At 48.7% G+C, this 135213-nt stretch overlaps 1 protein-coding gene and 1 pseudogene across 1 annotated transcript; one reads left to right on the forward strand and one right to left on the reverse strand.

Annotated features, from left to right (window-relative positions):
* The first annotated feature begins 1275 nt into the window (after positions 1-1275).
* On the forward strand, positions 1276-78721 carry UMODL1 (uromodulin like 1). Its single transcript, XM_027551195.1, has 24 exons — positions 1276-1351; positions 5864-6106; positions 13775-13936; positions 15363-15484; positions 17842-18028; positions 20055-20187; positions 30172-30179; positions 33581-33835; positions 36441-36553; positions 38508-38727; positions 44189-44326; positions 45710-46337; positions 46646-46785; positions 47411-47668; positions 49527-49639; positions 52962-53175; positions 54775-54912; positions 56654-56973; positions 67411-67556; positions 68038-68274; positions 68732-68891; positions 71142-71226; positions 76337-76538; positions 78134-78721. Exons 1-23 carry the CDS (start codon positions 1276-1278, stop codon positions 76516-76518), a joined length of 4278 nt encoding a protein of 1425 aa, XP_027406996.1. The 3' UTR covers positions 76519-76538; positions 78134-78721.
* LOC113897342 lies at positions 65791-67358 on the reverse strand (annotated as a pseudogene).
* Positions 78722-135213: the final 56492 nt, after the last annotated feature.

Raw genomic sequence — 135213 nt, forward strand, 5'->3', positions numbered from 1 at the left:
ATATGAAATTTACAAATTCAGTTCACACCTGATGGCTACTGAAATAAAACATAAATCAGCTATCATTCTGTCATCGTTTGTCGCTCAGTCTCTCAGTGGTGTCTGACTCTTTGCGACCCCACGAACGGCAGCACACCAGACTTCTCTGTCCTTTACTATCCCTCAGAGTTTGCTCAAACTAATGTCCATTAAGTTGATGATGCCATTCAACCATCTCATTCCCTGTTGCCCCTTTCTCCTCCAGCCCTCATTCTTTCCCAGCACCAGGGTATTTTCCAGTGAGTTGTCTCTTTGCATCAGGTGGCCAAAGTATTGGAGCTTCAGCTTCAGCATCAGTCCTTCCAATGAATATTCAGGGTTGATTTCTTTTAGGATTGACTAGTTTGATCTCCTTACAGTCCAAGGGACTCTCAAGAGTCTTCTCCAGCACCACAGTTTGAAAGCATCAGTTCATCCTTACCATGTTTTATTTCTCCGGCCCTTCTCGGGCCGGAGCCACTTTTATAGAATCATGGAGTTGTTATTTTTTCTTGGAGACAGAACTGTTTGAGGTTCTGCTTTGATGTCACAAGATGAGAAGCTGTTTCCACGCTGCTAAGTGTCCTTCCGGGGTGCATGTCTGGGCGATGTTACATTCACACGCTCTGTACTAACTTACTAACCCCCTACCTCCCTGAGGCTCACTTCCACACCCTGCGGCTTTAAATTCTGGCAAGTGATGAACAGCTCTGAGAATGCAGCTTCATGGCCCTCAGACCCAGCTTCAGGCAGGAATCACTGGGTCACAGGGGTAGGTTTATGGCTTTTGATCTGTTTGTCCAATTGTCCAAGTGTGCGAAGGATGCTCTCTGAATCTGATGTACCACTTTGATTTGCTGCTGTTTTCTCCTGCCAGTTCGCTACGATAAGGTAAGAGAATACTTTGGACTTGATGGAGGGAGTCAGATTCGGGTCTGAAATGTGTTTTCTGCGTAACAACGAGATGGGACCCTGTGATGTAGTCTGGCAGGTGGGTACTTACCTTTCCTGAGAGATGCCATCTGCCTGGATGGAGAATGAGCCATGACACAAAGGTGCCCCGGGGGACATGGCCACAGTGGTGGCTGGTGTTTACGAGCAGGCATAAGGGACTGCTCCCGGCAAGCACACGGTCTGAAGCCACTGCCACAGTCAGTGGTGCAGGGGAGAGACGGGCCTTCTCTCTGGGTCCAGGCAGCCCAGGCCCCTTCGTGCTGCCACTCAGGAGAGACCCAGAGTCACCACCACTGCCCAGCCATGCTCAGGACCCTTGGGATGGCCCTGCTGGCCCTGCTCATCATTGTGAACCCGAGCCAGGCCAGTGGCTTCACAGGTGAGGGGTCTGGGCTCCGTGTGGGTGATGCTGGAGGGGCAAGGGCTCCCAGGAGAGGGTCTCCTGAGGACAACAGCCCTACCAAGAGTGGGGCAGGCAAAGATGCACCTGCTGGGAGAGTCAGGGACTGCTCCTTTTTGGGAAAACTTTCTGTAACCACAAAAGAGGTGATGGGAATGCTTCAGAATCAGCTAGGGGTGAGTGGGGTTCAAGGGCACGTTCTGAGTCATCGGGTCTGGGGTGGGACCCAGAACTCTGCATTTCTGCCAGTAGTACAGATGCTATAGGCCTGCTGAGAGTAGCACATGCCTGGAGATGGAGAATCGAAGTCTCGGGAACCTTGGCCCATTAGTCTTCAATTTACAGATAAGGGGAGGGAGACCCAGAGTGGCCAGGGACTCACACAGGGTCACACAGCTGGCCAAGGGCAAGATTTCCACCAGGATGACCCTGCCCTTGATCCTGACTCTGACCTCCTTTCCCCCACCAGGGAGGGGGGTTCAGGATGTGGGTCTTCCCACTCACCTGGGGCTCTGCCAAGCCCATTTCCTCGACATTAAACGAGGATGCTTATGGCTCAGGGGGATCAGAAGGGTCGGGAACACATCCAGGGCCTTTGAGAGACACGTGTCAGCTGCCAAACACTGGGATTCACAAGCCCCAGATTTCAGAGCGCTGAGATTGCAAAGCTTTTAGGTCGTTTTCTCCTACACATCCATCTTATTCTGTTGGGGATTCAAACAGAGCCCTTCTGAGTTCCTGCTCTCAGTTTCAGTTTTGAACTGGTTTAAAATTTCTTCACAAATTGGCAGAATTTTGTTATTTCTTTCTATGAACTGTGATTTTGTAAGGAAACTTGGTATATCCTCCGGAATGAGTAATGTGCACATCTTTCAGGCCACTGGCAGGACAATGGGAATGTCGGGAAGCCAGATGAGATCTCAGGGGGCGTTTCGTGCACGTGAGGGCTTGGGCGGTGGCAGCTCAGTGGTCCTTCAGGCTGCAGGTCTGTCTGCTCCCAGGTTCCACATACTGAGGCGATGGCCATGATGTCATTTAATCCTCCTACAATCCCAGGCACAGCTATTTTACTAAAGGCAAGACCAGGGCACCGAGAGGACATGAAATGAGGTCAGAGCCACACGGCTGGTATTTGTGGAGCTGGTCTGAGTGCTGGCCTCAGCACCCACCAGAGCACTTAGATTTTCTCCCTCTGGGATTCGAACCCGGGAACCCCGCCTTCTGTGCTGCGGAAAGGATTTGTTGAACAGCAGAATATGCCCAGTGGTTTCTGCGGTGGGCTCTGGCAAGAAGCCAGGCCTGGGAGGACCTGGTGGCCTCTAGCACAAAGTAAAAGACAAAGGAGAGGCAAGTGGAGTTTGGAAGATTTGTGTGTGTGTGTGTGTGTCTGTTTGTGTGCCTGTGTCTCTGCTTGTACGTGTGTCTGCTGTGTGTGTTTGTACCTATGTCTGTGTGCATGTGCGTGTGTCTGTGTGTGTGCATGTGTCTGTGTGTGCACACGTATCTGTGTGTGTGGTGTGTCTGTGTCTCTGTGTGTGTCTGAGTGTCTCTATGTGTTGTGTGTGTGTGTTTGTGTTTGTATATGTGTCCGTGTGTTTGTGTGCATGTGTGTGTGTTTGTGTGTGTGTGTGTGTGCGCGCGCGCATGCCTGTGTGCAGGAGGGCTCTGCTGAGGATCAGCTGGGACCTTGTCATGATCAGGCCCAGAGGCTTTCTGGAGGCAGAGGAGTAATCTTCATCAGTGGTTGCATCTTGTCTTCAGTTCAGATGAAAAACAAGGTCTAGGTCGGCCTCACCAACTTCTCCACGCAGGAAGCTTTGTCCTGTTCACCCCATTGCTCCACGGTGACCCTGCTCGCTGCACATCTTCTCCAGCTCCCGTCCCAGTCACCTCTAAGCTCTGGCCTCGGAAGCCGCCTGCTCCTGCCTCAGGCCACCCAGCCAGGGGCCTCCTGGTCCCTCCCAAGGCTTCTGGGACCCGCTCTTTGGTGGGTGCAGGTTGTGTCCACTCCCAGAGGCCTGGCCATCCCCAGGGAGGCCACCATGTGGCTTGGGAGCAGACTCACTCTGGGGTGGTGGGATTCAGCACCCGACTCTGTCTGAAGGAAGGCTGCAGGCTCTCCCGCCAGCCTGAGCATGAGGGCTGGCTTGGCCTCATCCTTCTGGGGGTCACCAACCCAAGCCTCGCTTTCTGCATGCCTGTGGGCACCCATGGGCTTCCCAGGTGGCACTAGTGGTAATGAGCTCTCCTGCCAATGCAGGAGATGTAAGACATGTGGGCTCAATCCCTGGATCAGGAAGATCCTCTGGAGGAAGGCATAGCAACCCATTCCAGTACTCTTGCCTGGAGAATCCCATGGACAGAGGAGCTGGCGGGCTACAGTCCATGGGGTTGCAAAGAGTTGGACGCGACTGAAGCAACTTAGCACGTGTGCACTTGAGCACGTGGAGGACAAAGGTGGGAGTCACCAGGGGTGTTGTGCTGGTGTGGGGATGAAGGTGATTTCTGATGTCCCCTCTAAGCTCTGCCCCAGAAATCCAGCTTCTCCCTGAAGGTTTACACTGTAACATAGAGCCCTGTCCAGTGGGTGTACAGTCTCATAGAGCTTAGAGCTCTATATGAGGTTGAATATATGAAGACGTAAGATATATTCAAGTCATTCATTCGTCCTTCACTGACAGCCCATGAATGCAGCGAGTCCCACACTAGCCTCAAATATGGAGGGCACCCCATGTCCCCATGTCAGCCCTGGGGTCTCCTTGGCAAAGCACCACAGACTGGGGGACTTGGTGGTGGTGGTTTGGTCGCTGAGCTGTGTCTGACTCTTTGCGATCCCAAGGGCTGCAGCCCGCCAAGCTCTTTTGTCCATGTGATTCTCCAGGCAAGAATACTGGAATGGGTTGCCATCTCCTTCTCCAGGGAATCTTCCTGACCCAGGGGTTGAACCCGGGTCTCCTGCATTGCAGGTGGATTCTTTACCACTGAGCCACCAGGGATTCCTGGGGGACTTAACAGTTGAGATTTATTTCTTCTCAGTCTGGAGGCCAGAAGTTCAAGATCAAGGTGTGGGCATGGTGTATGCCTCCTGAGTCTGGGAGGGAGGGTCTGTCCCAGACACCACGTCTCCCCAGCTTCCAGGGGCTTGGGTCTACTTGTGATTTGAGTGACCTTGGCCTGTAGGAGCATCACCCTGACCTCAGCCTCATCGCCCATCTTATCTCCCTGGGTGTATTCCTGTCTCTGTGTCTGTTTCCCCTTTGATAAGGATGCTGGTCATGTTGCATTAGAGGCCACTCTGCTCCAGTATAAACTCATCTCAACCAGTTATGTCTGCAGAAACCCTACTTCCAAGTAAGGTCACATTCTGAGGTCCTGGGCCTTAGAACTTCAATGTGTGAATTTGGGGTGGGACACACTTCAGCCTGGATGCAAAGAGCTGACTCATTGGAAAAGACCCTGATGCTGGGAAAGATTGAGGGCAGGAGAAGGGGACAACAAAGGACAAGATGGTTAGATAGCATCACTGAATCAACGGACGTGAATCTGAGCAAACTCTGGGAGATAGTGAAGGGCAGGGAAGTCCGTGCTGCAGTCCATGGGGTCACAAAGAGTTGGATACGACTAAGCGACTGAACAACAGCCACCACCCTTCAGCCCATAATAATAGTCCCTGATCCATGAGGCAGTAGAGGCTCCCTGGGCAGATAGAACACCCCAGGACCCCAAGCGAGCTGGTCCATGACATTGAGACATGGGGCTGGTGAGAGCAGGTGCCACAGGGTCTTGAGAACCAAGTAGTGATGCTGACGAAGGCCATGGGCATCTGTGCCCAGGAGCCAAGCTCCAGGTGAAAGACATTCAGGGCCGGATAAGGCAACCTGGGTGTTTCACTGCAGGCGCTGTGCCCTCATCTCCTGCTGACGATAGCAACAATCAGACTGTACTTTACCATCTATGCATGTCTCACATGGGCTTGACATGTGTGTTTATCTTCCATCTCATTCCAAAACGGGTGTCACTGCCAGTGTGCCCAGCACATGTTGGGCTGGCGTATTCACTGAGGGAACTTCTGTGTATTCACGTTGCACGTGACAGCCCTTACTGTGGAGATGAGAGGTGTGCACAGTGTCTCTGGCCTGGAGAGTCTGAGGACCCACAGCAGAGCCCAGGACATGAGCCCCAGATGCTTGGTTCCTCTGTATCCCTCTCTTCAATGTAGAGCACCGCTGGGAGGAGGAGCAGGCTGGGAGGTGTCTCCTGTCTTACAGAGGAGGCTTGCTCATCATAGGTGTCATGCTTTATCCCTTGAGTCTCCATGCCTGCATTGCCTTCTCAGATACAGGCCAGTGGGCAGACCCTCTGGGGTCTGCCCTGTGCAGGGATTTTGTTTCACCTGTTCTTGCAGAAGCGGGGGACTTGCAGAGGACCCCACAGATTGTTTGATCCTAACATTTCTTCTCTTGTTTCTCCATCTTCCTCCCTCCCTTATAGAAAAAGGCCTCTCTCTGCTGGGCTTCCGGCTGTGCAACTACAGCGTGACCCAGAGCGTGCAGAGCGTGAAGGCTGTGCAGATGTCCCGCCTAACCCGCGTTCCCTGCGGGGGCTGGATCCCCTTATGGCGCTGCCCGAAGACCGTCTACCAGACCCGGTACCTGGAGGTGGAAGTTCCGGAGCCCAGGAATGTGACTGACTGCTGCGAGGGCTACGAGCAGCTGGGCCTCTACTGTGTCCTGCGTGAGTCCTGTCCAGTGTTGGAATAGCCACTGTTCACACCCTTAGCCCTGAACTGACTAGATCCTTCTGGAACGCTGCTTCTCGGCCTCCCGTGAGCAGCTGGGTCATTCAGAGGGCTAGCCCAAGCGCAGGGCACTGGCCTCAGCCCAAGGTTTCACATCCAGGCGTGGAGTACACGTTCTCATGGGTGCTGATGCTGCTGGCATGAGGCCCCACTTTGAGAACCTGTTGTAGGTGTTGGCTCTCAGACATGGCTGCATATTAAAGTCCCCAGAGCTTTAAAAATGCTGATGGCTGGGTCTCTTCTCAGAGACTGTGATGGATTCTGTCTGGGGCAGAGCTTGGGTACTGAGATCTTTTTTTTTTAAGGCTCCTCCAGCAATTCTTGGGCTTCCCCGGTGGCACTAATGGTAAACAACCCACCTGCCAATGCCGGAGACATAATAGACCAGGGTTTAATCCCTGGGTTGGGAAGATCCCCTGGAGGAGGAAACGGCAACCCACTCCAGTATTCTTGCCTGGAGAATCCTGAGGACAGAGGAGCCTGGTAGGCTACAGTCGGTGGGGTCACAAAGAGTCAGACGTGACTTAGTGCTTAACAGGCACAAATGTGCACCAGAAATTCTAACTGGCGGCTAAGTTTGAGAACCAGAATTTGTATCTCCTCTATGTTGGCAGCCAGGTTTTTCATTCTAAAGACTGTGAAATCCTTATCTAAACGCCAATCTGTAAGAGATGGAAAGGGGCCCCCAGGGGCCCCTAACTGTCCAGAGGCCTCCAGGCCCTCTTATCCTTTCTGTGTGATTTAAAGATGCTTGGGGTGGTGATCAGCACTGGTGTGGCTGGTCCGGGCTATGTCTGAGATTGAGGGGACCAGGCTGTGTGGGAGTTTGGGGCTCAGCCTCTTGGCCCAAAGGGAACTTCCCAGAAGACTTCTTCCAGGGTGAGGGTGCAGGTGGGTGCATGTGTGAATGTGGGGGAGGTGTGACCGTTACTTTGAGTCAGTTCCAGAGCTAAGATGGGTTTCTGAACAGTCAGGAGGTTGCCCTGTCCCCACACCCATGATGGAGGGGAAGCGAGATGGGTGGGGCTCCGTGGGTGGCCATGGGGCACCCTGAGACGTGAGGGCCACCACCTCCAAAAGCAGAAAGTGCCAGCTTGGGAGGGTGCAGGGAGGGTCCCAAGTGCACCATCGCCAGGGCCGGAGGCCAGGACAGGCAGCAGGCTAGGTGTGGACCCCGCACCCCCAACCCCGGGGGCTATAAGATGTAGAGTCAGGAATCAGCCAGACCCTGCAGATGGTTGCGTGGGTGGAACACAGAGTCCTTCTGAGCTTGCCCTCCCTCAGGCCCCCAAAGTCCGCAGAGGTCAGGAGAGCTGACATCTCTCCACTCAGTGGCCAGACTCAGAGATGACAGGACAGCTCAGAGTGAGCAGGTCCAGGAAGCGTACCTCTCCCTGGAATTTTGAAATGATACCATGGCCACCACCAGTAAAGCTAGGAAGGGGCAGGGGGCGTCAGGTCTGGAGCTGGGCAGATGCTGTGCATTCATGCTGGTTCCTTAAAGGGAAATTTGTGGGCGTTGTGTGTGGAGGGGCTGTCCCTTGGTTCTGGGTTCAAAGAGTCTCTTCCTGTGCTGAGTGTGGGCCCCTCTCCACTCTCCCTGTCTCTAAGGGCCACATGTACAAAGGGTGGTGTCCCTGCCCTGGGAGCACCCTATTCCTGGGGGGTTGCCATGTTGGGGAGGCCTTGGATGGGGCTCATGGCACTTGGTTTGGAGCATCAGATTCTGGTTGATGAAGGGGCCATCCTGCCTCACTCACCTTCACTACACTTCCCACCTGCTGGCTGTCATGGGGCTGGTGAGGTCACAAGTCCAGAAGGCCAGAGGCATCCTCGGCTCCACCCAGGCCCAGCGGTCACCTTTCTCTGCACTCTGCTGCCCTGCAGCGCTGACAAGCAAATTCTCCCGGATAGAAGGCAGGGAGGCACCTGCCGCACATGTTTCTTCCCAGCAGACCAGCCTCTTGGGGACTCAGCCCCACTTGTAACGTGTTAACACCTTTAAATAGAAACTCACCAGGCAGGAGAGGCCCAGAACATTCTAACTAGAGTCCTGTAGGCAGATCTGCTCTGGGAAGTGCAGATCGTGGGGTGACTGATGTTTGAGGGTGGGGACCGGGTGGAGGTGCTGGGAGTGAAGGAAGGAGCACTCACCCAGAAGGCCCCCCAAGCCCCACAAAGGGGGCTGAGATGGAGTGGGGGGTCCGCAATCCTCCTGGACCTTAAAAGGGTCACTCCAGAAGCAGCATGGAGAGGAGCCAGTCAGGAGCCCCGAAGGATGGAGAAGAGAGAGGAAAAGGGGGCTTGATTGAGGGCATCCTATAATGTTCAGTGGAGGCTCCTCCTCACTACTGGACAGGAGCTGATGGGGACACAGCCCGGGGAAGGCGAGTCCCTTGACCAAAATGGGGCAGACTTGGGCCTGAGTCTCCCTGACCCCCGTTGGGTTCAGTGTGTGGTGATGGGCCCAGAGCCCACTGGGAAAGTCCCGGTTAGGTGTCTGGACCCCACTGGGCATCGCGGCTGCTGAGGGGACTGGTGTGTGAACACAGAGCTGGGGCAGGGATCTGCAGCGCTCATTTGCTATGGCTTGTAAGGTCCCTGGTGAGCATTTGATTCCCCCCACCTCCAAGCTCAGGGGCACCATGTGGGCAGCTGGAAAGTACCCCGTCAGAAGAGTTTACACCATGGGTACCAGCAGCTCAATTCTCTCCACGCCTGCCTGGCTTCTCTGATCAAAGCCTGAATGTTGGACCAGAGTTGGTTCTGTGATGCCTCCTGACAGCCTGGCTCTTTGGAACTGGAAGTGAGAAGTCTCTGGAAGTGATGTACCGAGACCTGTGCTGGGGCTGACCGTCAGGCAACCAGGCAGAGGCCAGACCCTGAACGTGCTGGCCAAACGCGGCTCACCTGTGTGTGGGGCTTCTCACGTCTCGGCAACCTCAGCTCAGGGGTCTCATCTCAGCAGCACCAAAACCTCAGCCTTGCTGAGGATCTAAAAAAGGGAAGAGCATTATGAGAGCATGTGGTATGGTTTTCAGTCTAGATGACCTTTTCAATTTTTTTAAGTCCCACATTTTGAAAGCAATGATAAGCCATACGTGGTTTTAATTAAATGTCTCCTTAAAACACAAAAAGGAATACACAAGCCATGGAGAAAATTTGGAAACAAAGAAGAGAGAGAGAGAAAAAAAAGGGAAATTGCCCATAATCAACCCCCTCCTTGCCCCACAAGAATAACCACGGTTAACATTTTCTTCTAGTTTCCTTCAGGGCAGACGTTTTACAATAGCAGGGTCACCCTGTTGAAGACATTTTATAGCACGCTTTCACCCCTTGGCAATTTATCTGGAACATCTTCTGTGTCAATGGATCGCATTCTCCAGCATGATTTAATGCCCACAAGGCATTACCTCATAGGGATGGATCAGCACTCAGCAATCTCCTACCACTTAATATCTCGTAGTTTCCAATTTTTTTTCGTTATAAATAATGCTGCAATGAGTAATGTATGGTGCAAACACGGCTGCACACAAGTTGGAATATTGACCCAGGATGGATTCCTCAGAGGAGGACCGAGCATCACAGTGGACACTCAATACCTGCTGTTCCTGCATGGCTGGTCTCCTTCACACAACACGCCTAGGACCCCGCTGGACTGGGAGCCTACCCCAAACTTCCCATCTCCTGGGCTGATGGCCAGGGTCCCTTTGAGGAAAGAGGATTCTGAGGAGGGTTATAATCTGATTATCCCAGAGTGGATCAGATTCCCCAGCCCTAGAGAGTCCTCAGGGCTGTGGCTCAGAAAGCTCTGCCTTATCTCATTGAATGTGCCTAACGTGGGATGGCCAGGTGCTGGGCAGTCCGGAGGCATTGCTTGTGTCGGGTTAGGGAAGGAGAAGCAGATTTTTAACTTTCTACCAAGTCGGAACTGTTGACTGTTCTCTTGGGCTCTCCGTAGGCTGGCCAGCCCTGAGGGACAGAGAGAGATTACCAGCAGCCTTCCAGTTAAGACAAACTGTAACTCGAAAACGCTTCTGTTGTGAGCAAGCAAGCATTTTGGGAAGTCAATTTTTCTTTGTGTCCTGTATTTTCCTTTCATTTAGATAAACCTCTTGTTGTTCAGTCGCTCAGTCGTGTCCAGCTCTTTGCAACCCCATGGACTGCAGCACACCAGGCCTCCCTGTCCATCACCAACTCCTGGACCTTGCTCAAACTCATGTCCATTGAGTTGACGATGCCATCCAACCATCTCATCCTCTGTCGTCCCCTTCTCCTCCTGCCCTTAATCTTTCCCAGCATCAGGGTCTTTTCCAATGAGTCAGCTCTTCGCATTAGGTGGCCAAAGTATTGGAGTTTCAGCTTTAGCATCAGACCTTCCAATGAATATTCAGGGTTGATTTCCTTTAGGATTGACTGGTTTGATCGCCGGTGCTGTCTAAGGGACTGTCAAGAGTCTTCTTCAGCACCACAGTTCAAAAGCTTCAATTCTTTGGTGCTCATCCTTCTTGGTTTAGAATAGTTTTAGATTTCCAGACAAAGATTTGTAAAGACAGTAAAGAAAGTCCCCCGCCTCCTCCCCCAGAGTTCCTAATGTTAGCTCTGACATTTCCAGGGTGCATGTACCAGCAAGTACCAACCCTAGTGCCTTACTGTTAGCTCTACTCCATGCTTTATTTGGATTTCTGTTCCCCTCCGTAACATCACTTTTCTGTCCCAGGAGACCAGGTTATTAATACATTTAGATTCATGTATCAAATACCTTCAGTGCTGAGGTGGTTGGTTTTTATGATGGATGAGAAAGCACAGAGCTCCGGATCCCTGGTTGGTGGCCCTCCAGGGATTCCCGCATTTCCATCCCAGCCCCGCCTTTCGGGCTGCCCTGCATGTCTGTTCTTCACACCCCAAAACCTTCCCTGTGTGGCCGCTTCTCCAGGACTTCAGACATTGGACTAGCCACCAAGACAACTAGGAAGTGAAGAAGGAGCCAAGGGCAGCGTGGAGAGGAGAACACTCCTGAGAGTGACCGCCAAGCCCAGACTCGGCTTCCACAGGGAGAGAGCTGACGGGGACCCTCTCTGCATGTTTCAGCAGCTAAATCTTCTTCTCCTTGGCTGATGTAGCTGCCCTGGTGATGTGTTCCCAGCAGGAGGGGCCACTCCCCTTTTTTTCTGTCTGTGGAGCATCCTGCAGAGAGCCCAGGGGACCCCAGAGGACCACCGTCAGTACTCAGCACTTGCCTTCCACCGGGCGAGCCCACAGGTCTCCCCAGGGGCGGGTCCTCCTCAGCTCTGTAGGCGTCCTTCCAGAGCGTGGTTGTCATGCCTCCTCTGACTTTTCAGGGGTTTGAGGGGCCTGGAGCTGTGCTTCTGAATGTTGTGTGGGACACAGAGCCTTAACGTGGATCTGGGTGGGAGCTGGATGGGTTTAAGTGACATTCATGCTGGCATGGAGCACTTATCCCAGGGTGGGTAGCCAGACCTCATGCAGGCCCTTTCTCGGATGCTGGCACTGGGGTCTCACCTTCCTTGTACTTTTCTCCCTGCTGCTCTTAGCCCCCTGGAGCTCAGGGCTGTGAAGCCTTTGGTGTCCTGTGCTGCCCTCGGCTCCATCTACTGCTGGGCTTGCACAGACCCACAGATTCTCCCAGGGGTCAGTCCTGCTGCCCCCAGTGCCTGGATCCTGAGTGTCCCGTAGCATTGGCTAATACCTGGCCACCTGCCTCCAGCCAGCTTCCCCAGGTTTCAGCTCTGTGCTTTTCTATCCCTGAATATGGGCACCTGGCTCCTGGCTAGATCCCCTGGGAGCCTGCAGATTCTTAGATAGTTCTTACCTTTCTTAGATCTCTAAAAGCTCTTTTTCTTTAAAAGCCCACTCATGACTCCCCCAGACCCCTGGCTAAGGGTCAGGGCACTGGTTCCCCCGAGTCTCACATGGTGGCTCCAATCACATGTGGCTGCACGCCCCGCCCCTCCATCGTTTTCACTTCCTGTGGGCTCTTGCCTGCTCATCTGCATCATCTACCTGGAGCTGTATCACTCCAGGCGGAGCATGTTGTGAGTGGTGGCCCTGCCCTTGCCCGCATGTCTGCATCATCTGCCCAGAGCTTTATCACTCCAGGCAGAGCACGTTGTGAGTGGTGGCCCTGGAGATGTGCAGCCCACAGCCATGCTGCCTGATCTTGGTGGACCTCCCGGGAATTGACCAGAGGAGGGGACAGCCCAGGCTGCCCACATTTCCATGTGTAGGTCCCGAAGGCGTGCCAAGCTTCCCATCTGCACAGCCAAACCCTGGCTGTGCCTGAGCCCGTTCTTCCTGTAGCTTCTCCCAGGAATGGGGCCAAGTGGATGACCAGGCCTGACGCCTTCTTGAAGCTTCTTCTTTCACATCCTGTCCTGTCTGTCAGTACGTCCTGTGGACAGTTGCAGCTGCATATTCCCAGGATCGGAGGCTTCCCGCTGCCTCCACCCATTACCCTGGTCCAGCCTGCACCATCTCTCACCTGGAGCATCACAATGGGCTCTCAGACAGGCCCCTGCCTCCCTGGCAGCCGGGACACAGCTCAGACGAGCAAGTCAGACTGCTCTCGTGGAGGTCAGCGAAGCAGGATAGGGGAGGGAAGGAGCGGAGGATGTGGATGACTTCATGGCGTTGGCAGAGGGGTGGAAAGGTGGTTTGTCAAACTACAGGTACTGGGGGCTCTACGTATGATGTGCGGCAGCTCCAGTCCCCAAGAACCACCTGAGGGTCCTGGAAGATGGGGACACGGAATAACGTGATATGGGGTCAGAATAACGTGAGAATCTGGGCAGGGCAGCCACGGTGTCCCCTTCACCGCAGGACTGCCCTGACCCTCCAGGCCCCCCGTGACAACACCAGAGGGTTTTCCATGACCCAGCCCCCCTGCTTACCCACTATGCCATCACCAGGCCCACTCCTCATTCTTGCCTTACCCCTCACTCTGCACACTGCTGCCCCCTGCCCAGGCATAAAGGCTGACGGTTTGCAGGCTCCCCCACCTCCCTGGCCCTACAGACGCTCGTCTCCAGTGCAGTCTTCTTGCCCACCTGCTCCCGGGCCTTGCCTTCCTCCCTGCAGTGTTCATCTGCTCAAACTCCCATAGTTCTGTCTGTACACTGGCCCCCATCCACTAGGCTCTAAGTGTCCTGAAGGCAGAGACTTTGCCTCTGGGCTTCTGCTGGGTCCTGGGCACCTTGTGCTAGGCCTGGCACATAGTAAGTGCTCAGTAAATACTGGATGAGTGAGTGAGCTGTTAAGCTGCAAAGCAGCAAAGGGGCCTCTCAGGGGGTGGTGGGGGCCTCTCTTCACAGACTCCTAAGGCCAAGAGAGAGGACACCCAGGCCCCCAGCCAAAGTTGCCCTCCTCCCAGAAAAGTCAGTCAGGCTGCATTAGAGTCAGAGCAAACAGTCTTAATGGCTGCTCTGCAGGGCATGGCGAGGCCCTTGAGCGGGTTGCTCTGCGTGCCTCGGAGCCGCAGATGGATCCCTCTGCCCAGAAGCATCCGGATGCAGCACCACATGGCCCACTGGGATTCTAGAGCCAACACCACTCATCACTTATCACCTCATCACCTGTTCCCCCAGCCCTGAACCGGTCTCAGGAGTTTGCATCCAGACCTGGGAGCTGCCCAGTGGTGGGGTTGGAAACATCCGCCTTGCTGTGCACTTTGGATGCTGAATGTCCTGGTCTTCAGAAGTGCTGCCCCTCATCAGGGGGCCACCGCTGCTCAGCCCCTGCAGCCCCAGGTAGGACAGGGGCCTGATCTTGGAGGAGGGGGGAGTGGGTTTCCGGAAGCAGCTGCTTGGGTTTTACGGAGAGCCTACAGCCTGTGTCTGGCCTGCTTCACTCATCAATATCTGGCCACTGACCTCTGGGGGGAACTGTGCTCACAGATGCCCCAAGTGGGGAAGACGTTCCTGGAAGAGCAGGTGCCTCAGTTTCCCCACATTGCCAGGGGAAGCCCTTGGGGCCCCGGTGAGTTTGCTGGGAGCTGAGCTGTGTCAGAGCTGGGCGGTGTTGGGCTGTCAGCTGGTGCAGCCCCGTGGGGACCCCCCTGTCTGGCAGGTCCATGGCCTGGTTCTCAGTGCAGGCCCCTAGGAGAAGGCGTTCGTCAAGGTTCAGAGACAGGGAAACACACATTTGTGTACGTTTTATACAGGCTTCCCAAGCGGCACTAGGAGGTAAAGGATCTGCCAGCCAATGCAGGAGCCACAGGAGACTCAGGTTCAATCCCTGGTTTGGGATGATCCACTGGAGAAGGAAATGGGAACCCACTCTAGTATTCTTGTTTGGGAAATCCCATGAACAGAGGAGCCTGATGGGCTATGGTCCATGGAAACAATCGGAATAACTGAGCATGCATGCATCATATTATATATGGTGCAATATATATTGTAATTCATTATTTATTGATATGTTACATATAGTATATATAATTTACTATATTATATTACAGGACTTCCCTGGTAGATCAGCTGGTAAAAAAAAATCTGGCTGCAATGCAAGAGACCCCAGTTCGATTCCTGGGTTAGGAAGATCCTTTGGAGAAGGAATAGGCTACCCATTCCAGTATTCTTGGGCTTCCCTGGTGGCCCAGCTGGTAAAAAATCTGCCTGCAATGCGGGAGACCTGGGTTCAGTCCCTGGGTTGGGAAGATCCCCTGGAGATGGGAACGGCTACCCATAACATCATTCTGACCTGGAGAATTCCATGGACTGTATAGTCCATGGGGTATTATATTACATATATATATACTATAAATAATATATACTGTATTTTCTAGTATCAAAGTGAAATTAAAGTGTTAGTCTGTCAGTTGTGTCTGACTCTTTGTGATCCCATGGACTGTCATCTGCTGGGCTCCCTTGTCAATGGGACTGTCCAGGCAAGAATATGGGAGGGATTGCCATTCCCTGCTCTAGAGGATCTTCCTGACACAGGATTGAACTCGGGGCTCCTGCATTGCAGGCAGATACTTTACTGCCTGAGCTACCAGGGAAGCCCATCTAGTATACATTGTATGTAATAATATATTATGTAGTATACATAGGATTATCTGTAATATGAGAGGAGCAGGGACGGGAGGTGGGGGAATGTGCCACACCGCCCCAGTGACCTCTGGCGGCCCCACCCTGTCCTGGGCCTGTGGCTCACCCATGTTCCCTCGCGCAGCTCCAGAGAGCAACCGGGAAGCTTGCTGGTACAACGTGACAGTTGTGGTGAAGATGGACTTCAAGGAGCTCCAGCAGGTGGACCCGCGGCTTCTGGATCACATGAGGCTTTTGCACTCCATGGTAGGTCGGGGGGAGGAAGGGGCTCCATGAATGACCCCAAGTGACTGCCTCTGAACCAAACGTGAGATCTTCCTTAAAAATGGCTTGAAAGAGGTATGATTTTTCATGCAACAAAATGCACTCTTACAAGCGTGCAGTTTGGCGTGTTTTGAGGTATCTAATATACAAGCCCTGCACCCTCATGGCACGGAGCAGGGAACCCCTCCTCTCTCCAGGGTCTGTTGCTTAAACACAAGGGTGCCGGGTGCAGCCTTCCCAGGCCCTGGAGCTGTGCCCTCGAGTACCTCCCTTAGGGATCCCAAGTTCTGGCTCCCGATTGAGGGAGTATCTCAGAAGTTTGCAAGGTGCTGGATGAGGCCTCTAGGTAGGGCTCCACCCCCTCACCACCATTCACGATTGGGGCTGGACAGGTCTTTGCTGTGGGGCTGCCTGTCCCATAGGATTTTGCAGCAGGCCTGGCTCTAAGCACAAAATGTGCCCAGCTGTGACAACCAAAACTGTCTCCAGGTGTAGCCACAGGTCCCCTGAGGGGTGACACTGGCCCCCGGGGGAGCCCCAACCTAGACACAGCTCAAACTTTCTGGCGCCTCAGCAACACCTCCAACCAGCAGGATATCTTCACCTGCTGGGTGTCCCCCACAGCCCCCACCCAAGTTCTAGGAACCCAGCCAGCAGGGGCAGGCACTGCTCGTCACCCACTGTGAGGCGCCTGCCCTAGATGGTGGTCTGACCTCAGGCGGATGACCCACACAATCCCCCACATGTTGCGAAAGGCCCTGCACCTGGTGAGATGCTCGGCCACTGCCTCTTGAAGTGCTTGATGATTCCTGAACGAGGGGCTGCACATTTCCCCTGTGCACTGGGCTCCGCACGGTGTGGCTGGTTCCGCCTGACCATCAGGCCCAACAGATGTGTCTCATGTGCCATGACATCAGACCCAGAGTTGGATGGGATGAGCCCAGTTAACAGAGGGCACACTCCCTCCCCTTGCTCTGGGCTGTGCAGTAACTGGTTTGAGAGGTATTCTCAGTCATCACCTTGACCCAGAAGTGTCCTTAACTGCCCCCACTGGAAGAGATTTCTGTCTCGCCTTAGCTTGTTGCAGAGTTTGGGATGCACAGTAGGCCAGTAAGAACATGGCCAGTCTGCAGCCAGATTGCCTGGATTCAAATCCCAGCACTGTCACTCATCAGCTGTGTGACCTTGGGCAAGTTACTTAACCTCTCTGTGCCTTAGATTCTGTTAAACAGAAATAATCATAATCTTACCTGAGACAGTGGCTGTGAGGTTGAGACAGTCCATGTAAAGAGCTTAAGATGATACTGATCTGGGTAGGTTCTGAGCTGGGGCAGTTGCTGGGTTTTGTATGTCACTGTCTCCTGTCGCCCTTTATCTCTTCGTGTGTGTAAGCTTTGTTCCTCGCTGCTGGAGGGGCCTGTCCACACGGGCTCCTGACTGTAGCAAATGTTAGGCACTCTGACTAAGGGGTTTGCAAGAGGCCGGTGTTGGCTTTCTGCTCTGCTGACCCTCGTGAAGGGTTTCAAGCCTGCTGAGGAGGGCACGGGCTTTGGTGCCCGCACCCAAACACGTTCTGGTTCCCTGGGGAGACTCAGGAGCTTTTTGGCAAAGCCCGCTTCAGGGTTCTCCTGGTGGTCATGCTGCTTTGCCTGGCTTCCCAAGGCAAATAATACCTTGAGATGTCAAGATCCTAGACTGGAGCAAAAGGAAATCAAGTGGAATAAGAAAAGGGATCATTACACTTCAGAAAATATCAGACGTGACTTGACACCTAATTCCAGACCTGATTCTCTGCTGTCAGCTGCAAGGGGTGGTGGTGGGGTCCCGCACTGACCCGTGTCTCTTTTCGGGGCTGCTGTGGCAGAGCGCACAGGCAGGGGTACGTGTCAGACCTCTCCTTGGCTTCTCCCTGTGTCTTCACACCATTCCCTTCTGCCAGTGTCTGTCTGTGTCCAAATTCCTTGGTGGAAGGACACTAGTCACATTGGAGCAAGGCCCAACCTAATGAGCTCATCTTAATAATTACATCTGCAGCAGCCTTGTCTCCAAATAAGGTCACATTCTGAGGTGCTAGGACTCCAATGTGGGGATTGTTTTTTGGTAGCGGGGGACACGATTCAGCCCCTAAGTATTTATAATCCGGTTTGCAGGACTTTTATTGGAATGAAGGCAGAAGTGAAAATATTGTCGAGATTTCTCTTTTTCGCACAGGTGAATGATGCGTGTGTGCGTGTACCGTGTGTATGTATAGCTTATAACATCTCTGGACCTCCGTCCTCTCCCAGTCTACCTGATGGGGTGCCCTTCTACCGCGTGATGCTCTGACCCTGGTTTCACAGGTCACCAGTGCTCTGCAGCCACTGGACACCACTGTCCACCACCTGCACTCGGCCGGGGAGGACACCTCCACCACAGTGTCCTGGCTGCTGCTGGGCCTGCCAAGGCCGATGCCCGTGGCCCGCGTCTCCGCAGTGCTGGATGGCATGGTGAAGCGCATCTATGAAGTGATCGATGTCCAAGTGCAAGGTGGGGCTCCCTTCAGTGGTCCCCTTGGGTCAGGGGCTGCAGGACTGCTAGGAGAATCATCCAGTTGAGGGGGTAGGGTGGACTCATCTCTGGCTCACTCTAGCTCGAAGTTTAAACTCTAGATGCTGAAGCCAAGACTTTGAGAACTGATTCTGTACCAGCATCGCCTTCCTCTCCCCTCACCCCACCTTGTCCACCTCTCATGACGGGTTTCTCCTTCCAACCAGCTGGGACTGGAGGCTGAGTCCCAGAATACCCTACAAGTAACCCACGTCCTCTGTTCTTAGGGTCCCAAATTGCCCTCTAGTCTCTTTCCCACCCTTGCCAAGGACATCCTTGTATCTAGAAGGCTCTTTTTTAAGATTTCTTTTGGCCATGCCGCATGGCATGTGGGATCTTAGTTCCCTCACCTGGAATTGAACCTGAGTCCCCTGTATTGGAAAGCAGATTCTTAACCACTGGACCATCAGGCAAGTCCCCAAAGAGTCTTGAACCAGAATTTACACAGAGCTGAATTTGGTGAAGCACACCAATGTGTTTCTGGAAGAAATTACCTGGTATTTGTGTGTGTGTGTGTGTGTGTCTATGTCAGGGGTCGGCAAACTTTCTGAAAAAGGTAAATTTTTTTTACCTTCTAGTAAATTTTTAGTAAATTTACTAAAAATTTTTAGTAAATTATTTTGGGGCTGTGGGCCTCACGGGCTGTTTCAGCCGCTTAGCTTTGCCACGTGACATGAAAGTAGCTGTGGCCAGTCCATGAGCAGATGGGTGGACTTCAGTAGAGGGCTCTTTTGAGCTACAGGAGGCAGCTGAAGATTGCTGTGGCCCTGGGAGGGTGGCTGCTCTTATGAGACAGCTCATGCCAGGACGCTGAAGGCCATACACCAAGATGCCAGAGTCCACAGCCTGGGGAAGGCTCTTTTGCTGCTGCTGTTGTTTAGTCACCAAGTCGTGCTGACTCTTTGAGGGCCTGTGGACTATAGCCCACCAGACTCCTCTGTCCATGGGATTTCCCAGGCAAGAATCCTGGAGTGGCTTGCCATTTCCTTCTCTAGGGGGGTCTTTCTGACCCAGGGATGGAACCCACATCTCCTGCATTGGCAGGCGAATTCTTTACCACTGAGCCACCTGGGGAGCCTGGGGAAAGCTCTAATGATGGCATTTAATTATCTTCAAATTCCACAAATGTTCTTGAAAACCAGACTGAGCAATGCCCATAAGCCAAGCACTAGTCTTGTCTGTTCTGACAGGTTTCCATAGGGGGGGACCCTGAGAACTTCCCTGTAGGTGAACAAGGAGGGATTGTGTCTTGATCACTTGCATCTCCTGGGGGAGGGCATTGGAGAGCATCCATTATGGGTGCAGCTTGAATTGGGTGGTTTGGGAGAAGAAGAGGTGAGGATGTGGGGCTTGTTCTAGCTTGGGTGCTGTCCCAAAGCAGAGGCAATTCTGTGACTGGGATCTCAACAAATCTTACCCACAGGAAGGGGCAGCCAGCATGAAGATGTGCTAGGGTTGGTAAGAATGAATAGCCCATCACTGTGGCCAAGAGAGGGGGTTGGTAGTTAGTGGGCGATGCTGGTCTTTTTCCATATGGCTTAGATAAATGGTCTTGCCTTCTGTCACTCTGTCCTGGTCACGGAGAAGCCTGGTTGCCTGTTCTGAGCTGTGCTCCCACCAGATAGGGGAGGACCAGGCCCCTTCTGCACGGCAGGGGCTACTCTACCCTCTTTCCCCATCCACACACTGCTGTACACAGGGCTGATGCTTGGGGAGGAAGCCCGGACACCATGAAATCAGACTCAACACAGCCCCAAAGTGATTTGCTCAGGCCACAACCATACACTGAGCTGTGAGCTGGCTGCTCTGGTGGAGGAGGCTGTGGCCAAAGAGGCCTCTGGGGCAAGGCGTCAAGAGGGCCCCCAAGACCGCAGCCTCACCCACTTCCTCAGCTCGTGTGACACACATCTCGAGGTTGACGGGGATGGCTCCGATGAGCGTCCTTACCTGTTCTCCTTCTCCGCAGATGTGAATGAATGTTCCTATGGTGAACTCAACACCTGCTCAGGGAGGGAACTGTGTCTGAACGTGGAGGGCTCACACCAGTGTGTGGGTTACCTGAAGTCCCCCAGCTCATCTCCCCCGGGGCTGGACGGCATGTGTGCAGGTGAGCAACTGGGCTTTCCGGGTGGGGAAGAAGGGCCTTAAGGAATCTTCCAGGCCGGACGGTCCTCTGACAGCAAGACCCTCTCTTCTGCAAAGAGGGAAAGACTGGCTTATAGAAGGGAAGGCTCACTTAGTTCTTTTGAGCGTTCTCGACCTCGTGGCTGGATATTCGTTTCTTTTTTTTTTTTTTATACTGGTTTTCCATGTTGTGTTAATTTCAGGTGTAGCAAAGTGATTCAGTTATACGTGTGTGTGTGTGTTTACATGATTTTTCAGATTTTTTGCCTTATAGGTATTACAAAATATTGAGTAGAGTTCCCTGTGAAAGAGTGGGATATTCTTATTCTCTTTGAGTTAACAAATGTTTATTTATATGCCATTCACCATGCTGCTGCTGCTGCTGCTGAGTTGCTTCAGTCGTGTCTGACTCTGTGCGACCCAATAGACAGCAACCCACCAGGCTCCCCCGTCCCTGGGATTCTCCAGGCAAGAACACTGGAGTGGGTTGCCATTTCCTTCTCCAGTGCGTGAAAGTGAAAAGTGAAAGTGAAGTCGCTCAGTCGTGTCCGACTCTTAGCGACCCCATGGACTGCAGCCCAACAGGCTCCTCCCTTCATGGGATTTTCCAGGCAAGAGTACTGGAATGGGGTGCCATTGCCTTCTCCGATTCACCATGCTAGATGCTGGTAAACATTTATGAATATGGTGTGACAGATATATGAACAGGTCATAATCTTTGCTCTCTGGGAACTTAGTAGAGAACATGCCAGATACTCTCCAGGCTGGTATGTAAACAGGATGTCTGTATAATTTATTGTTTAAACTGGGACTCTTTAAGAGTGAAGGCAGCATGATTACTACTTACACTGGGTCTCAGGAGTAACCTGGACTGTCCATGGGTTGGTGTGGTCAACTCCACACCAGTTTAAACTGGTTAAAAAAGCAGTTGAAAGCAACCAACTGGATGGCAAACTAAAGTGCCGAGTGCTGGTGGACACACCTGGAAGGAAGTCCTACTCTGTGTGGGTCTGGTCATGGGGTCATCTGCGGGAGCCAGGTATGAACAAGCTGCTGGTGACTGGCTCCTGTAAGAAATCACTGTATTTCGCAAAGAGCTGAGTCTAGGTGGTGAAAGGCAGCAAGGAGAGACGGATTCAAGGAACATTTTAGAGACTGAAGCTTTGGGACTCACTGATTAAAGAAATGCAGAAGAGGAAGAGAGGAACAAGGCAGCGTGTCCGGGTGTAACCACGAATAGAACTAGGAAGACTAGGGTTTTAAAATCATGTTGACAATAACAGTTTAGACTGAGATGGAGATGAAAGCGGGTGGAGATGCGAGGTGCTGACTGTGCTGGATCATTGGGGCTGGAGCTCAGAGCAGGGCCTGGGATGCAGTAAACCTGGGTCGTCCACGTGCAAATGGCATTTGAACTCTGGGCTGGTTGCGAGAAGGGAAGGAGCCCTGTATTTAAACATCTTCCCAGGTGGCTCAGTGGTAAAGAACCTGCCTGCTAATACAGGAGACATAGGTTTGATCCCAGGGTCGGGAAGATCCCCTGGAGGAGGAAATGGCAACCGACTCCAGTATTCTTGCCTAGCGAATCCCAGGGGCAGAGGAGCCTGGCGGGGTACAGTCCATGAGGTTGCAAAGAGTCAGATGCGACTGAGTGACTAAACGATACCAGGAGGAGGGGCTTGCAGAAGTGAAGTGAGGTGGAATGAAAAGCAGGAAAGATGATACCCAGAAGTCAAGAATGGGTGATGCTTTACAGACATTTACCAAGAAGGGGCTCAGAGACATCAAGCAGAATTTGGAGAAAATATGGGCTTCCAGTTCAGTTCAGTCACTCAGTCGTGTCCGACTCTTTGCGCTTCCAGGAGGGTCTTATTTAAAGACGGTGGTGCCAAAACATATCTGTGTGCAGTGGAAGGGACACACTGATTCTCACAGCTTCAAATGGTGGGTTGGAGATGAACAGGTAGAGGGTTCAGCTGACACCGACAGGGCGCTGAGGGTCAGGGGCACATCCATTCACTTACCGGATACATTTTAAAGAGCACCTACTGTATGCCAGTCACTAACTGCTCTAGCCGAGGTTCTTCAGAGTCCGAGATTCCCTTGCTCCCTTGGAACTCATGTCTCAGTGCGGAAGATGAAAAAGATGTGGACGAATATGATACAAATTACGGTGCGACAGTTCTGCTGCGGAGGAAAATGACGTAGGAAAGAGGTGGGGCAGGTGCGCTGTCTCAGGTGGAGTGGCTGGGGCTGCCCTGGGGTGCGGTGAGCTTTGTGAGTGTGAGGGGGTCATGAGACCGACAAGGGACAAGGAGGAGGTGGTGGGCTGAGCCATGATCCCCAAATGACCTCTCCCTAGCCCAGGACCTGTGAGTAGGACCTCTCATACCACGAGGTGCGGAGGGCGCTCTGCAGGTGGGATTAGGCTGAGAACCTTGACACAGAGGTGACCTGGATAATCTGGGTGGGTCCAATGTCATCACAGACTCCTCAGGACAGAGAGGCTGAGGGTCAGAGCCAGAGACATGACGAGGGAGGCAGAGAGGGGAGAGGAGCCGCCTCTCTGGCCTTGGAGGTGGGACGGGAACACCAGCCTCAGAGTGTGTGCCTCTCCATGGACTAGAGCAGAAAGAGATGGTTCTCCCTGGAGCCTCCAGAAGGATTGCAGCCACATCTCGATGTTAGGCTTCCGGCCTTGGGCTGTGAGAGCACATTCCTCTTGTCTTTAGCCTCTAAAGTGAAAGTTCTTTACAGCATGGACTTTACTTTCACCACCAGACACACCCACAACTTGGCATCGTTTCCACTTTGGTGCACCCTTTCACTCTTTCTGGGGCCATTTCTCCGTTCTTCCCCAGTGGCATATTGGACACCTACCAACTTGGGGGCTCATCTTCTGATGTCATACCTTTTGCCTCTACATACTGTTTATGGGGTTCTCAAGGCAAGAATGCTGGAGTGGTTTGCCATTCCCTTCTCCACGTTTTGTCAAACTCCACCATGACCCGTCCTTCTTGGGTGGCCCTACATGGTTTGGCTCATAGTTTCATTGAGCTACACAAGGCTGTGATCCATGTGGTCATTTTGGTTAGTTTTCTGGATTGTGGTTTTGATTCTGGAGACTGTGGGATTGTCGTTCTTGTTTTTTCTATCTGCCCTCTGATGGATGAGGATAAGAGGCTTGTGCAAGCTTCCTAATGGGAGAGACTGGCTGTGGGGGAAATCTGGGTCCTGCTCTGGCGGGCAAAGCCATTCTCAGTAAATCTTTAATTTTCTGCTAATGGGTGGGGCTGTGCTCCCTCCCTGTTAGTTGTTTGGTTGCCCTGAGTTAAGTCAGTCCTGGGGTCTACAAACTCTGTGGTAGGGCTAATGGTGACCTCCACAAGGGCTTATGCAGACACACGTCTCCCAGGGCCGCGGCTGCCAGTGCCCCGTCAGCAGGTCACTGCTGGCTCATACGTGCGCGGGAGACCCTCAAAGAGTCAGACAAACCTCCGCGACTGAACAACAACAAAGCGAAAGTGTTAGTCGCTCAGTCCTGTCTGACCCTACGACCCCAAGGACTATGTAGCCCACCAGGCTCCTCCGTCCATGGGATTCTCCAGGTGAGAATACTGGAGCCGGTTCCCATTTCCATCTCCGGGGGATCTTCCCAACCCAGGGATCAAACCTGGGTCTCCTGCATTGCAGGCAGATTCTTTACTGTCTGAGCCACCAGGGAAACCCGAAGTATGTGGTAATTCTTCCCAGCAGCCACAGGAAACTGATGCCAGGAATCAGGGCCCAGCAGCATGGAATTCAAGGACCAGGAAGCCGGCGGGGGTGGAGCCAGGCAGGGGAGTCGGGGACAGGAGGCAGAGCCAGGCAGGCCCACATGGTGTAGGCACAGCAAGACCACGGGGAATTGTAACATTTTACTCTAGAAAATTGTAGACAAGTATTGGAAGGAAAGTTATGACCAACCTAGATAGCATATTCAAAAGCAGAGACATTACTTTGCCAACAAAGGTCCATCTAGTCAAGGCTATGGTTTTTCCTGTGGTCATGTATGGATGTGAGAGTTGGACTGTGAAGAAGGCTGAGTGCCGAAGAATTGATGCTTTTGAACTGTGGTGTTGGAGAAGACTCTTGAGAGTCCCTTGGACTGCAAGGAGATCCAACCAGTCCATTCTGAAGGAGATCAGCCCTGGGATTTCTTTGGAAGGAATGATGCGAAAGCTGAAACTCCAGTACTTTGGCCACCTCATGCGAAGAGTTGACTCATTGGAAAAGACTCTGCTGCTGGGAGGGATTGGGGGCAGGAGGAGAAGAGGACGAAGAGGATGAGATGGCTGGATGGCATCACTGACTGGATGGACATGAGTCTGAGTGAACTCCAGGAGTTGGTGACGGACAGGGAGGCCTGGCGTGCTGCGATTCATGGGGTCTCGAAGAGTCGGACACGACTGAGCAACTGAACTGAACTGAACTGAACTGATACACACAGAGAAAAGAGTACAACAGATATCTCCTCGTCCATCCACCCCCTCCTCCCCCATCCCCATTATGCCGAAGTCTCCTTCCTCAAACCACTTCATCTGTTACTACATCAGAATGAATTCCTAGGAGAGAAGAATGAGATTTTTAAAACATTTAAAAAACCAAAGCAGTAATTCCTTAATATCATTGAACAGTGTGTTGAAATTTCTAGTGGTCTCACCTAGTGGTCTCATTTTCATAATTTTTCAATTTGAGTTACAATTTAAATCAGATCTACCCATTAGTAGGCTTCAAGTTTGATCCCTGATCAAGAAGATTCTCCTAGAGGAAGAAATGGCAACCAACTCCTGTATTCTTGCCTGAAAAATCCCACAACAGAGAAGCCTGGTGGGCTAGAGTCCATCCCCACAAAACAGCTGGATATGACAGCACACAAGCATGCATGCTCACCCGTTAGTAATGGTATCTCTTACATCATTTTTTAGACTAGAAGTTTGCCCCTCCATCTCTGTTTCCTTGTAGTTGCTGGAGGATCCTGCTCCCTTAGCCCGGCAGAGTTTCCCACCGACTGGGGTTTGCCAGTTTGCATCCCTGGGGCTCCCCATCATCATGACCCCTTGCTGGAATTTCTGTAAACTGCAGCTGGCTCTGGGGCAGGCCTTTCTGGTGGTGCCCAGGCCTGCTCTGTATCAGGTGAAGTTAATGAGTGCTTACAAGTGCGTTGAACATATAGGGTGGTAGAGTAAACCAGCTCTACCGAGACACAACTGTGAAAACCTTACAACCCTGACCGGGTGACACAGCTGTCCCTTCCCACCTGTTGCATTCAGAATGGGCTGCACTCAGCAGCTTTGTGTGCCCTGCTCCCTCACTTCGAAGCCCTCACCAACGGCTCTGGAGTGGTTTAAGGACACCCCCAGCTCCCTCATTCTTCAGGGGAGGGGGTACGTATGCTGCACCCTGTTCCGGACTTTCCTGAGGGGTCCCACTCTGCTCGCTGCCTGAATGACATACACTTCATTGCCACCTTCCTTCCTCCTGGGACATTATGCCCAAATGTCCCAAACAAACTGCGGGCTGCAGAATCCCTGTCTCCAGGCCAGCTCCCCAGAGAACTCACACTAAGTAGTGATCCAAGCACATCTTCACTCATTTATCAAACCGTGATGCCTGGCTGTGGGGAGAGGAGCACAGGCGACACTGAGACGGGCCACATGGTCCTGCGACGTGAGACCTCCTGGGATGTGTGTGCGCACCAAAGTCACAACGAAAGGAAATGTGACGTTTTAGACTGAGGTCAGTGAAGATAAAGATTTTTTTTCTCATCTGAATTTTGGATGAGTGCTACTGAACCAGACTTGGGTCCGTTTGCTCCTGTGTAACAAAGCCAGTCTACTGATGCCAGTCACGGTGAAGGTCATGAGCCCCTGGGCAGGGGACCACGAAGGCCGAATCCCATCGGTCATCAGAGTCATGCAGTGGCCTTGTGGATAAGCCCCAGTTACCAAGGATGGCGGAGCAGAGCGTGAAGGAGGCTGGGCCTGAGGGATCAGGGACGTTTGCTTAGGGCAGACCACCTAAGCCACCCCTCCAGCTTGACCGCTGGACCTGCCCCTACCCTCACCCCATGTGAAGAACCTGCTCACGGCCCCCCACCCACACCTTGGGAGTGAGCAAGGGCAACTGTTACTTGTTCACGGCCCCGCCCACCCCACCCCTACTGCAGCAGGGGCCCCTGTAGAGCCTCACCTGCATTTCTACTATTAAAGAGGCCAAGAACCCTGGTCAGTAGCAGGGGGACAGAAGAGGATGCTGTGGGGGAGGTCTTTGATGGCCTTAGTATCTCCTCTCAAGCAGTTCAGCAGAAATGTGGGTACACCTGATTCAATTTAGCCTCCAAAACTTCCTCTTATCATTCTGGGATCTGATCTATTACTTTAACAACATGCTAACAGCAGTGGAAGGATAAGTCACCCCTAGTCTTAGCACCCCAGCAAATTATTTTTATTTTCCCCTGTTTCCTTCCAGTTTTTTTTTTTTTTTTTTTTTACCTTATTTAAATCCTGCTATGTATGCAATTTTATATTCTGGCTTCTTTACTTCCCATTATGTCGTGTAAAGATTTCTGAGAAGCAACCTGGTCTTTTTGATTACGATTTTCGATGGTTGGGTAACAGTGGTATGCTATAGCAGTGATATAATTCGCTTAGCTGTTTCCCTCGGGGGCAGCTTTTAGGTCACCTCCAACATTCTGCTCTGAAGACTAGAACGTTCTTGCTAACATTATGAAGTGGTTCTGGAGAATATTGTTACAGTTGAGTTTGAATTAATAATTTAATCCACATGTTCCTTTCCCTTTGAAGGGAGGGGTTGGCTATTCCTAACGTCTCTGGGTTTTTTTAAACTTTTTATTTTATATTGGATTATCTGGTGGCTCAGACTATAAAGAATCTGTCTGCAATGCAGGAGACCTGGGTTTAATCCCTAGGTCAGGAAGATCCCTTGGAGAAGGGAATGGCTACTTGCTCCAGTAATTTTGCCTGGAGAATTCCATGGACAGAGGAATCCGACAGGCTACAGTCCATGGGATCACAAAGAGTTGGATACCACTGAGCAACTTTCATACTCATAGCCGATTAACAATGTTGCGATAGTGGACAGAGAAGGGACTCAGCCATACATATACATGTATCCATTCTTCCCCAAACTTCCCTCCCATCCAGGCTGCCACGTAACATTGAGCAGGGTTCCATGTCCTATACAGTAGGTCCTTGTTGGTTATTCATTTTAAACAAAGCAGTATACTCATGACCATCCCAAACTCCCTAACTTCCTTACCCCACTGTCTTACCCACCTGACAACTCTAAGTCTTTCTCTAAGTCTGTGAGTCTGTTTCTGTTTTGTTAAGTTCAATTTAGTTCAGTCGCTCAGTCGTGTCTGACTCTTTGTGACCTCGTGAACCACAGCACGCCAGGCCTCCCTGTCCATCACCAACTCCCAGAGTTTACCCAAACTCATGTCCATTGAATCGGTGATGCCATCTAACCATCTCATCCTCTGTCATGCCCTTCTCCTGCCTTCAATCTTTCCCAGCATCAGGGTCTTTTCCAGTGAATCAGTTTTTCGCATCAGGTGGCCAAAGGACTGGAGTTTCAGCTTCATCATCAGTCCTTCCAATGAACACCCAGGACTTATCTCCTTCAGAATGGACTGGTTGGATCTCCTTGCAGTCCAAGGGACTCTCAAGAGTCTTCTCCAACACCACAGTTCAAAAGCATCAATTCTTTGGTGCTCAGCTTTCTTTATAGTCCAACTCTCACATCCATACATGACCACTGGAAAAACCATAACCTTGACTAGACGGACCTTTGTTGGCAAAGTAATGTCTCTGCTTTTTAATATGCTGTCTAGGTTGCTCGTAACTTTCCTTCCAAGGAGTAAGTGTCTTTTAATTTCATGGCTGCTGTTACCATCTGTTTTGTAAATAAGTTCATTGGTATCATTTCTTTTTAGATTCCCCATATAAGGGATGTCACACAACATTTCTTTCTCTGACTTCACTCAGTATGACAGTCTCTAGGTCCATCCATGTTTCTGTAAACAACATTTCTTAATGATGGGGTAATATTCTGGGGTGTGTGTGTGTGTGTGTGTGTGTGTATACAGACCACATCATCTTTTTCTCTTTTAAAAAAGCACCTGCCAGCCCCACTTCTGCAACAAAACACTCCTCTCTTGTGCCCTGGGTCTTTGTCTGATTAGAACCTTGTGCCTCTTCTGTGCACAAATGCCCCCACAGAGCTTTTCACAGAACCCCCTACAGACCATCCCAGATCACCTGGACCGACCCCCAGTGAGCATGAGCGCTCAGTCACTTCAGTCGTGTCTGGCTCTTTCCGGCCCTATAGACTGTAGTCCACCAGGCTGCTCTGTCCATGGGATTCTCCAGGCAAGAATACTGAAGTGGATGCCATGCTCTCCTCCAGAGGATCTTTCCAACCAGAGGTTGTATCCGAGTCTCTTATGTCTCCTGCATTGGCAGTAGATTCTTTAAATCCTAAAGGAAATCAACCATGAGTATTTATGGGAAAGACTGAAGCTGAAGCTCCAACATTTTGGCCACCTGATGTGAAGAGGTGACTGATGGGAAAAGACCCTGATGCTGGGAAAGATTGAAGGCAAAAGGATAAGGGGGTGACAGAGGATGAGATGGGTGGATGGCATCACCGACTCAATGGATGTGATTTTGAGCAGTCTGGAAGATGGTGAAGGACAGGGAAGCCTGGTGTGCTGTGACCATGGGGTCACAAAGAGTCAGAGTCAGACACGGCTGAGTGACTGAACAACAAGTACCACCTGGGAAGACCAGTGAACGTAGAAGGTCGGAATAGTCATCGGCTCAGGCATCTGCAAAAACATCAGGCTCCACTTACAGACAGGAATACTGCCAAACTGCCATGCTGCTGCATTGTAAGTTTCCCTCAAGGTAAAGGGCCACCTGACAGCTGAACACAAACAGAGACAGCGCACCACCCCAAGTTCACTTCCAACAGGGCAGGAAAGACATGGCTAGTGTCTCCAGATCAGACATTTAGAGTAAATTCCAATTGTATATGGCTAAGGGAAACAGCACATGTTTTAAATTTAGAAGCTAATATAATAAATGAGCTATCTGCTGGAACGAGTTAGAGGTACAAATCCATGGAAAATACAGCACAAATCTCAGATGCTTTTCTTGTGAAATTAGTCACCCAATTAATGACACACGGGGCAGCTGGAATCTTGCACAAAACAAAAACTGTAAGAGATATCGCCCAGTTTGCACTTAATGTTCCAGGAACGTGTTCTGCGTTTAGGATGGATGGAAGGAACTGGATTCAAGGGTCATCCTAACTCCCTTCAACATGGTCCCTTCCCAGCTGGGGCCTGATGATGGTGAGCATCTTGGTAAATAACTGTGCTGGGTCTGCTGCTTGAGGAAGGCAGGCTGCCAAAGACAGCCACTCAAGTTCACAAGCCTGATCTGCAATCAGGTTTCTGACAATTGAAGGCTCAACACCTTCGCTCTAGTCCTGTGTTTGTACCTTTACAAGGTTCAGGTGTTCAACTGAGAGGTCCAGGGGTTAGAAAGGAGTGGAGCCTGACACGGGAGACATGGGAAAGGCCATGGTGCGGGCATCAACCTTCCGGCCCCACCAGACATGGGTCAGGGCTGCCTGGAGAAAACAAGGGCTGAGACCCGTGGACACAAAGAATCTAACATGCTTCACTGAGATCAACGTCGACTTCTGAATTCAGGTTCACGGCTGTAGCCTGGGGAGGACCACAGGGCAGGGGTACCCTGGGATCACTCACAGTCGAGAATCGACTGATTTATTTTCTGGGACCACATTTTAAAAGGAGGGAGCATTGCCAGGCCGGGGACAGCAACAGAAATTGTCCTGGCTGATGAACTTAAATCCAAGTCAGAGGGAAGGTGGCAGGGTCAGAAACAAAGGATTATTGCCAGCTTACAGTATCTGTCTGTCCTACAGGAGAGGGAGGGAGTAGCCTTAGCGTGTCAGAAGTTGGCTGGGTTTGCAGCAACATGGAGAACTTTCCAACCAGCTGTGCTGTCTCGCCAACTGCTGCCTTGAGAACTACTTAGACTGGGGAGGTGGATTCATTTTCTGGGGCTGCTGTCATGAAGTGCCACAAACCTAGGGGTTTAAAGCAACAGAGATTTGCAGAAACCTGTCATCCTTATCCCTGGGTCCAGGTCGAGGTGTTGGAAGGGAAGGTCTACTTTGGAGGCTTTAGGGAGACCGCTGCTTTGTACCTCCCTCTTTCTGGGGGAGCACGAAGTCCTTGGCTGTGGCCACATCACTCCCACCTTCGAGGCCGACACAGCATCTTCAACTCTTCTGCTCCTTCTTCACGTAGTCTCCTCTTCTGTGTGTGTGTGTCCACTCTCTCATCTTGTGATTGCACTGAGGGCCCACCTGGATAATCCAGGACCGTCTCTTCTCAAGACCCCTAATTTCATCACCCCTGAAAAGACTCTTTTTCCAAATAAGGTCACATTTGCAGGTTCTAGGGATCAGGAGCTGCTGTCTTTGGAGGTCAGTCTGTTCCTGGTGATGGAATCATTTAGGAGTACAGCACAGGGCAGTGGGGAGCTTTGTCATTAATTATTAGACAGCTTTGCCACTTACTTTCTCCTTGACATTTCTAGGCCTCAGTTTTGTCCTCTGTAAAATGGGATCATAGTAGTACCTGGTATTGTTGGAGAGGCTGTGTGGTATGACATATCCTGTGCAACAGCACTCAGCCAATAGCATCTCTAAGTGTTACCGATAGCCTGGCCAGCAGTGTGATGGAGTCATGGGAGGGGGTTTTCCCATATCCCTCTGCTGATACGATGCCAGCCACACTGGCTTGCACATCCCATGCATGTGTCTGGTATTGCTGTGGACATTAACCCATCTTTGTTTCCGTCACTGCCTGGGGGCACAGTAGCTACTCAATAAACATCAAACCATATGAAATTGCCACTGTTTGTTTGACAAAGGCACAGAAAAACACTGGATGATTCAGTGAAAGGACTGACGTGTACAGGCTCCCTCCTCCTGCAAGGAGAGGTCTCAGAAAGCTGCGGGAATTCAGATGGAGGGAAGCTGGGCTCACATGTCTCTCCAGCATCCACTGGTTTATACCCTCTTCTTTGAGGAGTCTCGCAAGGGCTTCTGGTGGGGAAGCACAGGGCACTGCCATTTCTAAAGGGCAGCTCAGGGAGGGCACACAGGGCTGGGTTGCAGGGCAAGGGAGGGACTCCGGTCTGACCCTGAGCCTCTTGGCAGCCAGGGCAAAAAGGGAGATGGTTGACTTGTACCAGTGATAATTTTTACTAAAAGGAAGCATACAGCTTTGTCTGAAAAGACATTTTTTCATAATATTTGAAAACATATATCCTATGAATCCTTATAAGTAGGGCTTTGAAAACAACGCACATTTTAATTCTTTATTCTCTAGTATGGCTTTACAAAAGATTTAAAAAATTGCCTTCTTGCTTGTTTCTTATTGAACTCGAATTCTGCTGTAAAAGTGATTGTGCCTAGACTTTCGGCCACCTTACTTTTTGTATAATTCATGTTGCCCAGTTGCTTGCTGTAAAGCCAGAATTTTTCTCCCACAAGAGGGATTTAATTCCATGTGAGCATTAAAATATATTTTGGTTGTTATATTCAAGTGTTGCTCTTTAAAACATGAATTTCGATTTGAAAACACAGAGCACCTCAGCCTGACTCTGGTCTTGCTTTCCTACCGGGCCATTGTTTTGGGGATGAATTAGCCAAGCAGAAGTCCAAAGGAAAGTGATGAAGTGTTCCTGAATCAGAAGAGCGGGCCCTTTGATTTTGTGTTGAGATAAACGTAGCACAGAAAGCTCACACCATGTGTTAATCTGCTCAGGCTGATGATACACATCACAAACTGGGGGCTTAAACAGCAGACAGGCTTTTCTGGTGGCTCAGTGATAAAGAATCCGCCTGCCAATGCAGGAGACACAGGAGACTTGGGTTCAGTCTCTGTGTTGGGAAAATCTCCTGGAGGAGGGCATGGCGACCCACTCCAGTATTCTTGCCTGGAGAATCCCATGGACAGAGGAGCCATGGTTACAATCCATGGGATCACAAAAAGTCAGACACGCCTGATTGGCTAAAGAACCACAACGAACAGCAGACATTTACTTTTCTCTGTCTAGAGGCTGCAAGTCCAAGATCAGGGCATGGGCAGGTTGGTGCCTTCTGAGGCCTCTTGGCATGTAGATAGCTGTCTTCTCCCTGCGTCCTCACAGGGCCATCTCTCTGCATATTTGTGTCCTGATTGCCTCCTCCTGTAAGGACGCCAGTCACACTGGGTTAGGATCTAGCCTAATGACCTCACTTTAACTTAATAACTTCTTAAAGACTCTGCCTTCAAATACAGCCACATTTTGAGGCATTGGGAGTTAGGACCCTAACACATGAATATTAGGGGAACACAATTCTGTCCATCGCACATCATAATGTGTTTTGACCGCAACTACAAAAACAGCTTGGTTATTTCCATGGCTTGGTTATTGTGCATAATAACGTAATGAACATGGGGGTGCAGGTGTCTCTTTGAGCTAGTGATTTTGTTTCCTTTAGATCAATATCCAGGAATGGAATTAATGGAGTGTATGGTAGCTCTATTTTTCTTTTCTTGAGGATACTCCATGCTGTTTTCCATGGTGGCTGTATCACTTTATATTCCCACCAGCAGTGCATGGGGGTTCTCATTTTTCTTTTTTTTTTCACATTTTAAAATCACTTTATTGAGGTGTGATTGGCATATAAAAAGTTGTATGTATTTAACGCGCATGACTTGATGAGTTTGAAGATAAGTATACACTCTTGAAACCATCAGAGGTTTCCCATTTTTCCATATCCTCGCCAATATTTATTATCTCTTACCCTTCTAATAATAGCCATTCTAACACTTATGAATTGCTACCTCAGGATGGTTTTCATTTCCATTTCCTGATGATTAGTGACATTGAGCATCTTTTCTTGGACCTGTTGACCATTTGTGTGTCTTCTTTGGAAAAATGTCTATTCAGATCTTCCATCCATTTACAAATTGGAGTATTATTTTTTCTTGCTATTGAGTTGCATGATTTCAAATATATTTTGGATATTAGCCCCTGATTAGATGAATAATTTACAGATATTTCCTCCCAGCCTGTAGGTTACCTTTTCATTTCGTGGCTGGTTTCCTTTGCCAGGGAGTAGCTTCTCAGTTTGATGTTGGTTCACTTGTTGACTTTTGCTTCTTTTGCTTCCCTCTGATGTTTTCTGCATCTTTCTTGTTCTACCCTTTTGCAGATTACCCTCCCATCAGAGACCTCATGATCCTCAATGTCACCAGCAGCAGCTTTCAAGTGTCCTGGAGCTTAAACTCCACCCAGAACCACACTTTCTGGGTAAAGGTTTACCAGGGTGAAGAGTTGTTCAGGAGTGCCAGCACCCCCGGGACGAGTCTGGAGGTGGCCGGGCTGGAGGCTGGAGTGAGGTATGGGGTGAAGACCAGCTACCAGGCATGCGGGGCCAACATCACTGCCATGGTCACTGCCAGGACCGGTAAGGCCACATCCAAAATCCTTATCACCTGTGAGTTTCTCAGTCTAGTCCAGTTCTGTTGGCTGTAGTGATTCAAATCATTGTGCTTCCTGTGAGCAGAGCAGGGGTGGTCACTGGCCCGACCCCACCCCTCCTGGGAGGGGGACAGTGGACGCGCTCCGTGTCCTGGAGCAGTGCCACGGCACTCCTTGTCTGGACAGGCTCCCTCGCTCCCCAGCACCTCACCCTGACTGAGGGCTCGATGGGGGCTCTATGGAGACCTCATCTTTCTGGGGTTTGAGGGATGCATGAAGTGGTCAGATAGAGTGAGGCCCCAAGTGAACTAGAGCTGAAGACACTTTTCCTCCCACATAAACACAATATATTCATGAATTGGGGATTCCAGTATCCATGTGACTCTGACTGGTGGCTGACACTGGCCACCTCCCCTCTGCCTGGTCTCAGTGGTGCTGGGTTCTAGAGACTTCTGTTGGGTGTGGCCCCCGGGGTCGGGGAGTTCCCTCCTAGGCTGGCCCCTGGCAACAGGACAAGGAAGTGTGTGTGGGGACAGTGGGCTCTGAGACATTCTGGGGACCAGAGAAGCGGGGAGCCCCAGCCTAGGGGTTCTGAGCAGGCAAAGGGCAGAAATCCCTGCATGAAAGACCCTATGAGGAAAGGGTGGGGAGGAGGGATATATTGGGAGTTTGGGCTCGACATGGACACACTACTACATTTAAAATGGGTAACCAATAAGGACCTTCTGCAGAGCATAGGGAACTCTGCTCAATATTATGTAACAACCTAAATGCTACAAGAATTTGAGAAAGAATAGATACATGTATATGCATAACTGAACCACTTTTCTCTATACCTGAAACTAACATAACATTGTTAATCAACTTTACTTAATATAAAACATTTTTTAAAAAAGGAAAAAAGAAAAAGACCCTACGGGGGTCAGTTTCATGCACAGGGATAATACCCATGACTGAAATAAGTGAGGTATGACAGGAGCAGTCATACCCTGCTGTCCTGTCATACCCTTTATGAACCAATTCAGGGCTGTCCCATGCAAAATCGTCAAAGCACACAGCACAGGTCCCTACCCAGAGGGCCCCTAGAGCCCTAGCCATGCAAAAAATGTAAGCCCTTGACTTTGCTACAAGCCTCCAATTTCCAAACTGGTGCCGTCTCCTCTTCTTGTTTTATTTTCAAATTGTTCCATGAAGAAAATGGGGGACCACTTGCTTCCCTTTGAGGAGACAGGGATGGGTGGGGCTCATCCCTGTGAGTCATCCTGGGGATGGCCCAGCCCTTCTGACTGCTGGCTTCTTTCTTCCGCCCCCTGCCCTCTACCTCCCCCCAGCTTGCCTCAGACATGACCATTTATGGAGCCAACATCCCAGCACAGATTCATCTCTGCTAGGACGTGTAGTAGGAACACGTAGCTCCCCTCACTCCCACTGACTCTGTGCCCCCTTCCCTCCCTTCCAATGCAGGATAGATAATTTGGAAGATTCCAGAAGACTCCTGATTACCAGCTTATTCATTCCCCAGCTGATTCTCTTTCCTTCTGTATATTGCAAAAATGCCTTCTATTTGCAGAGCCTTTTTTTTTTTTTTAAAGAAACTCAATTGGCTTTAGAGGTCTTAGCTAATTAATTTGACAGTGGTACAAGCCTGCTATGTTGGAGGCAGTGGAGATTATTGTAGCAATGGAGACCCAGGGCCTCATGGTGAATCCCGGTTCCCCAAGCACTGGTGGATACCGACCACTCGGGAGGCTCTGTGATATGGGCAGGGCTGGGGCTCGGGAATCCTGGGCCTCAAGGTTCACTCGTTTCTCTTGCTGAGGTGGGAGACAGTTCAGAAGAGTCCTGGTCTAGAAATGGGCACTATTCAACCTGGGGACATTTCTGGGACTGTGTATGTGCAGCGGTGATAAATTCTGCCTTTGCTGGCTAGTGGAGACAGCCAGGGTGGGAAAGAAGTGTGAGTGGCCTATAGGTCATTAGAGCTGCTGCAGCATCTGCTGTGGGCGTGGGCTTCATTTTTGATAATGAAAGAGACATACGTAAGCTCCCACATCCCACCTTGAGGCTTCCAGCTTCCCTTATGTCCACAGGAAAGGATGCTTTCCTTGTCGGGTGACCAACCCTACCATTTTGCCCTGGAGTGGGCCCTGGAGAGGTGGGAATTTTATTTTTGGAAAGCCAGAAACTCCTGGGCAAGTCAGGATGAATTGGTCACCTGAGAGGGTGGGACATGCACTTGTGATCCAGGCCAAGGAAAGCAGCGGCCACAGCTTGTGAGGGATTGCTGGAGGGAGGGGTCTTCATAGGCTACGTGGCTGGTTGACCGGTTCCCGCTGCTATGAACTGTGTGACATTTATACCTCGTTCCCCTGTGCTGGCTCTAAAGGTGTGTGTTTGCGTCTGAGTTTCCATCATGCCAGTGCAGACGTATCATATTCCTTGTGTTGGTTTCTCCTAATGTGGCCACCAACCGGAGACACATGCCTCAATCTGTTTTCTAAAGCCTCCCCCTCCAAAGAGTAAGGGAGATTGGAAAATGTTAACAGAAAAGCTCACGGACTTCAGCTGACTCACATTATCGTCTATCTCAGATGCCCGAGTGTTTGAGGTCATGGTCAGGATTCTAAACCACAGTGTGACGGAGGAGCTGCTGGACCGTGGGAGCCCCGAGTTCCAGGACTTCTCCCAGCAACTGATGCATGAGGTAAAGCCTGGGAGAGGGGCTTCCGAGGGTCTGAGCCAGGAACCCAACTGGTGACCAATGTGAGTGTGGGACGAGTGCCTGTCAACAGGGCTGGGGAGGGGGCAGTCTCAAATCCCGTGGTTTTACTCAAAATGTCCCCTTTATAGATAACTTACCTAGATTTGGGGCCAAAGTATCTTGGATTCAAATGGACTGGACCACTTGATGGCTTAGCTGGGTTTTCTGTTGAACCTTCCATCTCGGGGGGTCTGGGGCTGCTACCCTCCTGCTTTGGGGCAGCTTCACTGAAGATGTATTTACCAGTGATCACAGCATCCGTCCCTCCCTGGGGTTGAGGGGAGTCAGCAGCACAAGGCTTGGGAGAACAGGGCCAGTAGTGACTACCATTTATCCTCATAAGCTGAGTAGGAGAAAAGAACAAAATGCTGAACTGTCAGAAACTACGAAAAGTCTAGGATTTCACCCTGCCTGCAAGCTGGTAAGTTAGACTACTGGATGGAAGCTGGCAGAGGATGCGAGATGCCTGGATCAGAGATAAGGACTTCATTGCTCACAGCAGAGCAGGCAGCATGAGCATCAGATGGGTGCCAGGTCCCCTGCTGGCCCCCAAGTCCCGAGCAGGTGACACAGAGGGAAACTGGTTCCCTCTGCATGTGGTTGACGCACATGTAGGACCTCTGCATCACTGCTGACAGTCCCCATGCAAACCTGCCTAAACCTTGCAGAAAGAGACCTTATCTTTTTTTTTTTTTTTTAATATTTGTTGCTATTGGTCAGTTGCTGAGTCATGTCCAGCTCTTTGCGACCCCATAAACTGCAGCACGCCAAGCTTCCCTGTCTTTCACCATCTCCCACAGTTTGCTCAAACTCATATCTGTTGAGTCAATGATGCCATCCAATCGTCTCATCCTCTGTCACTCCCTTCTCCTCCTGCCCTCAATCTTTCCCATCATCAGGGTCTTTTCCAATGAATAGGCTTGCTGCATTAGGTGGCCAAAGTATTGGAGCTTCAGCTTCAGAATCAGTCCTTCCAATGAATATATTTGCTTTTATTTTTTATTTTTATGTCTACTTTGCTGTGACATGTGGCTTGTAGTTCCCTGATCAGGGATCGCACACAGGCCCCCTACATTGGGAGCCTGGAGTCTTAGCCACTGGACCACCAGGGAGCTCCCAAGAGACGTTATCTTTGTAACATCAGCCAGTGAATAGATCTGCCCTTGGTCTGAATCGGGCCATCCTCTCTCTCTCCCAAGGCGTTTATCCCACATGTGTCTTGGAAAGATATTCTGGAGCAAGAAAGAAGTTCTGCAAGTTCCACTTGCAGGATGTGTGGAAATGGGACACCCTGAAGGAGGGTTGCCTCTCTACGTTCACCTGCGGGGGCGGGGGTCAGTTTTTGACCTTTCTTGGAGAAGTCTTCCTACTTTTTAGCAGTGATTGGCCTGTGGGTGCAGGAGTGGTGGGGAGGGGTTGGGGTCTCCTTGCTCTGGCACAGGCTGCCCTGAGCACCTGTTTGTACCTGTGTTTCCTGGGGATACAGCCCAGGGAGGGGGGCAGTGCCAAACAGCCATGAGATTGCCCCTCTTGGTCATTCCACCAGCCCACCAGTCAACCCAACTCTCTGTTTGTCTCTCACACACACGTTAACCTTCACACCAGTTTCCGGGTCACAGGGAGTGGATCTAGGGCTGCAGGACGGGGAGTTGGCTGTCGTGGTCTCAGCATCCTCAGAAAGACTGATGAGGCCCGGCCCACTCTCCCAGGGCTCCAGTCATCTGGGGGTCGACACTGTTGCCCCAAGAGGTGGGTGAGGGCACCTCCTCTCGGTCATGAAGGGGACCCGTGGATTCTGTGCACCATCCCTGTGCCACTCCGGGGGCCTCAATGAGTGGTGAAGACCTTGATGGAGAAGTCCGCTCCATCTGAGCATCTGTCGCCTCTCCCGGGCCAGGTCGCTGCCTCCTTGCCGCCGGCCATTTCCGACTTGTACCGAAGAGGGAAGCTGAGGCTGCAGGTCGTGTCTCTCCAGTCCGGAAGCGTGGTGGTGAGGCTCAGGCTGACCGTATGGGACTCTGAGTTCCCAGTGGGTGTGTCCACACTGGCCCCTCTGCTCCCGGCTCTGTGGGCAAGCACCGTGTTCCAGGTTGACCAGCAGGGGACACGCGTGCAAGGTGGGTCCCTCTCCCCGCACCCTGGGCATGCCACCCTCATGCCCTTGAGTCTAGGCTGCACCAGTTCTGGTCAACATTCACTTTATTCCAAAAGGTAGATGGTGGTGGTGGTAAATCACTTTAGTTGTGTCCGACTCTTTGGGACCCTATGGGCAATAGCTCACCAGGCTCTTCAGCTCATGGGATTCTCCAGGCGAGAATACTGGAGTGGGTTGCCATGCCCTTCTCCAGGGGATCTTCCCCACCCAGGGACAGAACCTGGGTCTCTTGTGTCTCCTGCAGTGGCAGGCGGGTTTTTAATCACTAGCGCCAGCTAGGAAGCCCAAAAGGTAGATAAAGTAAATGAAATGTGAGTCCTTATTCTGTGCTCCTCCTTGGGAACTGGGGCCTGGGGCCAGCCCCCCCAAACCATGGAGCCCTCATGCATCCCACACCTCCTGATTCTGACAGAAGAAGTGACCCGTGGGGCCTGAAGACACTTACTCCCTTGGATGGAGCCTCTCATCTGCAGTGGGCCTGGAACCCAGGGCAGAACCAGGCTGGAGGAATGACAAGGGGCACAAGAACGGGAGCTTCCTGGGTCTGCGTGGGGGCCCAGTGCCAGCTGGCCGCTGTGCGACTCGCCAGCATGGGGGTCTATGTCGTTAACCCAAACACCTGTAATTTGACTTGGTGATGCAGGAAGTCACAGATCAGGGTAGAGGGGGAGATGGAGAAACAGAGAGAGTGCGGGGAGGCCGGGGGCAGGGGCAGTGAGAGATGGGGGAGCAGGGGGCTCAGAGTCAGGGATAAGACAGAGACAGACACACCGAGAGACAGAGAGAGAGATACAGGGGATCCAGAGTAGACTGGCTGGGGAGAGACAGGGACTTGGAGAGACAGATACAGAGATGACAGAGACAGTGAGCCTTAATGTCAGGAAGGTTTCGCCATCCACTTGGGGATGCAGTTCCCTCGAGTGGTGAGGGCACCACAGTCTCTACATCAAAGAGCCTGTGTGGGGCTCAGTCTGGGCATGGCTGGTCCCCCTCAGTGGAGCGGGGCCCTGAGTGGGCACTGCTAGCTCCTGTGAGCTCAGTCCCTTCTGGCTTGCTGTCTCAACCTCCCCCAACCCATGAAGGCAGGGAAAGTGCTGCTGGAGTGTCACACCTGGGGCACACTGCCTGCTTAGCCTGCTGTCTCTGTCACTCACCCCCACGGGAATGGACATGGTGGCGGCCCTCTTTAACATGATGAGCTCTGCCTGCCTGGGCTCAGAGGCCAAGTGCAGGGCAGATACCAGGCAGCCTGTGGTAGATCCCCCAGGGCCCACCTGAGGCAGATCTGAACCATCTTTGGAAGATCCAGCCCTCCTCGAGGTGCCTCCCAGCCACATCTCCCAGCATCAAGGCTTAGGTTACTCCATATCCTTGTCAAGTGAGGCTGTGGGTTAAATGGTGATCTTACAAGATAAGAGAACACAGAACTTCAGATGTGACTGTATTTGGAAGAAGGGTTTTTGCAAATGACCAGGTCCCAGCAGCGTGGCCATTATGTTGTCATGACCTCATGTCTTCCCTGAGGTCCATTCACCGCCAAGACACTGGGTGGCCGCGTGCCCTGGTCTTCCTCCGGGGTGGTGTACATGTGCGGGGAGGCCCAGTGTTGAGCAGCACCCTGGTTCTTGGATCCTGTCCACACTACCCAGCAAAGGAGGCTGGCTGTGGTGGAATCCCAGCTCTGATGCTGGCTCGCCGTGGGCCACTGTACAAGGGGCTTTGCCTCCTGGGCCTCAGTGTACTCACCTGGGAGATGGGAAGGCGAGGACACATCCCACCTCGTGGGTAAATGAGGGAGTGCTGAGGGGGATGGGGGGCAGTTAGCAGGTGCCCGGCGCAATCTGACAGCACCGCCCAACACGTCGGGGTAATGCTTCTCTAAGACTTACTTCCGTACTTTGGAAGAGTTCTCGGGCCTGGACGGTCCCCCACCGGACCTCCCCCCTGCTCCTTCCCCTTGTTCCCCTTGTCTCTCCAGCCTTCGCCCCCCACCCCTTCCTAAAACTCTGCTCAGAAAGGGCTGTGCTGCTCACCTGCTCCAAGTGCCGACGACCCACTGGGCCTCCACGTGTGTCCACGTGGCCCCTGCATGCCGTCATGCCGTGTGCAGACCTCGGCCCAACAAGGCCCTGACGGTGGCACCGTTCAGTGTGAGGGGTCCCCTGGGTCCAGCAGTACCCGGGCAGCAACGCCTCCTGTGACCTCAGAACAGGCCCAGCCACGATCCCCAAAACTTCCCATCGGCCACGGACCCCTGACAGCCTCGCAGATGCAGAGGCCCTTCCTGTCGCCTCTGTGGGCAGTGGGAGAAGGCGTGGGCAGGGGAGCCTGGCCCTGGGACTGTCACAACCCCCTGACCTGCTGATGGGGCTCTTTCACCACCATCAGTGGTGCTGCCTTTGGTGCCAGCTGCCGTTAGAACCCAGATCTCTGTGCCCACCTGCCTCCTTGAGTGAGACTCTGGCGTCAGTCCCCAGGAAGGGCTGAAGGCTCTGGCCAGGCAGGCTTCACCCCCAAAGGCCACCGGGGCCTCCAAGACAGCTTGGAGCCTCACGAGGAGCCTGCCTTTACAGGGATGGAGTGGCTGGTCCTTGGGCCTCCCTGCCTCATTCCTGAGGGTTACTTGTATGGGGAGTTGCAACTCTCCCATGGCCTCCCCCTCCTCTGGTCAGGGGGCCACACCCTCATCCCAGCCTCCTGCCTGTAGGAGCAGAGCGTAGGCCCCATAGGGGATCCTGTCTGCATCCTTGTCTGGTGGTCTGGGAGGCACGAAGGCTGCACGGCGGCTCCCATGGCTCACAGGCCTGAAGCCGAGACCTGCACGGCCCCAGGCTTTGGTACAAGACCAGAGTTGTTCCGGCTTGCTCCTGAGCCCTGTGCTGGCTGAGTGAACAGGGAACCACCTCCCCTAGATAACCTCCAAAGCTCTGCAGATTGAACTCAGGTCTCAGTGGGGCCTCCACTCTCCTCGTGGTCGTCTGCCCCGGCTGGCCTGGCTCCGGCCCTGGCCTTAACCATCAGCACCTTTGAGCCACTGCAGGCTGGAGGGTGGGCAGCACTCCAGGGGATCTGGGCCAGTGGGGAGCCCAGGGTCAGGGTGTAACTGTTGCATCAGCTGATGAGCCTGCTGGTCTTCTGTGAAGATCGCATGAAGCAAAACTGAAAACCACAAAACAGGTCTCTGAGCACCTGGCTGCAGAGCTTTCTCTGCACAAAAGTGAACATTTTCTGCCTTATCTTCGCTCAAAGCCTGGCCAAGTCCAGGCTCCTCGGGCACCCTGAGCCTGGCCAGGGAACCTGCTCTGCAGCTCTTGGGAAATCTGTGCAGAGGGCTGGTGACCACCCTTCATGGGGACCGTCAGCCACCTCAAGGTACCCAGCTTCCCCTGATGGCAGAGGATGGCTCTGCTCAGAGCCACCTGTTCTTCTTGGAGTGGGGTTGGGACAGGCAGTGACCCACAGAGCCAGACCTGAAGGATGGTTTGCCAGGGCTGGGGAAGACTGTTCCCCGACCTGGCTCCTCCCAGGAGATATACCTTGAGTATTTTATTTTTGTTTACTTTTAAATTGGAGTGTAGTTGATTTACAATGTTGTGTGAGTTTCAGCAAAGTGAATTAGTTTTACATATACATTTGTTGTTCTTCAGCAGCTAAGTTGTGTCCAACTTTTGTGACCTCTCTTGGCCAGGCTTCCCTATCTTTACTCTCTCCCAGAGTTTGCTCAAACCCATGTCCATTGAGTCGGTGATGCCATCCAACCATCTCATCCTCTGTCGTCCCCTTCTCCTCCTGCCCTCAATCTTTCCCAGCATCAGGGTCTTTTCTAATGGATCGGCTCTTCGCATCAGGTGACCAAAGTATTGCAGCTTCAGCTTCAGCATCAGTCCTTCTAATGAGATTCAGGGTTGATTTCCTTTAGGATTGACTGGTTTGATCTTACTGTCCAAGGGACTCTCAAGAGTCTTCTCCAGCACTATAGTTCAGAAGGATCAAGTCTTCATGGCTCAGCCTTCTTTATGGTCCAACTATTACATCCGTACCTGACTATTGGAAAAACTGCTGGAAATACATATACATAGATTGCACAGAGTTCTCTGTGCATGCAGTAGGTCCTTATTAATTATTATTATACTGTTTTATTATACAGTAGGGTGTGTACTGTGCATGTTAATCCCAGCCTATCCCTTCCCCCTTTCCCCTTGTAACCATAAGGTGGTTTTCTACATCTGCAACTCTCTCTCTGTTTTGTAAATAAGTTCATTCATACCCTTTTTTTTCAGATTTCCCATATAAGTGATATATGTTTGTCTTTGTTCCTTAAGGTTTTATCCTGCTAACTCTCCTATAGCACCTTATTGATTAGTCATGCGTCAACATGCCCAAAGCTATCAGATTCTTTCCTCCAGCAGGGCCGCATGTGGGGCTGGGGGTGACCAGGAGGCCCAGAAGAGGGGAGGGGAGAGGGTGGAGGGAGAAGGAGGTGGGAGGATGCTCCTGATGGGTTTTCCCTAAAGCTGGCCCTGGCTGAGAAAGGACGGGAGGCTTTGGGGGGATTCACAGGGCTGGAGGCAGGGGGTATTTACAGGGCTCACTTAACAGCCTACTTTGCCCAGATCAGAAGGTTCAGGGCTTCTAGTGGCTGGAGGCCTCTGAGTCTCTCTTGGTCATTTCCCAGACCCAGAGAGGAGGTGTGCAAGGGCCATCCTGGGTCTCAGAAGGTTCATGTTGTAGTGACTGGACACCACCTGGCTCAGTTATTTTCCTGTTTCTTTCTTGAGACACTAAATATTAAGGGATGCTGGCACATCAGAGAGAAGAGACAGCCCCTTGGGAGCAAAGAATACACAAGATGGGACTATATTCACACCTGTGGGCGCTGGTGGCGGTGGTTTGGTGGTTTAGTCGCCAAGTCGTGTCTGACTCTTGCGACCCCATGGACTGTAGCCCACCAGGTTCCTCTGCCATGGGATGTTTCAGGCAAGAATACTGGAGTGGATTGCCCTCTCCTTCTCCAGGGGATCTTCCCAACCCAGGAAGTGAACCCAGGTCTCCTGCATTGCAGGCAGATTCTTTACCGACTGAGCTATGAGGGAAGCCCATGGGCACTAGTACCCCCAAAGGAACTGACGTTGCCGTTTCTGCCTCCAGATCAGACAGCGATTGAGGCAGGCAGACACTCCATTCAGGTGGTCCTTGGTTCAGATGGAAGCTTCTGGGAGGGCTCTGTGCAGGGCCCCCCACGTCCCCATCAGGTGCTGGATGCCAGGGCCTCACTGACGCCCTGCCCCAGACCTCTGTGCGTTCACTGAAAAGACGGTCACGGAGAGCTCGATGCCACGACCACCCTGTTCTCTGAGCAGCCTCTGCAGTGTTCTCACCGTGTGGCCGTGTTCACTTATGTCCTCGCTCCCTCCTGTCTGCAGACTGGGACGAGTGTGCAGACAGCCTGGAGCACGACTGCTCGCCGGCAGCCCAGTGCATCAACCTCGAGGGCTCCTACACCTGCCGCTGCCGGACAGCCAGGGATGCCAACCCCTCCAGACCCGGCCGGGTCTGCCACGGTGCGCTCCTTCCCCACCCCCAGCTCTGGGCGGAGCCCCCTCCCCGAGGGCCTGGGCTGGAGCAGGGCCGACCTCCATCCAGCAGGGTGGGAACAGTGCCTGGGGCCCACCATACCGTTAGGGACCTATGAGCATGGCTTAATTTCTTTTAAAACCAAAACAAAAAATTAATATAATAACTGTCAATTATGAACCTAGTCTTTATACCAAGGCAGTTTTCAGAAAATGTATCTATTTATTTATTTTTGGCCGTGCTGGGTCTCTGCTGCCGTGTACACTAATTGCCGAGCACAAGCTTCTCAATGTGGTGGCTTCTCTTGTTTCCGAGCACGGCTCTAGGGCACTCAGGCTTCAGTAGTTGCAGCCCTCTGGCTCTAGAGCACTGGCTCAGTAGTTTTGCTGCACGGGCACAGTTGCTCTGTGGCATGTGGGAACTTCCCGGATCGGGGATCGAACTTGTATCTCCTGCACTGGCAGGTGGATTCTTTTCCACTGAGCCACCAGGGAAGCCCCTGTACCAATACAGTTGTAAAGTATGATTTTAAATTATTGTTTTGAATGAAAAGGCCTGAGAAAGTCCTGATGAAACCCCTGGAGGGAGAGGGTGGCCCCTTCTTGGGTGGCCCAAATCTTGAGAGGGGTAGGACCCCAGGTAAGCATGGAGAAGGCCTCGAGGTGAGGCCTTTGAGCCCCATTCTAGGCACATCTTGGCCCCAAGATTCTGGGGATAGGGTGTGGTTCTGACCAGCTGGTTGGGGATACCTGGAGTGCTGAGCTAAGAAGCAGGAGGAACTCATGTACAGATGCACAGTGCTTTGGGGGCAGGTGGGCAATGGAGATGCTCAGCCACCTGTCTGCTCTGCCATCCCTGCTAAAGCCTTCTGGCTGGAAGCAGCAGCAGAGAATTTTTCCCTGGGGAGCAAGCCTCTAGTCCTTACCTACAGTGTATACTGTCCTGCTTCTTGAGAACCACACAGTCACTCCCCTCCCATCCTCTTTCTTACACGTGTAATGCCCAGCAGGCTGGTAAGAGTGACCAGCACCAACCCCCACACTGGGCACACATTTGGGGGAAACTGTCCAAGTTTCTTAAGGGCCAGATGCACCCATCTGAGGCCTGCAGGAACCAAACCCTGCATTTATGTTCTGGTTCTGCAGTCACTGGGTGGACCCCCTACTCATGGTAGGGGCATCCTCACTGGTCAAATGAAGAAGCCCCCTGGCCTTTAAAGAGAGTTCTTGGGAAACCAAAAACATGGGTCCTGTTAAACACTCTGAATCACCCATGGGACAGCCTGTGTCCCTCTTGAGGTCCCCTGGGGGTGGGCACGCTTGGTCAGGGTAGACCAGATGCCCCGTCTGAGCCTGGCTGTGTCTTGGCAGGTGACATGGAGAGTCCCACAGATGTTCCATCTCCAGTGTCAGAGGTCACAGCCTCAGTTCCCAGCACAGAAACAACATCCTTCAGTCTGGAGACCCCTGCCTTGTCCCCCGGCCCTGGACACCTATGGAGCACCCCTGCAGCAGGCCAGGCCTGGACCCTAGGGCTCCCACCCAGGAGAGGAGTCAGCGGCTTGGGCAGCCACAGTGGTAACAGCACCGGGCATAGCATGGAGAAGGCCAGCGTGGCCCCAGGCCTGGGGACTGGCCAGTGGACGGCCAGCAGGGTGGCCTTCTCCCCCAGGGTTCCTGGGCCAACACACAGCTCCTCTCTTGGGGCCACGGACAGCCTGCCAGACACCCCTGGACAGTCACCCCCTAACTCTACTGAGGAGCTGCCCTTCTGGCCCACTCCTGCCCCGGATCCCAGGGGCCACATCGAGTGGCACTCCAGCCTCCCCGTGAGGGACACACCCCCAGCGCCTCTGGATCCCACGTGGGCACAGAACTTGGACCCCAGGCCCTTCAGCTCCCCAGACCAGCCCTTGGCCCCCACGCCTGCGCCTCTGAAGACCCCAGCCTGCGGTGAGTGGCAGGGAGAGCGCGTCCTGGGCCTGTGTGGAGACACGTGGTGTGTGAGCTCCCATAAGCAAAGGCTCACACCGTCCAGGGCCATCAGCAGCACTGGGCGGGCCCTCATTTTATGCTGTGTAGACCCACTGCAGCACACCCAGTCACCGAGAGGCCAGCTCCCAGTCTAGTTAGGGTGAGAACTTGGTGTCTCCTCTTTCTCTCCAACCCTGTCTTCCCTCTTCCTGCTTCCCTGTTGGCCAACAGCAGGAGCAGGAAATTGAGCAGGTGTCGCATTAAGGGCCCTGAGCACGGGGGCGCTTCCCCCCAGTAGTGTTGGGCCCCAACCTTTTTGCCCCTCTCCAACAGGGCTGCACCCCTCACCCAGGTACAGAACCCAGCAGGGCTGCACCCTCAAGCCCGCTGCAGCCCCCAGCAGTTCTGTATTCCTCCCACCACCCGCAGCCGCACCACCCCCAGCAGCTCTGCATCACCCAGTACCTGCAGAGGTTTGGCCATCGTCAATAGTCCAGGGTGATACCCCAGGAGTCAGGTGGCCACTCTGAAAAGGAAACAGGCCTGGCCATGCGGCTCCCATGGAAGGAGAGAGCCCTGGCACCCTTGTGTGAGTTCCCCAAGCCAGTCTGACCAGGGATTGCGTCCACGTGGAACCCACTGTCAACTGTGGCTCCATTGATGTGTGTCCTCTGCTGCACAAGGCTGGATTCTAGACTAAACTCTTAAGCCTGCATAAACAGCCCCAAGTCACCTGCAGGAATGGTCTGTGACCAGCAATGGCCACCTGGCTGATTCCTTGGAAAGTCTGCCTGGGGGTTGAGGAGGGGGACCCCTGGAGGAGCCGCCCAGGACCTCCTCAAGAAAACTTTGTTTCTGGAGGTCCTGGGACCTCAAGGTGGACACAGAGCAACCTGAGGGCAGGGAAGCTATGCCTGGGAGCCCAGGGCTCAGGGGGCAATCCAGGGACCCTGCACCCGAGCGTGCAGCTGGTGACAAGTGGACTTGACATCCCCTGAGGATGCTTGTGTCCCCGCATGGTGGGGTGAAGCTTATCCTTCCTGTTGCTGGGTACATTGGATTGATTTTAATCAGGGGCATTTATATTCTATTTCTCAGCTCCTGTCCCCATCGGAAGGGTCACTGTCTCCAACGTGACCAGCACGGGCTTTCATGTGGCCTGGGTGGCTGATCCCACCCTGCGCCCCACTTTCCAGCTCAGCCTGGTTTCTGCTCGGAGCCCCACCATGCACCTGCAGACACAGAAAGCAAGCCTGACATTGTCAGGCCTGGAGCCCGGCGTCCTGTACCTGGTGGAGATCGTGGCCAGAGCATGTGGGCAAGAAAGTGCCAAAGCCCAGCTGAAAGTGAGGACAGGTAACAGGCTCTAGAAACAATGTCACCATGGGTTCTTAAAGGGAGGAGAAAAAGTAGGAAAGAGCTTTTCAATGCGTGAAGGTTTAAAACAGCTGCCTTTATGTGTGGATGTTGGCTTTCCGTTCTTCTCAGTGTAGGAACACCTGGATTGCTTCTTCCTCAGCTGGGGTTCAAAGGCCATATGGGAGGGGGCTTATTTCAGGGACAAATGAATGAAGGAGTGAAGTCGCTCAGTCATGTCTGACTCTTTGCAACCCCATGGACTGTAGCCTGCCAGGCTCCTCTGTCCATAGAATTTTCCTGGCAAGGATACTGGAGTGGGTTGCCATTTCCTTCTCCAGGGGATCTTCTTGATCCAGGAATCAAACCCAGGTTTCACGCACTGCAGGCAGGCTCTTTACCATCTGAGCCACCAAGGAAGCCCCATTTCAGGGACAGGTGGTGGGCAAAGAGGCTGCTTTGCACAGTGTCCAGACTCTGCAGAGGCTGCAGACCCTCGATCACCTGTGTCCTTATGGCTACACGGCAGGGAAATGGGCACAGTGCTGTGCCGTGTGCTCAGTCGTGTCCGACCCTGCAACTCTGTGGACTGTAGCCCACCAGGCTCGTCTGTCTATGGGATTTTCCAGGCGAGAACACTGGAGTGGGTAGGCATGCCCTTCTCCAGGGGATCTTCCTGACCCAGGGTCTCTTTCACTTCCTGCATCAGTAGACGGGACCACCAGAGCTACTGTGGCGCTTGAGCAGTGCTGGTCTATGCAATTCCTCTGACCTCTCTCACTCCTAGTGGACACGGCCTTCAGGAAAGATGATGATGGATAGATCTGTGCGTGAGCCCACCCTGAGCCTAGGGCTGCAGACTAAGAGAGAGGGGAGTAGAATTAAGCAAGTCAAATGTATTAATAAACTCTGATAAGGTGGACCTGATTTTTTTTTTTTTGCAGGCGGGGGCGGGGGGGTCTGGGTCTCCTTCGTGGTGCTTGTGTTCTATACAAGCTTGTGAGAGCCTGTGGCTCGCGAGGGCGTCTCAAGTTGCAGAGTGTGGGCTCAGTAGGTACAGCGCACAGGTTAGTTGCCCCAAGGCATGTGAGATCTTAGTTCCCCGACCAGGGATCAAACCTGAGTCCCCTGTGTTAGAAGGAGGATTCTTAGCCACTAACACAAACCTGTATTAGTTCCCTGTGTAAGATGGAGGATTCTTAACCACTGGACCACCAGGGCAGTCCCAAGGTGAAGGTGATTTTTGTCGATAGGTATATATTCAGGTAATATTCCTCTTTTCTCCTCATTAGCATTTGTCATCCACATATTTTCTTGAATATCTAACTTGCCTGAGCAGCCAAGGGCAGGCCTGGTATTGCAGATTAGTTATCAAATCTTGGGCAGCCATCAAAGAATTGGTAACAGTCATCTCCAAGGTGCGGTGTGCACCCCTCGGGTGATACCTAAGATGTCCCATTAGGGTGTAGTCAGAAATGTCTAGAACTTTTGTTTATATGCTCTAACTTCACTGTGGACTGGGATTTAGAGAGGAGACGGTGGGTGAGGGTGCTAAGTGCAAGTTCACGGTGAGCTGGAGGAGGGGAGGTCGCTGCTGGCTGGACGAGTCCAGGTTGCAAGGGCTGATCTGGTTCTGTGGCTCCAGAAAGGTCTCTGTTTCCAGGCTTTGTCCCGCTGTCCTCTGGACCTGAGGGGCTGTGTCTATACACATTGGGTGCTGTTCCTTCTTTACAGAGTGCAAACCAGCCTCCCTTTGATGTTCTTCCTGACTGATATGAAAATACTACTATTAAGACAGAGATGATAACCTGTTACCTGACACTTACCATGGCAAACATGTTTATTCTCCATCCTGCAGTGGCTCAGAAGCTCAGTGGGAAAGTCAGAATAGTGAACGTCAGGTATTTAGAATCCTTCAGCAACACCAGCAGTGAGCAGTTCCAGGCCTTCCTAGAGCTCTTCTTGAGGACGGTAAGTTGGTGGAATCGGTCCTTATTTTCTCCTGGGATGTGAAGGAGGGAGGTGGTAGTATCCTGAAAGCCAGTGGGGGTTCAGACTTGACTGAGGAAGGTCACGGACTCCTCGTTTCTGAAGGAAGCTGGGGCATCCAGCTCTGCTGAGGGGCCTGTGTGTTCCGATCTGTCATTAAATAGACACACCAGCAGATGAGGGACACACCTTCTCCTCTGCTTCTCCTTGTTTTCTTTTTCCTTCTCTTCGTTGCAGTGCACTCTGGAACCTCTTTGGCATTTTTTGGCATCCCTAAGAATGTACATTGTTACAATTTATTTATAGTAGCAATATGTTATTTTTGCTGGTGGTTAGGTTACCTTTTGATGAATAGAGAATGCACTAGTTGAGATCTTGTTTGCATAGAGCAAGAGTCCCCAACCTCCAGGATCGTACGCCTGGAGATCTGAGATGGAGCTGGCGTAATAATAACAGAGATAGAGGGCAAAATAAATGTAATGTGCTTGAATCATCCCAAACCATCTCCCCCGGGTCTGTGGAACATTTATCTCCCACAAAACCAGTCCCTGGTGCCAAAAAGGTTGGGGACCGCTGGCATAGAGGACATCTGAGATATTTTAGCATTTCCTTACTCTGGGAGTTTAAGATGCAGAACTGAGAGAGCTTGGCAGCGCCACCTATTGGTGGAGTCATAACAGGACGAAGCCTCAGCAACGCTGGTGGCTGCGATGTCTGGTGATACTTCTCAACCCCATCAGCGTTACTGATAAAATAGGCACACTGCCTCCAGGAACTGTCCCATTGGTGATGTTTGGGGTCTGGGATCCTGCTTTATTTATCCTGAGGTCCCCAGCTCCTGGCCCAGTGTGTGGATATATTCAAGAGCTGTTGATGGTCTGATTCACGTGTGTATCACCAGCCTCCTTGGGTTAAACGATAGTTGCACACCACAAGTTGGACCATATAGAAGGCTGAGTGCCAAAGAATTGATTCATTCAAATTGTGGTGCTGGAGAAGACTCCTGAGAGTCCCTTGGACTGCAAGGAGATCAAACCAGTCAATCTTAAAGGATATCAACCCTGAATATTCGTTGGAGGACTGATGCTGAAGTTGAAGCTCCACTACTTTAGCCACCTGATGCAGTCAACTCATTGGAAAAGATCCTGATCCTGGAAAAGACTGAAGGCGAAAGGAGAAGAGGAGGGCAGAGGATGTTGAGATAGCATCACTGACGACAGACATGAATTTGAACAAACTCCAGGAGATAGTGAAGGACGGGGGAGCCTGGTGTGCTCTAGTCCATGGGGTTGCAAAGAGTCAGAGACAACTTAGTGACTGAAAACGGACTGTAGCCTGGCCACCAGGTTCCTCTGCCCATGGAATTCTCCAGGCAAGCATACTGGCGTGGGTTGGCATGCCCTCCTGCAGGGGATCTTGCTGAACCAGCAATTGAGCCTGTGTCTCCTGCACTGGCAGGTGGATTCTTTACCACTGAGCCACCTGGGAGGCCCCTAAAACAACACGTATCACATTAAGCAACAATCACTGAGATCATATCACACAGCTCTAGTGGCCTCACGAGACAGCTTCATTACCACTCACTTCAGTTCAGTTCAGTCGCTCAGTCATGTCCGACTCTTTGCGACCCCATGAATCTTGGCACGCCAGGCCTCCCTGTCCATCACCAACTCCCGGAGTTCACTCAGACTCACGTCCATCAAGTCAGTGATGCCATCCAGCCATCTCATCCTCTGTCCGTCCCCTTCTTCTCCTGCCCCCAATCCCTCCCAGCATCAGAGTCTTTTCCACTCAAGTTCCCTGATTAACCTTTCTTTTTAAAAACATTTCATATTTTTGCCTATTTGAGGGGACAGTTTGCTATCTGGAATTTCTGCATAGCAAATAATTGTGTAACTTAACACCTACATAGGACATTAGGACACGTTTTGGGATGTTGTGGGATAATGTGTCTCTTTTTTCTTTGTCACTTCCTAGCAAGGGGCTTGGAGCTTTGCTTTGAGTCTGGCTTGTAATGCAGACAAGAGTGACTTTAACCCAAGGCTCTGACAGAGCCATCTCTGGAAATCCCAGAGAGAAAGAAAGAGAGACAGAGACAGAGAAGACCAGCTCTTCCAACGACAGTGGTGGCAGCCACGTGACTGCAGGCAGCTTTGGGGTCTCCTGAGCGTCCACAGTCTCTTGTGGGTGATATGCTCACACTGGCTGTCCCAAGGCTGGGGATCCACAAGCCTGTGCCTGAACCTCATGCAGTTTAGACGCAGATGAGGTATTCTTATGAGGGCAAACCATGGAGGTGGGCTTTTCCATGGCAGATTTGTGCTATATGGACCACTCAAAGCTCATCATACGATGGGGGTAGTTTTTAGGCATTTAGGCCATGATAGGTTAGAATGGAATAATATTATTATTATTATACACAGGGTTCTGTCCAAACTGATAGAATAATAAGCAAGGCTTATAAGGGCAGGACTCTTGAGAGTCCCTTAGACAGCAAGGAGATCCAACTAGTCAATCCTATAGGAAATCAGTCCTAAATCTTCATTGGAAGGACTGATGTTGAAGCTCCAATACTTTGGTCACCTGATGCTAAGAGCTAACTCACTGGAAAAGAACCTGATGCTGGGAAAGATTGAAAACAGGAGGAGAAGGGGACGACAGAGAATAAGATGGTTGGGTGGCATCACTGATTCAATGGACAGGAGTTTGAGTAGGCTCCGGGAGATAGTTAAGGACAGGGAAGCCTGGTGTGCTGCAGTCTATGAGGTCGTGAACAGTCGGACACGACTGAGCAAATAAACAGCAACAACAGCTGGGTTGCTCAAGGAAGCGGTCTTCGGGAAGGCAAGCGGCGAGAAAGAAAGGCGAATGTCCTGCAGCGTGAGAATCACAAGGACTGTTCTGGAACAAACCAAGTTGGGGAGGTGGGGTCGCTCCCTTTGACCACTTGTTCAACCATCCCCCACCCCCACGGCTCTGAGCCGAGAGTGATCAGCAGATCCTAACTGCCCTCGTGAGCCCCCTACCAGGTTATGAGCCCCATAGGGTAGGGCTTTGGCACTCAGCCCCTGACTGGCTGGTCGGTGGGGAGGACAGGACTCATTGTCTCAGACTCCACTGGTATTTGTGCTGGGCCTGGGGACTTGGCAGACAGGGACCAGGCCAGAGCTGACCCGTGGCTTTGACGCCTTTCCCAAGGCCAGCCCTGCTGCTGGCCACAGTCCCCAGAGGAACCACTTTAGAATGAGGACCCTGTCTCCTCTCTCAGTGGACAGCTCTTCTCACCAGCCCTGTTTCTCTGAAGGTGCGGAATTCCTTGCCAGCCTTCATGCTTCAGCACCTGGACACAGGCGGGGTACGCATAGAAGTGACCGGCATCTCCAACGGCAGCGTCGTGGTGGAGTTCACCTTGCTGGTCATCACAGACGTGGATGTCTGGGAGGTGTCTGCTGCATTCCTGGCTGCCTTTCGGAACACCTCTCTGCTGGAGGTGGTCAGAGACGACACCTTCATAGGGGGTAGGTGGAGGCCAGGCCCCCATGGAGACTCACTCCCCAAAGGAGGCAGTGAAATCCCCCCACTGGCTTCATTTCTGAAAGATGTGCCTCCTCGTAAGGGCCTCCCTGCGTGGGATGAAAATGGAAACCTATAGGACCCTTGTCTCTCTTATTGCTACTATGGTTTTTTTGAAAAGGTGTAAGGGTTGAACACATCTTCTGATGAACCTGCCAGGATGCCCAGGGACACTGTCTCCCTTCTGCGTCCTACTCCTTCCTCCTCTGCTGCTCTTCAATAGGATGGGCAGAGGGCAGACAGGCCCCTCTCTGCAGCCAGACTTCCTCCCCAGCACAGTTGCCAAGGAGATCTTAGGAAGAATAATTGAAAAGAAAAGCAGGGAGTAGAGGCCATTCCGAGTCTCTTCTCATATTGTATTGGTCAGCCCAAGCTGTCGTTAAAAAAAAACAAAACAAAAACCACGGATGGAGTGACTTTGTTTATAGACATCTATTGTCTCACAATTCTAGACACTGGATGCCAGCTGATTTTGGTGAGGGCCCTCTCCTGACGTGTCGGGGCCACCCTGCGGCTGTATCCTTGAGTGGCCTTTCCTCTCTGTGTGTAGACAGAGGGCTCTGGTGTCTCTTATATAAGGCCATCAGTCCTGATCAGATCAGCGCCCCTCTCTTACGATCTCAGCTAACCTTAATTATCTTCTGAAGGGCCCATCTCGAATTACAGTCCTACTGGGTGTCAAGGCTTCAACATACAGATTTTGAGGGCACACAGTTCTGTCCTTAGCACGCACCAGGCCCAAGAATACATGATAAAAGGCTTAGAGTTATATGTATGGGTAAAATCCAAGACAATATAGATGAATATTTTTCTGAATTTTGGAATGAGAAGGGTTAAGCCTACAGAGAAAAAGACTGGAATAGCTACCTCTATGAAAAATTCAAGCTCTCATTCAAACAAAATAGTCACCATTGTAAAGCAAGCAACAGACCAAAAAATAGTTTCAACAATCTGGTGAAGAATTATATCCCAAATATAGAGTGATCACTTGCATTGGTAATAAAATACTAAGAACGCAATAGACACAGGTACAAAAGACCCAAATAGATGGTATGTGAAAGATGAAACACAAAGATGGAAGGCTTTGCTGAGCCCTTTTAGTTTTTATCCATTTTCTTTAGTAAAGCTGCATTATTGCTAATAAGATGAGTAGCTGAGTGTAGAGATGAGAGCAGGTGGGTGGCGGGGTCCCTCTGCCTGAGACCAGGGTGAGGGTGGGGTCCTCCTTGTCTTCTGGTCTCCAGGGAGCTGAGGGGATGCTGCTGTGCCCCTCCCCCACCCCAGCATCCCCGGGTCCAGGAATCTTCCATCCAGAACAATCTTAGCAGACTTTCTGCCACCTGCTCCCACCCCATCCCCTGTAGAAATTCAAGGTGCCACCCTGCTCTTGAGCCCTCCAGAACTGGCCATCTTTTCTGTCACTTGATAATTTTAACTTTACTCCCCAAGATGCACCTCCCCCATCAAGCTGCTGTGAACCACGGCACGGCCGCAATGCTCAGGTCCCCATGAGGGTTTCTCGTCTTGCTTTCTGAATGCTGCAGATTATGATGAGTGTGCAAGCCAGGAGGATGACTGTGCCCCGGGCTCTGCCTGCCGTAACACGCTGGGCTCCTTCACCTGCAGCTGCGAGGGAGGTGCCCCTGACCTCCTGGTAGAATTTTCTGGAAGACCCTGCGAAGGTAATATTATCAGGATCCTTTGTCTGGAATACCGTCAGATAGTCTGTTCTTTTAAGGACACTCATCCCCAAAGTGCGTCTTTTCTAAATGAGGTCAACATATTTTTAAGTCCTGGGCAAGTTTCTGGAGTGTGCGTGTGCATGTGTGTGCCACACATGTGCATGTGTAGATACATATGTGTGTACTTGTGCATATGTGTTCATGTGTGTGCATGTGTATATATTCTGGTACCTCCCCATCCTTCCACACACCGCCAGCCTTCTGGAGGTACCTCATCTCCTAAGTGCCTCTGACGCCCGTGATGAGAAAACACACACAGCCACTCAGGTGTGTCCTCTCAGATGCTAAAAGATGATCTTTCAAAACCCAAGTCTGTGTGACCAACGACATATGGAAATCTTTCTACTCAGCGGCACTGTCCATGCAGCACTTCTTCCACTAAATGCGACCTTGTGGATTCACTGTTGACCCTGAGATGACCCCTGCCCTCTAGGGATCTGTGGTCAATTGGAGGAGACAGATGTTTATAGGAGTGAACACGATGCCTCAGGGGATGCGAGATGTGGGCTACTTGAGGTAGAAGCAGGAGGCCCAGAGGACACTAAGTTGCTTCAGTCCCATGGGTGATGGTCAGGGTGTGGTCAGGAAAGAGGTGTCTTAGCGCCAGTCCTAAAGGATGGCTCATTCGTCATCTGGCAGAGGGGCTGCTGCGGGATGGGGTGTGGTGGTGGGTGCAGGAGTGAGAACAGAGCTGTTGAGGGTGGGCAGGGTCCAGGCACACAACCTGGGCTGGCTGCAGTTAGCACCTGCAGGAGGTGTGCAGGAGAGCCGGAGCAGGCTGCTCAGCGAGGCCAGATGAGGCCAGCTGAGAAGGCTGTGAGCACTGGGAACAGGGATTTGGGCTGCTGCATGGGGCCGGGCAGCTGGTGAGCGCCTCAAGATGGGATGGCAGGGATCAGGGGGGCAGGTGGTGGAGCTGGGCTGTAGCAGAGGCCCCGGGAGGGCTGAGCGTGTCCTGCGTCTGCCCTCAGAGGATGGGGGATGTTCTTACAGAGCCTCATGCTCTCCCAGAGGTTGAAAGTGAGCGTGCTTTAAGGAAGCGGGAAGCTAGATAGGAGTGAGGAATCTGAGGATCCAGAGTATACTTCATTAACCTGTTTTATTTACTTATGTACTTTATTCTTGGCTGCACTGGGTCTTTGGTGCTGCGTGTGGGTTTCCATAGTTACAGTGAGCAGGGGCAGCTCTCTAGTTGAGGTAGAAGGTCTTAGTTGCTCTGTGGCATGTGGGATCTTCCCTGGACCAGGGATCGAACCCGTGTCCCCTGCATTGGCAGACAGACCAATAACCACTGGACCACCATAGAAGTCTTTCAGAACCCATTTTACAGAGAAGACTCAGGGGCTCCCAGGGGTGATGGCTGGTCCCAAGTCCATGGACTCATCACACACCCAATGTCAGCCTGGGAGGACAGAGGGCCCCACAGTTCCCTGGCCACGGCGGCAAAAGTAAGCCAGGGCATGCCCAGCTGCTTGGGCTGGCGGGAACATACAACACGCGTGTGTGTGCAGCCGTGCTGGCATCTGTAACCTCATCATGCGTGGCTTCAGGCTGTGAGTGCTTCCCATCTGCTGTCTACCTTCTGCACACACCCTCCCACCCTGTGCCACCCCGCTGGCCAGGCTCACGTGGTGGGCCCTAAACACAGACCCACTCTATGCTTCTGTCTCCTGTCTTGCAGGTGACTCTCCTGGCAACACAACCCAGCCCCCTGGCCCAGAACAGCCCCCGACCCCAACGGGAGCTGGAGCTGCCTCTGGGCAAGATGCCCGCCCTGCCACCCAGGGCCTCTCCCCACGGCTGAACCTGACTGGGGCGGTCAGGGTGCTCTGTGAGATAGAGAAGGTGGCCATTGTCATCCAGAGGCACTTCCTGCAGCAGAAGGGCATCCCCGAGTCCTCGCTCTACCTGGGGCAGCCGTCTTGCAACATCAGCGACCGAAACAGCACACACGTGACCCTGGCAGCCACGTGGAGCGAGTGCGGGACCACCCTGCAGAGCGTGAGGCTGGGGAGAAGGCTCCGGGCATCTGATCTCTGGGTGGGAAGGGTCAGCATTTGGCCTGGGGGACTGGGAAGACACTGCACTCCGGGGTCTCTGACTCTGAGTGCAGAACTGAGCCGGGGTTAGAATAGGGTAGAGTTCTCATGGGGGAACAGGTGCAAAGTCATCGTTTGTAAAATCCCCCCGGTGATTTGGATGCACAGGCCAGAAGGAGAGGTAGTGAAGGAGAAGAAGGGGCAGGAAAGCTGGGAGCCTGCGTGTACATGTATGTTCACGTGTGCATGTGTATGAAGAGGTGTCTGTGTGTACGTGTGTTTGTGTATGAGAATGTGTCCATGTGCATATGTGTCAGAGGTTGTGTATGAAGTGGCAGGAAAGCTGGGAGCCTGTGTGTGCATGTGTATTTGTGTATGACAATGTGTCAGTGTTCATGTGTGTTGGGGGGATGTTTGTGAAGAATGTATGAATAATTGTGTGTGTGTGTGCGCATTGGTGGGGGTTACCTGGATGGAGGGCCATCCAAAATTTTATTTGAGGGTCTTTCCTCTGCGGTGCAATGTGGGGAGTGGGCTTGTCCTGGCCAGAAGGCATTCACATCTCACGTGCAGAGAGGGGCTCTTGGCCTCCTTTCACCACTGACTGCTGGGGTGACTCTGGGCCAGGTTCCTGGGCCCCACTCCACATCTCTGGTTTGCAGCATCCCCATATGGCAGGCTGACGGCTCCAGGTCCTGAGTCTCTGAAGGCTGTCTCTAGTCCACGGTTAAACCCCTGTTTCCCCCCATCTCCCCTCCCCCTGCTCCCCACATTTGGCCCCTGAGCACGAGGGCTCTGCTTTCAGGGCCACACCAGGCAGTGGCAACACATTCTGTGGGTTCAGCCAGCGCCAGGACTCGGGGAGAAGAAGCAGTCCCAAGCAGGTTGTCCTTGGAGAAATGTTTGGTCCTGGCATGGAGTGGGGGCCATCACCCAGTAAAGCCAGGTGGGGCCAGGCCAGCACTCAGCCCAGCACCCGGCTCGTGCCCTGGGGTGGGGAGAGGCCTCTGCAGCGAGCCTGTGAAAGGAGGCTGAAATGGTCCCAAGGGACATATGGAGGGGACCATGCCTGTGGCCGGGGACAAGTGGTGGTGGCCGATGAGGGAGGCCAGGAGTTTACGTGATAGAGGGTATCTAAGTGGCTCTGGCCAGTGGGACAGGCTGGGCTCTGGGTGGGAGGGCCGTACCAAGGGGAAGGGTCCCCTTTTGGAAGTAGGCTAGGGAGGGTCTCGCAGAGGGTAGGCCATGGCCCTGGGGGGGGGGGTGGGGGTGGGGGATAGTCCTTATCAGGGAAACTGCTGGGTTAACTGTGCTGCTGGGTGGGGAGGGCCCTGAGGGTCTTTGGCTTCATTTCCTAGAACAGGGGTGGGGAGGGTACTGGGACCTGCTGGCTGGGTATTTAGCTCCCTCATCAGCGCCAGGCTGGGTATTATTAGAAAGAAAGAAAGTGAAGTTGTTCAGTCATGTCCAAATCTTTGTGATCCCATGGACTGTAGCCTACCAGTCTCCTCTGTCCATGTAATTTTCCAGGCAGGAGTACTGGAGTGCATTGCCATTTCCTTCTCCAGGGGATCTTTCTGACCCAGGGATCGAACCCAGGTCTCCTGCATTGCAGGCAGATGCTTTACCCTCTGAGCTACCAGGGAAGCCCCTGGGTATTATTATCCATGTTTAATCAATGGGACCTGGAAGCTTACCAAGGTCTAAGGGGTAGGTCAAGGTCAAGGTTGCCTGGCCTCCGAGAACCCTGTAGCCTCTGTGACTCTGCTGCTCCGAGGGTCTCAGTGGCACAGGGTGGGACCCTCAGTGGCTCTGGCTGGAGCCCTGGGTGAGCTCTCTCGTGGGACAGGGGAGCCTGGGCACAGCTTGCTGATGACCCCAAGTCTAGGGCACAGGGAGGCGGCATCTCAGGCTGAAAGGGTCAGAATCAGTGTTGTGCTAAGCAGGAGGCCCGGACATGACCCAGGGCCTGCATAGGATGGGCTGGGGGAGGGGAGGTTGGAGATGTGGTGCAAACGCAGCTCAGAGTGCCAGCCCACCTCGATGCCAGACCCTGGGCCAAGGGGGGCCAGGCAGCTGGAGGTCAGTAGGGACCGGTGGGCCTGGCTGCCCCTTGGAGGGGTCCTCAGATCCACAGACAGGGCCCCTGGATTGAAGGACCAGTTAGGATGCTTCTGGTGAGCACAGCCTTCTTCAGCCCCTCTCCAACCCTCTAACCAGTACAACCGGAAACAACCAGGGTTATGGTTCTCTTTCTTAAAGATCCCTAAGACTCTCACATGCAGGTGGGTGCACAGAGAGGGGAGGCGAAGCTGCTGCCGTGGTTCTTGGGGCCACTTTGGTGCGGGGCTTGTAGAACCAGGGAAAGATATGAGAAATAAGATGCTCCTGCCTGTGGTGTTCAGGTGGGAGGGGCCCTGGGCTGCCCCGTGGGGGAATCGTCGCCGCCCACAGGACTGGAGGGCAGACAGGGGCCCAGAGACAAGGAGAAGGCTGCATTTGTCAGCTCTCCTGCTTGCTTGTCTTTCTGAGTTGGACAAACACCTGGTTGAGCAATTAAATTCAGTAAGACTCGGAGCCCATTCAGAACAAAAGGAAATTCATGTCTTATGAGTCATATCCAAGCCCTGGAAGCCACAGGAGCTCTTAAGTGTTTTGAAATTTGTCAAAAACTAAGATTCTCCCCAAGGCTTCCTTATACAAATACAGCAGAGTATATGCTGTTAGTGGGTTCTGCCTCCTTTTCTTTTTGGTTAAATTTTATTGACTTCCTAGTTTTTAATAAAAGTGAAATTTAGGGTCTCACTTCTGAGTTTGATTCACTCTACACAGATGATTTAGATCTGGCTAGGAGAAGGCACTGGCGACCCACTCCAGTACTCTTGCCTGGAAAATCCCATGGACGGAGGAGCCTGGTAGGCTGCAGTCCATGGGGTCGCTAAGAGTCAGACACGACTGAGCGACTTCACTTTTACTTTTCACTTTCATGCATTGGGGAAGGAAATGGCAACCCACTCCAGTGTTCTTGCCTGGAGAATCCCAGGGACCGGGGAGCCTGGCAGGCTGCCGTCTATGGGGTCGCACAGAGTCGGACACGACTGACGCGACTTAGCAGCAGCAGCAGCAGCAGCAGCAGGAAGAGATGGGGCTTCCCCAGTGTCTCAGTGTAAAGAACCTGCTTGCCAGTGCAGGAGACGGAACATGTGGATTTGATCCCTGGGTTGGGTAAATCCTCTGGAGGAGGAAATGGCAATCCACTCCAGTGTTCTTGCCTGGAAAATCCCCTGGACAGAGGAGACTGGCAGGCTACAGTCCACAGCGTCTCAAAGAGTCGGACACGACTGAGTGACTGAGCACAGCGAAGCACTGGAAGAGATAGAAATGAGCCCATGCCCCAAAGATTTCCTGGAGTACAGAATCATCTTCATAATTTGTGTAAAATTAGTACGACGATGGAAGGAGACTGCCCAGGTTTTCCGAGGCAGTTTTTAAAGTGAGTTAAGGCACATGACTTCCACCGCTGTGAGGGAACGTGTTCTAGATTCGTTGTCTTTAATAAAGCTCATCCAAGATGTGACTTCATGGCTTTGTAAAACCAGATGTGCTCAATGAGATTCTGTTAATGAACTCAAAAAGCACGCAACTTATAAACATCATGCAGATCATTCAAAAACGCAGAAAGATGAACGTGCGTGCATGCTTCATAGATCAGTCGTGTCTGACTCTTTGTGACCCAATGGGCTGTAGCCCACCAGTCTCCTCTGTCCACGGAACTGGCCAGGCTAGAATACTGGAGTGGGTTGCCATTTCCTTTTCCAGGGGATCTTCCTGACCCAGGGATTGAACCCACATCTACTGTGTCTCCTGCTTTGGCAGGAGGATTCTTTACCACAGCTCCGCTTGGGAAGCCTGGAGATATGAACACAAACACTTTATTTTAAAAAGCAATCATAGGAGATAGGTGTAAATTCAAAGATGTTTAAATGTTTTCATTTTGAATCGTTCACTTAAGAACCCGTGTGACTTTCTTCCTAGACGCTAATGCATCTGGAGTCTCTACCAAGGAAAATGAACTCTAAAAATTATGATGACTTTCACTCTAATTTCAGTGTTTGTATAATAACCTAGAGAGACCAATACTATCCAAGAGCTAAAGATTCTTTAAAAAATGTTTTCTTCCAATTTTATTGAGAGATAACTGACATATAGCACTGTAGAAGTTTAAGGTATATACCAAAACAACTAGGGACTACCCTGGTGGCTTAGAAGGTAAGGAATCCACTTTCAATACGGGAGACCCAGGTTTAATCCCTGGGTCAGGAAGATCCCCATGGAGGAGGAAATGGCAACCCACTCCAGTATTCTTGCCTGGGAAATCCCATGGACAGAGAAGCCAGATGGGCTACAGGCCACGGGGTCTCAAAGAGTCAGATAGGACTGAGCACACACACACACACACATACACAGGCCTACATTCATCATGAAATACTTATCCAATAAGTGTAGTAAACATCCATCATCTCATATAGATACAAAACTTAAAAAATATAAAAAGTTATTTTTCCTTGGGATAAGAGCTCTGAGGATTTACTCTCTAACAACTTCCATGTATAAAGTGCAGCAGGGCTAATTATACGTATTATGTTGTGATACATATGAGGTATGATACATCTTACCTCTCTAGTACTTATTCATCTTATAACTGCAAGTGTGTGCCTTTCGATCACCCTCATCCAATTCCCCCCGCTCTCACTCCTGCCTCTGGTAACCACACATCTAATCTCTTTTTCTATGTTTGTTTCTTTTTGAAGTATAATTGATCTATATCACTGTTAGTATCTGTTGCAACATAGTAATTCAATATTTCTATGCATTTCAAAATGACCACCATGTAAGTCTAGTTCTGCTGTGTCACCATACCAAGATATTAACTAGCTATTGACTGTATTCCCCACACTGTACATTTCATACCATGGCCCATTCATTTTGTAGCTGGAAGTTTGAATCTCTTACTCTCCTTCACCTATTTCTCCTCCCTTCCTCCTGGCAACCACTCTTTGTTCTCTGTATCTATAACTATTTCTATTTTGTTATGTTTGTTCATTTGTTTTGTATTTTAGATTCCACACACATGGGATAACATACAGTATCTGCCTTTTTCTGACTCATTTCCTTTAGCATGACACCCTCTAGGGCCATCCATGTTGTTGCAAATGGCGAAATTCCATTCTGTTTTTATGGCTCAGTAGTATTCCATTATGTATATTGTTGTTCAGTTGTCCTGTCATGACCGACTCTTTGCGATCCCCGTCCCTCTGCCTCCCTGTCCCTCACCATCTCCCAGAGTTTGCCCAAGTTCATGTCCATTGCATCAGAGATGCCATCCAGCCATCTCATCCTCTGATGCCCTCTTCTCCTCCTGCCCTCAATCTTTCCCAGCATCAGGGACTTTTCCAACTAGTTGGCTGTTCGAATCAGGTGATCAAAATACTTGAGCTTCAGCTTCAGCATCAGTCTTTCTAATGAGTATGCAGGACTGATTTCCTTTAAGGTTGACTGGTTGGATCTCCTTGCCGTCCAAGGGACTCATAGGAGTATTTTCCAGCCCCACAGTTTGAAGGCATCAATTTATTGGCACTCTGCCTTCTTTACAGTCTAGCTCTTACAACTATACATGACCACTGGGGAGACCATAGCCTTGACCATATGGACTTTGTTGGCAGAGTAATGTCTCTGCTTTTCAACACACTATCTAGGTTTGTCATAGCTTTCCTGCTAGGAAGCAATCATCTTCTGATTTCATGGCTGCAATCACTCCTCTGCAGTGATTTTAGAGCCCAAGAAGAGGAAATCTGTCACGGCTTCCACCCTTTCCCCTTCTATTTGCCATGAAGTGATGGGATGGGGCTGGATGCCATGATCTTAGTTTTTTTTTTTTAATATTTAATTTTAGGCCAGCTTTTTCACTCTCCTCCTTTACCTTCATCAAGAGGTTCTTTAGTTCCTCTTTGCTTTCTGCCGTTGAAGTGGTATCATCTGCATGAGGTTGTTGATGTTTCTCCCACCTATCTTGATTCCAGCTTATAACTCATCCAGCCCAGCATTTCTCATAATGTGCTCAGCATATAGATTAAATAAACAGGGCGACAACAGACAGCCCTGTGGTACTCCTTTCTCAATCCTGAACCAGTCAGTTGTTTCATACAGGGTTCTAACTGTTGCTTTTTGACCCATATACAGGTTCCTCAGGAGACAGCTAAGATGGTATGGTATTTCCATCTCTTTAAGAGCTTCCCACAGTTTGTTATGATCCACAAAGTCAAAGGCTTTAGTGTAGTTGATGAAACAGAGGTAGATGTTTTTCTGGGATTCCCTTGCTTTCTCTATGATCCAGCAAAAGTTGGCTATTCAATCTCTTGTTCCTCTGCCTTTTAAAAAACTCATTTTGTACGTCTTAAAGTACTTCCCTGGTAGCTCAGATGGTAAAGTGTCTGCCTACAATGCAGGAGACCTGGGTTCGATCCCTGAGTTGGGAAGATCCCCTGGAGAAGGAAATGGCAACCCTCTTGCCTGGAGAATTCCATGGACTGAGGAGCCTGGTAGGCTACAGTCCATGGGGTTGCAAAGAGTTGGACACGACTGAGCGACTTCATTCACTCACTCAAAGTACTTGATTCGCATAATGCTAAAGACTAGCATGCAAGTTCTTAGGCACGACCTTACTAGGATGGGAGATGAATGCAATTGTCTAATGCTCAGCGCATTCTTTAGTACTACCCTTCTTGGGAATTGGGATGAGGACTGACATTTTCCAGTCCTCTGGCCACTACTGGGTCTTCCAGATTTGCTGACATATTGAGTGTAACATTTTGATAGCATCATCTTTTAGGGTTATTCAGATCCTGTGTCCATTTTTAAATTGGGTTTGTTTTTTTTGATGTTGAGTTGTATGAGTTCTTTGTATGTCTTAGATATTAACCCCATCAGATATGTGGTGGGTTAGTTGCTAAGTTGTGTCTGATTCTTGCAATCCCATGGACTGCAGGCCACCAGATTCCTCTGTCCATGGGATTTTCCAGGGAAGAATACTGGAATGGGTTGCCATTTCCTTCTCCAGGGGATCTTCCTGACCCAGGAATTGAACCTGAGTCTCTTGCATTGCGGGTGGATTCTTTGCCAACTGAGCCACCATATATCGTTTGCAAATATCTTTTCCCATTCAGTAGGTTGCCTTGTTTTGTTGATAATGTGTTTCATTATGTAAGTTTTTAGTTTATGTAGTCCCATTTGTTTACTGCTGCTTTTGTTTCCGTTTCCTGAGAAGACATATCAAAAAATACTAATAGGACCGATTTCACAGAGCATACTGCCTATGTTTTCTTCCACAAGTTTTATGGTTTCAGGTTTAACACTTAAGTCTGTATCCATTTTGAACTTTTTTTTTTTTTGCATGGCATGAGAGTAAACCAGTTTGATTCTTTGGCATGTCTAGTTTTCCCAAAACCATTTTTTGGATAAGTTGACTTATCCTCATTGTGTATTCTCATAGATTAATTTCCCAAGTAAGTGTGGGTTAACTCCTGGGCTCTCCACTCTGTTCCGTAGATCTATGTGTCGGTTTAGGTGCCACTACCATGCTGTTTTAATTACTGTAGCTTTGTAGTATAGTCTAAAGTCAGGAAGTATGATACTTCCAGTTTTGTTCTTCTCTCTAAAGATTGTTTTGGTTGCTTGGGGTCTTTATGTTTCCATACAAATTTTAGAATTTTTAGTTCTAGTTCTGTGAAAAAGGCCCTTGGTTATTTGGATAAGGATTGCCTTGAATCTGTAGATTGCCCTGGTAGAATGGTCATTTTAACAATATTAATTCTTCCGGTCCATGCACACAGTATATCTGTCCATCTGTTTGTGTTGGCTCCAGTTGCTTTTATCAGTGTCTTACAGTTTTCTGAGTACAAGTATTTTACCTCCCTATTTAAATTTATTCCTAGGTTTTTAATTTTATTTTTTGATGTAATTGTAAATGAGATTGTTTTCTCTTTCTGGTAGCTTATTAGTTAGTTTGATAGCTCCTGTTAGTGTACAGAAATGCAGCAGATTTCTATATATTAATTATGTTTCTGCAACTTTACTGATTTCATTGATGAGGGTTTTTTTTTTTTTTTTTGGTGATGTCTTTAGGATTTGGGGGCTTCCCTGATAGCTCAGTTGGTAAAGAATTCGCCTGCAATGCAGGCAACCCTGGTTCAATTCCTGGGTTGGGAAGATCTTCTGGAGAAGTGCTATTCTACCCACTCCAGTATTCTTGAACTTCCTTTGTGGCTCAGCTGGTAAAGAATCTGCCTGCAATGTGGGAGACCTAGGTTTGATCCCTGGGTTGGGAAGATCCCCTTGAGAAGGGAAAGTCTACCCACTCCAGTATTCTGGCCTGGAGAATTCCATGGACTGCATAGTCCATGGGGTCACAAAGAGTCAGGCATGAGTGACTTTCACTTTAGGATTTTCTATGTATAGCATCATGTCATCTGCAAAGAGTGACAGTTTTACTTCTTTCTTTCTAATTTGGATTCCTTCTATTTTTTCCTTGTCTAATTGCTGTGACTAGGACTTTAATAGTATGTTGAATAAAAGTGGTGAGCATTCTTGTTTTGCTCCTGATCTTAGAGGAAATGCTTTCAGCTTTGAGTGTGATGTTAAAGAGCTGAAGATTCTTTGATGTAAACAACTTTACCAGATTGTCCGGTCTGTTTATTATGCACACAAGTAAAACATACTCATTCTATGATTTATTATAATACAGCAAATAAGGAGTAGATGCAGTAGCTGTAGAAGGAAAGATAATTCAAAATGTCCTTCTGTTCAGGAACTTTCTGATCATCAGAGAGCAGACAATTCCCTTCCTACTCCTCTAAGCTTTGTCCTGCAGATGAAGTTTTGTTTTCAGACCCACTCAAGTCAAGGCTTAATTGTCCATTGGGTTTCTTGTCAGGTAGAGGCACAGGTCACATTAGTATCGGTAATCTCAGAATCTCTATTTTCAGCAAATGCTCTACTGGCAACCTTATCAGGATTAGGCCATTTGTCATATGGCTCATACTCTGCTTTGCTCTGTCGTCCTTCAAGCAGTCCAATAACATTTACTTTACTTGGCTGTGTATTTCCACCAACTCTAATTCCAGCTTCTTCATTGGCATAATTTTCAGCCACGCCTCTTGTTTCCTCTTCACACAAAATTTCCCTTGTCTAGTTCTAAACTGTTAAGGTTGGTGACTTTAACAGAAGCAGAACAAGGCCCACTGCTGGCCATGGTGCACAATAAGCCTTACAACCACAGGTCACCCAGGCTGTTCTCGGTTGGTACTGAGCTCTGTCCTTCTAGTGATACTTGTGAAGGTGTCAATAAGGGGTATTCATCTTGGGGAGGCTACTACCATGACAGTCAACCTCCAAGCCACTGGCAAGTAAAGCAACTCAAACAGATAATTACAACTTCAGGCATTTTGTCAAACAAAAGACTTTGGCTTTCACAGAAATTCTTCAGGCATTTTGTCAAACAAAAGACTTTGGAATTTCACAGAAATTCTTATCTCCTCCAACAGTGCTCTCCACTGAATCAAATGATGAAACTGCCCATCTCAGGGTTTTCATCTCTGCTTTTGACTCTGGAAAAATTTCAGAACTCTCTTTGATATTGGCAAGCCCATCTCCTTGTACTGGTTGGTACACAACTGCCTGAAAATCTCTTTTTTTTTTTCTGCTAAACATTCACATTCTGAGCAGCCAGTCCTTAATACCAGGTGACCTTGGGGTCATTTCTCTAGCATGAAACCTATTTGCTCTGCACTTCTGTTTATGGGCTTAACCTCGTTAATACTAATGGGCATCACAATGTTCCCTGGGGACTCGTGTCCTCAGGCGTGAACTGCATTATCACCTCACATCCCCCAGTCCTCTTCCAGATCACATTCATTTTCTTTAGGTTGCCCTCTGGATCTTTGGTTCTGTGTTATTCTCTGCAAAATTACAATGCAGTTTTCTGAGTCACGGACTTTAACCGATTTATTTTAACTCTATTTCTTCAGTAAGGGCTCTGTACTCTCATTTTCAGAAATGCCCTTGAGGATTATTTGGGCAGCAGCCTGATCTGTTGTTTGGGGTATCTGATCTAGTTTGTCTCTGGCTCTCTTTTAATGCAGAAAAGGAGCACAGGAAATAGGCTAAATCAGGTGTCCCAATGTTAAGTTCTCTTTTGCAGTTTATACTGGGGGAAAAGTTGTCAGCGTTTTCACACTTGGAGGGGATAAACTTTAAACAGCCCCTGCACCCAGAGCCGTGATCGGCAGCCATGTTGGTGGCTGACTGGGGCCCGGGAACTCACACACTTCCTGTTCGTTCTCAGAACATGACCACTACGGTGGTGAGGACCACACTGAGGAACGACGTGTCCCCAGAGGGCATCATCCACCACATGAAGATTGAGAGCCCCATCCACTGCGCCTTCCAGAATGACCTCTTGACCTCATCCGGCTACACGCCCGAGTGGGGGTGAGTGCAGAGGTCTCTCCCCTACTCAAAGGGGCTCATACTGTTCCCAGCGCCTTCATCTGAGGGTTTCTTTAGGGTTTCAGTCACTTGAAGACCCTTCTGAGAGACTGAACGTACACACGGATACTGGCCAGGACTTGACTGCCAGTTTCCCTAGATTTGTCCCCTTTTCCAGTTTGAACCAACCAGAGATAGTCAGGTCTGCTCCCCCAGCCCATCACATAGGATGCCATCCGGCACACCTGAGCTCCCCTTTCCCCTGTGAAACTCATCCCTCCTCTGCCTGCCTTCAGGTCTCCACCAAGCTCTAGTCACCGGGGCTGGCCCCAGCTCCAGCCAGCTTGGGGGAAAAAATAGCCTTCCTCTGCTTGTTCTCACTGGATGGTCTTTTATTTCCGCCCTTCTTTGGAGTTGCATTCTGGGGAGGAATGGGAACAAGTGGGTCAAAGAAGCAGACCCCTGCAAACACTCTGTCTTGCAGGGTTTACACTATCATCGAGGACCTCCACGGCGCTGGAAGTTTCATCACTGAAATGCAGTTATTTATTGGAGACTCTCCGATTCCTCAGAATTACAGCGTGTCTGCCAGCGATGACGTCAAGATCGAAGTAGGGCTCTATAAGCAGAAAAGCAACCTGAAGGTGGTCCTGACCGAGTGCTGGGCCACGCCGTCCAGCGACGCCAGGGACCCGGTCATGTTTGGTTTCATTAACAACAGGTGAGGGCTCAGGGGCCACTGGGCACCTGCCCCCTGCTGTGCAGTCTGATTTTGCTGTTGTTGCTCAGCCATGTCTGACTCTCTGCAACCCCATGAACTGCAGCACACCAGGCTCCTCTGCCCTTCACTGTCTTCTGGAATATTGCAACTTCAGCTTCAGCATCAGTCCTTTCAATGAATATTCAGGGTTGATTTCCTTTAGGGTTGACTGGTTTGATCTCCTTGCAGTCAAAAGGACTCCCAAGAGAATTCCCAGATACACGTGGATGCAGACATGGGTTTAGGCAGTGCCCTCAGGATACCGTCCTGTTGGGAACTGGAGACCTAGCCATCCTTGCCTACTTGGAGACTTGTGGGCATGCTCCAGCTGCACTCAGGTGCCGTGTAAGGAAATTCATCTGGCAACAAGGACAGGAGGGCCAGTTTAGAACTAATGAGTCACCTTCTCTCTTCCCAGCTGCCCCATCCCGAATACACACACGAACGTGATCGAGAACGGCAATTCCAACAAGGCCCGGTTTAAGCTGAAAATCTTTTCCTTCATCAACAACTCCATAGTCTATTTGCACTGCAAACTCCGCATCTGCATGGAATCCCCTGGAGCCACATGCAAAATAGTAAGTGTAACGCTATTCTAAACCTCTGGACTCACGCTCTATGCTATGAGGAGGGAGGCTCCAGGATCAGAAGCCTGGGGTTTGGGCAGCTCTGGGACCCGACTTCATGGAGGAGGTTCTGGGCCCCACAGAATTGGCTTTTAAAAGGCATGCAATGAGGTCTTGATGGTGGACAGCCTTGGGTGGAAGACCCATGTTGCTGGGTGATTCACTGGAGCCCTTCCTGGGGCCATACCCTTCCACTGGCCGTCACATCAGACCTTCCTTCTCATAGTGCTGTAGTGCCTCTCTTCAAGGTGATCGAACATCCTTCTCATAGTGCTGTAGTGCCTCTCTTCAAGGTGATCGAACAACATATTTAGGTGTAAAAATGTTTTAATTTGGAATTCTTTTTAGCAAGTTGACGGAACGCTACTGAATCCTAGCCATTACGCTGTTTAATCTTTTTTATTCTTTCCCGTTCAGCATTTATGCTGGGATTATGAATAACTTTACATTCTCATTTCCTCAGACCTTTGAAACTGAGATGTGCTTTGCATTCCTGGGTTGGAGAATTATTCTTTGTCTACAGACAAGTAGGTACAGTGACTGTCACGTGTCGCCTGTGGCAGAGGATGGCACGGAGAGCTCTGCTGGTCTTTGGGTCAGCCACTGCCTGTTTCTCTTTCCTTTGGGGGAAACACTTTTTCCTGTGCTCCTCACTGAAGTTGGGTGGTTTTCCAGGGTGATCAGCGGCAGGGCATCGTCTGAATGCATAGGAGAAGCCCAGCGACTCTTGGTTTTGTTGTTACTTTTTCTCAAACAGAAGATCTTCTGGAACAGGAGGAAGGGAGCACGGACTCCCAGTGCTTGCCTGTGGAGGGACCCTGACCTGCATCGGCCCCTTAGAAGCACTAAGGGTGTTTTGTTATTTATTTATTTGGCCGTGCTGGGTCTTGGTTGTGGCACACGGGATCTTTAGCTGTGGCGTGTGAACTCTTAGTTGGGGCATGTGGGGTCTAGTTTCCTGAGCAGGGATCAAACCCCGGCACCCTGCACTGGGAGCATGGAATGGTCTTAGTCACCGGACCACCAGGGAGGTTCCAGCACCAAGGACGTTAATGGCCATGACAGCCTCGGTAAGGAGCTGCCGGTTCTCAAATTCTCTCTAATACGGGCTGCACATACTTCTTTCCAACTTCCTTTGGGATAGGTGTTGTATTGTCTTCCCAGGGCTGCTGTAGCAAAGTGTGTGCGTGCATGCGTGCGTGCGAAGTTGCTTCAGTTGTGTCCAACTCTTTGTGACTCTATGGACTCTAGCCCGATAGGCTCCTCTGTCCATGGGATTTCCCAGGCAAGAATACTGGAGTGGGTTGCCATACCCTCCTCCAGGGGATCCTCCCAATCCAGGGATCGAATCCCCATCTTTTGCGTCTGTTGCATTGGCAGGAGGGTTCTTTACCATTAACACCACCTGGGAAGCCCTGCTGTAACAAAGTAACACAGGCTTAAATAGCAGAAATCTCTCCTCGCACAGCTCTGGAAGCTGGAAGTCCAAGATGGAAGTGTCGGCTAGGTTATTCCTCCTGGGGCTGTGGGGAGAATCTGTTGAGGTCCGGCTCTCTGCCTGGTCAGTGCCACCTTCTCCCTATGTCTTCACACATCTTCCCTCTGTGCACGCCTGTGTCTGTGTGCAAATGCCCCTGTTTACAAGGACACAATCACACTGGGTTAGGGTCCACCCTAATGGCCTCATCTTACCTGGATCCTCTGCAAAGACTTTAATTCCACCTAGGGTCACATCCACTGGTACTGGGGTTAGGACTGTAACATCTTTGGGGGCGGGGCACAGTGCACTCGGTCACAGGTATATAGCAAGTAGATTCTATGTCACTGAAACTTTTTGTAAGGCAAAGGCATTAAAAGGAGCAAGTGTCTGCAGCAGGCTGTGAAGAACACAAAGGTGACTCTGAGATGAAGCCAGAGCTAGTAACTGGAGACAGCTCAGGAGGCTACATCTCACTTCCTCAGACCCGCCTGCTGCCTGGTACTCCCCTCATCTAGCTGGGCATCCAGCCTGGTACAGTCCTTTGGTCCAGGTGATCTGGGCTCCCCAACATCCTTCCCCACTGATTGAACACATCCCTTGTGACTTGATGTTTCTAGCAGGAAAGAGCGTGTGCAAATCAGTGTACCATCCCTGAGAGTGGGTACCTTTCTCATAACCATTTTTCAACTAATGTGAACACTTTTTTCCTATGAAAACAACAGAACTGTGATGACTTTCGGTCACTGAGAAGCAGCGAGCCATCCGTGATGCACCAGATGTCCTGGGGACCCCTGATTCGGTCTGAAGGTGAGCAGGTGACTCGGGTTAGACAACTAAACCTGGGCATTGATTCAGAAACTGCTAGCTGTCCCCAAATATCTGTTCTTCCCTCCTTCAATGGTAATAGAACCCTCAGTTTTTAGGGGACAGGTGGCTGCCAGGAAAAACTTTAGTTCCCAGCCAACTTCACAGCACGAGTGGCTGCATGAGTGAACTCTGGTTAATAAGATGCAAAGTGAAGTGAAGTGAAGTGAGTCAGTCGTGTCCGACTCTTTGCGATCCCATGGACTGTAGCCTACCAGTCTCCTCTGTCCATGGAATTCTCCAGGCAAGAATACTGGAGTGGGTTACCATTTTCTTCTCCAGGGGATCTTCCCGACCCAGGGATTGAACCCAGGTCTCCTGCATTGCAGGCAGATGCTTTACCATCTGAGCTACCAGGGAAGCCCCAATAAGATGCAAACGGGAGTGTCAAACGCCCTCCTTATAAACACATGTCACGCACCCCGCTGCCTGACACGCAGGGGAGGTGGCTGCAGCCAGCTACCACCTGGGGCCATGAGGACCATCCGGACAGGAGCTGGAAGGAACTGGTGCCCCAGGACACCCTGGAGCCAAGCTGCGGGGCCAGGCTTGAGCTCTGACCTCCCATTTTTATGCCAGAAAGAAAGAAACTGCCGTTTTCTTTGTACTGCTATTTTGGGGTTTTCTCTTTCTGGCAGCTAAACCTAATCCTAGTTGATTTTCCCTTTTTATTCTGTTTCTTCCTAATCCGGACGGCCTTCTTTGTCTCTCTATTTTCTTGTTCAAGAACCTCTGGGTTCTGGAGGCAGGGTGTAAACCAGGACAGGAGTCCTGACCAGAGCTTGGGAAGGAAGGCTTTCAGCCAATGATATTCAGCTGCTGGTTCTCATCCAGAACATTTCAGAAATTTAAAAGATCACAGGTCCCCAGCCAGGCCCAGGCCTGTCCACTCAGGGTCTCCCAAGCTGGACTCCAGGCCCTGGCGTTCGCACTGGTCCTTGGGCAACCACTGGCCCGGGTCCTGGGACAGTGCTTTTCCTGGCCTCTTCATTGTCTTAAATTGCCGAGAGCTGGTTGATCTGGGGCTCTAATATGAAAGAGAACATATATGTGAATTACATTCACTAAGAATCATAAACTGAGTGGTTAAAATAACAGAAAATACTCTTGAAATCTGGAGACACATATCTAAGATCACATAATGGGTGGGGCTGGCTCCTTCCAAAGTCTCCAAGGGCCTCCGTTCCAGGCCTGGCTCCCAGCCTCTGCCGGTCCTACTGGGTGACCTGGCTGTGGCCGCCTCCCTCCAGCCTCTGCCTCCGTCATCTCGTGGCTTCTCTTGAGCACCTCTGTCTTCTTATGGGGACACTGGTCATTGAATTAGGGGCCTCTCCCACTTCAGTATAACTTCTTAACTAATGACATCCCCAAGGACCATATTTCTGAATAAGGTCGCATTCTGAGGCACTGGAGGTTCAGACCCAACACATATTTTTTGGAGGATTGTGCTTCAACATGTAACACTGTTTGCTGGCCTTTTAAAGGAAGAATCCACCCAGGCAATCCCTGAATCTGTGCTGCCAACAGATCATCTATCAGCATCATACTTTTTTGCACTTAATTTTTGGAAATCATCCATGGCCATTTACTTTTCCAGAGAACATAATTTCTCAGACACTACAGTTTTGTGTGTGTGTGTGTGTGTGTGTGTGTAAGAAGTTGAGAAAGTTTGAGGTTAATGTCCTATAGGCTTCTGAAATGAACCAGTGGGAAGGGTCTGGAACAATTGTGGAGGAGGCTCAGAAGTGAGAAGCCTGGGGGTCCCCAGATGGTTGCTGAGTTCAGCCTCTGGAAAGCCTGGGTTCTAGGTTCCCAGCTCCTGGGTTTTTGCACACCTCCATCACTATCCCTCACTGAGATGTGTCCCCGTCACAGGGGCAGTGACAGTCTTTGCAGAAGGAGTGATCATGTACGTCACACCATGATGTCGCCACTGCCCTGTGCGTGGGTGCTTACGCTTCTGGGGGAGGACCCATGTCTTTTAAGTGTCTCATCCATCAGGGCTGACATGTGGATGTCATGTTTAAGGAGACATTCCCACTGATGGTGCAGGTCACGTTGCAACACAGGCTTGCTCTCTATTTGTAAGCATCTCTCCTGAAACAGTAACCATTCCTGGACCCTGATAACCAGTGGATAGTACTGGCCTGTGGACTCCATTCAGAGCAGCTCTGAGTCAGTAGTTGGTTAAGACCACTTGACTATAGGGAACAGAAACCCAGCTGGAGAGGCAGCAACCAAACAGGTTCCCTTGTCTCTGGAGCTGGCAGTCTGGGGCTGCGGCTAGACTCCACGGGGCCAACCATGTAGGGCCTCTTCTGCTTTTCTCCTGCAGCATCCTCAAGGGAGACAGTCCCCCCCTTATGGTCACAAGCTGGCCCCTGACATGAGATACAGAAGGAGGGTGGAATCTCCATGGTACCATCCACTGGAGGCTGGATTTAAGGGCCAGCTGTGAATGAGTTGTTAGGAAGCTGGTGACCCAGAGTCTTGGGGCCTCAGGTTCCTTAGAAGGTTGCAGGTGCTCCAGCAATCATTCCCAGTATCCTCATCCCAGTGTGGCCCTCCCTTTGGAGGATGGGGTTGCCTGGTTTCCAGCTGACCCATCATGCAGGCTGTCTGAAGGGAGCCTCTTCTAAGCCATCGTTGACCACTTTGTTGCACATGCCTGAGCTGTGACTGGGGGCCCAGGGCAGCAGGCACTTCAGGCCACAGCCCCAGAAATGGGAAACGGGGTCTCAAGTGTCCCTTTTTGCCCAAGAAGGCTTTCATACCCAGACCTTTCTGGTAAGCTCCTGTGGTAAGACTGAGATAAAATTTACCTAATATAAAGTTAACTTTAAAAATAAACTATTGGGTAGAATTTAGCACGCTCACAGTGTGGTACGACCATTACCTTTCTCTAGCTCCAAAACATATGCATCCCCCAAAGCAGTTGCAAGCCCACAGAGAGTGAACCCCAGCCCCACTCCCACCCCTGAAACCATGAGGTCGCTCTCTGACTCGTTTCCCTAAAAACAGGATCACAAGACTACTTGTGGTCCTCGGCAATCGTGCCTGTCACTCAGCGCAGTGGGTGTTTTCAAGGCTCATCTGTGTCCCACGTAATGTGTGGCAGAACCTCCTCCCTTTTATGGCTGAATGCCATTCCTCTGGGTGATGGATCACGTTTGTTCATTCAGCCTTTGATGGATTCGGGTCTGTTTCCCCTTTCTGCTGCTGTGAACCTGCATATATGAGTATTTATTTGCATCCCTGTTTTCAGCAGTTTTGGGTCCAGACTCCCATGCGCTTTCTTGCCCCTGAGTCTGGGAAAGGCTGGCTCCCCGGTGCTTTGTTGCATGTGGGTACAGGCAACGAGTCCACTGAGCTCTCTGCCCCCCCCGCACTGCCTGTGGCTCCCACGTGGTCTCCTCTTCTTGGCCAGTGACCATCCAGAGGATGAGCAGGAGGAGCTGTCCCCTCTGCTGTGCTCTCCTGGGCTTGAGGCACCTGCTCTGGCACCTCTGGGAGCCTGCGGGTTCACAGGCACACTGAGCAGCTGCCACGGGAGAGCCTGCTCCATCATGGGCTCCAACCTGAATCCTCCATCTAGGGGCGGTGCTGGGGCTCAGCCGGGACCCGGCCCCGCTGCTGTGGGTGGACCTCCCACCCGCACCGTCTCACCCCTGTAGGTGTTACCCAGTCCAAGCTCGCTCCGTTCGCTGCATGATAGGCCAATACATCTGAGAGACAAAGGGTTAAGATAAGCGACTTTATTCAGGCAGCCCACTGACCAAGAAGATGGCAGGCTTGTGCCTCAAAATAACCATCTTGTCAGGGGTCTGGGTGCCAGGTTCCTTTACAGAGTCAGAGAGAAAGAAGCAAGGAGGAACTAAAGTCAAAAGGCAGAACAGAGAGGGAGGGGCAGTGGGGAAGTAAAGCGAAAGGGTCTGCAGTCTTGCAGAACATCTCCACGGGAGTGGCCAGCCTTTGGAAGGGGTGTGCTAATCACTTCTGTTCAAAGGTGGGTCAGTTCAGTTGCTCAGTCATGCCCTACTCTTTGTTACCCCATGGACTGCAGCATGCCAGGCTTCCCTGTCCATTACCAACTCCTGGAGCTTGCTCAAACTCATGTCCATAGAGTCAGTGATGCATTCTAACCATTTCATCCTCTGTCATCCCCTTCTCCTTCTGCCTGTAATCTTTCCCAGCATCAGGGTCTTTTCCAGTGGGTCAGTTCTTCAGATCAGGTGGCTAAAGCACTGGAGCTTCAGTTTCAACATCAGTCCTTCCAATGAATATTCGGGTCGATTTCCTTTAGGATTGACTGGTTTGATCTCCTTGCAGTCCAAGGGACTCTCAAGAGTCTTCTCCAACACCACAGTTGAAAAGCATCAATTCTTCGGCACTCAGGTTTCTTTATAGTCCAACTCTCACATCCATACATGACTACCAGAAAAACCATAGCCTTGACTAGACAGACCTTTGTGGGCAAAGCAACACCTCTGCTTTTTAATATGCTATCTAGGTTTGTCATAGCTTTTCTTCCAAGAAGCAAGTGTCTTTTAATTGTATGGCTGCAGTCACCAACTCCTGTGACTTTGGACTCCCCCCCACAAAATAAAGTCTCTCACTGTTTCCATTGATTCCCCATCTATTTGCTATGACGTGATGGGTCCAGATGCCATGATCTTCATTTTCTGAATGTTGAGTTTTAAGCCAGCTTTTTCACTCCCCTCTTTCACTTTTATCAAGAGGCTCTCTGTTCTTCTTCACTTTCTGCCATAAGGGTGGTGTCATCTGCATATCTGAGGTTATTGATATTTCTCCTGGCAATCTTGACTCCATCTTGTGCTTCATCCAGCCTGGCATTTCGCATGATGTACTCTGCATGTGGGTAGGGTCCGATTATCTGTAAGCTGAGCAAAGGCACTCTCAGACATGCAGAGGGACAGAGTCCTCTGAGGCTGACCATTGTGTATGATTGTAATAATAGTCAAAAGCAATGAAAAGCAAGTTAAAGAAACAGTTCCAACATGGAGTCAGAACTGGCTTCTTCTGTGCAACACAGGGTCACCTCTGGCGGCAGGGCCAGGCCTGGGAGCTGGCTACCTGGTCCTCATCGTGGGGACCGCCTGCGCCTTGGTGGCCGGGGCCACTGCCCTCCTTGTCCGGCACTACCAGAGAATGACTGGAAAATACGACTTCAAAGCCCGGACCGACAACTTCAGCTACCAGGTGTTCCACGAGTAAGGAGCCCGGCTGCCCTACAGGTGGGTGCCAAGCGAGACCCTCTGACGTGGGAGTCCCGCCTTCACCACTGATGGTGACCACACAGCGTATCCAGGGGTTTTGGCTGCGGGTAGATTTGTGGGTGTTGCTGTCTCATACCTGCAACACTGTGTGATTTTTAATAAGAAATATATATTTGGTCTTTATCCACTGTTCCTGGTACATGTGTGTGTGCTCAGTCGCTGTCATGTCTGACTCTTTTGTGACCCCATGGACTATAGCCCCCCAGGCTCCTCTGTCCATGGGATTCTCCAGGCAAAAATACTTGAGTGGGTTTCCATGCCCTCCCCCAGGGGCTCTTCCTGACCCAGGGATCAAACCCACATCTCTTATGTCTTATGCGTTGGCAAGCAGGTTCTTTACCACTAGTGCCAGCTGGGAAGCCCAACTTCAGCTCAACTTTCCTCTAACATTAAAGACAACAGCTGCCTTGGCCAGGTACCTTCTCATCTGATTTGGGACCCTTGAGGCGTGGTCATGAAGACCCTTACATTTACTGACCCTGCTCCATACTGTCCTCGTTGGGGGTACTGTCAAGTGGACACGCTCTGCAGTGGCTAGCCCATGTCCCCTTCTTCCATCCCATTTAGCCTGTCATTCTCTCGAGATAACAGACCTTCAGCACAATTCAGTTTTACAGTGTGGTAGACCTGGGATTCATTCTTTAAATGAAGACAGTGGGCTCAGAGAGCTCAATCACCCGGGTCGGTCACACAGCAGAGCCTGGGTTACTTCTCCATGAGGTAGCGTCTCTTTCTGATTGACTTCGTTGTGACCAGAGAAATTATCCCCTGCTCCAGGAGCTGGTCCTGGAGACACTGGGAATGTGATGTCCTCATCTGATCTCACCTGGTCTCAGCCCCCACTAACCTGAGAGCCCTTGTGACTCCAGGCCCTGGAGCCCTAACATCCCATGGGAAGGACTGGGCCCGGGCCCATCACCACCCCACATAGAATCACAAGGAAATTTCATTTTCTTACTTCAGATATAAAATAAGAATGACAAAGGAGGCCAATACTTGTCCTGGGGAATTTCCAAGAAATCTGGTGAGTTGACCAGGGAGGCTGGCCCCTGCTCAAAATTAAAACACAGAGGGAAAATTGGCCTCTGGTCTTTTCTTAAGCTCCTGGGACTTCTGTCTTCCCAAGTATATAAGGAAGAAACCTATAACTAGTTCTCAAGTTCTTGCAAAAATCTACTCTTTGGAAAACATCAAAGAAACATCCCCGAGGTTGACGCTTGGCACAGCCCCACTGGGCGACGAGCCCTGTGTCCGGGTGGGTGGTCTACAAATAATGCAAAGGCACAGAGTCCCCCGGGTGTGGCCGCCTGGCTCAAGTGTGTGCACCGTCAACTGCCTGCTTACCAGAGGGGGTGGCCCTCAGCCGAGCCCAGGTTCCCATACCTCCTGGAGTCTCTGCCCTTTTATTGGGCCCAGCCTGGCCCCATTCAGCAAGAACAGATGTCGTGTCCTCAGCACTGGCAGTAACTCTCTGCTCCTCACCCTCCCAGGGTTTCCAGCATAAACCTTGCCTTTCCTGGCACAGACTGACCCAGATGATCTTCCCTACACAGGTAGCTGTGATCAAGTTCCAGTCATCACTCAAGCCTTGATGGGAGCCTGTTTTGTCCTACATCCAGGCTTCGATGAGCCCCAGAATGGAGAGAACACACAGACTATGCCTACCCCCAGGAGGCCCGTCCTCCATGTGGGTCCCAGACAAGCAGCAGCAGCAGGAGGGCGAGAGGAGCTGGTGGAGAAGCATGCAGGAGCCTGGACGCCGGGAGCCCCAGACACAGGGATTTTCAAACCAAGCTCCAATACAGCTCTGCCATCACCCAATCACCGCCACCACCCAGAGCTCCCAGCCCTGTTACCACCGCAAGTGTTCCAAGCCCCTGTCTTGGCTTTGCTCACTATTGACATCTATCACTTACCACCCACCCACCCATCCTTGTGCCCCTCTGTTAAATACACAATATTTCACTTTCTCAAAGATATTTGACATCACACTTGAAATCCTATTTTTAAAAATAGGTCAGTCATAAAAAAGTACTGCTAATGTGATTTTTAGTAGACACATATACCCTTTGACTTTAGTCCTGTATTATTACCAAGATATTGTTTCTATGTACACAGCAGTGACTCAGAAAGCACTCTATTAATATGAAAATCTTTATAGCAAGTAGGAAAATATTATATATATATATATATATATATATATATATATATATATCCCTATTTTATATTTTTCCAAGCATTTTCACAGCTACTAAAATAAATAAGTTACCTGGGGGTGAGGCACTATTTACCCATTGCATAATGGGTAACCATAAAATGAATGGGTGAGTTCTTTACATAAGTTTACAAAATGAGCTCATGAGGAAATAGGTCTAGAAACTACGTTTTAGTTTAGAGTTTTCTTCATTGCACCATGCTAAGAGATAATGCTTCTTACTTTACTTGAAGTACATGGACTTTGTATTTGATACCTAACACCTAAGAGTATAGTGTTTTTCCTTGATGAACTTGGAGTTAGAACATGGTCTTAGTTTTTAATTCATAGTTAATTTTATTGAATGTTTTTAATTCATAGGATTAATTTTATTGAGTGTAATTAACATGGGACATTAGGGAGATGTATTTTGATTTATTGAAAATCCCAGAGTCACGATAGAATTACAATATGCAGTACCATGGATAATGATTCTGAGCGAATGGAATAAATTGCTACGACACTGAAAGAGGCCCGTGCTGACTGCTCTGTCTGGTTCCATCCACCTCACAAACTCACTCAGCATCTGCACATGCTGTGTGTCAAGGACACCAGGAGCCCGTCTTGGCTCTTCCTGAGCTGTGTCCACTTGTTCTGACATCAGCTCAGGACCTCTCACTGACCTTTCTTGAGGAAGAGACAGTTAGTGTTCAAGCTTGAGACCTGTGACTGTGTGGCTGTTTGGATCTTAGGTAAAGTGGTGGATGTGGACTTTAGAACTCCATCTTTAAAACTTCATCCACAGTGTTCGTGTAATCTCAGTTACCACTGTGTCCATTCACTAGTGTTTTCTGTAATAATGAAACTTTGGTCACCCCCCTCTTTTTCCTTCCACTGCCCTAGTCCCCTCTTTGACAAGTATTTCCTGAGTGTATACTATGCACCAGGGCCTGAGCTCAGAGCGGGAGATCATGAGAGGCAGCTTGGTTCTGCCCTCAAAGGGCACATGGTCTTGTGGGGGAGAGACACTCAAATCGACTGATGATGGGAGTCATGACAAGTACTGAGAGGGGCAAGAACGTGTGTGTCGTGAGGTGCCCTGACCTGGTCCACCCATCCACTCACCCACCCGTCCACCGTTCTCCTCTCTGCCCATCCACCCAACCACTCTTCATCCATCCCTCACCCCCTCCCTCCAGCCTTCCTTCCTCCCATTCATCCATCCATCCAACCAGCAAAGATTGCTGAGTTCCCGTTCTTATGCTGACATTGTGTGCGTGCACACTAAGTCGCTTTAGTCGTGTCTGACTCTGCGACCCCCATGGACAGTAACCCGCCAAACTCCTCCATCCGTGGTATTCTCCAGGCAAGAATACTGGAGTGGGTTGCCATGCCCTCCTCCAGGGGACCTTCCTGACCCAGATATCGAAACTGTGTCTCTTATGCCTCCTACGTTTACCACTAGCGCTACTGGGAAGCCGTATACTGACATTCGGAAGACAGAGTGAAGTAGAGTCCATGTCTCCAGAAACTCAACATCCAGCTAAAGAAAAGCCCCTATGAATCTTATGTGCAGTAAAGTCAGGGAAGCCAAGGAGAGAGGGAGGGAGCCAGAATTATGCATGTGTGTGCCCGTGTGCTCACATTACTCTCCAAGAGAGTCTGGGGTGCTGCTGGGTAAAGTTAGGCTCAGGCTGTATGTTGCTTGTGGTTTAATCCCTCTGATTGAAGACTCTGCTGGCATGGCTCAGGAACTGAATTCAAAGCATTGTGAAACAGAAGGAGGAAGGGCAGGATCCAGGGCGGCCCTGGACGTCTGTAGAGATTGTTCACTGCTTTTCAATGCAGAGGTCACCCCCAGAGTTGTGCAAAGCACACTCTGTGAGGCCAGACTTGGGAACCTCGGAGACCCTCCAAAAGACCCCTCCCGGGACAGAGTGGGCTGTCCTGCCTATCCAGGGTGGGGATTGCATGAGTGTGGTGCACACACCTGTGAAGTGAAAGTTGCTCAGTTGTGTCCAACTCTTTCGACCCCATGTGCTATACAGTCCATGCAATTCTCCAGGCCAGAATACTGGAGTGGGTAGCCTTTCCTTCTCCAGGGGATCTTCCCAAACCAGGGATCGAACCCAGGTCTCCTGCATTGCAGGCGGATTCTTTACCAGCTGAGCCACAAGAGAAGCCTGTGCACACACCTTGTAGATATTAATTATACACCTTCTCACTTTAAAATGGAGAAAGTAGGGGAAATGGAGTCTTTATGCAACTTTCCCAAACAGCTAGTAAGTGGAGACACGAACTGAAACCAGGCCTGCCTGCTTGGAAAGTCCTGTGATCCTCTCCGCTAGGGGGAGTCTGATGAAAACCAGGGATCTGATGGAGGCGGAGACTCACCGCATCCGCCTGGTACCCTCCGGCCCAAGCTGCGCTACCCCTAAACCACCACGAGATGGCGGCGCAGACCAGGGAGGGAGACCCGTTTTTTCTGCAGCCACCACTGCCCTGCTTCTCTGGTTTGAACGCTTTCGCCCTGTTGTGAGCTTCTCGGCTGCGAAGGAATGAAATCTGAAATCATTCCATAGAGCTTCGGGGTCTCAGGGCACGTGTCTGCTGGGGTGGGACTCAGACAACCGCGCTGATGGTGAGGAAAAAAGTAATCAATAGTCAATCTAAGAATGAAATGAAAATTTTTATTCTAGCCAACCTGAGGATTATGACCAGGAGATGTCTTGCAGTAGCTCCCGGGAATGTTCCAAAGAGGTAGAGGGGAGGGGTGTAGGTAGTATACGTGTGGTTTGGGGGAGAGGGTGTGCAGTCAAGCATACACCTTAGTGGAAGGCTGCTGCTGTCACAGGAAACAGCATCTCGGTTAACGGTTTGGGTGCTTTCTTGAGGATGGAAAGATGCAAGAATCCAGGATCATACAAAATTTCTCCTGAAAATCTCTATCTGAGGGCCGGTCTTCCCCAAGCACAGAGGGCCTCATCCTGATCTTCACCTTGTCGGTCAGCGACTGCAGAGCTTGCTGACTTGATTCTTGTGGAACTGGAGGGAGGGCAACGTTCCTATTTTACAGTCCCTTCCCTTTTGATCTTAATTTCAACCAACGTTTGCAGGCATTTCATGACCAGTTTGTCCCAAGGCTCTAAGAGTGCTCTTTCCTGGGTCAGGTGCAGGCTGACAGGCTGCTCCGTGCACTTGTTCTTGGACAAGGCCCTGATGACCGGGGCCCAAAGCTTCTGGCCCGCCTGTCCTACTGGTCTGGCCCAGGAAATGGGTCCCTCCTGTTGCTTCTTTCTGCAACTAATTACACGATTACAATCATTTTTCTTATGGGACTACATATTTGGTCAATCATTTCAGGTCACCTCGTTGCTACTGGGACTTCCCTGATGGCTCAGTGGTAAAGAATCCACGTGCAATGCAAGAGATGCAGCAGATGTGGGTTCCATCCCTGGGCTGGGAAGATCCCCTGGAGGAGGAGATGGCAACCCACTCCAGTATTCTTGCCTGAGAAATCCCATGGACAGAGGAGCTTGTGGGCTACAGTCCATGAGGTTGTGAATAATTGGACATGACTGAGCACATACATTCACAAAGTAAGTATTGCAGCTAAGAACTTCCGTGAAATGCAGCCCAGTACTCAGCAGGTCATCTGAGCAGTCTGTTCCAATGGCTACCTTTAAGGGAAATGATATATGGGCATTTTACATCAAGTTCACTGAAGACGTCTGCATGCACATGCTGAGTGGAGGGTCATTGTGACCCTTACAGGACTGAGAAAGGGAAGCTGTCTTCTAAGGAGTTATGGGGTTGGTGTCAGGAGAAGAAAAATTGATGTTTAGGGTTGAGCAGGAATTTCTGCTCTGGGGAGGTCTGGTTAAAACACAATGTGCACCGGAGGAAGGGGAGCGGGGAGAAAGCGGGCCCAACAGCAGAAAAAAAGGCTTATATTCAGTTCCCTTGTTTTATCTTAAGATGTGAGTTTTTACTTCATCCCTGGTCTTTCAGGGTGGGCAGACCCAGTGCCTTCATAGCAGGGGACTTAGAGGCGCCGGCCTGGGCGGCTGTGGGGCTGGCTCTGCGTGGACTCTGCCTTCCTGCCTGGACTTCCCGAGGGAGGGGCGCCTTCCTTCTCACCCCTCTTTGTTTCTGCGAGGAAAAGGGCAGCCACGGCAGGAAACGGTGTCTCTGTGCGGTAAAACCCAGGGTAAACTTCCCTGGACCAGCACTGGGGTGTCGGGGCCACAGCGGGACTGCCGGCAGCGGGAGTTCCGGCTGGCATGGGGAGATGAGTCCTAGAACCGGGCAGGTGTGGGCTAAGCTTCACCAGCCTCATGTGGGCGCAGGCCCCTGGGGCGCATCTTGAATACTCTCTGCGGTTGTCCTGAGTCTTGGGCACGTCTCTTTCCAGGGACACAGAATGAGGTCAAGGTGGCAACGTGGCCAGGCCTGGGATGGAGACCCAGTCCACCACCCGCTCAAGCGGCTGAGGGGTCCCGTCTGTGTCCAGGGTCCCCGGTAGCCCGGTCACCACGGGGACCCCTGGTGGAGGAGGAGAGTAGCTCAGGGAGGGAACGGCTGTGGAGCCTGGGCTGAACATGAACGGGGCACCTCAGTGCTCGCATCGTCCAGGAGGTTGTGTCACGGTGGAGCCCGGCGAGGCCTCCGGCTTCCACTGTGGCCCTGTGCTCCGAAGACACTTCCACCCCTGGACCAGGCTTCGCGCTCCCTCGGGGAGGGGGCGGGCTGGCCCAGGCTCAGGAGCGCGTGGGCCTTCCTGGGAGCTAGTCGACTTCTGTCCCAAGGACTGGCCTCTCTCAGGTTTAGCTCCCCCTTTCGCCAAGATGGAACCACGGCCATCGTTTGCTGCTGTCCCCACCCCAGCAACCCACACGGCACTCCAATCTAGTTTCTAACCTGAGCTGCCCTCTCCAGAGGCCTGGTCCCCACGACAGAGGTCCGGCTCACCAGACGTTCCGTCTCTTTCCCAGCAAACCTCCTGTAACTCTTGAGTTTCACCAGGTCTGGCCACGTGCTGCCTTAGGGGTGAACAGACCGGACCCCGCATGCCCCAGTAGCCCCTGGACGCCTCGGTCATGGACAGAAGTGCCACCACTAAGCTGATCCCGGAGCCCTGCCTGGAGCAGCTGGGGACTCCATGTGGGCAGCCCAGTGCCCGGGTGACCTGCTTTTCAGGTCAGGGAAGATCTGTCACCCGCTTCCCACCCCATGCCCAGAAGGGGGCAGGTGCTGGGTGGGCAACTGCCCCCATGCCTTCTGGGTCGCCTCTACCGGGCCCCTCCCTTACCTGCGGGCCTGCAGCCAGGCCCACCCCTGTGGGTGGGGAGGGATGGGACGAAGCACAGGATCCAGGTTGCTGCCCTGGCTTGTTCATCACCCTGGGGCTTCCGGCCTCCAGTCCTCGGACCGTCTGGTCCCACTCCTGCCAGCTGCTGACCAAGGTCTGGGGCTCTGATGCCCTGGGAGGCTGCTAGGTGCAGAAAACACCTTCATGGGGACTGAAAATTTAAAATGTCATTTATGAGGTTGATTTTTAAAAGACAATTCATTTTCCTTAATTAAATTCAACTTGTGAATCTTTTAAATTTATTTTGCATGCATCTGGGGACTTCTGCCAATCACTTTGAAGGGGACCTTGGAGTTTGGTGAAAAGTGATAGAAACTGTCATGACCAATCCTGTTAATTAAATTGGGCATTTAAAACTGTATTTACAAATTTTATTTCTTTGATTTTCTTTCTAAGGAGCTTCAACTGTATGACCCCTGTGCTTTAAAAATCTCCAGTGAGGCTGCTGAGAACAGACCAAGCCTAGAAGCTTGGTCTCAGGGTCTGAGGCACATACGGATTCTCTTTACATATCTAATCCATTTCTCTCATGCCTTTCAACTTGAATGTACAAGCCTACAAGGAGCAGGGCATTTTAAACTAGAATCAGCTCTTCTATTCATTGTTGTTCAGATGCTCAGTTGTGACCGACTCTGCAAGCCCATGGACTGCAGCACACCAGGCTTCCCTATCCTTCACCATCTCTGGGAGTTTGCTCAAACTCATGTCCATTGAGTTGGTGATGCCATCCAACCATCTCATCCTCTGTCATCCCCATCACTTGCCCTCAGTCTTTCCCAGCATCAAGTTTTTTTCCTAATTAGCTGGCTCTTCACATCAGGTGGCCAGAGTATTGAAGCTTCAGCATCAGTCCTTCCAATGAATATTCAGGGTTGATTTCCTTTAGGATTGACTGGTTTGATCTCCTTGCAGTCCAAGGGACTCTCAAGAGTCTTCTCCAACACCACAGTTCAAAAGTATCAATTCTTTGACGCTCAGCCTTTCTTATGGTCCAACTGTCCATACATGACTACTGGAAAAACCATAGCTTTGACTATACAAATCTTTGTCAGCAAAATCTCTCTCTGCTTTTTAATACACTGTCTAGGTTTGACATAGCTTTTCTTTCAAGGAGCAAGCGTCTTTTAATTTCATGGCTGTAGTCACTGTCTGTAGTGATTTTGGAGCCCAAGGAAATAAAGTCTCTCACTGTTTCCATTTCTTCCCCACCTATTTGCCATGAAGTGATGGGACTGGATGCCATGATCTTAGTTTTTTGAACGTTGACCTTTAAGCCAGTTTTTAGCTATTCTATGGGATAAACTAGAAAAAAAAAATCTATGCTGTGGGAGCCTCTAATATGCCTCATTCTCTTAAATTCTGCAGAGTTTAAAGCAATACAGACTCTTCCTGAACGTAACAGGAAAGAATTAACACAATGGGTTTGCTTTATTTTATCACCTGCCCGTTGTTCTAAACATCCCTGGAGTTAAAAGAGGCTTCTCCACTTCAGAAACCATCTCACCACTCCAAGCAAGTTATCCTGTCACAGTGGGAGAGGGTTGGATCTGGACTTGAGACCAGGGACTGTGACATTCCAGATGCTTCTATCAGGCCACTGAGGAGACCTCTGCTGAGAGTCGTCACCCTGAAGCCTGCTGAAGTGTCTCCCAGGTGTCTGTCTCCCAGGCTAAGCCCATGGGTTCCCCCAGATCATTTCCCATCCGCCCCTCTGACTAGTCTTCAGTCATCTCCCAGTGGTTCCATCAGTGACCAGATTCAACTCTCTGTGGCTGAGTAACCTGGTAGGGGGGTGACTGCAGCCCTGATCAGAGTTCAGGGCTGGACTCTGCCTCTGACTTGAGCGTGGGCACTCTTTCCAGGGCTCACACTGACAGAACCTCAGGTTTCACATAGATTTTAGTTTCATCCACCCTTTGAGGCAGGAACCCAGCTCCACATTCTTCAGGTGGGGAAACTGAGCCCAGAGGGAGGAAGGAACTTGCCTGAGGCCCAGGGTGGTGGCGGGGCCGGGCTTCCGAGTGGTCGACCACCATGCGTGGCTTCAGTGTAGGAGCCCCAGCTTGGGAGCAAGACCCCGGTTGTAATCAGGATGGGCACCGCGCTGTTCTGACTGTCCTAGAACACGTGAAGAGAGGCCCAGTGCCTTGTCCCGGGCTTCGTGCTGCAGACGAGGGCTGGGCCGCATCAGCTGGATCTCAAGTCTTGGAAGCACCAAAGGAGGTGATGTCATTTTCCTCCCCTTCATAACTGCCCACCCCTCCTCCTGTCATGAGAATGTGAGAAGGCCCCATAAAGGGCAGGAATCATCTTGATCTTGTTTTGATTTAGGCTCCAGTCAGGGATGGGCTTCCCTGGTAGCTCAGCTAGTAAAGAATCCACCTGCAATGCAGGAGACCCCAGTTTGATTCCTGGGTTGGGAAGATCTCCTGGAGAAGGGATAGGCTACCCACTCTAGTATTCTTGGACTTCCCTGGTGGCTCAGTCTGCAGTAAAGAAATCTGTCTGCAATGCAGGAGACCTGGGTTCGATCCCTGGGTTGGGAAAATTCCCTGGAAGAGGGCATGGCGACCAGCTCCAGTATTCTTGCCTGGGCAATCCCATGGACAGAGGAGCCTGGCAGTCTACAGCCCATAGGGTCGCAAAGAGTTGGACACAACTGAGTGACTAAGCACAGCGCAACCAGTCAGGGACATTGTTGTGGAGAAGGGTGTGCGGGGGTTCCCAAGACCACCTTTCGGTTTGATGACCCTCTAGAAAGACTCAGGCACAGACGTTACAGTTTATCACCCCGTGGACTGCAGCTGGCCTGGCTCCTGTCTTGTGGATGATGCTAAGCTCTGACAATGGCATGTGATGACCCATGGGGGTCACTGCCAACCAGGGCAGCTCACAGGCCTCTGTGTCCAGAGTTTTTCTGGTTAGTTGTATAGGCATGAAGCACCGACACTGGTGTTGTGAACTACTCAGACCCCAGCCCCTTCCCCCGCCAGGCCAGACTGAGGTGCTCAGCCCACAGCTCCCTCATCACTCACAGCATTAGCAGGAATACCAAGCAGGATCTGGGTCCCTGGGTGCACACACAGCATCATCAGGTGGACATTCCTCAGTTTAGTTCAGTTCCATCGCTCAGTCACATCCAACTCTTTGCAACCCCATGGACTGCAGCATGCCCGGCTTCCCTGTCCATCACCAATTCCCTGAGCTTGCTCAAATTCATGTCCATTGAGTCGATGATGCCATCCAGCCATCTCATCCTCTGTCATCCCCTTCTCCTTCTGCCTTCAGTCTTTCCATCGTCAGGGTCTTTTCCAAGGAGTCAGTTCACATCAGGTGGCCGAAGTATTGGAGCTTCAACGTCAGCATCAGTCCCTTCCAATGAATATTCAGGGTTGATTTCCTTTAGGATTGACTGGTTGGATCTCCTTGCAGTCCAAGGGACTCTCAAGAGTCTTCTCCAACACCACAGTTCAAAAGCATCAATTCTTTGGCACTCAGCTTTCTTTGTGGTCCAACTCTCAAATCCATACTTAACTTCTGGGAAAACCATAGCTTTGACTGTGGACATTCCTAGGACCCAGCTAGAACTGAAAAGTGCACGGTTCAACACCCTAGCCCCACTGAGCCTCTCCTGCATAGGGGCGGGTGGGGGTGGTGCAGAAGGGGCCGGGTGTCTGAAGTCATCGAGGGCCCCTCTGAGAGCCGAATCTGGCTAAAGAGATGCTCAGGCTGCCAGGAGACTGGCCCTTTTCTGCCCCAGCTCTGATTTCCTTACAGAGCAGAGAAGTCACCCCATGACCCAGGCAGAGCTGGGCTAAGGGGGTGGGGGCGGCCTCAGCTCAAAGCCCCAGACCTGGCCATGTGTAACAGCCAGCACTGGGGGGATGGGTCATAAGAGTACGCAGGGGAAGACATTCCCTCCATCATTTTGGGCAGCATTGGATTTTACACATCTCTCCAAGTGTTTATAAATATGTTTTAGAATGTTGCTGAATTTGCCATCATCTCAGTGAAATAAACATGCTGGTAATCATGGGGACTTGGGTGTTTCAGTCCAGGGCAGAAACCACAGCAGGCGGACTCAAGGTTTAATGGTTATCCTGGGGTTTGATTCCAGGTGGAATCAATCAGATTGAAGATCTTCACAGTGTTTTTCATCCTCCTGCAGAGTGTCTGTCCAGTTTCACAACCTTTGAAGCCCCAGGCCGGTCCCCTGAGGCCACAGGCAGGAGTTCCCCAGGCACAAGTTCTGTCCACCTGGGACGAGTCCTGCACACGGCACATCCAGGCTTCCTTCCCGGTGGCCCAATGCTGTTGGTTCTTTTTCACAAAGTTGTTGCCAGGAAGCCCAGGTATTGCAAAGTTGACCAGCTAACTCCAGCCTTCTCTCTGTGGATTTTGTGATTAAAGAAAAAAGAGAGAGAGAATGAAAAACAACAATAAAACCCCAAGGGACTAAGACAGAGAGAAAAAAATATATAATTAGCATGCAGAATTTTCAGTGGAAAATTACCCCCAAATCGTCGACAACTTCCCCACAAATTATGGAGACTTTTATCTGGTACAAGTTACAACTAGCTTATCACATCCACGCCAGGTAAGGTGAGAGGAGAGCCCTGCAGGGTGACTCTGAGTTTGGGCACCACGTCTATGCTAAGGTGTGATATGGAGGTCTCTCCACCCTGTAACAGGAAACAGAGGCACCATGGGGCAGAGAAGGCAGGGGGGAGCATGACAGAGGGCCAGCAGGGAGCACACCCCCCAGGAAGCAAGGACTGTGATACTGGGAGGAGAGAGGGGCCTGGGCACGGTCAGCATCTGGTCTGAGTGTTCAGGTCTGGGCATGCATGCATTCTTGGCATGAGCTAAGCTGGGGTTGGCAGCCTTAGAAGAAATGTTTTGTGAAAACGATCTCAGAATATTTGGAAAATGCAGACAGGACCCCACATCTCCTTCCTGTGGCCTTGCCCTCCCCTTCCAGTGCAGTCCAGAAAGTTCTATGACCTCAAATGTGCTGTGGCCACGGTGGCCAAGCTGAGGGAGGGCCAGCCTGCCGGGTGCTCGCCATCAGCGACCCTTGGTGGTCCTTGGGGCCAGTGGGGCACTGGCAGCCCCTCCCACTGTGAAGCCCTCGTACAGGCACCAGGGGGAGTGTGAACTTGAACCAGAGCGCATGGCAGGAAGCCTGGCTGTGCTGGAGGTGGGCCAGCGGGCACGTGGCAGGAAGCCTTTCCTGAGACTGGGTCTGGGGGGGGTGGCACGCTGGTGGCACCTATGCGGGGCCCCTTGGGGAAGAGTCCAACAGTACAGGGAGACGAGGAGCAGGGTGGGAGGAGGGGGCTGGGAGGACAGGCAGAAGGGGAGTCTGGCGTCCCGCAGCTCATCCCCAGCTCCCCACTTTGCTCTCAGTGTGCCCTGCTGCAGCAGCTCAATTCTGTGGATTTTTCTAGGCTCTGAAGCCTGTATTTTTTTAAATTGAAGTATAGTTGATTTACAGTGTTGTGCCAATCTCTGCTGCATAGCAAAGTGACTCAGCTTTACATATAGACATTCTTTTTTAAATATTCTCTTCCATTATGGTTTATCCTGGGAAATTGGATATAGTTCCTTTTGCGTTACAGGCTTCCCAAGTGACACAGCGGTGAAGAACTCCCTGCCAGTGCAAGAGACGTAGCTTTGATCCCTGGGTCGGGAAGATCCCCTGGAGGAAGAAATGGCAACCCATTCCAGTATTCTTGCCTGGGAAATCCCAGGGACAGAGGAGCCTGGTGGGCTGCAGTCCATGTGGGGTGGCAAAGAGTCAGACACGACTGAGCACTCACTCCATGTGCGTTACAGAAGGACCTTGCTGCTCATCCATCACATATGGAATAGTTGGCACCTTCCAGCCTCAAACTCTCAGTCTGTCCCTTCCTGTCCGCGTCCCCCTTGGCCTGTATCTGTGAATCCAGAGGGACTCTGACTCGGCCAGGTCTGCTGTGGCAGGTGGGAGGAATGTTGGAAACAGCAGACTGTTGTCTTGGTTTCTGGTCTTTATCCCTCATTCTCTCACAGGATAGTGTGGTCTGCCGGTCCACGTCCTAGCCTCTGCCAGCGCTTATACCTGCTCTGCCTCCAACACCTGCTTTCAGGTGAGACCACGCACAGGACTCAAGGTGGGCACCTCCATGTGAGCCCTGGGCACCCGAGATGTGGGTGCTGGAAGCTGGGGGGGGGGGCTGACACTCCCCCACCCGCCCCCTCCACCCATCCAGCTGTGGCAGAGAAAAGGGGTATTTTCTGCTTTGTTGATCCGTTTGAAGGACGTGTCGCCCAGAGATGGCTTTTGCCCAAGACATTAAAGGACAAAGGCAGGCAAACACATCAGCGGCCTCGCTGGCCAGGGGCCACGCTGCGGTCAGGATTGGGGAGCTGCTGCAGCCACAGCTGTGGGGAACAATGCCAGCCGGAGGTCTGGCTTCCATCTGTGGCTGACTCTGGACCCAACCTCCCAGAAAAACTGGCTTCATAAGGACTGGCCCCTTCCCGCCTCCAGTTTCTGCAGCTGCGAAGATAATCGTGGCCCATGGGCACTCGGAGCTTCACCATGCACTAAAACCTCTGCACTTGTGATCTTCTTTAATCCTCATAACAACCCACCAAGGTCAAGGCGGCTCTTCCGGGTCCTCTTTCAGGAGCTAAGTCCCGCCCAAGGCCCCGGTGGGTCAGCACAGACCCCCAGCTGCTCCCCTGCTGGGCTATTCACAGGACTCAGAGAACAGGAGCTAGAAATATGGAAGGTGGTGCACTCCTCTCCTGTGGTTGAAACACACCAGCACAAACTTGGTGGTTTAAAACTACACAAATCGATCATCGTACATGTCAGGGGTTAAACCTCTGACGTGAGTCTCACTGGGCTCAAATCAGGGTGTGGGCAGGCCGGCCCTCCTGGACACTCCAGGGGAAGATTCATCTTTGCAACTCAAGGGGTGCCTCAGTTCTTGGCTTGTAGCCCTTCCTCCATCTGCAAGGGCAGGATGGCAGGTCATGGCCTCCTCATGTCCCATCGTTCTGAGCCTCTCTGCCACCTCCCTCTGCCAGGTTTGCGGATCTGGTTGATTATTCTGGGCCCACCCTGATAATCCAGAATAAGCTCCCTATTTTAAGGCCAGCTGATTACCAACTTCAATTCCATCTGCTCCCCTTAATCCTTCATGCGTGTAAAATAATACATTCGCGAATTCCAGGATGGGGACCTGGAGAGGCATGGCAGGATCTGTGTCTCCACAGCCACCTTCCCCTCTGTCGCTTGGACTGGCCGCCCCTCCAAGGTCCAGTCTCTACCTGCAGATTAGCTTTTGAGAGCTGAGTGTTATGAAACAGTTGTTATTAAAAGTGGATATAAATGTGCAATGAAATATATTAAAAAACAGAGGTAAGAAATGCTCAAAACTCATCACTTCCTTAAGTCAGACAGAGGATAAACATCGTATGACATCCCATATATGTGGACTCTAAAAAGAAACGATACAAATGAATAGAAAGAAACCCACAGACTTAGAGAATGAATTTATGGCTGTCTGGGGTGGGGGTGGGGGGCAGGGAAAGGATAGTTAGGGAATTTGGGATGGACGTGTGCACACTGCTATATTTAAAATGGATAACCAACAAGGACTTACTGTATAGCACAGGGAACTCTGCTCAATGAATTGGGGCAGCCTGATGGGAGGGAGTTTGGGAGAGAATGGGTACATGTGTTTGTGTGGCTGAGTCCCTTTGCTGTCCACCTGAAACTATCACAGCGTTGGTAATTGGCTATACCCCAATATAAAATAAAAAGTTTAAAGGAAAAAGACTCATCACTTCCTAATCCTTTTACTGCAGGTTACTATCACCTCTGCCTTTCCGGTTATTTGCCTCTATTGCATCTGAGGGGCAGAAGTCCTAGCTAATGCCCGTTCCCCGCAGCCCCCTCCCTGCACAACTCTTTTGACTCTGTCTTCAGTGACATCATGGCAGCAGCTTGAAATTGGCCACGGGGGGAGTGTTTACATCCCAGAATTCAGCAGAGGCTACAGATTAGGGCTTGCTATATTTTGGGTTGATGGTTTAGTCTTTAGAAAGTGGCGGAGAAAAGATTAGTAATGCAGATTGACCTAAAGGTGTATCGTGTTTGTAACTATTACATTGTGAAGAGCATAGAAAATTGTCCCATCAGAGCTGAACTGCAACTCCAGATTGGCTACAGATGCAAGAGTTTGGCAAGAAATGAGGACTCCCCTGGTGGTCCACTGGTTAGGACACCATGCCTCCAATTCAGGGGCAGGGATTTGGTCCCTGATCGGGAAAGTTCTAAATGCCCTGTGGTCAGAATAAAGTTATCAGAAAAAAAAAAAAAAGGCAAAAATCAACCAAAGCATTCTGAGTGAATCATGGCCACAGGGACCTCATAACAAAAAGTACTTTCTCCTTTGTTATTATGTGTAAACGGCATACTATACTTTCTTAATCTCAGGAAAATGGAGACTAAACTGACATCTGTATGCTTGCCCATGCTTCTCTTTGCAGACAGCTGGTTATTAATCACTTACCAGCACATCCCCACCTACTCCTCCCCGCCGCAGACTCTCCTGCCTGTCCCGCTGCTTCCTGCCCTCGTCCTCTGAACCTCTTACACTTTCCAGAATCCTCCCTGCTGTACACACGCTGTTTGCACAGTGTGGCATGACATCTTCCCGCTCTGCCTGTCCCATTGTCCAGCTGGCCCTGCAGGTACCACGCTGGAGTCACCTTCCTGGGAGCCTTCCTGGCCCTGGGTGGGGTGGAGTGCCCGTCCTGGGTGCTCACTGCCCCCCACCCCTGGCCTCTCCCATCTCAGCTCACAGTGCCCCCCACCCCCTACCCCTGACTCAGAACCCAGCCACTTCTCTCTCTCTGCCACTGGCCCTGGCTGTGCAGAGCCCAAAACCACCCCAACATAGCAGGTTCTCGACAAATATCCTTGGAAGGAGCTGGGACTGTTTTCAATGGGTAAGGCCTTCGAGTCTCTCCCAGGACCCCGGAGGAAGCCCTGCTATTGACGGTTGTGGAGGGAGCCAGTTCCTAGCTTATAAGGCTCTCCAGGGAATGTCAAGGGGGTGAGAGAACGGCCCCCTACCCCATCCCCTTGAGTCTGGAGGGAGCCCCTACCCTTCTGCCTCCACATCTAACATCCCCAACAAAGGGCTTCTGGATGCAAACCCACAGGGGTTGGGGATCTAGGGATCCGTTGGGGGTCTAGACCAGATTAGTAGCCTCCTGGGGGATCCTGGGAGCTGAGATCCTGGGTCAGGTATGCTCAGAGGATCAGCAGGAGCAAAAGTGAGGTGGTTAATGAGGAGACAGCTCCCAGAGACCCTGGTGAGATGGGAGGCAGGGAGACTGTCTGGGTGGGGGCCCTCCGTGGGGGGCCCTCCCCACTGCCCCACCTCCCCACTTGCCCAGCCCCACCAGGCACATGGTGGAGGCACTGATGAAGGCTGCAGGCCTCACCTGCCTCACGTGTTTGTGTAGTTACTGGTGGGCAGGGTGATGGGTAGAGGTGGAGGAGAGACCACATGGAATCCCAGGAGAGGTACCAAGTCGGGCGGGGTGCCTTGACTGTGCTGGCAGGCACCCTGCCCTGCTGGCACGGGGCCTTCTTTATGTGCAGGTCCATGTGGACGACTCTCAGGATCACTCATTTTGCAGATGGAATACTGAATGTTTGTCCCTGATGAATGTCAGCACCACGATGGCCTCCCAGACACAGGCTGGGACAAAATACCACAGAATGCTCTCTGACCGTGATAGTCAGACACGGGGTGCCATTTGCAAGCTCCTGGCCTTGAACTGTGAGCCCGCAACATCCTCTGTGCTCGTCACTAACTGGGGGCTCCTCTACTGTCCCCACCTGATCCCCAGGGGGACACACCCACCTGGGAATGCGGGGTGGGAGGGCAGGACCCCTGGGTCCCTGAGGCCCCTCCCAGCTGTGGGCCTTCATGCTGTCTGTCTGTCCTGTCAGGACGCAGCCGTGAAATGCCAGCGGGCATCGAGGCAGGTGGTAAGTTAGGGAACCAATGAAGAGGCAGGACATGTGGCCTCTTTCTGGACTTGGGAAGTGGTGGGAAAGCAGTGTTCCTCCAGGAAGGCCTGCTGACCGGGGTAGACAGGAAGGAGAGATGGGAGACATACAGACAGGGAGACGGCAGAAGGACAGGCCTCCAGGGGGATGGCTCCAGCACTGTTGGCTGCAGGATTCCCTGAGATGCCCTCATACGTCTCAGGGTATGGCTGAGTGCCTGTGGCCACAAGAGATATGAATACGTTCTCTTACGGTGTGAAGAAGCTAAACTCAGGCAAGAAGTGGCAAGAAGGATGTTCCGAACAGCTCCGACTGGGAACAGTGCCAGGTTTTACCATGACTGCAAACATAGTTAGAATCACTTCCAATCAGAGATGTGATGGGCTCGAGGTAGCAGCAGCTCACAGGCAAAGGTTAACCAACTTGTTTGCTTCTTCAGCAGGTTACGTACACACACACACACACACACACACACAGGTGCATACTTGTGGCTACCCCCAGTGGCCAGGACACAGCAGTTTACCTGCTACCCTGCTCACAAGGCTGCTTCTATTTGCATAAACACTACCAAACATAGCCCTTTGAATTTTCAAAATACCTGTGGTCCTAATCTCATGCCAAAGTCTCAGGAGGAAGTTTCTATTATTCTCATTTGCTTTTCAGATTAAAAAAATAAAGACTCAGTAGACCCCTGTGAGAAGGGGACAGGGTAGGAAGAAGAGATGTAGGGAGGGGCAGGGTGGGCACAGAGAGGAGGGGGAGGAGAGGATGGGAGGGAGAAAGGAAGGGGGGTGCGAAATGGAGGGCAACGAGGAGGGGGAGCTGCCTGCAGGTGGCACCCTGCAAGTGGCCTTGAGCTGAGGTGGGTGGGTTCAGGAGGCTGGGTTAGATGGAGGGGCTGATGGGAGGGCGGTCCTCAAACCTGCTTTGGTTCTGAGAAGCTGAGCATGTGGGGCTGAGTGAGTGAGGAACTGCCTAGCAGTTCACACTACAAGGAGTCTGTGTGTGGGTGTCCCGTCTTCTTATTACATAAACAGGAAACATACCCTACACAAATACAAGAGAAGGAGGATCAGACACACCTTGGGTCATTAAATACAAGTGGAATCAGTTCAGTTCAGTTGTTCAGTCGTGTCCTACTCTCTGCGACCCCATGGATTGCAGCATGCCAGGCCTCCCTGTTCATCACCACTCCTGGAGTTTACTCAAACTCATGTCCATTGAGTTGGTGATGCCATCCAGCCATCTCATCTTCTGTCGTCCCCTTCTCCTCCTGCCCCCAATCCCTCCCAGCATCAGAGTCTTTTCCAATGAGTCAGTTGTTCACATCAGGGGGCCAAAGTATTGGAGTTTCACCTTCAACATCAGTCCTTCCAATGTACACCCAGGACTGATCTCTTTTAGGATGGACTGCTTGGATCTCTTTGTAGTCCAAAGGACTCTCAAGAGTCTTCGCCAACACCACAGTTCAAAAGCATCAATTCTTTGGCGCTCAGCTTTCTTTATAGTCCAACTCTCACATCCATACATGACTACTGGAAAAACCATAGCCTTGAATAGACAGACCTTTGTTGGCAAAGTAATGTCTGCTTTTTAATATGCTATCTAGGCTAGTCATAACTTTCCTTTCAAGGAGTAAGCGTCTTTTACTTTCATGGCTGCAATCACCATCTGCAGTGATTTTGGAGCCCCCAAAATAAAGTCTGACACTGTTTCCACTGTCTTCCCATCTATTTCCCATGAAGTGATGGGACCAGATGCCATGATCTTAGTTTCATGAATGTTGAGCTTTAAGCCAACTTTTTCACTCTCCTATTTCATTTTCATCAAGAGGCTCTTTAGTTCCTCTTCACTTTCTGCCATAAGGGTAGTGTCATCTGCATATCTGAAGTTATTGATATTTCTCCTGGCAATCTTGATTCCAGCTTGTGCTTCCTCCAGCCCAGCGTTTCTCATGATGTACTCTGCATATAAATTAGATAAGCAGGGTGACAATATACAGCTTTGATGAACTCCTTTTCCTATTTGGAACCGTTGTTCCATGTCCAGTTCTAACTGTTGCTTCCTGGCCTGCACACAGATTTCTCAAGAGGCAGGTCAGGTGATCTGGTATTCCCATCTCTTTCAGAATTTTCCACAGTTTATTGTGATCCACACAGTCAAAGGCTTTGGCATAGTCAATAAAGCAGAAATAGATGTTTTTCTGGAACTCTCTTGCTTTTTTGATGATCCAGCAGGTGTTGGCAATTTTATCTCTGGTTCCTCTGCCTTTTCTAAAATCAGCTTGAACATCTGGGAGTTCACGGTTCACATATTGCTGAAGCCTGGCTTGGAGAATTTTGAGCATTACTTTACTAGCATGTGAGATGAGTACAATTGTGCGGTAGTTTGAGCATTCTTTGGCATTGCCTTTCTTAGGGATTGGAACGAAAACTGACCTTTTCCAGTCCTATGGCCACTGCTGAGTTTTCCAAATTTGCTGGCATAGTGAGTGCAGCACTTTCATAGCATCATCTTTTAGCATTTGAAATAGCTCAACTGGAATTCCATCACCTCCACTAGCTCTGTTCATAGTCATGCTTTCTAAGGCCCACTTGACTTCACATTCCAGGATGTCTGGCTCTAGGTGAGTGATCACACCATCATGATTATCTGGGTCTTGAAGATCCCTTTTGTACAGTTTTTCTGTGTATTCTTGCCATCTGTTCTTAATATCTTCTGCTTCTGTTAGGTCCATACCATTTCTGTCCTTTATCAAGCCCATCTTTGCATGAAATGTTCCTTTGGTATCTCTAATTTTCTTGAAGAGATTTCTAGTCTTTTCCATTCTATTGTTTTCCTCTATTTCTTTGTACTGATCACTGAGGAAGGCTTTCTTTTCTCTCCTTGCTATTCTTTGGAACTCTGAATTCAAATGGATATATCTTTCCTTTTCTCCTTTGCTTTTCACTTCTCTTCTTTTCACAGCTATTTGTAAGGTCTCCTCAGACAGCCGTTTTGCTTTTTTGCATTTCTTTTTCTTGGGGATGGTCTTGATCCCTGTCTCCTGTACAATGTCACAAACCTCCGTCCATAGTTCATCAGGCACTCTATCAGATCTAGTCCTTTAAATCTATTTCTCACTTCCACTGTATAATCTTGTAAGGGATTTGATTTAGGTCATACCTGAAGGGTCTAGTGGTTTTCCCTACTTTCTTCAATTTAAGTCTGAATTTGGCAATAAGGAGTTCATGGTCTGAGCCACAGTCATTTCCTGGTCTTGTTTTTGCTGACTATATAGAGCTTCTCCATCTTTGGCTGCAAAAAATAGAATCAATCTGATTTTGGTATTGACCATCTGGTGATGTCCTTGTGTAGAGTCTTCTCTTGTGTTGTTGGAAGAGGGTGTCTGCTATGACCAGTGCATTCTCTTGGCAAAACTCTATTAGTCTTTGCCCTGCTTCATTCCGTATTCCAAGGCCAAATTTGCCTGTTACTCCAGGTGTTTCTTGACTTCCTACTTTTGCATTCCAGTCCCCTATAATGAAAAGGACATCTTTTTGGGGTGTTGGTTCTAAAGGGTCTTGTAGGTCTTCTAGAAATGGAATAAGCTCAACAATTAAAAACACAATTCTGTGCCTTATCCAGGGGGCACTTCTAACCCAGAAGATAGGTGTGAAGAGAAGTCAGTTATGTCAGGCCAGGCTGGGTTTAAGTAGAAAAACATTGAGCAAGACCAAGAAGGGCCCTTTTGATGAATCAAGAATGCAATTCACAACCAACTTGTTCACAAACAAGTCCCAGGCATTAACATGCAGGACAGGTTTCAACATGTACAGAGTAAGAATTACAGGAGATGTAGTGACATATGCATAGGATCAATGTGCTAATAGCCGACTTAAGAAAATACATGCTGTGGTTAATTTTCTACCCTTTTTTGGTATTTTTCCCATTATTTTACTATGAAAAAGTTCCAAACACACAGAAAAATTGAAATAAATACACACTGAACACTCATATACCCATCCCTTAGATCAGGGGTCAGCCACCTGTGGTCTGTGGGCCCAACCTCACCACTGCCTGTTTTCATAGGACCTGTGAGCTAAGAACACCTGTCTTTATGTTCCTTTTTTTAAAATTAATTTATCTATTTTAATTGGAGGATAATTACTTTACAGTTTTTTTTTGCTGTCTTTATATTCTTAAATGGTGAAAAAGCATCCAGAAGAAGAAAAATATCTTGTGACATATGAAAATCATGTGAAATTGAAATTTCAGCATCCCTAAATAAAGCTGTATGGAAACACAAGCTCAGGCATTTACATATAGTCTATGGTGGATCTCTTGCACCAATGAATGAGCTAAATGGATGGATCAGATAGTATTTAAAGTCTAAAGCATTTACTATTTGATTTTTACAGAAAAGGTTTGTCCACCCCTGCCCTATATTCTAAAGTTAATATTTTTCTATAATTGCTTTATCACACATCTGTCTATCCCTCCATCCATTAATCCAGACTGTTTTGGAATCACCTTAACGTTTTAGATAGCAATATATTTCACTGTTTAAATGATTCAGTATGCATATCATTAATTAGAGTTCATTACAGTAAGTCCCCAACATATGAACAAGTTCCGGTCTGAGAGCATGCTCATAAGTCCAATTTGTTTGTAAGTCCAACAACGTTAGCCCAGCTACCCAACTAACACAGTCAACAAGACAGAACTGTGCCTGTACTAAGTTGCTTCAGTTATGTCTGACTGTTTGCGATCAGGCTCTTCTGTCCATGGGATCCTTTCTACTGGCCAAACTCTTGGCCTTCTCTGCCCACCAAAGCTGAATACAAAAACAAAACAAAAAAACATACAGAGACAGAGTTTGGAGGAAATAAAAAGGTGGCTTTGATAGCCAACAGAGATTGAAACACAGTAGGCTCATGTTTCAAGAACTGTGCCCCACTTCCATGAGGAGTCTAGGGATGTATATAAGGCAAGGACTTGCAGCCAGGAGTCAGTGATGAGGAACAAAGATGGGAGGAACTTGATTTCTTCCTCTTGCATTGCTTCAAAGACAGTCATAAACTGGCATCAGTAACCCAGTGATTGAGTCTGACAGTTCGGTCGCTCTGCAGCCTTCTTTCCTTCTCTCTGATATGTACCTACAAGGGGAAGGGTGTTGCAAGGATAAACACCAGATAGGGAATGTATTTAGCTTAGAATCAAAGGAAAAAAATGTGAAGTGTAGCTCCTGCAGAGTTAGGGGGCAGAAAAACAAACTTAGTTACAGACATGCAGAGTTAAGAGCAGTTAAAGTAAAAAAACATAAAATAAAATAGGAATGTTCAGGCCCGGTCATTGTTCTATTTATCTTCTTTGTTCTCAGGAAAGGAAAAGAGAAAAACTCATTCCTATTTTTTCCTTTCCGTGGTAACATTCTCTAGGCAAGAATACTGGAGTGGGTTGCCATGCCCTCCTCCAGGGGAACTTCCCAACTTAGGGATCAAACCCATGTCTCTTATGCCTCCTGCATTGGCAGGTGGTTCTTTACCACTAGTGTTACCTGGGAAGCACTACAGTACTGTACCATAATAGGTTTATAATATTTTCCACACAGATAATTATAAAAACACACACACAATAAAGAAAACAGTTTTAACCTCTGAGTATAGTGTATTAGGTCCATCTAGTCAAAACTATGGTTTTCCCAGTGGTCATGTATGGTTTTGAGAGTTGGACTATAAAGAAAGCTGAGCACTGAAGAATTGATGCTTTTGAACTGTGGTGTTGGAGAAGACTCTTGAGAGTCCCTTGGACTGCAAGGAGATCCAACCAGTCCATCCTAAAGGAAATCAGTCCTGGATATTCATTGGAAGGACTGATGCTGAAGTTGAAGCTCCAATCCTTTAGCCACCTGATGGAAAGAACGGACTCATTGGAAAAGACGCTGAAGAAGATTGAAGGCAGGTGGAAAAGGGGATGACAGATGATGAGATGGTTGGGTGGCATCACCGACTCGATGGACATGAGTTTGAGCAAGCTCTGGGAGATGGTGAAGTATAGGGAAGCCTGGTGTGCTGCAGTTCATGGGGTCGCAAAGAGTTGAACATGACTGAGTGACTGAACTGAACTGATAGCACCTTGAAAAGTACAGTAGTCCAGTACAACAGCTGACATACAGGGGCTGGTATTGAGTGAACAGACAAGCAGAGTTACTGACTAGAGGAGGGTGAGGAGATTGGAGATGGTAGAACTGAAGGATCGTTGGAGATAGGAGACAAAGGGCAAGCTACAATGTCACTCATGACAGACTTTGATGGGAAAGCACGTTCACATCTTTGAAAGTTTGCAACTTGAAGGCTCATGATATGGGACTTACTGTATTAGTTTATGGGTTTTTTTTTTTTATAAAATTTCTAAGCAGCAAAATATATCAAATTTAAGCCTAACCCAAACTTCTATCAAAATAGACAAAATTCCAGACCCGTGGTTGCCAAAGGAGAAAGTGGTGAGGAAGGGATAGATAGGGAGTTTGGGATTAGCAGATGTAGACTATTTAGAATGGATCAGCAACAAGGTCCTAGTGTATAGCACAGGGAACTATATTCAATATCCTGTGATAAACCATACGGAAAAGAATATGTGAAATGTTTGAATCACTTTGCTATACAGTAGAAATTAACACAACATTGTAAATTAACTATATTTTAATAAAATACAACTTTTAAAAATCCTTACATCTAAAAAAAAAATTAGCATTCCCTCAAGGTCTTTCCCAGGCTTCTCCCAACACTAAGGCAACCCAGTTCTGATTTTTTCCACTCTAATTAGTGCCAGAGTCCAGCTCCAGCAGCCAGAGAATCAGCCTGAAGGGATGAGCAGTGTCAGCAAAGAATGATGTAGCCTCTGACTCAAGGTATGGGACTACATGTTTATTTCAAGCATCAGGTCTTCTTTTATACTTTGACAAAAGCATTAGGTCAGCACTTTTACATTTTTAGCTTATGGCAACCCACTCCAGTGTTCTTGCCTGGAGAATCCCAGGGACAGGGGAGCCTGGTCGGCTGCTGTCTATGGGGTCGAATAGAGTTGGACATGACTGAACTGACTTAGCAGCAGCAGCATCCAGATTTATTGTCTCCTTGTTGCCCTTCAAACAGAGTTTTTGCTTTAGCGATTCTCTCAGAATCTTGTTTACTTGTGAGTACATTGTAACATGCTTATGTCTGGGCTGCATACCACATTTTTCAGTTTATTTTTTATCTTTTTAAATCCTGTTTGCCCCTAGTATCTTAAGCTCACTATCTCCTAAAAAGGCTTTTAGCTATTTTTAATTATTTCTAAACCCTAAGCTCTTTGGAGAAGGAAATGGCACCCCACTCCAGTGTTCTTGCCTGGAGAATCCCAAGGACGGGGGAGCATGGTGGGCTGCCGTCTATGGGGTCACACAGAGTCAGACACGACTGAAGTGACTTAGCAGCAGCAAACCCTAAGCTCAGCAAACTTCCTTTGCCATAAGCATTCCCCTCACAAATATAACAATCTTTCCCATGGCCTTGGGCTGCGGCCTAGGTGCTCATCCTGGAACATTCTTTGTAAAGATCCTTGAACAAATGTCAATGGTTACTTTATAGTTATTTTCTGGGTACAACTGCAGAAGGCTTTGTGCTTTTTCATGTTTCTCTCAAGAACAATAAGCACCTTAACATTCTTTCCAGCCAACTCAACTGAAGAAAGGAAAGAAAAAGTCAGAATCACAAAACTTAACTCCTTCATCTCGGGACCGTGCCTGCGGGATGAGGAGAGGGGGTTGGAGCAGTGCCCCCATTTTGTCAGTAATGCCTAACGCGGCTCCCGACATCTCCCTTTTCTTATTTTTTAGAGCATAAGTATGAAACTCAGCAGATAAAGCAGAAAAATTTCGGTTGAGTATTTTGAAAAGTCATGGGGCTATTACACAAATCAGAACCAACAGGCATAAGCACATGGCTGCATTAATCATTATTGTAAAAAAGGATTCATGAGAAAGATATCCCTTCATTTTTAAAAAGGGGTTTAGAAATCCATTGAGAGGAAAAGTCAGACTCCGCCTGCTTCATATTTTGAATATCCTGATGTAACTTAGAAATATCAAAAGTAAAATCTGAATGATTCCAAATGCCTAAAATATGATTTTTAATGTGATTCCAAGAATGTACAGAACCATTCACTTGTAGAGGGGTAATGCACATCCATTTAAATTCAGTATGGCACTTTAAAGACAACTCAATTTTTTAATTTGTAATTTTTTGTCTTATAAGCAGGACTGCTTCTTCTAAAGCATTGACCTTATATTCTATTTTCCTATTTATAATTTCCTGTGTAGTAAAAGCTATGGAGACATTTTTGGACAGTTGATCGACAAACGAGGCAGTATGCACTCCTTTTGACAGGGCAACAGCAGAAACCATAACTGAAGCAATTATGGCAATCAAGGCAGTTATTCCAGCAATCAAGGCAGTTATTCCCACAATCAGAGCTGCAATGAATCTCTTAGGTCGAGAAAATAAGCCATTAAGTTTATACAAAATTTTCAATGCATAATCATCAAACCATTGCCCCTCTAATTTTACAGGAACCATCAAGTATGGTGGTTGTTTTACAATCATCACAGCCTTATAATTACTATAATCATTCTCATCAACACAATTTGATATAAAACAATTTACACATTCAACATTATAAACAGTTTTTCTTTCAAAAACTCTCAACTCATTCTGATTTTTGGCCAACAAAAAGGCATATGGAGAATGTATGCAGGCCTGTACAATATATCTTTGTTCATTTAAAGGTCTACATAAAATCACCAGTGTCATAGCAGCCAATGCTCTCCATAATTCAGGTAGTATGGGACCTGTTCCATCAAAACTCACTGAAGAAGGAACCCATCTATTAACATGTCACCTAGTAATTGTTAAAGGATAAGGGGTGAATTTTCCACAGTTTATTGTGATCCACATAGTCAAAGGCTTTGGCATAGTCAATAAAGCAGACATAGATGTTTTCCTGGAACTCTCTTGCTTTTTCCATGATCCAGCGGATGTTGGCAATTTGATCTCTGGTTCCTCTGCCTTTTCTAAAACCAGTTTGAACATCTGGAAGTTCACGGTTCACATATTGCTGAAGCATGGCTTGGAGAATTTTGAGCATTACTTTACTAGCATGTGAGATGAGTGCAATTGTGCAGTAGTTTGAGCATTCTTTGGCATTGCCTTTCTTTGGGATTGGAATGAAAACTGCCCTTTTCCAGTCCTGTGGCCACTGCTGAGTTTTCTGAATTTGCTGGCATATTGAGTGCAGCACTTCACAGCATCATCTTTCAGGATTTGAAACAGCTCAAGTGGAATTCCATCACCTCCACTAGCTTTGTTCATAGTCATGCTTTCTAAGGCCCACTTGACTTCACATTCCAGAATGTCTGGCTCTAGGTCAGTGATCACACCATCCTGATTATCTGGGTCGTGAAGATCTTTTTTGTACAGTTCTTCTGTGTATTCTTGCCACCTCTTCTTAATATCATCTGCTTCTGTTAGGTCCATACCATTTCTGTCCTTTATTGAGCCCATCTTTGCATGAAATGTTCCCTTGGTATCTCTAATTTTCTTGAAGAGATCTCTAGTCTTTCCCATTCTATTGGGACCACCTGACCTGCCTCTTGAGAAATTTGTATGCAGGTCAGGAAGCAACAGTTAGAACTGGACATGGAACAACAGACTGGTTCCAAATAGGAAAAGGAGTACATCAAGGCTGTATATTGTCACCCTGCTTATTTAACTTATATGCAGAGTACATCATGAGAAATGCTGGGCTGGAAGAAGCACAAGCTGGAATCAAGATTGCCAGGAGAAATATCAATAACCTCAGATATGCAGATGACACCACCCTTATGGCAGAAAGTGAAGAGAAACTAAAAAGCCTCTTGATCAAAGTGAAAGTGCAGAGTGAAAAAATTGGCTTAAAGCTCAACATTCAGAAAACGAAGATCATGGCATCTGGTTCCATCACTTCATGGGAAATAGATGGGGAAACAGTGGAAACAGTGTCAGACTTTATTTTTTGGGGCTCCAAAATCACTGCAGATGGTGACCGCAGCCATGAAATTAAAAGGCACTTACTCCTTGGAAGAAAAGTTATGACCAACCTAGATAGCATATTGAAAAGCAGAGACATTACTTTGCTAACAAAGGTCTATCTAGTCAAGGCTATGGTTTTTCCAGTGGTCATGTATGGATGTGAGAGTTGGACTGTGAAGAAAGCTGAGTGCCAAAGAATTGATGCTTTTGAACTGTGGTGTTGGAGAAGACTCTTGAGAGTCCCTTGCACTGCAAGGAGATCCAACCAGTCCATTCTGAAGGAGATCTGCCCTGGGATTTCTTTGGAAGGAATGATGCTAAAGCTGAAAGTCCAGTACTTCGGCCACCTCATGCGAAGAGTTGACTCATTGGAAAAGACTCTGATGCTGGGAGGGATTGGGGGCAGGAGGAGAAGGGGACGACAGAGGATGAGATGGTTGGATGGCATCACTGACTTGATGGACGTGAGTCTGAGTGAACTCCGGGAGTTTTTGTGGACAGGGAGGCCTGGCATGCTGTGATTCATGGGGTCGCAAAGCGTCGGACGCAACTGAGTGACTGAACTGAACTGAACTGAAAGCAATTACTTTAGTTAATGTATCTGCCAAAGCATTTCTTTTATGTAAAGGACTGGGCAAGCCGGAATGGGCTCTAATATGTCCCACAAAATATTTTTATCTCTGTGTTTAATCTCCTTCTGTAAATCAAATAACAAGGAGAAGATGGTAGTCTTATTTTCTGGAATATTAGCAGTCTCAATATGAGGAAACAACCCTACAATATATTGGGATTCAGTCAAAAGATTGAAGGTACGGTCTCTCAAATGTTGAAAAGCCCAAATAACTGCTCTTAATTCAGCTTTCTGGGCAGATTTCTCTTCAGTTACCTGAACATGGGATTTTCTTTTAATAATTGTGACTGCTTTACCATTAGAGGAACCATCTGTGAAAACTAAAATTGCCCCTTCTAAAGGTTGAATAGAAAATTTCCTCAGAAAAATCACAGAATGTGTTTTCAAAAAGTGCAAAAAGGCGCTTGAGGGCAAATGAAACAAAATTTGACCCCTGAAGTCTATCAGGACAAATTGCCAATCATCACTATTTTGTAAAAGAAATTGCAGTTGATCATTATTAAATGGAATCACTGTATTTGTTATTTCCTTTCCAAAAAGTTCCACACTTCTTTTTCTACCTTCTATAATTAATTGTGCCACCAAGCTGGAATAAGACAAAACTATTTTTTGAGGGGGTCACTGGTAGATGGAGCTGTTCCAATGGGCCTTCTTGCCACAAGCATTCCGTAGGTGTATGTTCTGTGGCAAGAATAATTAAATCCCATCTTGTGGTAATATTAATCCTAATTAACTGATCATTTAAAGCCTCATCCACTTTAACAAGAGCCGACTCTGCCTCACTAGTCAATTTTCTCTTAGAACTGGGATCAGGATCACCCTTTAAGCAATCAGAGGCTTTAAATCTGTAGTAGTCAGTCTTAAATGTGGGCGTATCCAATTAATATCCCCTAATAATTTTTGGAAATCATTTAAAGTTAGTAAACGATCTCTCCGCAGCTGCCAAGGGGCATGACTCACAGTATGGGTATTTAACACCCTCCCTAAATAAGAAAAAGGAGGATTTACTTGTATCTTATTTGGAGCTATTTTCAAACCCCAGTTTTCCAAGGCCTGAATCAATTTAGATAAGATTTGTTGTAACAAGGCTCTATCTTTATGGGTAGCCAAAATATCATCTATATAATGTATCAAATATACATCTTTATACTTTTTTCTAATGTTCTGCACAGCTTGATCCACAAATTTCTGACATAAGGTGGGGCTATTTTTCATTCCCTGAGGCAAAATCTTCCAATGAAACCTTTTATAGGGCTGTTTAAAATTAGCCGAAGGGAGACTGAAAGCAAACTGCTTACAATCCTGAACAGCCAGGGGGATGGTAAACAAACAACCCTGTAGATCTATAATTATCACATTATATTGAAAGGGCACAGCTAGTGGGGAAGGGGGACCCATACTCAGGACAAGCTTGTTTAAGCTCTTAGTAGCTTATATGGGACCGGTTCCTATTTTCCCTCTTTTTCGCCTTCCCTTTCTGTTTTGGTAAAAACTACTGGAAAGGCCATAGAGAATTCCAAGTCCGCCTGTTCCGCTTCTCTTCTAGTCTGGGTGGGGCCCCCTAAGGGGGCTTTCTCCAAGGAGCACGCTCCATATATTGTGCATGCGTCTGTTTCAAGAGCTCCTTTGTTTCAGAAAACTCTTTATCTGCCTCAGGCAATGTTCTGGGAGGCTTTGGGGGCAAAGTGGGGAACTCCTTGGCCCTGGGAGGCGCAAACGGAGGCAGCGAAGATCGCCTTAAATCAGAAAGTGATGGATAAATTTTTAAAGGTTTGCGTAGAGGAGAAGGGGCCTCGCTAAGGTGCCCGGCCGCAGCGTCCGGCAAGTCCGCTCCTTCCTCAGGAGGTTGAGCACAGTCTCCCTCCTTTTTTTCGTCAATGGCAGAAAACATGATCTGTGCAGAAGGCGGAGGCCCACCACCCGCTGCTGCAGCCTCTCCCATAGGCTGTCTAACAGCCTCATGCCGAGGGTCCAGGACGTCCCTAATCATATTCCGCAAAGCAAAAGCATCTTCCAGAACATTTTCTGGCCCATGTAAAGTATAAAACAAATGTAACTGATTTCCAACCTTAGTCCAGGTTTCTAGATTTATGGTGCCCTCCTCAGGAAACCATGGGCATTGCTCTTGGACGAAAATTAGAAATTTAGACAGTCTTCCTTTGGTTACCTTAACGCCTCTGTGGGCTAACATGTGAAGTAATATTTCAATAAACATTTGTCTATTCTTGGATGCAGAGAGACCCATTTTCCTAGAGAATATTCTTATTCCTTCTGTACCCCCCTCACCCTGCCTAAACTGCAGAGGGGTGCCGGCCACCCACAGGTACAATCCTAACCACTCTGCGTAGCAGTCACAAAGTTACTTACCATTCAGATGTCCCTGTTTGGGCGCCACTTGCCGGAGTCCAGCTCTAGCAGCCAGGGACTCAGCCTGAAGGGATGAGCAGTGTCAGCAAAGGATGATGTAGCCTCTGACTCAAGGTAGGGGACTATATGTTTATTTCAAGCATCAGGTCTTCTTTTATACTTTGACAAAAGCATTAGGTCAGCAGTTTTACATTTTCAGCTCCCCCTCACCCAGATTTTTTGTCTCATTGTTGCCCTTCAAACAGAGTTCCTGCTTCAGTGATTCTTTCAGAATTCTGTTTACCTGTGATTACATTGTAACTCATGCTTATGTCTGGGCTGCACACCACATTCCTCAGTTTATTTCTTATCTTTCTAAATCCTGCTTGCCCCTAGTTTCTTAAGCTCACTATCTCCTAAAAAGGTTTCTAGCTATTCTTAATTATTTCTAAGCCCTAAGCTCAACAAACTTCCTTTGCCATAAACATTCCCCTCACAAATAGGTCTCAGATAACAATCCTTCCCATGGCCTCAAGCTGCGGCCTACGTTCTCATCCTGGAACATTCTTTGTAAAGATCCTTGAACAAATGTCAATGGTTACTTTATAGATTATTTTCTGGGCTCAACTGCAGAAGTCTTTGTGCTTTTTCATGCTTCTCTCAAGAACAATAAACACCTTAACATTCTTTCCAGCCAACTCAACCAAAGAAAGGAAAGAACAAGTCAGAATCACAAAACTGAACTCCTTCTTCTCCGGACGTGCCTGCGAGATGAGGAAAGGGGGTTGGGGCCGTGCCTCTATTTTGTCAGTAATGCCTAACGCGGCTCCCAACAACTTAGTTTGCTGGTTCTAGATCTTCATGTAAACAGACCTGCACAGCAGGTACTTCTGTATGTAAGGATTCTTTCCCTCTGCATGGTATTCTGAGAGCCACGCTGTTGTATGTACTGGTAATGAAGACATTGTCCTGAAGAGTGTCATTCCATTGTATGAAGACACCACTGTTTGTTCATTGATGGCTTGAGAATCCACCTGCAATGCAGGAGATGCAGGTTTGATCCCTGGGTCCATAAGATCCCCCAGAGGAGGAAATGACAGCCCACTCCAGTATTCTTGCCTGAGAAATCCCATGGACAGAAGAGCCTGGCAGGCTGCCATCCACGGGGTCCCAAAGCGTCAAACACGACTGGGTGAATGAGCATGCACGCAAGTGCTCACTACCAGTCATTATTTTTTCTTAAGTTGGGTTTCTCTTGACTGGCAAAATTAGATCAATTATTTGAGGCCTTTGTTCTTTCCTTATGAAAGTCTTGAAAACTATAAATTTCCTTCTGGGAACTAATTAGGCTACCTCCTACAAATTTTGATATGCTCTGATTTCATTTGCACTCTATTTAGGATATTTCCTCTTTTTTTCTGTGAGTTTTTCTTTGGCCTGTGTGTGTGTGTGTTGTCTCCAACTCTTTTGCTACCTCGTGAACTGTAGCCTGCCAGGCTTCTCAGTCCCTGGGATGCCTCAGGCAAGAATATAAGAACGTGAAAGTGAAAATCGATCAATCGTGTCCGACTCTTTGTGACCCCATGAACTGTACAGTCCATGGAATTCTCCAGGCCAGAATACTCAAGTGGGTAGCTGTTACCTTCTCCAGAGGATCTTCCCCATCCAGGGATTGAACCCAGGTCTCCCACATTGCAGGTGGATTCTTTACCAGCTGAGTCACAAGGGAAGCCCAAGAATATTGGGGTGAGTTGCCATTTCCTTTTCAGGGGATCTTTCCCACCCAGGGATCAAACCCAAGTCTCCTACATCTCCTGCATTACAGGCAGATTCTTTACCACTGAGCTACCAGGGAAGTCCATGGACTGTTTAGAAATTCATGATTAATTTCCAAATATTTAGAAGATTTCCTTTTTTTTTTTTTTAAGGAGAGTTTCTACATAATTTTCTGTTATTGACTTCTAGTCTAATTCTTTTATGGTAAAGGAATGGACATTACGTAATGTGAATCACTATATTTATTGTGACTCCTAGCCTGGCACATGGTCTCTCTGGGTAAATGTTCCATGTGTACTTGAAAAGACTGGATGGTGCAATGATTGGGCAGAGTGTCTGAAACCATAAATTAGGGAAGTGTGTTCATTCTGTGTTCTCAAGTAAAGGTGATATTATTGCCAATTTTCTCTCTACTTGTTCTGTCAGTTATTGAGGGAGAAACATTTAAACGACCAACTACAATTATTGATTTGTCTGTTTCCTTTTAGATCTTGCAATTTTCCCTTTATGTACATTTGAAGACCTGTAATGAGGTGTGTACACATTTAGAATTGTTATATCTTCATGATGAACTTCTTCCATCATTTTGAAATGTACTTTTAAAAAAAATTATAGATTTTTTGGTTGCGCTGGGTTTTCGTTGCCTATGGGCTTCTCATTGCCATGACTTCTCTTGTTGCCAAGCACAGGCTCTAGGGTGCACACGGGCTTCAGTAGTTGTGGTACATGGGCTTAGCCGCTCTGTGGCACGTGGAATCTTTCAAGGCCAGGGATCAAATTCACATCCCCTGCATCGGCAGGCAGATTCTTATCTGCTGCACCACCAGGAAGTCTCTGGAATGTCTTCTTTATGCCTGGTGATGGTCCTTGTTCTGAAGGCCAGTTTGTCTGTATTCATATGGCTGCTCCAGCCAGTCTTATGCCTCGTACATGCACGGTATATCTTTTTCTATTCCTTTACCTTTACTCCATCTGTATCATTATATTTTAAATGGTTTTTTTTAATAGAAATATGAATTCAGGTTCTGTTTTTTGATCCACTTTGACAATATCTGACTTTTAATTGGAATGTTTTACTCAATTTAGGATATGGTCCAGTTTAAATCTATCATCTTATTACTTTTTCTTTTTTTCTCTCACTTATTTGATCAGCTGAGCTTTGGATATTTTAAAAATTTTGGTAAAATAGACATAACATTTGTTTTAAACTGAATGCTATTTAGAATTCCATTTGCTTGCCTCTACTGGCTGGAGGAGGGCCTAGAGGAGCTATCCCAAGTTGAAGGTCAGGAAGGGTGGCGGTGAGAAGATACCCCTCGTCCAAGGTAAGGAGCAATGGCTGTGCTTTGCTGGAGCAGCCGTGAAGAGATACCCTATGCCCAAAGTAAGAGAAACCCAAGTAAGATGGTAGGTGTTGCAAGAGGGCATCAGAGGGCAAACACACTGAAACCATACTCACAGAACACTAGTCAAGCTAATCACCCTAGGACCACAGCCTTGTCTAACTCAATGAAACTAAGCCATGCCCGTGGGGCAACACAAGATGGGTGGGTCATGGTGGAGAGATCCGACAGAATGTGGTCCACTGGAGAAGGGAATGGCAAATCACTTCAGTATTCTTGCCTTGAGAACCCCATGAACAATATGAAAAGACAAAATGATAGGATACTGAAAGAGAAACTCCCCAGGTGAGTAGGTGCCCAATATGCTACTGGAGATCAGTGGGGAAATAACTCCAGAAAGAATGAAGGCATGGAGCCAAAGCAAAAAGAATACCCAGCTGTGGATGTGACTGGTGATAGAAGCAAGGTCTGATGCTATAAAGAGCAATATTGCATAGGAACCTGGAATGTCAGGTCCATGAATCAAGGCAAATTGGAAGTGGTCAAACAAGAGATGGCAAGAGTGAATGTTGACATTCTAGGAATCAGCAAACTGAAATGGACTGAAATGGGTGAATTTAACTCAGATGACCATTATATCTACTACTGTGGGCAGGAATCCCTCAGAAGAAATGGAGTGGCCATCATGGTCAACAAAAGAGTCCAAAATGCAGTACTTAGATGCAATCTCAAAAACGACAGAATGATCTCTGTTCATTTCCAAGGCAAACCATTCAATATCACAGTAATCCAAGTCTATGCCCCAACCAGTAATGCTGAAGAAGCTGAAGTTGGATGGTTCTATGAAGACCTACAAGACCTTTTAGAAATAACACCCAAAAAGAATGTCCTTTTCATTGTAGGGGACTGGAATGCAAAAGTAGGAAGTCAAGAAACACCTGGAGTAACAGGCAAATTTGGCCTTGAGTATGGAATGAAGCAGGGCAAAGACTAATAGAGTTTTGCCAAGAAAATGCACTGGTCATAACAAACACCCTCTTCCAACAACACAAGAGAAGACTCTATACATGGACATCACCAGATGGCCAACACTGAAATCAGATTGATTATATTCTTTGCAGCCAAAGATGGAGAAGCTCTATACAGTCAGCAAAAACAAGACCAGGAGCTGACTGTGGCTCAGACCATGAACTCCTTATTGCCAAATTCAGACTTAAATTGAAGAAAGTAGGGAAAATCACTAGACCATTCAGGTATGACCTAAAACAAATCCCTTATGATTATACAGTGGAAGTGAGAAATAGATTTAAGGGCCTAGATTTGATAGATAGAGTACCTGATGAACTATGGAATGAGGTTCGTGACATTGTACAGAGGACAGGGATCAAGACCATCCCCATGGAAAAGAAATGCAAAAAAGCAAATGGCTGTCTGTGGAGGCCTTACAAATAGCTGTGAAAAGAAGAGAAGCAAAAAGCAAAGGAGAAAAGGAAAGATACAAACATCTGAATGCAGAGTTCCAAAGAATAGCAAGAAGAGATAAGAAAGCATTCTTCAGCGATCAATGCAAAGAAATAGAGGAAAACAACAGAATGGGAAAGACTAGGAATCTCTTCAAGAAAATCAGAGATACCAAAGGAACATTTCATGCAAAGATGGGCTCGATAAAGGACAGAAATGGTATGGACCTAACAGAAGCAGAAGATATTAAGAAGAGATGGCAAGAATACACAGAAGAACTGTACAAAAAAGATCTTCACGACCCAGATAATCAGGATGGTGTGATCACTGACCTAGAGCCAGACATCCTGGAATGTGAAGTCAAGTGGGCCTTAGAAAGCATCACTACGAACAAAGCTAGTGGAGGTGATGGAATTCCAGTTGAGCTATTTCAAATCCTGAAAGATGATGCTGTGAAAGTGCTGCACTCAATATGCCAGCAAATTTGGAAAACTCAGCAGTGGCCACAGGATTGGAAAAGGTCAGTTTTCATTTCAATCCCAAAGAAAGGCAATGCCAAAGAATGCTCAAACTACCGCACAATTGCACTCATCTTGCATGCTAGTAAAGTAATGCTCAAAATTCTCCAAGCCAGGCTTCAACAATATGTGAATCGTGAAATTCCTGATGTTCAAGCTGGTTTTAGAAAAGGCAGAGGAACCAGAGATCAAATTGCCAACATCCGCTGGATCATGGAAAAAGCAATAGAGTTCCAGAAAAGCATCTATTTCTGCTTTATTGACTATGCCAAAGCCTTTGACTGTGTGGATCACAATAAACTGTGGAAAATTCTCAAAGAGATGGGAATACCAGACTACCTGATCTGCCTCTTGAGAAATTTGTATACATGTCAGGAAGCAACAGTTAGAACAGGACATGGAACAACAGACTGGTTCCAAATAGGAAAAGGAGTACGTCAAGGCTATATATTGTCACCCTGTTTATTTAACTTCTATGCAGAGTACATCATGAGAAACGCTGGACTGGAAGAAACACAAGCTGGAATCAAGAATGCCAGGAGAAATATCAATAACCTCAGATAAGCAGATGACACCACCCTTATGGCAGAAAGTAAAGAGGAACTAAAAAGCCTCTTGATGAAGGTGAAAGAGGAGAGTGAAAAAGTTGGCTTAAAGCTCAACATTCAGAAAACGAAGATCATGGCATCCGGTCCCATCACTTCATGGGAAATAGATGGGGAAACAGTGGAAACAGTGTCAGACTTTATTTTTCTGGGCTCCAAAATCACTACAGATGGTGACTGCAGCCATGAAATTAAAAGACACTTACTCCTTGGAAGGAAAGTTATGACCAACCTAGATAGCATATTCAAAAGCAGAGACATTACTTTGCCAACAAAAGTTCATCTAGTCAAGGCTATGGTTTTTCCTGTGGTCACATATGGATGTGAGAGTTGGACTGTGAAGAAGGCTGAGCGCTGAAGAATTGATGCTTTTGAACTGTGGTGTTGGAGAAGACTCTTGAGCGTCCCTTGGACTGCAAGGAGATCCAACCAGTCCATTCTGAAGGAGATCTGCCCTGGGATTTCTTTGGAAGGAATGATGCTAAAGCTGAAAGTCCAGTACTTTGGCCACCTCATGCGAAGAGGTGACTCATTGGAAAAGATTCTGATGCTGGGAGGGATTGGGGGCAAGAGGAGAAGGGGACGACAGAGGATGAGATGGCTGGATGGCATCACTGACTCAGTGGACATGAGTCTGAGTGAACTCCAGCAGTTGGTGGTGGACAGGGAGGCCTGGCGTGCTGTGATTCATGGGGTTGCAAAGAGTCAGACACGACTGAGTGACTGATCTGATCTGATCTGACTGGCTGGAGAAGGAAATGGCAGCCCACTCCAGTATTCTTGCCTGGAAAATCCCATGGATCACAAAGCCTAGTAGGCTACTGTCCATGGGGTCATGGGGTCGCAAAGTCGGACACGACTGAGGGACTTCACTTCACTGGCTTATTAGTTGTTCTCTCATCTTTTGTTACTCTGTGGGTGTGGTATTGTTACTAGTGTTACGTTCTTTTGTATCTTTAACCTTCAGATAACATTGCACCACTTCACTCAGAGTGTTCGAACCTTGCACCTGCAGTGGTGTGTCTTCCTTTCCACACCCTTTCCTTTGTAATACTGTTTTCATTTGCACACATGTTGTTGTTCAGTCGGTCAGTAGTGTCCGACTCTGACTTTATGGACTACAGCACGCCAGGCTTCCCTGTTCTTTACCATCTCCCTCAGTTTGCTTAAACTCACATCCATTGAGTCAGTGATGCCATCCAACTCTCTCATCCTCGGTTGCCCCCTTCTCCTCCTGCCCTCAATTTTCCCCAGCATCAGGATCTTTTCCCAAAAAATCCACTTTTCGCATCAGGTGGCCAAAGTAGCTTCAGCTTCAGCATCAGTTCCTTCCAATGAATATTCAGGACTGATTTCCTTTAGAATTGACCGACCTGATCTCCCTGCTGTCCACGGGACTCTCAAGAGTCTTCTCCAACACCACAGTTCAAAAGCATCAATTCTTCAGTGCTCAGTTTTCTTTATGGTCCAACTCTCACATCTCTACATGACAACTGGAAAAACCATAGCTTTGACTATATGGACCTTTGTCAGCAAAGTGATGTCTCTGCTTTGTAATACACTGTCTGCATACGTATTAGGGATCCCACAATAATTGGTATCACTTTTTAAAGGTTTTTGTTTTAAATCACAATTTAAAGAAACTAAATACATTTCAAGTAAAAATATTCACACAAAATGTCAAAATAATACAAATGCATGGCTTCTTGCTTCCAGAAATGTACTGTTTGTGCTGTGATTGAAGCTTTTTTATGCACTTATTATTTGTTTGTCCTTCTCCCGCCTTAGACAATAAAGTCCTTGAGAGCTGAAACAATATCTATTCATCGGGTAACCTTAGCACAGTGCCTGGAGCTCAGAGGAGCGTAACAAATGTTCTACCACTCACTAATTTCCCAACTGACTTGCTGACATACAAATACTGAGCATAGATGGAGCAGACTTTATCAGGCAGACAGGTGTGCACACCACCTACATAACTCCTTATGTGTGGAACTTCTCCCTTCTGTCTTCACTGTTACCATCAGCCTACCATTCAAACCTTGACAGGTGGGAAGAGGAAGACATGGATTTCCAAAGTTCGCTTCAAAGAGACATGACTGGAGTTTTAGGATTAACATGCACACACTACTATCTATAAAATACATAACCAACAAGGACCTACTGTATAGCACAGGGAACTCTGCTCAGTATTCTGTAATAACTGAAATGGGAAAAGAATTTGAAAAAGAATAGACACATGTGTATGTATAACAAAAAAAAATAAGGAGAAAGTCTTCCCTTCGCTTTTATTGTTCAGAAAAAATTATGAAGAATTAGTATTTTCTCTACCTTAAATGTTTTGTGGAACTTGCCAGTGACCATTTGGGCCAGGTAAAAAACAAAACCAAGGAGACATGACCTTAAAAGGTCACAGTCAGGGCTCAGTGTGGAGAGAGTCTTTGGCTGCCTTCTGGGCCCTGCCTTCTGGTTGGATATGTCACTATGTCTGGAGGCCTCAGACATGTGTGCTGTGAACAAAGGTGACTGTGGGTGGGTCTGGGAATGGAGAGCAGGTCACTTTGGGACGTGCTCTAGCTGGCCTGGAAGTGGCCTGGTGGCCCGTGCCTGCTGCTTGAATCTTTGTGGACCCGAGTGCTTGAATCTTTGAAAACCCGAGTGCTCCCAACCTCCCTGGGGAAAATGAGGCCCAAAGTATTATCAAATGCAGAATTCTCTGCAGCTAAGCTAGAGCGAAGGCTGTTTAACAGTGCAGATGGTGTAATTGTCTGGGATGTGGAGTCAGACCTGCAGCTTTTTTTGTTTATTTGTGGATGTGGACCATTCTAAAGCCTCTATTGATTTTTTTTTTTTTTTTTGGCCAGGAAGCATGTAGGATCAAACCCACAGCCCCTGTATTGGAAGGTGAAGTCTTCACCACTGGGCCACGAGGGAATCCCCTGCCTACAACTTGGAAGTTATATCCTGAGTGCTTCCTGAAGCGGCTGGGCGACTTGGCAATAGCCACCGGGAGTTCTTCTGGAAATGACAGTGTGGGGATATTTTCTCTTCTAGGTTTTGAATTTAGAACAATCAGAGCATTGTGGGTTTTAGCCTGCTTCTCTGACCTTTCTCTAATTTTCTAATTCTTAAAATGTTGGGTAGATTCTAAAAATGTTCCATATAAATAAATAAAACCCTGGAATAATATTTCCCCCTTCCAGTTAGTCAGTCTTAACCCTGTATGATAGGGAAAAAATTTTTCTAAGAGGGATTAAAAAAAAAAACCTGAATATCACAGTCAGTAAAAGCTACACTACTACTTATTTTCATTTCCAAGAGAGATCTTAAATGCAAACAGAAGTAAAATTTCTTATAAAGCTAAAGAATTCTCTTTCAAATGTGAAATTAAAATTAGGCTCAACAAGTTTCCTAAAAAAAAAGAAAACCAAGCTTCCTGTTTTGTGTTTTGTTAATATTTAGCACGTATGTATGAAGCACTCATTGATGGGTAAGAGTGGGTGAGAGAGGTGACGTCACTGTGGAACCAGGCAATCGTGTTTCAGGCCCAAAGACAGGGCCAGCGCCCCTGCCCTCCAGCTGATTAATGGCTCTCTCTGGATTGATTATATCTTCTATGCCCTGGTGGGTAAATCCCATTCATTGTATCACAACTTGGAAAGGCCTTTGAGGATAATGTACTGGGCTGGGGGTGGGAGGTGGGGTTCAAACTGCTTTTAGCCAAGGAGTCCATGGTCCCGCGATTTTGGTGGAAGAGGAATCACCTGACTGCTGAGGGGGCAGGAGACTCACACTTCTGCCTTTGCCCTCCAGCCCTGCCATCTGGCCTGAGCTGTAGGCAGTAATTGTTTGAAAAGCACTGACCTATCCAAATTCCTTCACTGGCCCAGTCCACATTTCCTCACTGGCCCAGTCCAAATTCCCTCACTGACCTAGTCCAAATTCCCATGGGGAATTTGTGGCCCAGAGAGGCTCAGTGACTTGTCCAAGGCCACACAGCCCCCTGTGGCAGAGCTGGTCTGGATGTGGGGTCTTGTGACTCCTGGGCCAGTGTTGCCTTATTCTCAGAGCTTTGTCCCTCTGTGGTGGCCAGGGGTGTGAGCAGGGAGACAGGGGGCAGTCATGGAAAATGACCAGCACCTCGGCATTTGCACAGGGGCTTGGCATTTGGACAGGGGCTTGCAGCGGTGTGACTGGCTGAGTCAGTGGTCAGGATTCGCGGTGTCCAGGGGGCATTGAAGTGGGATCCCTCTGAGCCTGGACCCTAGTCCAGGTCCTAACGTAAATGCCTGTTCTGTGTCTCTGGGGGCTCCGGACAGCAAGGAGGGCTGCTGGCTGTGGTGGGAAGGGGCACGGGGACTCCTGACCTAGAGACATCCAAGAGATCCCCCGACAGGAATCAGGGTGGGGCTTTTCCCTCAGGAAACCCCTTATATGGATCGTTAGGGAAGAGGTAGCACATCTGGTCTGGAAGACCTTTCCAGATTGTCATCTGAGACCCCAAGTGATTGCATCAAAGTAGGGCAATATCTCCTTTACATTCATAATGCAGCCTACTGCCAGAGCTGGGGATTTTCTGGAACTATTCGGCCTGATTCAACTAATTCAAAAACTGCTCTGAGAAAGTGAGCCAGGTGCTGTTCTAGAAGTTCTATTAACTCTTCCAAAGGGAGAAGGCCATTTAGTAAATTACCACTCTCTAGTACTTGATGACATCCTAGAACCTGGGAAAATTGATTTTATCTTCTGACACTCTCTAAGTGTGTGTGTGTGTGTGTGAGAGAGAGAGAAAGGGGACAGGGAGAGAGAGTGTGTGTTTGAGGAAACATGTATACTGCAAAGGTGTATTTGTGCCTCTAAAATGTAGAACATTCCTCTCTCAATGGCCTGAATTAATAGCCAGTTGTTTCTATTTTGGGCAATTATTAGCTATAATTTCCATTAAAAGTCATTTAAAAAGACATTATCATAAAAGGCTGATTACTCAGGACTCTCTCTGAGCTGAAACCATCTCAAACTAGCCTAAGCAGAGCAGAGCGCTTGCTGGCTCCCGTAAGTGGGAAGTCCAGGCACACAGGCGCCCAGGAGGGCACCAATGATGTCATCTCTCATACTAGGCTAGGGCAAAGCCCCTGGCAGAGCCCAGGCTCATCATATGGCACATGGCAGAGGTCCAGGAGGGATTTTGATTGGCTGGGCTGAGTCACATGACTGTGTCCAAACCAATCACTGTGGTCGAGATGGCGGGGCTCTGATTACTCAGAGCTGGACCACATGCTTGCAAGTCAGCCCTGCCTGAGCCAGTTGGAGGGACATTTTTCATTACTGGGTTGGTAAACTGAAAGAAGGCAGGACACACAAAGCCTGCCAGAGTCAGAGCCTGTTCTTCAGCTCTTATCTTGAAGTGTTAAAGTGTTAGTCACTCAGTTGTGTCCAACTCTTTGTGATCCCATGGACTGTAGGATCCTCTATTGATGGGATTCTCCAGGCAGGAATACTGGAGTGGGGTGCCATTTCCCTCTCCAGGGGATCTTTCCCACACGAACCTGCATCTCCTGCATGGCAGGCAAATTCTTTACCATCTGAGCCACCCGGGAAGCCCTTAAATTATCTTAACAGGCTCACGAATAGCGCCATTCACTTTCTGGAACAAGTGTGGACCCTAATATACATATGTGTAAACATATATTGTGGTTCATATAGAAATCTTGTTGCCAATGTCTTTGTCACCCATGCTTTAATTATTTTTTTATTTAAATTTTTTTAATTAAAAATTTTTAATGAGGTATAGTTGCTTTACACTGTTGTGTTAGTTTCTGCTGTACAGTGAAGTGAATCAGCCATATGTATACGCATATCCCCTCCTTGTTGAGCCTCCCTCCCACCCTCTTACCCCCACCATTTCACCCCTCTAGGTCATCACACAGCACTGAGCTGAGCTCCCTGTCTATACAGCAGGTTCCCACCAGCTATCTGTTTACATAAGGCAGTGCCCACATGTCAATCCCAATCTCCCAATTCATCCGACCTCCCTCCTTGTTCCACATGTCTGTTGTCTATGTCTGTGTTTATATTCCTGCTGTGCAGATAGTTTCATCAGTACCATATTTCTAGTTTCCACATATGTATATTAATATACAATATTTGTTTTTCTCTTTCTGACTTACTTTGCTCTATGTGACAGGCTCTAGGTCCATCCACAACAATCCTATTTAACTTTCAGTCTCGTTACCTTTGTTCAGGTAGAGACACTAGTTCTGGTACCACAACCTCAATTTTGAGAATTCAGAGAGATCTAGCAACACCTCCAAGGAGGGAGCTTTAGCTCTGGGATGTCTTTGCAACATATACTCTTCCACCTGCTGCCCTTGGCCACCTGAGTTCCCTGACACACCAACCTTCAACCTGCCAGGAACACCTAAGCAACGTGGGTATTCCTGCTCTTCCTGGTATTGATGAAAATTCAATTAACTCTCAAGTTAAGAAGGAAAAAAGAGAATTTTATTTGATCCACACTGCTGCTAAGTCGCGTCAGTCATGTCCGACTCTGTGTGACCCCATAGACGGCAGCCCACTAGGCTCCCCTGTCCCTGGGATTCTCCAGGCAAGAACACTGGAGTGGGTTGCCATTTCCTTCTCCAATGCAGGAAAGTGAAAAGTGAAAGTGAAGTCGCTCAGTCGTGTACAACTCCTAGCGACCCCATGGACTGCAGGGCACCAGGCTCCTCCGTCCGTGGGGTTCTTCAGGCAAGAGTACTGGAGTGGGGTGCCATTGCCTTCTCCCACACTGAGGACTATATATATAAACGTTGAGGACTATTCTGTCCCTTAGAAGTCAAGGCACAGTCATATACATTTTTGAGACAAAGGATCGTCTGTCAAAATGACATGCTAATATTTTACATCAAGTTTACCAAGGAAACATAGTCCAGGTAAACTCATACCAAGCAAGCAGCAGGTCACCATGACCCACTGTGGAGCTGGAAAAGAACTGTGTTCTTTCAAGAAGTTATGTTGCTAGTGTCAGAAGAAAGGAAAAAAAATAATGGATCTTTACAGTGGAGCAGCCCTTCCCTCCTTGGAGAAGGTGTGGTCAATGTGTAAGGCAGAGACACCCTGTACTTTAGGGAGGTAGGGAGGAGCCCCAGACAAACACCTGGAGAGAACTGTATGTTTAATTTTCTTGTTCTGCCTTAAAGATAAATTTTATTTCATCACAGGCAATGTTCTCAAAAACATCCACATTTTCCCCAGAGTCATCAAGCCCTTGCCTGTTCCCCTTCATCCTGGGCCCTCTGCCTGCTGCAGAGACCTTGTGATCAGCACCCTTCCCATCACAACTTCTCAGAGCTTCTTGGCTCCTCATAACTTCTCTTAGATGTTTTAATTTGATGTAGTTTTTTTTATTCCTAACATCAAATAATTGGAAGCAATTTCAATGCCTCCCTTTTTGTAAATTGGACTATAGTTGCTTTGCATTGTTGTGTTAGTTTCTGCTATACAACAATCAGCTCTTTGTATATACACATCCCCTCCTTCTTAGACCTCCCTCTTCCCCCCACCCCCTGGACGACCTCTCTAAGTCGTCACAGAGCACTGAGCTGAGCTCCCTGTGTCATACAGCAACTTCCCACTAGCTGTCTGCTTTGCTTCCCAGGGGGTGTCACTGGTAAATAACTGTACTGCCAAGGCAGGAGACAGAAGAGATGCTGGTTCGATCCCTAGGTTGGGAAGATCCCCTGGAGAAGGGCATGGCAAGCCACTCCAGCATTCTTGCCTGGAGAATCCCATGGAGAGAGGAGCCTGGCGGGCTACACAAATAGCTGGACACGACTGAGTGACTTAGCATGCACGCACAGTGTGTATATGCCAACGCTACTCTCCAAATTCATCCCATCCGCCTTTTCCTCCTGGTGCCCACATGTCTGTTCTCTACACCAACATCTCTATTTCTGCCCTGCAAATAGGTAATCTGATGTGTTTTCATAAGAAATGACTTCAGTAGTAGTTTTGAAGTTGGCTTTGTAAAGCAGGGATGAACTGCTCTAGATGGTCAAAGCCAGGGACCATATGCCAGGTTGCTTGGTGATCTGACCCAGCGGCTGCATCCCTGTGAATTTAACTCCAACACACACCTGACACATTCCCACTTCTTTCTGGAAGACATCCTGCTGCTCCAATTTGTGGCAGTACTTTCTCCTCTGAGCTTCTACAAAACAGTTATGCCTGAGCAAAGGGGGAGTCAGTTCAGTTCAGTTGCTCAGTTGGGTCCGACTCTTTGCAGCCCCATGGACTGCAGCACACCAGGCTTCCCTGTCCATCACCAACTCCCAGAGCTTGCTCAAACTCATATCCATCAAGTCAGAGATGCCATCTAACCATCTCATCCTCTGTCATCTCCTTCTCCTCCTGCCTTCTCTCTTTCCCAGCATCAGGGTCTTTTCCAATGAATCAGTTCTTCACATCAGGTGGCCCAAGGATTGGAGCTTCAGTTTCAGCATCAGTCCTTCCAATGAATATTCAGAACTGATTTCCTTTATGATTGACTGGTTGGATCTCCTTGCAGTCCAAGAGATTCTCAAGAGTCTTCTCCAACACCACAGTTCAAAAGCATCAATTTTTCAGCACTCATCTTTCTTTATAGTCCAACTCTCTCATCCAAACATGACTACTGGAAAAACCATAACTTTTACTAGAGGGACCTTTGTCAGCAAAGTGATGTCTCTGCTTTTTAATATGCTGTCTAGGTTGATCATAGCTTTTCTTCCAAGGAGCAAGCACCCTTTAAAGGGGGAGTAAAGTGTCCCCAAATCAGCACCCTTTCAGCACCTCCCTTGGATAATGACTTACATTAGAGCCTCTGCTCGATAAATGCTTTTAAAACATTTTTTCTAAAACATAAAGTCTTTATTGAATTTGTTACAATGCTTCTTTTGTTTTATGTTTTGTTTTTTTGGCCGCAGGGCATGTGGGATCTCAGCTTCCTGACCGGTGCTGATCAAACCCGTGCCCCCTTCATTGGGAGGCAATATGTTTTTATTATTTATTTACTTTTTGGCTGATCTGGTTCTTTGTGGCTACATGAGGGCTTTCTCTAGTTCTGGTTCGAGGGCCCTAGAGCATGTAGGCTTCAGTAGTCATGGTACACGGGCTTAGTTGCTCTGTGGGATGTGGGATCTTCCTGGATCAGGGATCAAACCCGTGTCCCCTGCATTGTCAGGTGGATTCTTATCCACTGCATCACCAGGGAAGTTCTGGAAGGTGAAGTCTTAATGCGTGACCACCAGGGATAAATGCTTTTAAATGAACTTAAGGGCTTCCCAGGTGGCTCAGTGGTAAAGAATCTGCCTGCCAATGCAGGAGACACAAGAGATGCAGATTTGATCCCTAGGTCAGGAAGATCCTCTGGAGAAGGAAATGACAACCTACTCCAGTAGTCTATGTGGCAGGATCGGGGAACATGACTCCTAAAAGTGGTCCCTTATTTAGATGATTCCCGAAAGTGGTCTAGCCATTCACCCAGAATCTGACTCGGCCTCTTAGAAACATGGATTTCCCCCAGTAAAATAGCCTCGGTTTCCTTTGAGAAAACAGGCCACTTTTGAGTGGTTAAAATGTTCTTGGAAACATTTTCACATGATTGCACTGGATGATCTGTGTTAGCATTAAAGCTAAAAATACACCCACTGTCTTTTTCTCTACTTGCAATTTTGACATCCTTTATATTGACACACTCAAGGGGGTGGCATCTGATGGCTAGATCTTCTATTTGGATTAAACACTTTAGAAGTGTTTTTTTTTAAGTTATGAGACACCCTTAGAATGAACAAAAGCCTTACCTTATCAAAGTGTCCAAGTGCTGTTAGAAATTGATCACCACTCAGGATGAACCCCCTGAGTAGAGAGAGGCAGGCCGATGGACAGAGCCCGGCCCTGTCTTGAGCTGAATGTGTACCTGGAGTGAGTGGTTTGGCTTGGTCGGCCTTAAAAGAGCCACATTGTAGAAGACAGGTGTCTTCAAATTCACCAAAGACTGCCATTCGCTCTGCAAAGTGGTTGTAATATTTTGTCTAAAGATTTAAGCTATTTGCCAGTCTGATGAGCGTGAAATGGTATTTCATTGTTTTACTTTCTAGGTCAGTGTTTCCTGACAAATTTGAGCATCTTTTCATGTTTTGTTTATTAGACGCTTGAGTTACTTCTGTGATTTTCTTGCTCATCAACTTTGCACACTTTAAATGTTAGATTGTTCAGATTCTTTTGCTATTAGTTGGTAGAATTTCTTTACCTAGTTCATGTACTCCTTGCGGTTGAGTTGCACATATATAGGGGATTCCCAGGTGGTGCCACAGTAAAGATTCACCTGGCAATGCAGGAGACGCAAGAGACTTGGGTTTAATATATTTTCCTAGTCATAGTTCATTATCAAGCTTGTTGTTGTAGCTGTTGTTTAGTCAATAAAGTCTTGTCTGACTCTTCGACCCCATGGACTATAGCACACCAGGCTTCCCTGTCCTTCACTGTCTCCCAGAGTTTGCTCAAACTCATGTCCATTGAGTCTGTGATGCCATCCAACCATCTCATCCTCTGTCGTCCCCTTCTCCTCCTGCCCTCAATCTTCCCCAGCATCAGGGTCTTATCCAATGAGTTGGCTCTTTGCATCAGGTGGCCAAAGTATTGGAGTTTCAGCTTCAGCATCAGTCCTTCCAATGAATATTCAGGACTGATCTTTAGGATAGAGTGGTTTGATCTCCTTGCAGTCCAAGGGACCCTCAGGGGTCTTCTCAAGCACCACAGTTCAAAAGCATCAAACTTGTATTGGCAGCTTAAAATGAACTGTAATAGCACTCCCTCTTTTCCTGTTGTTTGAAACAATTTGTATAAAATGAAGATGATCTACTTCTTGAATATTTGATAAAATTCACCTGAAAATCTGCCTGGGATACCTGGGAAGGTGGGAAACTTTTAACTACTGACTTTATGTAAGAGGTCATAGGTTTACTCAGGCTTTTGTTTTCCTCTCGATTCAATTTTGGTGATTTTTACTTTTCTAAAGATTATCCATTTCATTGCTGTTTTCAGATTCATTGGATAAAGTTATTCATAGTATCTTTTAAATGTGTTTTTAGTTTTCACTGCAGTTAAACCCCACCTTTCATTCCTCTGAGTCATTCTTCTCCCCCTCCTCTTACTCCTCTCTCCTGCCCCTGCCTCTTCTTCTATATCTCTCTGGCTGTAGGTTTGTCTGTTTTCTTAGCTTTTTCTTTTTACAAAGAACTCACTTCTAAGTTTACTGATTTGTTGTTGTTTCTAGCGATATGTGACTATTACTGTCATAGGGAAGAACAGATCGGACTCCATATTAGATCTGTTTCTTATACTTTAACCTTTATTCTATCCTTTTTGCTACAAGTTAAGAATGTTGCCTGTAGCTTGAAACATACAGGGTGGTCCCTTCTCAAGGCTTTGACCTCAATTAAAAGTATAACATTTTCCATTCACAGAAAGATGAAAAGTTTCAGATCAGGGAATAACATTTGTCTTAGAGGTTTATTGGAATATTGTGACCAGAACTCAGGAGACCCCTGCAAGATGGACGGATTCAGACACCAAGAAGCTTGCAACAACCAACCACACTCCCTCCCCTCCGAGTGTGAAAGATGTCTGAATTCTGACTTGAGTAAGATGGTTCTCTGGGACACTAGTCCACTACTTTCTCAGTCAGTCAGCTTTCTGAATAAAGTTGTTATTTCTTGCCTCCAAAAACTCATCTCTCAATTTATTTGCCTGCTGTGCCGTGAGCAGTCCTAGCTTGGACTCAGTAACATTATGAAATTTTGTGTTCTTGCGCTAATCATCCATTCTGGTGGGACCAGCATCTCACAATTTCTATTGCAATTTCCTAACTCGAGTCATTTATGAGAACACTGAAATTTCCTAAACATCTTCGAAGAGTTTATGTTGTTGATTTGTAATTTAATTGCATTGAGGTCTGAGAATGTGCTCTGGATGATGGCAATTTAAAAAGAATGTTGATCAGGATGGGGAACATATGTACACCCGTGGCGGATGCATGTTGATGTATGGCAAAACCAGTACAATATTGTAAAGTAAAAAAAAAAAAATAGTAATAATAAAATTTTTTTAAAGAACTAAAAACAATAAATAATAAGAAAATAAATTAAATAAAAAAAAATAAAAAGAATGTTGAAACTTAAAGAAACCTCATTCATTAACCTGTTTCCGCATGGACTTGAAGGAGTACAGGTTTTCTGCTGGCCACTGCTGTGGGTAACTGGGACTTGGCCTGGCTGGGACCTATTGAGATGGGTGTAGAATTCTCCCAGACATTTCTGTCCAAGAAATAAAAGACTGGGACTCCTGCTTCCCATAGGTGGGGATGGGGCAGTTATCCCATTGGGTGGTAACCTCCTGTACTTCTGGGCTGCTCTGGGGTGAGAACTGAGTGGGCTCCTGATCAGAGAAGACTTGGGAGATGTGGGGTGAAGTGAGGGCCATCAGCTGGAAGCTGAGACCACAGCAGGCAACAGGCAGAGGCCAAGCTGAATTGAGCTGCACATGGCATCTGGTGCAATTTGTCTCTTGATTTATTAATGTCTGCTCTGCATTAATTAGTTCCTTTCTTCTGTTTTCCTTGTGTTTATTTGTTTGTTCTTTTTCTAACCTCTTGTGTTGGAAACATGTTATTATCATTTTAGTCTCTGCTTTTTTTTCTAACATAAGCTTTGAGGGTTAAAAAAAATTATTTTTAATTGAGATAGAGTTAATACGGACTTCCCTGGTGACTCAGATGGTAAAGAATCCACTTGCAATGGCGGATACCTGGGTTTGATCTCTGGGCTGGGAAGATTCCCCTGGAGAAGGGAATGGCTACTCACTCCAGTATTCTTGCCTACAGAATTACAATATTACCTAAGTTTCAGGTATACAACATCAGTTCAGTTCAGTTCAGTCGCTCAGCTGTCTGACTCTTTGCAACACCATGAACCACAGCATGCCAGGCCTCCCTGCCCATCACCAACTCCCAGAGTCCACCCAAACCCAAGTCCATTGAGTTGGCAACGCCATCCAACCATCTCATCCTCTGTCATCCCCTTCTCCTCCTGCTCTTAATCTTTCCCAGCATCAGGGTCTTTTTCAATGAATCAGCTCTCTGCGTCAGGTGGCCAAAGTATTGGAGTTTCAGCTTCAACATCAGTCCTTCCAGTGAACACCCAGGACTTATCTCCTTTAGGATGGACTGGTTGGATCTCCTTGCAGTCCAAGAGACTCTCAAGAGTCTTCTCCAACACCACAGTTCAAAAGCATCAATTCTTCGGTGCTCAGCTTTCTTCACAGTCCAACTTTCACATCCATACATGACCACTGGAAAAACCATAGCCTTGACTAGACAGACCTTTGTTGGCAAAGTAATGACTCTGCTTTTTAATATGCTGTCTAGGTTGGTCATAACTTTCCTTCCAAGGAGTAAGCGTCTTTTAATTTCATGGCTGCAATCACCATCTGCAGTGATTTTGGAGCCCAGAAAAATAAAGTCTGACACTGTTTCCACTGTTTCCCCATCTATTTCCCATGAAGTGATGGGACTGGATGCCATGATCTTCGTTTTCTGAATGTTGAACTTTAAGCCAAATTTTTCACTCTGTTCTTTCACTTTTATCAAGAGGCTCTTTAGTTCTTCTTTACTTTCTGCCATAAGGGTGGTGTCATCTGCATATCTGAGGTTATTGATATTTCTCCTGGCAACCTTGATTCCAGCTTGTGCTTCTTCCAGCCCAGCGTTTCTCATGATGTACTCCGCATATAAGTTAAATAAGCATAGTGATTCACAATTAGTTACAAAATATTGATTCTATTCCCTGTGCTGTACAACATATCCTTGTAGCTTATTTATTTTATACGTTGTAGTTTGTGCCTCTTAATCCCCTTCCCTATCTTGTCCCTCTCCTCTTCCTTCTCCCAGCTGATAACTGCTACCAGCCTGGGAGTCTGTTTCTTTTTTGTTATATTCACTAGTTTGTTTTATATTTTTAGATTTCACATATAAGTGGTATTATATAGTATTTGTCTTTCTCTCTCTGACATTTCACTAAGCGTAATAACTTGCAAGTCCATTCATGTTGGAAATGGAAAATTTTCATTCTTTTTATGGCTAATATTCCGTTGTATATATATTGATAGATATGGACAGATAGATAGATCACCTCTTCCTTATCCATCTGTCTGTTGATGGAAGAATTTAAATATTTATCTAAAAATATTTTAGCTGCATCCCTCTTGATTTAAGAGGTAATGGTTTTAAAAATTATTTTCTAATTTCAGTTTGGGGTTTCCCAGGTGGCACTAGTGGTAAAGAACCCACCTGTCTATACAGGAGACGTAAGAGACGCAAGTTTGATCCCTGGGTCAGGAAGACCCCCTGCAGAAGGAAATGGCAACCCACTCCAGTATTCTTATTTGGAGAATCCCACAGACAGAGGAGCCTGGTGGGCTACACAGTTCCCGGGGTCACAAATGGTCAGACACAACTGAAGCAACTTAGCACATCACACAATTTCAATTTAGTTTTTTTAAAATCATTAGTTAGAAGTATATTTATTAATTCCCCATCCCCAAGTTATTTTTTTAATGTTATGTATTTGTTTATGCAGGGGCTATTCTTCATTTTGGTGGGCAGGCTTCTCACTGCGGTGACTTCCCTTGTGGGAACTGCTCAGTGCTGTGGCTCAGGCTCAGTGGTTGTGGCACATGGGCTTAATTGCTCTGTGGCATGTGGAATCTTCCCAGATCAGGGATTGAACCCATGTCCCTGGCATTGGCAGGTGGATTCTCATCCACTGGGCCACAGGGAAGTCCCCCCAAGTTATTTTCTGTGGTTAATTTCTTAATTAGGGACAAAGAATGTGATGTGATGAAGCTAAGCTTGAAAAATTTTAAGACTTGCTCTGTGTCCCAGATTGCAGGTGAATTTTCATAGATGTTCTGTATGTACCTGAAAAATGCCTGTTCTTATTGGTCACCAGTCTGTTAGTGCCCATCTGTGTCCCTCAGGGATGTTTTGTCCAACTTCCAACTACCAGTATCTTCATCTCTGCATCTGAAGGCTTATCCAGGACTGCAGAAGGCAGAGCAGGAAGAGATGCCAGGCAAGTTGATGGCCCAGGGGAGCCATTGGACAGTGGGACTGAGAGCTGGGGCCTAGCTAGCTGCTGACACTGAGTGTCCAGTTGTCCTGTGAATACAACCTTAGGCTGGGTACCCACACTCTTGATTTACTGTTATGATTTCTCCTTACATTTTGTCTGATATTAATATATAGCTCTTGGTTAATATTAATATATATCTTATATATGGTTAATATATAGCTCTTGGTTCCTCATTATTTTTCTCTCTTTGTCTTTTTCTCTTTACCTTGTAATAAACATTTCTAAGCATAAAAGTGGAGAGAACAGTGTGACAAAGACTATACCTTTGATCAAGCTTCAAGAACCGTCAATAAATCTGTTTTTATTTTCTGTTTTTTTAGATAATTAGGTTAACTCTTAGTTTTTCTATTCTAATAGAGTTTTTTTTTTAAGAACCAGCCTATTTATTTATTTATTTATTCATTCAACTAATTATCTGATTTATAATGTAACAGAAATGTCTCCCTTTATGTACATTAATTTGTTCTTTTCTGTCAGGTATAAAAGTGTTTTAATTTTTATTTGAATAATTCTATCTTTCCTTTCCAACAGTTTTGAGTGGCTCTTCTGTATACATATTTTGTTTGTCATAAAAGTTTTTCTCTAAAAAAAATTTATTTTAATTTGTGTCTGCCAGAATATCTGGTAAAATTAACTTTATTTGGAGTAAATTGATGCTTCAGTGTTGGTTTTGTAGGCCGATCATTTGACCTTTAGCTTTAGGGTTGCAGGCTCATTGCAGCTGAGAATTTTGTTTGTGTCTATCTGTTCCCCTGGGTCTCCGTCTCACTCACCATTGGTTCTGTGGCTGACTCGCCCCCTCACACCCTCCCAACTCAGGCCAGCCTTCTGTCCTTCTCTGTGGTTGGGGGTCCCCTCATCCTAGAGGACATCAACCCCAGAGCCATCTGCAGCAGCTGTTTCTCAGCTGCTTGTCACCAGCAAGCCTGGGTTGCCCCTCCCTGGCTTTAAGTGGAGGCTGGCTCAGTCTTGACCTTCACACCTGCTTCCAATACCAGATCCCAGTGAGGCTGTGGCTCTGTACCTCCATGTCCTACCGGAGCCTCAGGAATTTCTAACCTGGCTTTGGCCACAGTTTCTCTATTCAGATCTTACGCTTGGGTAGCATGAGTTTCCTGCACCTTCCTGGCTGGATATGCCCTCTCCCTTTCAGGGGAAGAGGTAGGAGAAAAGACGAGCTTCCCCAGGACCACATGTGGGTGAGCTGAGGGTCAGGAGCAGAGGCTGGCTCTTCCATCTCTCAGAGAGCATGTCACTGGACCACGTGACTCTGAGGCACTAAAAACAGCCTTTAAAATAGTCACAGAAAATGGACAACTGCAAAAACTTAATTAAACTATTATGAAACTGTTTAGCAAATAAACTAACCCAGGCCAATGGTTTTTGTTGTTGGAAAGGTAAATGTGTGTGTGTGTGGAAAAGCAGTGAGGAGCTCCCCGAGTTAACCTATCAGGGGCCTACTGGAAAACTGGGCCTGAGATTTTTTTTTTTTTTAAATCTTAATGGTTAGAAGGTGGGAAGATAGTTTTCTAAAACCATAAGCGCTTTCTGTGTGTAGAAGTGAAGAATTCCCTGGGCAGCCAACCACATTGCTTAGGCGAGCCTCCCCTGCATGAGTGATGTGCCTTGGGCTGGTGGCAGGAGGAAAGGAATACGGAGGCGGCCGATCACACGGCTGGGGACCTCGGCCAGGGTGCGCCTGTGTCGGCTTCCTCCAGCCCACGAGAGCCAGTGGCAAATCCAGTCATTCTTCAAAATTAAGGAATTTTAAAACCAACGGTAATAAACAGTTGAACCACACCACTTCTTGATCATCTTTAACACATTTTACTTTTACTTATGTTCTTGAGGTTATTGATGTCGGTGGTACCTGTATGGTGGGAATACTCTGTGATGGTCTCTTCCTGACGCTGTAGTCAGTGAAGTTGTGTTGGAGCTTGAAATTGGTCAATGGTGGGAGCATTTGCACTTGGAAACTGGGAAACTCTCTAAGTCAGAGATATTCCCTCCCTTCCCCACCCTCAACCGTACCCACCAATAGCTAGCTAATAGCCATTCTCAGCACACCGCTTCCTAAAGCTGTAGCTTTTTAGTTTTCCAGTTGATGAACCTCACTCACCCCTCACATCTGTGTCATTTGGTTAAAATAGGAGATTAGCAATGTAGGTAACCGTTCTCTTACTGGAAAGCGAGTATTTCACAGTCTTAGTTGAGCAAGTGGAAAAGATAGTCCTTCCAAATCAAAGCAAAACCCTGTTTCAAATATAAGAGACAAAATTGTAAAAATACATGTTAAAAAAATTGTCAATTTCTTAGAAACAAACTAAGGTAAGGAAAAACCATGGCTCACAGAGAATGCACTGTTATTGTCCATTCGCTGAATCAAGTTAAGATGGAAATGACATTTAGATCAGCTGGGAAAGAACAAAGGAAAAAAAAAGTAGCTAGGGTTGCCTTTATTAACTGAAAAAAAAAAAATGGCAGACATTCCATGTTCATACATAAAGAAGTGGCTGAATAATTTATGGCACTTACAATTCAATGATGTGGTCAATAAAACAATTGGCAAGATATCTATATTTTGCTATGGAATACTTTCATGTGATAAAAAAGTAATGTGTCAAATATAGTTCCATATCTACTTAAAAGAAAACACCTTACATAAATCATACACACAAGTACACACAAACAATTATTTATTTTATGACCCACATCCTAGGAACTCCTCACCCCTTCAGTCCTGAAAAAACCTGATAGCTGGTCACCCAACATAATACCCCACCTCTAGGCTGTCCTTCGGAGAAGACAATGGCACCCCACTCCAGTACTCTTGCCTGGAAAATCCCATGGATGGAGGAGCCTGGTAGGCTGCAGTCCATGGGATTGCTAAGAGTCAGACATGACTGAGCGACTTCACTTTCACTTTTCACTTTCATGCATTGGAGAAGGAAATGGCAACCCACTCCAGTGTTCTTGCCTGGAGAATCTCAGGGACGGGGGAGCCTGGTGGGCTGCCGTCTATGGGGTCGCACAGAGTCGGACACTACTGAAGTGACTTAGCATAGCACAGCATAGGCTGTCCTGGGCTTCCCCAGTGGCTAAGACAGTAATGAATCTGCCTGCAATGCTGGAGACCTGGGTTCAATCCCTGGGTTGGGAGGATCCCCTAGAGAAGGGCATGGCAACCCACTGAAGTATTCTTGCCTGGAGAATCCCCAAAACAGAGGAGCCTGGTGGGCTACAGTCCATGGGGTCACAAAGAGTCAGACATGATTGAGAGACTAACATGGTACGGCAGGCTGTCCAAAGGAGTGAAGTGTGGGAAACTTGATAACAGTTCAGGGAAGTGCCAGGCATATGTAAGACACTTGGTAAAAGGAAATTATTATTTTCATAATAATGGAAACAGTTTGCAAACATTTTCTACTTGGGAGAAAGTATGAAATATTAAAATCTAGTCTATCAAACAGACTAGCTAGGGCTTATAAACAAGCCAGCTGATCAGAAGCCCATGTTTATATGTTTCTATTTTACTTGACTCTGCAGGCCAGTGATGAGCGGAAGGGATGGCCAGGTGCTGGCAGCCTGGACACACTCCTCCCCCACCTCTGGGGTGAGCACTGCTAGGTCTATTTTACACGCAGCAGCTGTAGCGAGGATCAGTGCAGTGGTGACCACGCTCCAGGAGGGCACACTGCCCAGCCGGCTGCAGTCTGACACCACTAGGCTGGCGGAGGGCTTGGGAGCCTGGCTGCCTGCATCCTTCTCCCGTCAGGCAGACAGGGTCTGCAGGAGGCTTAGCAACAAGCTTAGAAGGAGAAACCAGGCTATTTACCGTGATCAGACATTATGGCTGAGGCCCTGACGACCAGGAGCCCACACAGCCAGTCCTTAAGGAGAGGAGCCAGTCCTTAAGGAGCAAGGTGGCCAGTCCTTAAGGAGTGGGCTCTGGAATGCAGAGCAAACCTTCAGCCAGGAAGAGCTGCGTCCTCAGCCCAGAATTTAGACCTCAGAGCAGAAGTCAAATAAAGACTAGCAAAAGGGACCAAGTCAGGCATTTACTCATCTAAAGATTTGTTTTACCTTTCAGCTGTCATATCTCCCTCTGTCTAATTCATTATTTATTCATCCATCCATCTATTTATCCATCCATCTAGCTAGCTAGCTAGCTATCCGTCTATTAATACTATCTATTATCGATCTATTTTCTGTCATCTATCTACCTGTTCATCCATCTCACTATCCATTATCCATCCATTATATATCATTCATCTATTATCTATCTATCTCTATCTCTATCACCCATCCACATCTACATCTATCATCTATCTACCTTTCATTCATTCATTCATTTAGGAAGATGTCCTAAATGTGGTTGCTTTCTGTGAGTTGCACCCATTTACATTAATAAATAAACCTTTTTTATTAAAAAAAAAAAACATGAAAGTTTTGCAGTAGATTTCAGTGGAGAACTGACCTCTGCAGGGGTCAGGGAGCTAACCAGCGCTTCCTACCTGAAGCTCCGGACCAGCACTCACAGCTCTGCTGGAGGGCACGGTTGGGAACCACATAAATGCTTGTAGGTCAACAGGCCTTGGGCTGTTTGTGCTGAAGCTAACTCTCTCAGTGGAGCATCATGAATATTGAAATCTCCCAAGGAGACTCCTGTTCCGGGATTGATGCCATGTTCCCCTCGAGGTCTGGAACACCTACCCAGCATAAATACTACATGAAGGGAGATTCATAAACCTACATGGAAACCTACAGTTTGAGGGGTGATTGCAGTGAAAAATATTTTAAAGCTGCAATAATTAAATTTTAGTAGTAGAGATGTTAAAGTAGGTCAGTCTTGTCCAACTCTTTGTGAACTGTAGCCCTCCAGGCTCTTCCATCCATGGAGATTATCCAGGCAAGAACACTGGAGTGGGTTACTATGCCCTCCTCCAGGGAATCTTCCCCACCCAGGGATCGAACCCAGGCCTCCCTCATTGCAGGCGGATTCTTTATCACCTGAGCCACCAGCAAAGCCCAGAAATACTGGAGTGGGTAGCCTATCCCTTCTCCAGCGGATCTTTCAGACCCAGGAATTGAACTGGGGTTTCCTGCATTGCAGGCGGATTCTTTACCAACTGACCTATTAAGCCTGCATTCTAGAGATAAAGCATCATTTAAAGTATGTTGCAAAACAATCAGTGAAATAGTAGTTTACTTTCCCCAACAGGGGAAATGCACACAAAGTCTGGTGAGATACAGTCACAGTAAAAGTTCAGGTGCAATGCACAGTAGCCTGGAGGAGGGCACAGCACCCCACTCCAGTATTCCTGCCTGGAGAACCCCATGGGCAGGGGAGCCTGGCAGGCTACACTCCCTGGGGTCACAAAGAGTCAGACACAACTTAGCAACTATACACACACAGTGGCCACATAACTATGTTTTCCTGGACACTCACAATATTCAACAGGACTGATATCCACTCTCCAGGGTACACTTAGTTCATGTACCCAAAGACAACACCTTTCCCACAGAACATGGCCACTTTCTTTCTCTGTACATTGTATAGACATCATTTGGTGTAAGATACTTTTAGATTTACATATATGCCCAACTGTATAATCTCTGACAAGTAATGCTTCTATTATGGACTTCTGAAAAAAGATCCAAGTGTCTGTTTGTATATAAGAGCACATCTTTCCTGGAAAAATTCTAAAAATCGGGGAGGTGCTGAAATCCCACGGACAGGGGAGCCTGGTGGGCTACAGTCCACAGGGCTGTAAAGAGTTGGACATGACTGAACAACTTAAATATTTCCCAGGGAGGGTGCATCCCACCAGGTAGACTATCCCTGCCTTTTCCCTTGGCAGATATCACCAATCAATCAGGACACCGAGTGCTGCTGAGTCTGGACTTGGTATAATAGAGATGAAGGCAGTGACAGCCTTCCTGAGGGATACAGCTCAGCTTGAGGGATGAACCTTAAATTTTTTTCTCCAGATTAAAACCTTTGTCCAGATGGGGACCACTGGCTGGAGTCACTTCATCCACCCTTGCTTGCGTGGGATCTCTAAATTTAGCAGGATGTTCAAGGCTTCTCCTGCAGACGTTGCTGGACCAGCTGATATTCTTGCTGTATGAAAGCTTGCCTCAGTCCGGGGATCAGTTGTTCCTGTCTTTTTCCTCCCTGACTTGCATCCCCGCTCAGGATTGACACCATAGCCTTGGACCACCCTCTGGGTAATGCCGACCAGTGACCCATGCACTGACTCCCACCTGGACAGGTAGGCACCCCAGGACCTGCGTCACTGAACCACACCTCCTGGAGGCCTGAACTGGAGGCATTTGCTGACAGGCTCAGTGTTGGAGAGATCTCTATACTGAGAGCTCCACATTGTAGTGCCATGAAGAATGGCAGTAATGCAATTTATCTACAAATGAAACAAAAACAGTCTTTTATAGATGGGCCTGGGAACCTAACCCCTGCATCTATGGGAAAATGCATTCTCAATGCTCAACAATAAGCCAGAGAAAGCCATGGCATGCCCTGCGTGGGACTGCCAACTCTCCGGATGTGGCGTGTCCTCGTGGACTGGAGCTCGATGCCGAGGGCAGCTGACAGTGCATGAGCCGGGAGGGAGCTGATCTTAGAAATTTTTTCTCCAGGGCTCCAGCAGGATTTTATAAAGAGAGACTAAGATTCAAAGTCTTTAAGCAGGGATTTCTATGATTCCAAAAGGCAAAAAGCCTTTGGAAGTCCATGTCCTGTTAAGCTCAAAACTTCGTTCTGGGTTTGGGGTGACTTAAGGAGCACAGCTGGGAGACAGGCTGACACTGAATCACAGTTACCCCTCTGGTGCTCTTCAGCTCTGTTGGAAGAGGACTGTTCACTGCCTGATGGATTTTCTTAGACACTTAGTGGTCAAGGCTGGTTCTCATAGGTTGTAGACCTTGGATGATGTGGTCCCATGTTCTAGGCCACTTTGCACAGCCTGCTG

Source organism: Bos indicus x Bos taurus, chromosome 1 (genome assembly GCF_003369695.1).
Source record: "Bos indicus x Bos taurus breed Angus x Brahman F1 hybrid chromosome 1, Bos_hybrid_MaternalHap_v2.0, whole genome shotgun sequence".
NCBI lineage: Eukaryota > Metazoa > Chordata > Mammalia > Artiodactyla > Bovidae > Bos > Bos indicus x Bos taurus.

Excerpts from the sequence above, each read along its gene's own strand:
- UMODL1 (XM_027551195.1), top strand. The coding sequence starts at position 1,276 with ATGCTCAGGACCCTTGGGATGGCCCTGCTGGCCCTGCTCATCATTGTG. Across the intron at positions 44,327-45,709 it reads ACCCGGCCGGGTCTGCCACG|GTGACATGGAGAGTCCCACA; the intron begins GTGCGCTCCTTC and ends GTGTCTTGGCAG. Across the intron at positions 68,275-68,731 it reads TTTGGTTTCATTAACAACAG|CTGCCCCATCCCGAATACAC; the intron begins GTGAGGGCTCAG and ends CTCTCTTCCCAG.